Here is a 144,179-nt window from a genome sequence, read left to right as displayed (position 1 = left end):
CGGACCTTCCAAGTGCTCAGTATCCAACGCAACGTTCGAGCAGGACGATGTGATCTGGATTTTCAGCAGTGCTCTTGTGAATCGTAGTTCGATTCAACGCCGGCAGTGTAGCTTTATCACGCGGTCACTTTTGTGCCTTCGAGGGCTGGAAAAATAAGAAGAGAAAGCTCAGAGGCAGCACTACGCCAAGTAGGCTAGGCAAGCCAGCCTTCTCTGACGCCGTGCACCGTAGTAGGCCCTCCATGGTTGCCGGGCTTTTTAAATACATTGTCACCAGTGGCGCCTTCGTCACAATCAACCCTCGTTACGCGCTCTCCGGCCCATTCTCTCGCGCACACTCCGCAGGCTCAGCGGCTAGAAATTACTGCTTGCGCATCATGTGGTGAGGGCCTATTTCCCAAGAGTGTTTCCTTTATTTCTGTATGACTGTGCTTCAAGATGGCTACGTGACGCTCCTGCCTAGTTTTTTTTCCTTCCTCCTCGTTTGGTGCTCGCGTTCAGCGCTAGTGAGAGTAAACATGACTGTCAGCAGTACCACTGTTGGACCTGTGCATCTGCGCTTATATCGCGTAGACTGGAGCTGGACTTTCAGTGATGCCTTCGTGAATCGTAGTTAAGAAGTGGCGTTACCTAAAATAGCTCCGTGCCTAAAATCAAGTTCCCTTTTCTCGTACAATTTCAGCATCATTCACTTTTGTTTGCGAAGCAAGCCTTCATGCCGCACAGTGCCAGAAAGAAAGGACCAAATTCTAATCTGAATTGTCGAAAACAGACCTGCACGCCACAAGCGCGTGCATGCACGCATGAACGAACACACAGCACAAGCGCATTTTATTTGCGCTTAGGGTAAATACTTTCGACATTGCAAACATCGCGTGTCACACATATTTTTTTCTTACGCAACATTGTGATGCACAGTAAAAATAAGTAACCTTTTACCTGTTACTATACCTAATACGATGAGCGACCCGAGAACAAGGTAAAAGCAAGAGTCAACGTTTCGACAAGTGAACTAGTATTTTTCAAGGGGACATATGCTTTCCACGGCACAGTAATACGTAATACGTAACATATGTTTACGTTTACATCTCATACATTTGCTACTAGTAAACATATGAGATGCTCAGGCAGAACGATTGTGAACTAAGTATGCCAGGCCAACTCCGCTTGCTGTTACACCACCAGATTACGCATATTTTTTTCCAAATGTTTAGTGTTTGTAGTCCCTCTACATGTGCGATAGGTTAGTCCCGCATGAAGCTTTTTTATTCAATGATTGTTCAATTTGCGAGAGAGCCTGCAGGCCAAGTAGACCTGCCTGAATCTGATTCTGGTGATTGAGTCCGAGTGAGCCCGGCTGAGTAGACCTTTAGCGGCTATGAGTGCAAGTGAGCCCTAAGCAAAAAACTATAATTTGTGAGTGAGTGTGAGCAAGCTGCGTTTATTTTGCCAACATATGCTTTTGACTTCATTGTCCGTCCATAACCAGCCCATGATTACGCGTAACGTGTGCATGTCCAAGAAGCACCGACGTATGATTCAGCACGAACAGTCCCTATTCTTCGTTCAGAAGCACCAATTCCCTCACCTGCTTCTAAAGAAGGAGCAGAGTGGATGAAACGTCAAGTGCTGGCTTCTTTTTTGGTACAGAATAGAAGTTTGAAGTTGTAGTTTGTATAACACAATGCGAATTCGGCGCTCTCTTCGATACCATATATCACATGCCACAGCTTGCTCCCGGCTAGTCCGGTAATAACAGTAAAAAAAAAAAAAAAGCAAGCGAAGCGAAAATTAACAGACTCTTCTGCAGACCCTACGCTTATGCAGGGATTCTCACTAATTACTTCTGTTCTTACTATCTACATGAAAATTCCCCCGTATCTGTGTAATTCATTCGTAGATTTTTATCACGTCTTGATGGAACTTTGGGCACGGCCCATGCGGAAGTCGATATTAACATGTAATATATTGCCATGGGGCAGGATAGAATCGGCTGCGCTGAACCGGTTTGCGGACCGGTTCGCGAAGCATTGTAAAGCTTTATTTCTCCGAACAGGAACTGAAACAGAATGAAATCGGTGCGCGTTGTTCTCGAACCTCACCCAAACCGGTATTTTCTTTTTCTTTTTCGGTTAGACACCCTGGTTTCTCCCGACGCAGAGTTGGATGCCTGGTTCGTGACGTGAGAGCCGTCGTTCCCGTCACCGACCGTTACGTCTTACTTTCGTCGCCATTGTTCTCGTTTCCGTTATCTCGGTGTTGTTACGATCATTATTCGTGTTGGCGACGCTCTTAATCCTGCGGTAAGGGACGCTTCACAATTATTCATCGGCATATTTTTTATGGGACAAGCCAGACAAGTTTATCTAATCACGTATCCACATTCGTGATTAGCAAATTCAGCGGTGGTTCAATGCCACGAGTGCATGGAGTTTTCCTTTTTTTTTTTGAATTTTAGAAACTGAGGGTCTCATTACCGTCCCAGACCAAAGAGCACATCAGAAGATGACAATGAAACGTTATGCAGCGAGAATAAATGGTACCGATAGCGCCGACACTCTTTAATACACAACAAAATGAAGCCTCTACAAAGCCATAGTAATCGCCTGTCAGCTACAGAGACAGTTGTGAATGAGTAAAGTGCTTTTCATGGAAAGAACAAAAAAACAAAACATGAAGTGTATTTGCATGGGCACCTGTTATATGCGTGATCTCATTCAACATGCGTATATGTAGGTACACGTCTAATACACTTATCATCTGCAACGTTTTAGAAAACTATATGCTATCATAGTCTTCATGCCAAAAAAGACATTAACTACCCGCCCTACTACTGAAAGTTTGATTAAGGCTTGGGTGGTGGCTAGTTGGAGTGAAATATGCTTATAAAGCACAACATTTCCTTCACGATGCATCAACAGCAGAATAGGTTTGAACTATATGCGAGCCGAAATGAGCTGCTCTCTTAGACGAACATTGACGATTCAGCGATTTTCTCACGGTACCTGTTTCCTCTAAGACGAAGAGAGCAGAGGAAAGTTATTTGTGATATTGTGAGTATTGTTTTTTGTTCTTCGGGATCTTCCTTCTAGCCCCCTTTCATTAGTTTTGCTTGAAAAAAGAAAACAAAGAACTATTAAATTGCAATGGGGCGTTCCCCTCTATCCTCTCTGCCCGTCTTTTAAGGTTGGGCAATTGAAACTGTCCAAACCATTTGTACTAGAAATATTGATGAACGCTTTCCTGTTTTGGGAAAATAAACCCTTTTAACGGATGGTTGAACCAATGGGTGGATTGTTTGGCTGACGTACGGACGGGGACATATGGATAATCAATCAATTAAATAGGCACATTAAACCAATAGGGCACCTATCAATCATAAACGTGTGGGTTTTCTCTAACAAGCGCTGTGTCCAGATTTCCTTGAAGAAACCCCTTCGCACCTGTATCTTTTTACTGTATCTTTCCTTTTTATTAATAAATTTACTTTGGAAGTATATTTAACTCACACGACTGCACAAACTTTGACATTACGATTGAAAGCTCGTGCCCTTCGTTGTTTATTTTTCCCAAAGCAAATGCAGGTGAACGCGAAAGATAGCGGAGGGGCATTTAAAAATGAGGCAATGTTGCCAACTTTTGGCGGGTGGCTCAGGAGACAGTGCCTGTGACAGTAATCTCATACTGGTCGACAAAGGAGCCACGATAAGGCCCTCAACAGTACGCGGACGGCACGAAAGCCGCCAAACAAATTAACCCCTGCCTTGTAAACCGAAGCTCGATGGACCTACATCCCAGAGAGTGGCTTTTTCTCTGCCCGTTTCCTGTGTCGCCATTTTTCTTCACGGGCTTCCCGCCTCAAGTTACAACTGCAGGAGGGAGTCTCGTATCAAGACCAGCAGCCGAGCGGCCCCTTTGCCGTGTCGGCGCTTAACGCCGCCCAAATCCACTAATCCCACCTGAAAGCGCTCGAGCAGGCTTTGCTTGACCGAGCCGTCTAATTGACCCGCCCGCTGGTTCTGCGGCTTATCGCAGTAACCCGCGTCTTCGTGTCCGCGTCGCCGGGTGTCTCGAAATGTCCTTATGTAACACGTTTTCCGAGATGAATCTAAATATACGCTCGATAGCCTTTGCGTAACAGCATCCGTTGCCTTTATACGGAGCGACACGCACTGTCGAAATTCGCTGTAAGTGAAGAGCAGAAAAATAAACGAACCACTCGCCTCGCTCATGACACGGCTCTAATGCCTTCTCTTGGAGTTACGAAGCCAGTGGGGACGCGAAAGGAAGGAAACTACTTACCGACAGGGTCAGAAGGGTCCAAAAAGGCGTGGTGGTTTCTTCGATTGCTCGTTATTGATAAACCAAGAAGGAAACAAAGCTAGCAAACGTGCGCTCTGAAAACGCTGTGGTACTGCAGCACCCGCCTAATTAAAGCGATTTATGTCTGTCTGCTTGCACACATTTAGCTCTGTTTTCGAGATTACGTACACTCCGAAATAAAGTACGCGCGTTCTCCTTCGGCCCAAACTCAGGGAATTTGCTCCATTGAGGGCTGCAACAGCGTTCGAAAGAGGAGCCAAATATTTGATCATAGGTCCGCCCACAAAAATATTTATAGTGTTTAGAACGTTGTGGCCCTGTTGGTCATAAACAGTAGTCCTAATGTTGGTAGGATTTGCTGCTTATACACTGAAATTTATGGGTGAAAAGAAAAAAAAAAGCATGAGCTCTTTTACTGACAGCAAGCGTCTATGCGGCTGCTGCACATGAAATTTGGTAGGCGTTTCTATGAAGGTATTTTGAAATACCTTTTCCTGTTATTTTGCTAAACAATGGAGCTACTCAAACTACGTAGTAGTCGAAACTAGATCTCTAGCCCCACTCTTAAATACTTAATTTTTTAGAAAAGTTCTAGAATAAATAATAGTAAAAGTTCTAACGGTATTAGAAAAGTTCCCGTCCTGAAAAAATGTAGCGACAGTATGAGAAAGAGTGATTTGGATAATATGTAAAAGAAGCTTCACATTACTTGAGTGAATCCCACTGAGACCTATACAGGACGCCTTCAGATGCTGCGTAAGACCTATGGTTTCGTCTGAACCACGATGTATTAGGTAAAATAATTGAAGAGAACGTTGGAAAAGGGGTTCGAGGACTAGAGCAACTCATTGAATACGTTATAAATATTGCCACGTTGTAGTGATGGTCAAAAACCACAGTGGCACAAAGCAAGTCATGAAATTAACTGTTTATTGAGCGAACTTGTGTCTAACTAGACAAGTAACGTGGAACACGTGAATAGTGCCGAGCACACTACTCCATCGTCTAAATCTGATTCTGCGGTTCAGACGCGCCGGCTATGTATAATGGGCTGATCGAATGGTCTAGCGTAGTTCTTGGTGCTCGCGCAAGGTCTATAATGTGCAACACCGTCCGCGTCCAGCATGCAAGCTGATTACGAAAAGTTCGGCTACCACGCAGACAACAGATAGCATCGGTTACAAGAATGAATAATGTTCTGACACACGCAGGCGCGTCTTGTGTCGAGCGACAGCGTTTAACATTTGTTAGCCGGTGAAAAGAGGTGATCAGAAAAAGATTAATAAGTACACTTGTCAATATCTGGTGGCTGATTCCTACTTGAGTTAGAGGACTGTGAGTAATAGAGGTTATATTCGTGCTCGTGTTTAGAAACCGATTTACTGGCAACTGTTGTTTACGGTCCGCTGTTGTTTGTATTCGTTATTTTTTTTCAGCTGGTTATATAGTTTTGATACGAAAAGTTTTATTAAGCTATCAGTATACAAATAATTGAGAAAATTAACGTTATTCACATTTTGCAGTAGTGACGCAATAGCTACGCACTATACTCTGTTATACATTTTGAATATGCTCGAGAAAGCCCATACGATGCGCTGTTGCATATATAGCATTGAAGGGAACACCGCTGCTGCCCTAGTTTCAGCCCACAACACTCAGCCACTTGTTCGACCTATCCAATTTCGTATATTGCCAGGTAGCAAGTTGAATGCAGGTCTATCGTTAAGACATTGCACCCCTCTTTCGTTTTTCCTCCTTGCGTGGCTGAACTCTCATTGAAAGCATCACGTAGAATATGGTGAAATGTTCAAGTGAACGAAGAGTTAGTCTAGTGCTCTACCATCATTTTCACCGAAGATATGTTGGAAACGAATTAAGATTAGTTACTTACGTAGCCATCTGTGCTAATGCGTCATATTGAAATAAGGTTTTTACGTGCCAATGCCACGATCTGATTATGAGGGACGCAGTAGTGGGGAACTCTGGTGCATTTTTGACCATTTGGGGTTCTTTACACGAGAGTTTTCACAATTCGCCTTCATCGGAACGTGGTCGCCGTAGCAGAAATCGAACCCATTACCTCGAGCTCAGCAGCGATGCCATAGCGACAGGGCTACCGCTGTGGGTCGCGCCGTATTAGTCACTTTTCATTTGATAACGCTAAAAAAATCTTGGAATCGCACTGCCTTTATTATCAATTTGGTGTTACCTTTATGTTCGGACACCGACGTTTACTTTCCTGGAGTCAAAATAGTCGCCCATCTGACTTGGAACATTGTAACCGAAAAGGTCGGCTTTTGCCGCTTCTTGGCTTTGCGTGCAATGAATTTCAGCGACTACAGCGTACGGCGCCGTTAAATCGTGTCGCCTTCTCACGTTATATTTTTTTTAAGGGACGCGCGTACCTTATCGCGATTAATCTCGATCAGGGACGCAGAGACGTATCTCGCGGAACAGGCTTCGTGCACGCACACGCCAGCGAGGAGGGCAGAGCGCGGAGAGATGTGGGGGCGATCTTGGAGGAGGAAGAGGGCGAGCGGACTGCAGAGAAAGTGGCGTTAAATTCAAGAGTGCGCCGGCGGCATGACAAATGTTTTTCCTAAACGGTTCTCGCCCTGTGATAAAGCATCGCAGCTTTCGCCCCCCTCCCGTACCCTCTCTGAGGGCTGCCTATAGAGCGCGGGTTAAAGTCAGCGGGCGCGGCGGCGAGCCCGACAAAATGAATTGAGGAGTCGAGCCATTTTGTTGTGAGTCAAGCCCCCCTCATTTCCCCTTCTTTCGAGCCGCCGGTTCAAACTGCCTGGCTGCGGCTGCGGGACTTAGTTAAAGACCTGTCACAGCGGGAAGCGGACTGAAGCGAGACGGGTGTGCGCCCGAAAACGTTGCGCCAACGCTTACACGGCTGCTGTCCGACAAAGTGTCAATGACAGATCGGCTATATACGACTACGCCCAACCTATATGCGTCCTTTCGAATTCGCTGCCGTCGCACGACTTTGGGTTGATTTATATACGCACAGTAAAGTATGCTGGCACGAATTTTGAGGCCACCCGCCAAGGCGGCTCAGTGGCTATGGCGTTACGCTGCTGAGCGCTATGTCGCGAGTGTGATTCTGGCCTCAGCGGCCACTTTTTTATGGGGGCGGAATACGAAAACTACAGGTGGAACTACAGATAACTACAGGTGGACGAAATTAATCAAGAGCTGTCTACTATACGGTGACCGTCGTAAACCACTGTACAGCTACTGAACTTTAATCCCACCCCTCCTTTTTTTTTACCTTTGAAAGCATTGCGATAAACTGCTTGTAGGTGCCTCCTCGGTCTGAACATTACTTGGAGTCGCGGTTGCGCGCATTCCATGTCGGAAAATGGTAAAGTTAAAGCTGAATGTTTAGATATCGTTTGATTAATGGACTTTTCAAATACAACACGAATGTTCGAGAAAAACAACCTCCTTATACGGAATTGAACATTCAATACTCTCTCATTTAAAAACAAAATGAAATATTTAGTTTGTGAGGTGGCCGGTCGGTGAAAAATTAGACGCATGCGCGCATTATTTGACACGTGCACTTAATACAATTTGTAACTGAATGTTCAGTCAGTTGAGGAGCTTGTAAAGGACCAGTTCTTTCTTTCTGTTCTGTGACGCATCATGAAAACGACAATAATAAAACCAGTGAACAGCGACCACAAGGTGCACGTTGAGTTGCGCTTTTGTTGAACGAAAGAAGGGTGATGGGATAAAGTCTAATACTACAGCAAAGACATACAAACAAGATGGCACTGAGTCGTGCTCCCTAAAGGGCTTCAGAAAATAGCTCATTTTACTCTTCACAATCACACACACACACACTCTCTCAAACAAGATGACACCGGCCAAACAACAGAGCGGGTCGCCTAACCCTGGACGGTAAATTTGTATATAAGCTGCTGAAACGCGAGGAATTCTTGTTGCATGGTTAAAATAATGAGAAGTTGCTTGTTACACTCCCTTGCTCAGGAACTGGTGCCTCTGTGCTAACGCAGATTTCCGCCAGCAATATCATCTGGAACAGCCTGCTCTTGCATCAGTCTCTCCCTCGAGATTCCATTGGGTGTTGTTGTCAGTTACATTCAAACAGCACACCACTGCTTCATGTAACTTCTATGACTCCGACGAGACCATAGTTTATCTCCTCCTATATTATGCCCTTCTTTTAAGTATAACAGACATACTTTGCGCGCTGCTTTAAGGCGATCTGATGACAGAGCCTTCAAAGGAGGAAAGATATTGGGACCACGGAGTCGAGTGCCATTCGCACAGAAAGCCATAAGAGCACTGCTGCACACTGTCAAGATGATTGTGCCCCGCCACCACCTTTAGATACGCGGCGGTAAGCATTGCCGTGTTGGCGCGCGCATCATCCGTTACCGCTTTCCTTCTCCCGCCTTCTACCGGCCCCTTTTTCCTTTTCCGCCCACTCCCCCTATCCCAGCTTACGTTCCCAAGCCAGGTAAAACCCAGTTAACCTCACTGCAATTAACATTCCTTTCTTTTCTTTTTCTCTCTCTCCTCACACACAAACACACGCATGCATACACACAAACACACGCTCGCGCGCCCGCGCAGTCATACACGACATTTGCAACAGCAAAAAGCCGCCCTTGACAGCAGGTTCGTTCAGCATTCATTGAACTTTCAATATCAGTACAAAGTGCATTTTACGAATGCTTGCTGCTGATTTATTTTTGAACGCGCCTACGACATTTACAGACAGGGCTATTTGACTGGCAATGAAGTTCTTCCCCCCATTCGGATTAGCAGCAAGATCGACTTCAAAAGTTTTAAACCATGCGAGTTATGCTGTTTGAGAATATTGTGTGTTGCTGCCTCTGAAATGTATGCGTACGACCAGACACCACCACTATAGGCGTCTGCGTTGCGCGCTTCGAATGTTCCGCGCCACCTGCCCTGTGGGTAAATTGAAAAGTGGTCGTAATTACTGAGCCTACAGCTACCAGAGAGAGAGAGAGAGAGAGAGAAAGGCAAATGAAAGACAGGGAGGTTAACCAGAGATTATCTCCGGTTGGCTACCCTGTACTGGGGGAGGGGCAAGGGGATGCGATGGGTGAGAGCTACCAGCTACCAGCTTCATATCAGTGGCATACGGGCTAGCAATTTCATGCCCTGTGGTGCGCTTTTCGACGACTGTCCTGTGTGCATTCTTTCTGTCTCCTGCCCTCAAAACGTGCCATTATAACCATGTTTGTAAACTGCTTTCTGTTATTATAATTCCTGCCATGACGTCAGTCCCGCGGGTACATTGCATTAGCGGTGAGCAGCGACCAGTCACAGGCGTCATTTTCGGCAAGCCGTCGGGGAGGCTCTTTCTGGTTTGCATGCAAAAGCCCGGCTCTTTGATATAAAGAAAAAAAAGAATGAAAAAGGCAGAAAATATAAAAAACTGGTTCGAAACAAAAAGAAAGAAAAGAACGGAAAGAAAGAAAGAAAGAAAGAAAGAAAGAAAGAAAGAAAGAAAGAAAGAAAGAACGACAACAAGAACGACACCGGCCTGCGTGGGCAGCACGCACGTGCTTCTTAAATAAGACATCGGCTCATGAATGTGTCATGAGCGCCCATTTCTTATAAGCGGCAGAATACACACGCTCACGTATTCCGCCGCTTAGAGAACGCTGCCAATGTGTCGCAGTAAGAGCTGTATAGGGGCGCACCACAATGCGCGCGACATGTCAGCCTGCGCGTCTCGCGTAATCTTCCGTTCGCGGCATCTTTTTAGTGTACGCGAGAAAAGCGAAAGTGCGCCACGACTCAATAGCTTACGCCCGAGCGTAGCGCCAGCCAGCCAATTAACTAATTGGCCCCCCCGCTGCGTTCACCTGTATGTATACGGCCCCCGGAACGCAAGAACCTGCGGGGCAGAGCCCGCGGCGCAAAACACGAGCGACACGCCAGCGCAATGCCCTCGACATCGAGAAGCGTCTGCGCTCGCTTATGACGACGGGAAAAATCGAGTCGCCAGAAACGAAAATGGCGCAAAATGCGCGAGGTGACAGTCAAAACGCGCATAGCGAGCGCGGACGCGCGCTCATCGTCCGCTCCCGGCGTGTTGACACAGTGGCCGGTCCCTGCCGTGCTCGAAGCTTTTCGTTATTCGCTTCGCGCGTGTTGGTCGCTGTAAGCCCGACGCGTTGCACGGACCACGGTGTGCTTAACGCAGCCGCCCACGCGCGTCGTCATCTACGCTCAGCAGGAGCGCGTAGCCGGAAAGGCGCCGCGCGTAGTATACGCTTCGTCCGTGCATGGCGGACAAGCACGCAACACTGGTGTCCGCGGTGACCCGGCGGCAAGCGCGATGTGTGTGCACACACACAGCGAGGTGCGTTTCCGCAGTTCTGCGGCGTCGCGGTGATGAGTGCTAACACAGACAGCTCGCTTTATTTGCGTTTCGCTTTGCTATGGGACTATGGCAGTGCTGGGTTCCAACCCTGCACCACGAAGTGGTGACACGTATTATTTGAAATTTATTTGGACAGTCTATAGACTGTCCATCAAGTACTGCATTCAATAGACAACACATTTTGTCGACATAGAAAGTCAACTCGTTTTTTTGTAAAGTACCGTATACATGTGGACATTCCGTACAGATCCTGTATTTTTAAAGAAATACGGCATCTCAATCGAAATTTCAAGACCTTACATTTTTCGGTACTAAAGTGCAGGAAAATTTTAAAAACAACGTGTTCGGAAGTCGCTAGCCCACAATATGTCAGGTATTACAGCATTGTTAACGACTTTAGTCGATAGACGGGGCATAATGGAAGGCAACGTAGCCTGCAGGAAGCCTTCATACAGTCTTCAGACTCTCTAATATTATTTTTATGAAGGAACCTTGCATTTTGTGATGCTTCTTATAAAATTGGGTCCGCCTGAGCTGCTGAGTAGAGCAATTATTAGACAAATCAAAGAAACTGGCCTTTCCTACGCACTGCTTTCTTTTTTTTTTTTTTTGCGTCTGCACAGAGGCGATGGTTTGTTCTCCTAAATGAATAAGGGAGGACAGATAGTAATCATCCAGGTCAGCGCAGCGGAAGTAAGTAATGGAACTTAACATTACTGAGTGTAAGTAAATAGCTGTAATTCGGAGTAACAGCAAGCAGTATTATGTGGTTGTTCTGGACGTTACGATCAAAAGACGCCGAATGTACGCTGTGGTGGGACCATGGGAGACGTCAATGAAATTCGCTCCTGGAGCATACGGTGCTTCTTAACAAATACTTCAAAATTTGCAAAAAGAAATCATACCTGCTTCTTGTACTTATGCGTGAAATTGGTCCATAACGCCTGCGCACACTGCCAGGGCAAACTTAACCGCAGTTATTACAGTCACGAACGCCATTGCCAATAGAATTATGATGCCATTCGTGCCCCGAAGCTTATTACTGAATGGGTACACAGTGGTGCTAAGTGGAATGAACTCCTAAGGCAGTGAGTGGCCCAGCGTAGAAATTGGGCAGAGCTGATGAAGGAAAAGAAGAAAGAGAAGGGAAGTGACAGACACGACCATGCACGTGGAAGGACACGCGCTTATATTTCACCATAGACCAAACGCAATAATAACAGGCAACCACCTGAACATGCCTCTGCGCGAAATTTTGTACCTACACCTGGGGCGCTATAACGTAAAGCTATTCCAAACTTTTCTATTCCAATTCTTCAATCAGCCCTTCACGATTGGTCGATAAATTTTAGGGCCAACCCCACTTCACCTCTCTGTCACGTGATGTCACAGAAACCGCGAAACGGCCTATCTGATATGATATGTACACACTCATTATGCATGGTTAGGCCGAGCAAAAGAAACATTATTATTTCTGACACGACGCTTTTTTGCCATTATCTATCTACTACTCGTGAAAAGTTTACGGGATGCGCCCACTTAGCCTGTCTGCCACACGACGTCACAAAACCGCGAAAACTCACCACGTCAAAGTGACGTGTACACATTAAGGATGCATTAATATGCCGAACAAAAATTATTTTTCTTCTGAATAGCCGCAGACTGCCCCGTTCTGAAAGGAATAGAAGATGGCTGCCCGCCGGTCGTTCACGCATTGGCTACTCGCATCTGCCGGAGAGCATAGCGTAGCATAGCATAGCATAGCATAGCATAGCATAGCATAGCATAGCATAGCATAGCATTCGCGTGTAACAAAACTTTTTGCGTGGCCGTATAACGTTATCGAGCCCTTTCTGCGCGCATACGACACAGTTATGCCTCTAGCTCTGCCAACTCTTCTTTGCTGAGGATCCGTTTTAGCCACATTGCTAACCTTCCGTTGCACGCCGCCGCCATTTGCGACCAGCCATCGCAAGCAAAGCAAGGTATAGCGGACCAATGGCAGACGCCGGCATCACCCTCCTCATCCGGCTATCTATTATTTTTTTTTCTCTTCTGGTATAGATCGTTTGATTCGGATTGACCGAGGCAGAGAACCACCTTCGGTACTCCACTTCTCAATGTTCTACAGCAGGGAACTTCACAACAGAAAGAAAAAAAAAACTAATAATAATGCGCAGGCAGTTTGTAAATGAATGGTGCACCAACTGCTTACGTTCACGTCGACGCTACACTTCGTCCACCTTCCAGGAATTCTGTATTCTCGAAGGAATGCGACTCGTGCTCCATATCTACCATGGACGCGAGGCGCACAAGCCCGTGTCTTCCGCGACACCATTGCGCGTAGCACTGTTCCCGGATGGTTCCAGGAAAAAAAAAAGATGAATAAAACACGAGAGATGTGTCAGAAAGAAAAAAAACGGCGCGCTTCAAAGCGTATTTGCTTTAATAATGGTCAAACCATCTCAGGCACGGCGGCAGCGGTTCGCTCAATAGGTTGGCGTCATTTGTGGACCCTTGCCTTGTCGTCGTATAGCGTGCAGACGATCATATAACATATACTTTCGGCAGCAAGAAGAAGGGCCACGTATCCCACTACGCGATTGATTGCGAGCCCCGGTGTGGCGGGGCGCATTGTTCCGGACGTGGCGCAGCGTTCCCGGAACTAATAACTTCCACCGCCGGCTGCACGTTCCAACTTCCAATCGTCCTCGAGGGAATGCCGACCCCTCGATGGATCCCTGTCCAACTTGCAATGGCTGTCTGTTATTTCGTTTTTCCTTGGTTTAATTTTTAGTATGCTTTATTTTTTTTCTCGGCTGAATCAACTGAGAGACCGATGTGGGAACCTAATACCAGTGGACGGCGGGAAAATCTGAAACGCGGATATAAAAGCGCTTATGGGAACGAAGAAGGGCCCGCGCTCAACAGGAGTCCACGACCATTTTTAGAGTTCTTGGAAAGAGGAAAAAAGTGATGGCCGCCCCTGTTGTAATAAACGGACACTGATGGTCGAAAAGGTTGTGTGCCGAGTAATTTGCTTCTTGACTGTCATTTGTCGCTTCATCCATCACACGATAGGAATGCTTCGTGGCGGCTGACACACGCACGGTTGTGGTGGTATTTTTGTACAAGTTTATTTTTTTGAAAAATGCAGTGGTCAACGCATATATATATATATATATATATATGAAGTGATCTTGGGTAGCACATCTATGCAAACAGTTCCGAAGTAAACGATTGCTGTATTTCAGATATAAAGACAGAGCTTGTCACCACATGCATTTCACCAACCCTTCTGTAGCAGGCACAAGAACCTCTATAACAGATTTTTAAAACAATAGAAACAAAAACATATTTTGCCAATATCACAGAAACACAGCTATTTGTAAGAGGCCCCTAAATTTATCTTTGGCCACTTTAGGAAAGATAGTCCTTGTTTCTGGCGAATGAGCTCAGATCATTGCAATATCTAAGGTTGCATATTAATGATATACAGGGCGTCCCAGCTAACTTTAGCCGGAGATTTAAAATATGCATATACCACGTCGCTGGACAGAACAAAGTTAATGTTGTTTGTCGTCCCTTGGAGATACTCAAACTATCTCTTTCATTCCACCTAATTATATAACCAGTCTTAATGAATTTATCAACTTCTCAACTATTATTATTATTATTATTATTATTATTATTATTATTATTATTATTATTATTATTATTATTATTATTATTATTATTATTATTATTATTATATGAAAAGTGCCAATGAGAAGATCATAGGGCGACATAAAGAACTCCCGATACAGCTTTCTGCTCCTCAATACGCGCTACATTAAAGTGTTTTTCCGAGCGTGTAAGAAGCCCGCGAATGCACGCAAAGTGCCGCGAGCGGCCAGTCGCGCGACGATGTTGCGTGCACTTGCGGGCTTATTTCACGTTCGGAAGAACACTTTAATGTAGCGCTTATTGAGGAGCAGAAAGCTGTATCGGGAGTTCTTCATGTCGCCCTACAATCTTCGCATTGACACTTTTCATACAACTATAATATTTGAGAAGTAGATTAACTAATTAAGACTGATTATTTAATTAGGCAGTATGCAATAGTTTGAGTATCTCCTAGCGATGGCAAACAACATTACCTTACATTACAATATTATGTTACGTTGCATGGTGTTTACAGTGAAAATTTAATACAACCTTGAAGCGAGAAAATACGGATGAAGTAGCTTTCGCTAGTGCTTCTAATGCGTTTCTCCTCCTATTGTCATAATTTGCAGAAATAAAGCGAAAGTATGGATTAAAAGCCGTGCATGTCCACGCCAACAATGATGCAGTAAGCTGTTAACCACAATAAAATTTTAGGTGAAAAGGTCGAGGCAAGTCAAAAGAAACTTCAAATGGTGTTGGTGACAAAAATCTGCTAATGATCGTATAGGTGTATAGGGGGAGGTAGGCTTCAGCATCCCATGGAGGGGCTCTGCCTCCTCCGAAAAATTTCCGGAAAAGTCTCGGGCCCCGAAGCCCCCCCCCCCCCCCCCCCCATCGTCCCCCTTCCCGTAGTCGCCTATGTGCAGTATACAGCTCCCTTTCTCGATATCACTTCTAGTCGCCAGCGAAGTGTTCCAAACAGCCAGATTCCTTTGTCGTTCCGTCCCCCTTCACCTTTTCACGCTTGGTGCGTCGCACTTACCCCGTTTATCTCCGAGTAGGACACCTCCGTATATTCCCAACGCCATCGTTAGCAAATTCGCACGGAGTCTCACGGCACTCAAACTACCGCTGCAGAGACGCGCTTCTGCCGCCATGTGTTCACCGGGGGAGAGAGGAGAAAAAAGGACAAAGGCGAAATGCGTATGAGAGAGAAAGAAAGACCCGCGAGAGGCGTGCGGAGAGTGCGATGCGGGCTGCTTAGTCAGACCAGGAACCCCCGGAGCAGCAGCAGCTCGTAGGTCCCTCCGGGGAGCAGCCGATCTCCGACACCGTAGCTCCATTTACGAAAAAAAAAAAAGAACTAAAGAAGCGGCAGAAGAACAAAAACTTACGCTGCTAGCGTAGGACACGAGGAGGCACCCGTGTCGCTTTGTGCGTTCGTTGCCGGTGGCGGGGTCCCCAGGTGTCGTAGCCGCTCGGTAGGAGATGCGCACCTTCGATTCCTAAAGGTGCCTGCGCCGGTGATTAGCGCGGAATCACAAATGGACTGTCTGTTGTTTCTGCCCTAGCCTTCTCCTCCTCAGGCAATGCATCCATGTTGCATGGCCTACGCGTACCCTCCGAGATACCACGGGCGCACTTCCTTGCTTCCGAACGCCCCTTGTTTCCCCCGCGTAGCACGCTCACCCGACACCCTCCTCCCCAGCCACCTCGCTCGAGTGTGAGCTCGAAGAGCGAATCCTCGGCGCGGCCATCGGCTACGCGTGATCGCAACTTTCGCTCTCCCCATGACTTCGCGCTGCTGGCCCCACGCGGGGTGACTACCGACTAGGCGAGAAACCTGTTACGGAGATGGAGAACGGTTACCGTCAAGCGACGAATAAAAGTGCCGCGCGAGCAGCCGTCTTCGAGCGCTCGTTCCGTCGCTGGCGGGTTTTACTTTGTCGCGCCGAAATAATGGTTCCCCCGTGTCTCCGGGCTAATGCCGAGCGCGGTCTCCCGTGTCGACGTTAACGGATTGGTGGCCGATTGATTTTCCCATTTGCTTAGCGCCGCCCTTTAGCTTGGAATGGGAGCGCGGAGGACGTTGTCCTTCCGCTGGCACTGTCTCGCAGCTCTGAAGACACGGCGGAGTTGGAACGTGCAACTTTGCCTTACGCTCGCATTTAATAAGAAAAACCGAGAAGGGCTCTAGTACTAGTAGGGATGTTAAGAACGTGCTGCCGAAGAGGTGGTTCGTTGCATCATGCACTGCGGCGAAAATGAGCAAGCCCATGTCGAAGACGGGCGGTGAAGAAGCGCATGGTACGGTGCACTTGTCAGGCCCTGCGTTCAGTTCGCGCTGATAAATATAACGTGTGCTAGAGAGATTATAATAACCATTTATAGCTGTGCGGGGACTGCAACACATAATCTAGCTGAAGCGTCCGTGTAACGCTGGATGCGAAGCATCATAGAAGCTTCGTTAGAGGAATGCTTGACGATGAAATACACTTTAATGTGGCACGAAGCTATATGAAGGACGTTATTTCAGGTTTCTCAGAGAGGAAGACTTCTTTAATCAAGAAAATTTGGTCCGGAGATTGAAAACCGCAACACCACCTTACAGGAGCAGTAGTTATGCCATGCCAGTGCAACACAGGGAGTAATTTCGCTCAGTTCTATTAATTTCGCATCATCCATGGTACACGGCTGGCCGATCTCGGGGATAACGTGGGCGAAGCGCCGCTAGAATCACTGCAAGACGTGTAAAGGCATATCATTCGTATAGACTCGTTACATAATATCGGCTTGATAGGTGACCTTGTGTTTCTGCGCTCTGACTCTCTCTCAATGTCTTTCTTAACCATTTGCGCTTACCCTTCCGCCGTTCTTTAGTCTCGGGTACCAAAGTGGATTACACACACATATATATATATATATATATATATATATATATATATATATATATATATATATATATATAATATAAAACGTTTATGTGGCGCTGACAAAGCTCAGCGTCGTCAGCTGAGAATGTTTGGAGACGATGCAGGTCAGGCTTGTATACGTACGCTGGGATACCATACTATATACGACTTTAACTTGCAATAATTCACTGAAAGACGCGTAGCTTTTCTACAACCCCGAAGGGGAACAGGAACAACGTTGCAAAGTCACCTAAACGGCCACAATTTTTATTCCGGAAGCTAAAATAAAATAAAGAAGCAAACTCGGTGCGGAGGAGTAGCCTACGGTTCACAAGAGGAAGCCTGTCATTGAGAACAAAGACGAGCTTAATGCGAAAGAGGACAAAATGATCGCCTTTGATTTCTTGCCTTCAGCCTTTGCTGAACCCAATGTGTAGACAGCGCTGATGTGAACAGCTGTCCTAAGTTACAGCCTGCTTTCTTCACAAGGCAAAGCAAGCGCCTGTGTTCTGTAGCTCGTGCCTCTACGACAAGATGTCGAAGGTGCGAACCTACAGCTTCAACGAGTATTCAAAGTCTGCAGTAGCTCAGTTTCGTTCACAAGCACAACTCACAAGCGCAAATGGAACTCACGTGCCCAGCGTCGCCAAATTTACCCCAAGATCTCCCTACTGCGCAGTTTGACATGAAGCCTTTTCAGATGCAACAGGCTCGCATGCTGAAAAATCGTATTTTATTGTTGGAAGAAGTCTTGGATGCACTGTTTGGACAAGATGAGAGACCTATATTCTATACGCAAATCAGTACTTGAAGCCAGTTTTATGGCGCTAAGCAGTTACGAGCTTGTTATCGGAATATTTCTGAAGTGTCATGGTTCTCTGTTACAACACGCTAACTCGTAACGTTACGGCTCATTTTAGCATCGCGCTCGAAGCCTCGGAAACGAAAATAAAGATTAGGCTTAATTTGCCTGTTTTCAGAATCAGTGAAAGCAGCGCACAGCGAAGTTAAAGTGTATATAAATACAAATCTAGAGCACTGCTTACGTGGAGCATTAGTTCCGTTGTGTACAACTGCGGTTGCTAGATTATGCGAAGGAGACGTTGTAATGGAGCTGCTTAGGAAAGCATTGACTTGAGGTTGTTCAGTGTGTATGTGTGTGGCGGGGTTTACAATGAAGCTGTGTACCACTACCCCCCAATGCATTTGTCGCGTCCGTGAGCAAAAATAACCTCTTTCCTGGGCCGATCCCGGAAGCAGGGAAATCGTGGGCTAAAATTGATGCGAAAAGTGTGCATATCCTTTCGAGTCAAACATAACGTGCATACCACATAGGTAGTTTCGATAAAGTAAAGCATCAAACACATCTATTGTAAACATGATAGACGATAGACGGTCGTTAACAGTGGCAAGCACAGAATGATTGATGACGACATCCGCTTGTAACAAGGGGGAGTGACGTCAATACCCATATAAAAGATAAAATGCGGGTTTGTGGCAGCACCACTAGCACAGGACATGACGTCACTACATCACATATACACGCATATATAAAAAAGGCCCACCTATTAAGACATTGAATCAGTGTTATGACAGTGCTATGGGAAGGTTAAGTAGCACGGGTGAGCGGGAGTGCTTGTGTGAGCCAGTTAGTACGCCCGCCGATAAAAGTTTACGGAACATGGGATCTCCGCAAACGTTCTATTCTCGAGCAGCCAATAGCAGTAGCCAGTAAAACTGTATGCGACAATGTAGTTAGCATATTCTAATCGAGGCCCGAAGCTCGAATACTAGAATGCGTTCTGAGGTTGCGGAGATGTTCAGCTGTTTCTCAGTTCTCGTGCCCTGTAATATTATGTCGCCGGGTGTACCTATACGCCAAGGGCGAAGGAACTAAATGGGCAAATTTATAGCGTTTTATTAAACGCTTCCTAAAAGTTTCGTTTTACATAGATTCAAACGTACGCGTTCCATCTGAAATTTTTTTTAATATTCATGCTCGGTTTGATTCGAAACTTCATTTATGCTAATTTACCTGTATTTTATTATATATCTATATATATTCATTTGTACCGTTCGCACGCAGACGGGGCTCTAGCTCGCAACTACGGTGTTAGTACATAGTTGCAGCAGCCAGTGTCAGGCACAAGTATTCGGAATATGAAGCCCGTCTGCATGCCCTAGATTCTATATACCTCGAGCAGGCCGACGCTGCTGCGGCGATTCAGGAAGCGAATACTACGCACGCTGTAAGAAAATAAGTACAAAATAAAAGCGAGCAAATAAGAGGCTCACGCAAAGGCAGAGACGTATGGGCGGCCTGTGTTTCTGATTTACAAGGTGCTTACGGCCAGGGGTCGCAGGCGGAAGCGAGCCGGAGCGCCATTCGCACCCCCGCCGCTGCGTGGACGGGCAGGCGGCCTCTTCACTGCATTGCCTCCGCCGCCGAGAGCCTGGACGCTAACGAACCGTAAAACGCGCCTCCCCGCGCACGCCAACCCCCTCTCCCTCCTCGCCCCCCACTTTTCTCTCCCGTGCGTCGTAAAGCGAAAGCGCGCGTCGGCAGACCTAGTCACAACTGGAAGAGCCGCCGCGGCATCTACGAAAGAGATGGCCACGCAAAAACCAAGGGGTTGTGCCTATTTCTCTCACCGCCGACTTTATTTCATGCGTGTGCCTGTGTGCGTGAGCGCTTGCATCTGTGTGTTGTGCGTTCTCCCCTCCTCCATCGCCCTTCTCGGTATCCCGCTGGAGAGCCCGGAAAAAGACAGCGCTCGTAAACAATTCACTTGGGCCTTCGTCGTCGTTTCTGTCTGGATTTGGGTCTCGTCTTTGTTCTTTCCGAAGTTGCTCGTAAGGCTTCTCTCATTCGCACCTGACATGCTCTCAGTTGCGGTCCAGACGACAACTGTAAGGACAGCCGAGACGAGCTTCCAGAGCGTGGAGGACGAAACAGTCGAAAAGACAGCCAGTCGGACGGACGCGTCTTTGTTTAATGGTGTTCAACAGGTTCGCGCCGCAGAGCGTTTCAGTGCATGGGAATCCACGTGCGTTCACTCCTGTCTCACCTCCGTGCTCATCTTTTTCTTTGTTTGTTTGTTTGTTTGTTTGTTTGTTTGTGCTGCTTCAGTTTCAACAAAGAAACAAAAGCCTGTTAGCGTATAGGATGTCAGTAGAGTTATGACTACGTTGAAGTTGTAGCATATCCAGGATCAGTAACGTCAAGTTCGCAAAAGCTCTCGCGGACGTTCCGTCATCGTGTGAATCGCAGAAAAGGCCAGACTGCCTGAAATGGGAAACGAATGCGTTTCTTAAACACGACAATTGTGTCAACTGCTCCTGCTCTTGCAGTCTGTACGTGAACTTGACGTGAAGAAAACTTTGAATTCGAAGGTTGACACGCATCTTGCTTTTGCACAGTTTCTGCCCCGCAACCTATATACTTTCTCAAGGACGACGGGGACAGTGTCGTGTCATGGAGAGGCTTGCCTGTCTTTCTCTGCCTCTTCAAGAGACGAGTTCAACAGAGGAGTTCTATAGGGATGTTTTTGGAGTTGCGAATAAAAGCTAGGTACTGTTTGTGGGCATCAAGAGAAAAGCCGACAGCAGAGATTATTACTGTTATTGGCGAAATAGAGAAAATGAATGATAAATAGGCGCGTAAAATTTCTGTCAACGCTTTCCTTGCGTAGTGATAAAGAAATAAAAAGTAACGCATGGAGTTGAACCCATGCCTTCTAAACCATAACGCTTGGTATGTCGCATAAAATACCACCTGGCGTTCTTTATACCGTGCTGCCCGTAGTCTAAGCAGCAGGTATTTAATTTTCGACTGACAATTACAAGTTGACAAATAATACTAAAAGAAAATAAACCTCCTTCGATGAATCTCATGTATTCAAGAAAATTACGCATACGTGCACGCTAGGAATACAGGGTTCCTCTTTGTGGAACCTTTCGAGCCAGTTTGCTATATATATATATATATATATATATATATATATATATATATATATATATATATATATATATATATATATATATATATATATAATGTGTGTTTGTGTTAGTTGCACAGCCAAACGTATATTAACAAATATTTACAATTAAGGCGAGCAGCACAGCAGTCGCGGCAACCATGATGGCGAGGAGCAACATCTACCTCTTCTACGTCGATGCCAGCCTAATGCGACAGACTTCTGACTCGCGGCATTACCCCCTGGGCGAGAACACTCGCACCATCCAAGTAGGCTAGAGTGCTGAATCAACGGTGGGGTTATACAGCTTTAGCCGATGTTAGGGATGGCCGGACGCCAAGGGCGATACGTCATCCCCTTACCCTCTACATGGTCGTGGCACCGTGGGTGCTACGTCATCCCCTTCCCCTCTCATGGTCGTGGCACCGTGGGTGCTACGTCATCCCCTTCCCCTCTCATGGTCGTGTCACCGTGGGTGTTACGTCATCCCCTTACCTTCTCTTGGCGGGACCCCACGGCGCCGGAGAGGTCATTCACCCGACCTTCTCCCCGGATTCGTCGAAAAGAGGATCGACTTCTCCTGCCCGTGCTCGGTATTGCAGGAGGAGGGGCCCTCTCTCGGTGCCTGTCACGTGTCATCGACGGAAGCAAGATCCCGCCCACACTTGTAGAGAGCCTATTTAAGGGGCTCCGAAATGTACTTTTGATATACTTCATACTTCATACTTCATGCTTTTCTTATTTTCTTTCAACTACCTTTGAATAAACAGTGCAAGTTTCGCACTAGCAAATCGTCTCGCCCTTGCTCGGTCGCCATGGTCTACCGGATGCCTGCAGCCCGCCGACAACGCCACGCTACCCAATAAGTAATGTCGGTCGAGCTTCGATAGGCAGGCGCCGCTACTTCTCGGCAGCAGTACGGTACGCTACCCTGGAGTACGCAACACCGAGCAACGTGAAGTACATCAGTCTGGATGGGAGTAGATGGTAACATTGGCTTTGCTGGTGCAATCTCATACGTCACGTCGGTAACTTGGCGCAGAACGCGATAAGGACCGTCGCAGCGTGGTAGAAGCTTCGCTGATAGACTAACTCGTCAAGTTGGCGACCAGAGGAGCAGTAAGGGTCTTGGAGCGTAATATACATCTTTATAACGGCAATCGTAACGCAAGTTCTGTGATGCAAGCGACATCTTAAAGCGGTCACGCGTGGTATGACGCGCCGCGTTCGCCCGTGCGATGACATCTTGCGCGTACTCCGATGGTTGTTGGGGAGCGGATGGGAGTAATGTATCCATAGGGAGTGTCGGTTCACGACCAAAACGAAGATAAAACGGTGAACAACCTGCGGTATTGTATCGTGACGTGTTATACGCGAATGTAACAAAGGGTAATGTAACGTCCCAGTCGCGGTGGTCGGCACCAACATACATGGAGAGTACGTCGGTTATCGTGAAATTCAGTCGATCGGTGACGCCGTTTGTCTGAGAATGATAGGCACTGGTGACTTCGTGTTTTAGCGTAGGAGGTCATCGATGACACGGGACTAGAAGTAAGGACCGCGATCGGGGAGCAGCTGACGAGGAGCTCCGTGATGCAGAATCGCATCGCGAAGAAGGAAGTCGGCAATGTCGGTAGCACAGCTGATTGGAAGTGCGCATATAATAGCGTAGTGCCTGGCATAGTCTGTCGCGACAGTGACCCATTTGTTCCCTGATGCTGATGTAAGGAAAGGTCCGATCAGATTAAGGCCGACGTGGAAACGACGCTGTGCGCAGTCATAAGTGCGCGTTTCTGGTGTAACGCGCACTTATGACCGCGTGCGGCGTCGTTTCCTGCCTGCTGATGGCCTGCTGTGGGTTCGTCGTGAAGCTGCTGGAGGACGCATGTGGGAGGGCACCACCAGCTCAGGGCTCAGGGCCTTCGGGATATGCATAGTGTGGCGGTATAAAGTTCCACTATGTAAGGTAAACATCCGGAGCGACTCGTCAGAGGCCCCGAAGCTGAGATGGTCGATATGGAACGTAGTGCCGGATCACGCCGCTGTTCATCGCCGACATGAAGAAAGTCCGAGATAGAAAGAACACAGACATCGGTGTGAGGGTTGGTGTTATCGGTTGGATCAACGGGATATCGGGACAGGCACTCCGCGTTCTGCTGTAATTGGCCAGACTTGCGCACGATGGGGAACGAGTACTCTTGTAACCACAAAGCCCAAGCGTCCAAGACGGTCTGTGGGATCTTTCAGCGAGGGAAGCCAGCAGAGCACATGGTGGTCGGTCACTACCGTGAATGGACGATCAAAGAGGTACGGTCGAAATTTGGAGATGGCCCAACCGAACAAGGGCAAGACATTCACGCTCGGTAATTGAGTAATTGCGCTCTGGGACAGTAGAGCAGGTTACTAGCGTACTCTATGACGCAGACACCATGCCGGTGCTGGGCAAGGACGGCTCCGATTCCGTATCCACTAGCGTCCGTCCGAACTTCCGTAGGAGTAGAAGGGTCGAAGTGTGCCAGCAGAGAAGTCGTGAGAAGGCGGATAAGCGCAGCAAATGCATGAGCTTCTCTACGGCCACATAAGAAAGGCGTATATTTCTTGAGAAGTTCCATGAGTGGACGGGCAATGTCAGAGAAATTTTTGACAGAACGAAGGAAGTAAGAGCATAAGCCAGTGCAGGAGCGAACGTCTTTGGTAGAGGAAGGTACGGGGAAATGCTTCACAGCGCGAATTTTTTCAGAGTCAGGTCGGATTCCTGCACCGTTAACAAGGTGACCGACCACTGTTATTTCGCGGCGACCAAATTGGCACTGGGATGAGCTCAGTTGAAGACCGGCGCTCCGGAACACTTGGAGAATGGACCACAGGTGCTGAATATAGCTGGAAAATGGCTTTGAACAAATAATAATGTCATCCAGGTAACATAAGCAGGTCGACCATTAGAAGCCTCGAACGAGCGAATTCGTCATGTGCTCAAGTGTGGCTTGCGCATTGCATGCACCGAAGGGCATAACCTTAAATTGGTACAACCCGTCAGGTGTTTACAAATGCGGTCTTCTCGCGGTCTATAGGATCTACGGCAACCTGCCAATAGCCAAACCACAGATCGATGGACGAAAGATAACTCGCTCCGTGGAGGCAGTAGAGGGCGTCATCTATGCTATGCAACGGATATACGTCCTTCTTAGTGATCTTGTTCAGGTGTCTGTAATCGACACTGAAATACGAGGTGCCGTCTTTCTTCTTGACGAGCACAACTGGAGATGCTGATATTGTCTTTTTCTGCCATCTTGTCGACTTCTTTATTTATAATCGCCCCTTCAGCAGCAGCAACGCGATACGGACGACGATGAATAGGGTTTGAGTCGCCGGTGTCGATTCAATGCATGACAACCGTTGTCTGGCCAAGCGGGAGGTTGTCGAAGTAAAAAACATCCCGATACGTCGCTAACACACGGCAAAGTTTCAGAGTGTGCACGTGCAATGTCCGCGGCTACCATTTTGTCGAATTCATTGGTGGGCAAGTTGATGGATCCTGCTGCGCACGTAGGATGTGAAGAGACTTCAGCTGTTAGCGTGGAGATGACAGTCGCTTAGGGATGACAACGTTGCAGGCGCAATTCCGGAAGGTAGAACATGGGCGGATAAGCCGAAGTTCAGAACAGGGAGATAGGATTCATTGTTGGCAATTTAGAGAACCGTGTGTCGTAGGGTTACATTGTGTACCAAGACCACGTCAATAGTAGGGGTTGCAACGTAATCCCCGTCAGCGACAGAAAGATAGGGCGTCAAAAGTACATAAATAGTAGATTGTGGCGGCAATCGCACGAACTCTAGAGTACACAACTGCGTAGGTCTAGCAGCAAGAGTCTCGGGGACAGAAAGAAGTTCAAGTTCAAGGACACCGGCGCCACAGTCGACGATGGATGAATGTGTGTACAAGGGGTCAGTGCCCAAGATTACGTCGTTTGGGGACTGCTCAAGCACAAGAAACAGAGCAATTGTCCGATGGCCAGATATAGTGACGCGGGCAGTACATGTTCCAACAACGGTAGGTGTGCTTCCATCGACGACTCTCACCGCACGTTGCACGGCAGGTGCCAGGACTTTCTTCAGCTTCTGACGAAGACCAGCTTTCATTACCGAGATCTGCGCACCGGTGTAAATAAGGGCCGTAACAGTAACATCGCCGACTTGGACTTCGAGCAAATTAGAACTGGTAGAGACAGTCAGACGAGCATTTCGAAACCGGGTCAAGAATGCAGCGTCATTTCAGGGGCGCTGAACTTGTTTGTTTTCCGGTGCGTAGCGTCTATAGAGTTGGCAGGCGACGGAAAACGGTGAACTCTGGTGAAGGGAACGGGCGGGCTTGCTGCGAGCGAGATCGGTGGTCGCGCGGTGATGGTGACCTGATACGTATTCACGTTGGTGCGAGTGTCGACATGGGGCGTGTCAGTCGGTAGAGAGCGCGACGGTGTTCTACGGGAGTAACCTTCAGGGCGAGGGTTCTGGGTGCTCCAGCCAGTCGGCGACGTTCGACGGCTCCAGCAGTGCCGCGCAATTTGCCCAACTCGAGAGCACGCGAAACATATTGGGCGATCATCCGGCGTCCTCCACTCAGCGGGATTGTGGTATCGCGAGTAAAAGGGCTGGTCCCTCGGTGTGATTGGTGGAACTGATGGTGTTACTGGTGTGACTGGTGGAACGCGCACGGTGCAGACAGAGGAGAGTCCCAAATTAGCGACCTCCTGTCGAGCCACTGTTTGAATCAAGGAAGCCATAGGCTGGTTGTCAGTGGAGACATCAGGCACAAGAGGGGCCGGTGACATTGCCTCTATTTTACGACGAACGATATGTGTCAGCGTCCGAAGCAGGCGATTGTAAAGTCGGTGGCGGGTCTTCACATGATGGCAATGCGGCAGTATTAGGGAGCCTGGTGAATTGCTGGGCGATATGCTGGGATTTTGATTGTTCGAATCGCCGGCACTTTTTCACAGTGGTATCCGCGGTAGCACAGTTCGTGAATAACAAGAGGTTGAATGCGTCGTCGGCAATACCTTTGAATATGTGCCCGATCTTGTCCGCTTCGGACATGTTACCATCAACTTCGCGACAAAGCGCTAGAATATCCTGAATATACGAAATGTATAATTTAGTAGATGACTGCGCGCGAGAGCCAAGTTCTTTTGTAGCGGCCAGCTGACGACCAAAGGGCTTGCCGAACAAGTCGTTCAGTATTTCTTTGCATAGATCCCAGCTGATGAGATCGTGCTCAAGCGTGTCGTATCAGATGCGTGCGGTTCCCTTAAGATAAAATACCACATTTGCCAGCATAATCGTATCGCCCCACCTATTCTGCTTGCTGACACGCGCATACTATGAAATCTAATCCTCAACGTCCACGTCATCTGTGCCACAGAAGGTGCCTGGATCTTTTGGAGGCGATGAGATGACAGACGGGGGGGTTGGCTGATGCGCGGTAAGTTCTGGTGCGGTGGGTGCTTCCGTGGCCGTCACTGACGGAACAATGCGGCGACCGCTTCGGAGTTCCACGCTTGGGTGATGTCGATGAACAGGCAGCGTACCCCGCACCTCCACCAGAAGTATTGCACAAAAAATGCATATTTACAAATATTTACAAGTAGGGCGAGCAGCGCAGGAGCAACTTCTACCTCCTCTTCATCGATGCCGGCCTAATGCGACAGACTTCTTCTGTCTCACGGCGATATATATATATATATATATATATATATATATATATATATATATATATTGATATTGCGTTGCACTAAACGCTAAAAACCAAACGCACTAATACATCTCGACGCATTTTGTAATATGGCGCGACCAAAAGGTAGCTGCCCAATGCGAATTGTGAAGCTCAGGAACCCAGCTTTCCTGACGGCAACATATCTGGACGCAACACAATGTGTGGGTAAAAACAAAGCTTGTGTAATACCCTTGTGTATTGCTCCTTTATACAAATCATTTCACAATGAAATAAACCAAAATACTTAGTGTCAAGTTGGAACAAAGTTCAATTAGATGCCTAGTCAAGTACCCAAAGGAGAATGCCACCTTTCCTACTTTGGCTGCGCCGCTGTGATGGCAGGTATGCTGAGATGCATTAGGTATATTTTCTAACGTTGAGGTGCCGCGAAAAGCAAAAGTTGTAATTGAAAGTTCGGTGACGCGCCCGAGATTCGCAGCGTTATTTTATATTATTGCAACATTTGCTACTGCTGGGATGCCAAGGGTTAAGCAGGTTGCACCTGGTTTGGTACCCTACACTGGAGGAGGGCGCAGAAGGCAGAAAAAAAGAAAGTAAAGGAAAACCAGGTGACATACGTGCACACGCATATTATTATTATTATTATTATTATTATTATTATTATTATTATTATTATTATTATTATTATTATTATTATTATTATTATTATTATTATTATTATTATTATTATTATTATTATTATTATTGAGTGTTTATATTATGGAACACTTTGGTCTCGTTTTTCAAAAACGAATAGCTTGACTTTATGTTAGAGATCACTGAATAGCTCGTGTGCTAGATGCGACAGCCACTGGGCCAGACAATGTTGCCCTGGAAGACTACCGTGGTTAGTGAAACCTTTCTCTCATACAGGATGATGATATTTCTCGTTTTCGTCTTCCTTAAAGACTTTGTGAGTTTTACGTACCAAAGCAACGACCTGATAATGAGCCACGCCGTAATGGGGGACTTCGGAATAATTTTTATTCCCTGGGGTTCATTATCGTGCACCTAAATCTAAGCGCACGAGCGTTTTTGCATTTCGCCCTCATCAAAGCGCTGCTGCCAAGGTCGGAATCGATCCCGCGACCTTGAGATGAGGAGCTTAACGCCATACCCACCAAGCCACCGCAGCAGTTCTTCTTCTCGCTTGACTTAAAGAAAACAAATTCCCCGTGTATTCCGGTTTGTTGGAGAGGATAATGGATGATAATTACTATCGCATTAGTTTTTCTGCCCTTTAGAATTTTTTTTCAGAACACATAACATCTCACAAGGCATTCATCCTATACTTCAAGCCTACATAGGAATGACGAAGAATATAAAGTGAGGTAGAATAAAATTGGGGTCGATGACATCAACGTGAGCCAAGCTGTAATCAATGAAGTAGTTATGCACATGTCGAACTTGAACGTTTCTGTGTTACTTGGTGTGAATGCAGCCATCAGTAATGGAAACTGAGCAAAACGCCGTACAATAACGCCCATGCAGGAGAAAATATCACAAAGCCAGGGCATTTCGAATTTTCTAATTTAAGTACTCTTAATAAGCGGTACGTTTAACTGTAGCCACTAATTAGCGCACAAAATATAGTCTTGACTGCATTTCGAAGACATCTTGTTTGTCCAAAATAAAATTGATAAAGAGAGACTTTGATGTCTGTGAAACGACTAGCATCCCCCTGGCTCTGAAACATCGTGCTTGGACGAGCCTCTTGAGGGCTCTGCAAAGGGCAGACCTCTCCTAAAGTGGCTTTTTTACGAGGCTCCCTATCGCCCTAACTGCCAATTGTGGTGTCCCATAAGCGCTGAAAAGTACGGTCTCTCGGGCTGTTTTAAGCCGCCGTTCGTAACTTGCCAGTGTGTTACTTTTCTTCCCGCTTCGGAAAGAACTGCCCGCGTTGCGTGTCTTAAAGAAAGAAAGCGACAAAGCTTCAGGGACACTTTTGGGCTTAGAACTTGTATATATAAAAAAGAATAAGGAGAGGGGATAGCAAGAGTACTAAAAATTGTTTCTCGGTAGGTTCGAGAAAATGCAAGCTTATGTTTGCATCATTGTCCATGCACGAGCAAATTTTGTAACGTTCGAAGAAGGTTACGCGTATGGTGCTGGGAAGCCCTATCTCGGGTATATATATAACCACAACGTAGTGGTTGCAAATGATTCCCCAATAGAACCAAATGGTTGAATAAAAGGAGTAAGTAGCCCGTTGAATATCGCGTCTTTAGTACTTAACTATTTGAGCATGCATGTGCGTATTTGGTGCAGTTATCATGGCAGCATCTGTAATGTTCCGTCAACTAAACAATACTATGCTGAAGAGAAAGGAAGGAAGTTGGAGGTTGAACTCGTAGTGATGCGAAACTTTACTTGAACCGACTATCGATAATATCGATAATTGTTTCAAACTATCGATACTACTACGACTTGCATGACCCCCAGTTCGCTATTGACAGTACTGTCAATAGTTTTGCAATTTTTTGCCAGTGGTATTACAAGAACGTTTGAAATAACGGACCCCCAGTAACACTCCTTAAAGCTTCTTGCTGGGCTAGTTGGTTCATAATGCTTAGAAAAGGGTTACAGCGCAAAAACGCAGGCATCCGTCACTGATAAACTTCCAACTGAAAGTATATATATATATATATATATATATATATATATATATATATATATATATATATATATATATATATATATATATAGCACAGTTGAAAGTCTACGCTTGTTCATGTTTCTACCCCGTGTGGCCCCTTGCCTCTTTCTTTTTCTTTTTTCTTGCGCAGTACCTTTTCCCTAAACAGTAACACTCAGTTAATGGAAATGGCAGCGAGGAAATGTCGATAAGTTTAAGTTGCAGTGTTTACGTGTGAACGTCTTGCGAAGTTACATTATCAATAGTGCACGATCGTTAGTACTATCGACGGTGCGATGATGACTCAGCTATCGATAGTACTATCGACAATCAGGGGATGGTGCCACAACCCTCACCTGATTTCTACTGCAATACGGTTGCGTGCTTTGAAATTTTCTATGTGAATCCAGTGCCTCTTCGTATTCTGTTTGACAATCTAACGCGCATGGAAATAACAATCGTAACACAATGCCGCCACGCGTATGATCACTTCCTTTTTTTTTTTTCTTGCTGTAACAGCTTTCATCGAATGATCGTTGTTACCAGGTCATCGGTCTCCTTCGTATAGGACACGCTTGCTGTATCCGAAACATCGGCAACGTTGTTGCAGATTTCATAGCAAAACAGGAGTGTTTAACCACAGATTACATACACCACGCGAACAGTATTGTACAATATCAAATTTATGCAAGGACTATCCACTGCTCTATAATCTACAGTGACGCATGCATCGGTACCGGACCGGCGGTGCATTTCTCGACGTTGTCAAATCCCGCCATATCGTCGAATATCGCCATCTTGTCAGCTCCGCTTGGCCCACTGGGAAGCTACGGCCTCTCTGATTGGTGAAAACGTCATCATGGCGCGATTTGACAGCGACCAGAATAGCATCCCGGCTTGAGCCGTGTGTTTTACATTCGGCGAACGCGGATCGTTCTCGCTCGACCCTACTGATTTTACCGTTTGCTTACTTTCTGGGTGAAATTCGGCCAATAAATGCTTTCATTATTCATTCGTTCCAATTGCTAAGTGCCCTTGCTTTTTCATCGTCACCGCGCATGACAATCGGAATGCAGCGGTTCGCATTCTATACAGAGTTCATGATAAGCTGGTGCAATAAAAAATTTGGTAGGCGATTGATAGCTCAAACACACTTCACGCTATAGCGTTCAAGTACACTCGCAACTTTTCACATGCCTCATCGACACAGGCTGGTGATCATCGGTGATTTTCTTGCCTATGATGACTACCTTTAAAGAACAACGAGATTGCCTTATCATTTTTATTCTCTTTTGATTTATTTTTCTTCACTGCCACACTTATTCTTGCTCCATCTCACCGTCAATTGACGCTTTTCCGCACAGTAAGAAAAGAAACTCCGAGAACACTTAAACACTTCTTACGAGTTGTGAATCCCAAAGCATTAATGTTCACTTGAACGCCGCTGAGCGCTCCTTCGAGTGGTGAACTCTTCGCAGGCAAGCGAGCGCATTGAGGCGCTTGGCACGTATTGATTTGGCCATACCGAGGCGGCAGTTTGAACACAGTAGAGAGCTTTCGCGGACGAGGAACACGCGGATACGACATGCTTCCGAGAGCGAGAGCGAGGGTGACGTGGCGTCGCGGCGATGCCCTCTCCCCTCACCTAATCCGTAGCGCGCCAACGCTGCAGCAGATGCCCCATTTCGCCCGCTCTGCTCTGTCGAGGCGCGCTTGAGACGCGGCATCGCAGCCAACGACAGACGCCGGCTTTTTCGCTCAATGAGCCATTTGACGCTTTCGCATCAAATATTATTTTTATTGTAGGAGCTGCACCACAGTCGAATACATCCATCCAACGGTAACGGACAGTGCCCACAATTCCGACACAAAGTGCTGCTACCACGGGCACCACGCGTGCGTCTTAGCTGCAAAGGATTATTGCGCTAGTTTTCTTACACCGAGAAAATCTGTTCGAATCCTATAGTAGCACGAACACGTTGTTCTTTTTTTTTTTCATTTGTTCAAGTGTCTTTCGCGAAATCGTCGTGACCACAACGTAACCCTCGCTCAGAGTTTACACGTCGCAGTCCTAGAATGGTATCTCATTAAATGTAAAGACAGATGCAGTGCTTAGTTAAAAAAGAAAAATATGGGTGACCCTGCAACAGGCTTAGATGCTCTGTAAACAATTTTGAACACAAGATGTTTCTGAACCGAATTCGCCCTGCCTCGTACCTTAATCGTGAGTCGCTGAATAGAGTAGACATGACGGAGAACACGATAGAGTTATTTGGTCGTTTGTTCTTGCTTGCTTCGCGTTTCAGTCTGCTTTGTTTTCTGGCTTACGAGGAAAGGGTTTTCTAAATTATCTTACACGCATGTCGCACGCTATGGAAATCTCTCGCCACCTAATTTAAGTACTTAGGACACGTGGCCAGTTCTTTCTAGAAAGAGAAGAAATGTATATTATACTGAGAGTTACACACTGTACGCAGGTAGCGTGTGCATTCAAGACACAATCGCTCATTAAATTACATGTCTCCTCACCGTCGCATTTCAAAAGTTACGACCGTAATCCCTTCCTACCGACGAGTAAGCCCTTTTTCTCTGCCATCGTGTCACCTTGTCTTCGGGGTTAAGCTCAAGCGAGTGCCGTGCAAGACACTCGACCGCGCCAACCGCGTCTTTCATTCCCTAACGACGCACTTCCTCTGCTTCGCTTACTCGGCACATCGCCGCAAGAAACATCAAAATAAAACGGACCAGTCAAATAAGGACCGTTAAGGAGATTCTCTGGCATCCGAAGTGGTGCGCTCGCGCGCGCCACTGTTTCAAGCGGAGCGCACTTCCTGCTCCTGCTCTGGCGCGAAGTGTGGTTCCGGCCGACTAGGTCCGTAGCGGCTGGCGGAGCAAAAACGTGGGGCCCTCAAAAGCTCATTTGTAAAATCACCTCCCGGCGACTTGCAGGGGATCTCGCAGAGATTTGCTCGTTTCATCCGTTTTTCATCATCTTTCGTTATTTCACTTTCTTTCCTTTGTCTGTCTGTCTGTCTGTCTGTCTGTCTGTCTGTCTGTCTGTCTGTCTGTCTGTCTGTCTGTCTGTCTGTCTGTCCGTCCGTCCGTCCGTCCGTCTTCTTTCTTTCTTTCTTTCTTTCTTTCTTTCTTTCTTTCTTTCTTTCTTTCTTTCTTTCTTTCTTTCTTCCTTTCTTTCTTTCTTTCTTTCGTTTTGTGTTCTGTAAGGCACCCTTTCTGGTCCTCTGGCTGTTCCTCTTGTTTCTCCTTCTTTCCTGCGCTCGTCTGCATGAGTACAGCGCCTAGAATAAGAGACACGCACTCCGATGCGATGAACTTGTGCCTGGGTCGGTTAATGTTACAGGAACTCCGGGAGTTCCGGGATTCTGCGCTAACCTCGCGTGTGTTTGGCAATGTAGGTTAGGAGCGGGCACGAAAGCAGCGTCCTAAGCCAAAGCACACACATCAAAGGAGGTGGCTACATTTGAGAAATGTCCTTCCCGGCACAAAACCCAAGTGTTTAAGCAGTGAAGCTCGTAGATCTGAGAGTGCAAGCCTTTGTTATTTAGTGAAACGAACAAAGAAACGAAAAAACAATTATGGTGGTTGACCTCTTCACAGCCGGCTATTCGATTATCTCAAATACACTATACAAGAAATGAAAAAGAAAGGAAAGCAAAAAGACAACAAACACTACACGCACTAACGCAAGTCGCAGTGGCACAAGCACGCGGGCCCTATCGCACGCAGTGCAATCTATATTCTAGGATAGTCACCGCATCATGATTGAGAGGATACCGAAACATTTTTCGCACATGTATGCAGCTTCCAAACTTCCGTTCAGCCTACTACCGGGAAGAACAATGCTGCCCTGACACTCAGATGATGTCCATCGATAGTCATCTATAAAGCAATGTTACGTATTCACAGATATGCTTATGGAATCATCACAAGATCTCATCATTACTCGTCCTTATTCTGCTCTTTATGCATTTCTCGTCAGCATATTCTTCATTTTCTCACAAGACAGAGAGAGAGAGAGAGAGAGAGTAAGGACAGGAAAGGCAGGGAGGTCAACCATACGAGCACCCGGTTTGCTATCCTACACTGGGGGTGGGCGAAAGGCGAATAGAAACAGGAAAAAGGGAGACAGTAAGCACTGAGTGCGTGTGGGAGGATGCACAGGAACACTGTAAACGGACTCTTAAGCCGGTGCACTTCAATTATTGTACTAGTGCGCGAATCACTAGTCGTGCCAGTGACAGGTGTGGCCGCGGTTCGAGTATCTTTGACTCAGAGTACGGTAATGAGTCCAGTTGGTTTAAAGTTGCCCTCAGAGAGAGGCGTTGCACATCGTAGTGAGGGCAGGTACACAATGGGTGCTCAATGGTTTCCTCGCGCCCGCAGGAGTCGCACACCGGGCTCTCAGCCATTCCCATACAAACAATGACATTATCGTCTGTAGGTTATTGACGCATGCATGTGCGCAATCCCCACAGGTGCGCCTTGTTATGCTACGACTGAACACCGATTCTTGTGAGTATGTGATCATAACTTGTATTCAACATTCTGTATGATTGTACGGAGTGCAACGCTTAACATGCTTCGTCGGATCAGCGACGCTGCGTATTCGACTACGAGACAGTTTGCATTCAAACGTACTCGCTGCTACAAGAATTATAAAGTGAATGGACTGATGAAAGTCGATATTCGCTGATATGGTTTAAAATAGCCTGATAATTCTTCTTAATAGTCCATAATCCTCGCTTACCCAGGCACTATGCAAAATGATCATATTAGCGTGGATAAATATTGCATAGTGCCACTAGCAGAGAAGTTATGCACTAAGTATATGTAGCTTAGTATGCTCACGACGACGCCCATGACCAAAAATTCAGCGGGAAGTTTTGATGTATCTAGGAGAGCATTCTGCTGAGTCAGCGTAGATCGTTTCCCAAATTTTCGTGAACCTATATTGTTCGGGATTTTCGGATCAGATTTGGAGAAGCTCTTTAGTAAGTGAAACGCTCCTGTCAATAACGCTTTCTTATATAAGCTGTACGCATTTTTCTTGACTGCTTTTAGTTAGGCTATGTATTTCACCGCTTTAATATAGTGACATTTCTTCATTGGATCCCAACTATACCCAACAACTGGGAATCCAGATTCGATTGCTGTATTTTTGCTTGTAATAGTAAACTTGGTGTCAAGGAATTGAATTGACTTGAACTGAAACGCGCTTTGTTTCCCCCTGTTTCGTTGTGAGCATCGGCTAGCACTCGTTCTTGTAAACGACCGCTTATTGAGTGTGAACGTTCTTAATAACCCAATATAACACGTTATGTTCCCATCAAAACCGGTGATGCCTCATACAGTACGGAGCTAGGGATTCCCAATTTCAGACGCTTCCTGCCTGCAGAAGCTGAAAAAGAAAGAAAAAAAAATCCCGCGAAGTGCTTTTTTTTTTAACAAACCTATTTTTTCGGTTACTTGGAAGCGCTTATGCGCGCGCCGTACTGGGCACGTCTGCGCAGCAGACGCTTCCTCAGTACGTAAAACATCGGCGGTTGGTTATCGGAACGCCCATGTAGCACAAAGATTGAGCTTTGTTGCTTTGTCGAATAAAATATTTCGCACCAAGCTTGCGTCGCACCAAGCTTGCGTCGATAATATTTAGTCGTTGTTCTGTGCTCCGCAGCCCTCACTTGAACGTGCGAAACATTGCTCTTTACCGCAAGTGCATTCACGTAACGATCTGAAAGTCGGACAATCCTCAGCTTCTTTTTCCTCTTGAAATGACCGAAACGAAAGGGGGCGGGGTGTTTGCTCCTCTATAACTGTATCCGCTACTTTCTTTTTTCAAGTAAAGTAGTTTAATATAGGTAAAGATGACGACATGGTCGGGTCTGCCACCGTGGCTTCATGCCTTACAATTCCAAGACACTCCAGCCTTGACTCGGCTTACCTCACACCGGGATCCGGAAGCTGAACAGACTTCATGCAAGAGGTAACTTGTATCATTCATTTCTTGACATAGGTGTACGCCTAGACCATCTGGCAGCCTGAGTCCGTTAATCAATTTGTATTCTTTCTTTTCTTTTTTTTTATGTGTGCGTGAAAAATAAGTTAGGGCTCATGGTGTTAATGAAGCTATATTTAGTTGTACTTACGGATAAGGCATTTTGTGAGAAGGCTATGAGAGTTGCTGAAAAAGACTCATTCTCGTTTCCCTTGAGGTGCACTCACCTGGCTCAAGCAGGCTGTGGCCCTTTTGCTTGAGTGTGGCCTGAAAATGAGGTTGTCTTGGCAGTTGGAAAAGCGCGGAAGGACACGCTTCGTGTTTTTTTTTTGTCGATGTTCGTTTACTTTGCATTGTCTCTGAACGCCACGCTTAGCAATAACATGTGTTCAGTTACCTGTTGAGGCATCTTCGTCTCTAGATGTTAAATATAATTTTTGTGTGTCAAGTTCTGGTGATATTGTCGACTTTTCACGTACTGATAACCCAAGTCCTTGTAACGTTATCAATCTAGATGTAGAATATTTATTATATTCTCTCCCAAATGACCACTTGATAAGGTCTGTAAAGGAGTGTACCCCTGAACACAATGCATAGGCTGCCTTTATAGACAGTTGCTTAGTAATTGTTGAAGCCTTTTTTAGAGCTCCTGAGCTCTAAAGGTTGAATTTTGCGTCATGAGAAGGTGAGCTCTAGTAAATTCAGGAATTTGGACTCTGTAGTGGTTCTAGAGGGGCACCGATATTAAGTGATATATATTTTCTTGTTGTAAATCGGTTGGTAGAGTGTGAAGTACTCGACCTTGTGGTTAACATTTTTCGCTATGTGACATTTGGTTCTGCTTACGAGGTATTCCGCCCTTTTTTTACCATGTTAACCTACTGGAGATATTCAAAGGAGGTACTCTCGGTTTATAAATTTCACGTGTGAATTGCGCGAAGAAAATTCTTCGCAGTGTCTAGATTTGCGTTTATTTTTTCAACCTGGAAATCTGTGGTTGTCCTTGGCTCATATAGACTAAAAGATAACTTTTAAGTCATTCGTCCAGTCATTCCAAGATTGTAAGGAACGCTATTGCTCTAAATTATCTAGATTCCTCCCTCACGAAGTCTTGCGCCCCCAGAGCTTACGATAGTTTTCAGGGCCAGTTTGGTCGCCTGAAAGACGCCGGTTATCCTGCTCTTCGGCTGGCACTGCCGTAAGAAATACTTATCAAAAAATAATATCCCATCTTTAAAGGGAGACTGACGTAATTGTGGAAAAGACAAACCGCAGCAAAGTTGCAGCTGTGTACATTGTTCACGGGCTATCTCATCGCTTCAAGAAAATTGCCAAAAGCTTTAACGTGGGCGTTGTTTCTTCTTCTAACCTAAATCTTGGAAAGGTTTGTGCCGCGATTGAGAGGAAGGCAGTTAGGATAACTAATGCTATTCTCTCTGTAAAGCATCGAAACCTTAGTGTCGTCTGTGCCGCCGGCATCGTTTGCTAGATCCTACTATCTTGCGGGAAGGCCTAAATTGGGCCCACTAACTGCGCGAACGGGCGTCTGCGTCAGCACAACAATACCGTAGAGGAAACGCCTGCCTTCCATCTCTCAGCACATTCTCACGTTGGGAAGCATTTATAGTAGCAAGCTATTCGATCATACAAAGGCCACCGTCAAGCACAGAGACAAAAAAGCTCGCGAAATTGTACAAGCCTGTCACGTACAAGAGGTACATGATGACTGGGTATCAAAACCGTCTATTTGTTAAATTGTGAGACTCAAATGTTTGGTGATCGCTCTCAGGTCACTTGGCGACGTGCGCACAAAAATGGCATCTTCCTTTTGTGCTCTGTTCTTAATGAACTTCAGTTGTTAAACAGCGCTCGTCCTGCGTGCTTCTCCTTTCGTGTTGCCGTCATCTTTCGTGCCGATTCAACGAATGCATGTATTTCCACTCTACCAGCTTTCTGAGGCATTATTCTGTTACCTGATGTTTTCGTTCTCATGACATCTAAAATAAATTCGCGCTCCAGACTTCTTTGTTCTCGGCTTATATTTCGCAACAGATGCGTGATTTTCGGTTGACGCCGTTCTGAAAAGCACTTTGGCATTTTTCGCTCATCTCAGTCACTCGAAGAACGATAAACCTCATCATTGTAGATGCAATGTGCTGCAGGGCATTAACTCCTTCGTTCTTTGTCGGCAAACTAATTACCACACGAAGCAGGCAAAAAAGAAAGGTGGTCTGTTTGATTTCTTGACCAAACGAGGTGACTGCGGAAGTTGAGCCTGATGAGCGAAGCAGGAAGAATGAAAATGAAGGCAATGCAGCGTGGAAGGAGCACGGGGTTCGTGGTAGTCCCAGTCTACACTATGTGGCACGGTCACAGCGATTCGTGCCAGGTTTCGAAGGTCTTCCGTCCGATGCTTACTCTGGTGGTGTTGCCCAACTCGGTTAGTTGACTTCGTTGTCATCAATGCAGCGCTTCCTCACGCTCCCAGTGTGTTGCCACGAAACATCGCAAAAGCAGGTGCCTCCCTGCAGCTTAGAAAACAGAAATCTACAATAAAACAGCTACATTTGTCTAGCACCCATGGCATAAGGGCCTCTCGCTAAGGGTTGGTTCGGGAGTCGAAACAAATGCATAGGACTGTTATGACGCGGCAAACGTAAATGAGTGTTTCACTCGTCCCGAGACGCGAGATTTCGCGAGCAAGAGGAAGCAAAGGTGCTTTCCGTGATTACCTCCGTAATAAATCTTTAATTTCTTGCAATTGTACGAACGTTTCTTTGTCGTTTGAAAATTTAGCGAGGAATTCGACGCATGCAAAGTAATTATTTCGAAGGCAGGAACCGAGCCTCGCCGCAGCTGCGTGCCCGCGCCGCGACACGTCGTTTTCCGCAAATCGCCCGAGTCCGCGGCCGGCGATCGTCCCGAAGACAAGTCCCGCAAGCTTCGAAGAGGCTCAGCAACGACCCTTCCACTCTCGCCTCCACTCTTCTCTCCCCTTTCCCGCGCCGAAGCCATCGCCAGCGGCGGTGGCGGCGCTCCGCGCGCGCGCATGCCCAGAGAAGCCCGCGGGTTCGCCCCCTTCTCTTCTGAACCATCCCCGCGATCTCGCTTCCACGAGGGCCCGCGACGTTGTCAACACAAAGGCTCCTGGGAAGTTAGGCGGCGCACGCGTGCTGCTGCTGCTGCTGCGGCGCCGGAAGAGGCGTTCAGCCCGCACATAGACACGCGGTCTCTCGCTTCTGCTCCTCTGCCGCGTCTCAGCTGTGGCGTTCTCCTCCGCTCTTCCACGCTTCGTTCTGTTTCTCCAGCTTCGCCCAGCTGCTGCTGCTGCTGCTCCTGTTACTGTTCCGGAATGGGCATGCGATATCGGCGCGCTGTGCGGGCCGCGGTCATGGCCCAGCGTTGCCTCTCCGCTCTCGTGAGAAGCGCCGTGCCACGTGATTGCCGGCTGTGACTCGTTCTCGCGCACTCTCGTATCTCGGCCTTTGGTGAGCTCGTTCTCACCCGCACGCACTTCTGCTTTACAGCCAAGCAGTGTGGATTTATGTTTGCCGTGTGTGTGATCTAAGAACGCAAGACAACTTTAAAGACGAGAGAGAACAGATGTTTGGAGGCATGACTTTAACGCCTCCGGCATCGTGGACGGCCTCGCTGGGGCTCTGGTGGTGCCTGTGGTGGCACGCGCGATGCCTGGTCAGTGTGGGACTGGTCAACGCGGCCTGGACTTCTGGAGGTGAGCTTCTCCTTAGTCGGTGCAATCCGTTTGTATTTTAGTTTGCGAAGGTCAATTAATTAAGAACTGTTTCATGCTAGGCAACTCGTAAAATGACGCCACGCTGAGGCTTTGGCATCACGGTCGCATGTGGACTGAAATTTAATCTAGTTTTTTTCTACGTGGACAGTTTCTTCACACACTAACTTGATCCTCAGGAAATCAGCAACATTTTACTGGAAAAGGCAAGCTTACGGGCTCAAAATGCATATCTTGCGTTAGCGGAATCGTGACCAAGCATTCCTGGTGGGTGGCAAAATACACAAACAAAGAACGAAAGAAATAAAGCTATGCCTGCTGGATTTCGTACTATAGCAGTGATATAATTAAACAAATTATATATGTTGTACTAGCACGTGACTCAATATCAGCATACAGTTCATGCTTCCGCTGATATTCGCAATTGCGACCCTGTGCCGTCAACGAAGAGCAGTCTCGGAATGTGCTCGGTACGCCATGCAAATGCTGCTTATGACGGTAATGTGAAAACACATTAACGCAAAGAAAGCTAAAACAACTGGCGCAGCGTTTTGAGTAAATATAAAAACTAATGCGCTATATATGACAATGCAGACATGCGAAACATAGAAGCATCAGTCATAACACCGGGCTACATCCTTGGGCCACGTTCTCCTGGTGCCTTTCTACCACAGGTGTGATTATTAAGGCATCCTCAAAACAACCGAACCGATGAACACCTGGGAGCCCTGGCACGCCGTTCCACCCAGTCATCCTTGAACCAGGGCGTCCCGGCGCGATTTGTCGACGATGCCGTAAGTCAAGAGCTGTCCGATCAGACTGTTCACGTAAGGGAACACCAAGCTAAGTCTTGGTACAGCTTGAACAAGCGCGCTGCCTTTACGTTCGAGTAAGGCGTCTTCTCCGTTCGGTGGAACAATGCCCGTTTCTGTGGCGTATGGTTCCAATATAATTAAGCATCATAATCTAAGGATCTCCTTATTACTATGCCAACGATTGATGTGAATTATCAGAATAAAGTGGGGTGTCTCTAGCAATTAGCATCACTTTCTTTTAATATGGGTGTGAAAAATACTTGCTGAATTACTTAAGCCAACTATCGTTTCGTGTAAGCTTTGAAGCTGTAACCATCTTCCTGCGAGCGAAGTATCGTTGTGATTCAAGGTTAGGTTATGTATAAATTTCCCGAGCTCCCGCCTATGATTTTTCAATGCGAAGCATTATTAAGGGTGTAGGTCCAAAAAATTTCTTTCCGTCTGTCCGTGGCAAAGAAAAAAAAAATGTGGGCCGACCTCAGAAAAAGTGCAATACCGGGCCGACTGTGGCCCGTTATTGAATTCTTCCCCGGTGCAGGAGGAGAATGCTCAGTTGAAGCTAATTGTCTGCGCCCTCGACGACGACCGGCATGTGTATCGTAATAACGATTCATTGTCCGCGCAAACATTATGCGCATCGGTGCTATACAGTCCGCGCGTCAGTCTGACACCCTTTACGGACGACTGCGTGCCTTCTAAAAGACAACGAGGACTCATCGATCACATGCGCGTATACGTGAAAACACAAAAATACGTGTCGTACTTGAGCACCCATAGACCCGTGCGCAATATACTGGGGTCACCGTACACGAACAAGAGGAACCACGAGGAAGAAGTAGAAGACTCATACACGAGCGAAAGAGAACCCTTTGCACGTATGGAATGTGGAATGCAAAATACGAGTGTCTACGTGAATATATATATATATATATATATATATATATATATATATATATATATATATATATATATATATATATATATATATATATATATATATATATATATTCGTAGCGTTATATTCGGCGTCGCCTTGCTTCTGCTGCTGTTTTTACACGTGTTGCGAGAAGAATGCTTGCGTATGTGTATAGAATTACAGACAACGTATATATATATATACGTTGTCTGTAATTCTATACACATACGCAAGCATTCTTCTCGCAACACGTGTAAAAACAGCAGCAGAAGCAAGGCGACGCCGAATATAACGCTACGAATATATTGGATAATTCTCGTTCGGGAACGTTCAGCTGGCCTTTTTTCTTTCTTTTCTTATTTTGTCTCGTTTTCTTTTTCTTTCTTGCTATTCGTAGGTAACAAGAGTGCCATGCATCACTTTGGCCGAGTCTTTGCGAAAGAAAACAGCTACTTCGCTTCGCTTTACAGCACTTCCAAAGGTGAGTAGCGTGGCGTGGATGTTTTATCTATTCATTTATCCTAATTGTCTGTGTTCAAGGAGATGTTGGCACCTGCAGGCAGCGCTGGCTACTTTTTTTTATCTCGTGATAATTGTGCGCAAAACACTACAAATAATCTTGCGCAAGAATGACAGAAAATACAGTGACATCAAACCTGGGCACTCGAGAATCGGTTCTTTCGTGAGTGCCACGTTCCAATTTCAGAACACCCGCAAACACTGAAAGAAAAGCCACGAGAAAACGAAAATGGTTCTTGTCAGCCTCTACATCTATGTGTTCTAGGTGATGAGAACATAGTCAAACCGCTGTATATAGTTACGCCATTTATGACTCAACGCTGAACACCATTAAGGTATAATGGGGTAAAAGGAAATGCTAACACAGCCTTCTCGGAATAGGTGAAACTTGCGAAGGCGCTCAATAAGTAGTGCCGTCCAAGCGCGCACGGGTCCGTTTTCATAAAACAGTTTGTAAGTTATAACGGTTCGTACAAGCAAGGGCCGGCAAATCGTAATAGCCAAATATATGATTATCGGAAGTGGTGGTGGTGGTAAACTTAGGGGACAATAGCAGCTACCTCCTACGAGCGAGAAGCTCTGTGAATTCGGCCTATGGTTTAAAACTGTTGGACTGCAATGGCGTGAATTTGCGTTATTTCTTTCTTGGAACGATCCTGACCAGATTCTTGAGAACGTCAACCGCAGCTGCTTTTGGGAAGTTGAGTATATAGATGGTACCTAAATGCTGCGCAAGATTATACGTCGTCGTTGAAAGAGGTGGACTGGAAACGTATAAGTAACAAGGTCAGATTTTCCCGCGCAAATCGACCATATATCTGGCACTGGTTGCTAGAGGAATAGAGTGTGATGATGAACGTGGAATAACAAATTAAGATGGTCAATACACTACGGAATGGTTCGTGATGCTTGCGTGAGACGTGTAGAAAAAAGAAATAAAGAAAAGAAATAATGAAGCTTTAGTAACTCTATTGACACGGTTTTATCGCTGAATGAATTTCTTGCTTAATACCACGCTAACACGTAAATGAGAATGAAAGAAATAGTAGATCGGAGATCGGAGTATGCAAGGTTTTAAGAATGATTTAGCGAAGTACGTAGAAAGAATAAGTTATAGATCTTTTGGATGTGACTGTGGTAGAACTTGTTTGACAAGCCATGTTTAGTTTTCAATATAGAGAGTGTGTTTATTGTGCATATTACAGAGGCGACAATAGTTAGGCGGCGGATTCAATGCAGTTCTGCCAGAGTAGGATAGAGCTGTATCATAAAGCTAACTAGCTAAAAAATACAGCAAAGCTTAACTTATGACGGCTCATGACAGCGTCCCTTATTGCTCAGCTAACGCTAGCTTTAAGGAAATATGATTGTGAACATAAGCAAGAAATTGTAAAGATGATAGTTTCGCGGTGGTAAATCTCGCAAGTCATATTATCTAGCTATGTTATCTATGTATGTTATCTAGCTGCTGTCAGCAACAAGAGGCTGTTACTGTGGTCTGCCACTAACGAAGGCGTTAGGTAACGTTAATGCACACTGATATTACATATTGAATTTAGGTAGCTCGTGCAACCAATATCTGAACACAACAAATTTCACGAACCAACACTATCATGGCAATAACCAGTGCCGAAATGAATGCATATCTGTCACATGCTCAGTCTGCGTCAAAACCACCCTATAAAGTCACAATGAAACAATGTGCATGCTACGAACCCACCAACTTGATTGATGTGCATTATAAAAAAAAAAAGCAAACTTTTGGTTTTGTCGGATAACAAAGCCTTGCACGCACGTAGTACTGGTATTTATGCTTCATTGAAATAAATTGCGCGAGCAGAATTTGAAGTTAAAAAGGTAAATTTTCACGTAATGTTTTCTTACCTTTAGTGTGGAGCTCTTCATGACTCCTCGCCTCAATAATTTTTCATAGAGCGCGAGCTGCATGAAGAGTTCTTTATACGTACAAAAACATATTCCGGCTTCAGCGATATGCAACAGAAGGACACAACGGCGGGGCCTGTGAAGACAGCGGGGGTAGTCCGCCGGCATCAGGCGATGCAAGAGCAGCGCTTGAATTTGGCGACGCCGGAGAAGGTAGAATATAAGGGCGCGTATTCACAAAAAGTACTTGCTTTAGAATTGTTTGTAAGAGAACATTTCAGCTAATCGAGATGCTAAACATATCATTAGCGTAAGCTAATGATATGTTCAGCATCTGGCACGCGGCTTAGAAAACTACGAGTTCCGAGGAAGGAACATGACGTGTGTGTGTGTGTGTGTGTGTGTGTGTGTGTGTGTGTGTGTGTGTGTGTGTGTGTGTGTGTGTGTGTGTGTGTGTGTGTGTGTGTGTGTGTGTGTTTGCGTGTGTGTGTGTGTGTGTGTGTGTGTGTTTGCGTGTGTGTGTGTGTGTGTGTGTGTGTGTGTGTGTGTGTGTGTGTGTGTGTGTGTGTGTGTGTGTGTGTGTGTGTGTGTGTGTGTGTGTGTGTGTGTGTGTGTGTGTGTGTGTGTGTGTGTGTGTGTGTGTGTGTGTGTGTGTGTGTGTGTGTGTGTGTGTGTGTGTGTGTGTGTGTGTGTGTGTGTGTGTGTGTGTGTGTGTGTGTGTGTGTGTGTGTGTGTGTGTGTGTGTGTGTGTGTGTGTGTGTGTGTGTGTGTGTGTGTGTGTGTGTGTGTGTGTGTGTGGGTGGGTGGGTGGGTGGGTGGGTGGGTGGGTGGGTGGGTGGGTGGGTGGGTGGGTGGGTGTGAAGGAAAGGTAGGGAGGTAGGAAGGAAAGGTAGGGAGACGCCCGATTTCTTAGACAATGAAAATACTTCAACCCTAGTTCTATAATCTAGATAGCTTTTGCTCTGCGGCGATTGATGAGCCTTTGTTTATTTATTTAGTGCTTATCGATGGCAATGCTTTTTATTCTCCATGATAACATTCCTGGTCATACGCACCCGCGTAGGTGTACTACCGTTGTGGCGGCTAGCACCGGTCGAACGAAGGAGAATGCAGAAGTAGGCTTCTCCGCTCAAGAACTCTCACTGTGGCGAAGTAAACTATGACGGCGCGCTTGCACCGGCCTTCGCATAGACGAACACTGGCATACATTTGAAGGCTCTAAAGTTGGGACTCGACCTCGTTACGCAAACCACCTACAACATTTATTTGGGTTTAAATGCCTCCTCAGTTATTAGGATGGACTTACATTTAGTAAGAGGCTAGCAATGTTGCACAATACTCACAAATTGCGCCGTAAACTTGTGCTGAGCGCCTAAATGACGCCTAGCTGGTCGAAATAACTACAAGCTGTCTCTACCTGAATGCTCCTTTGATATGTGTGTAATATAAGTTATTTATTACTAAAAGTTTGAAATTGGCTAATATTACGTTAGAAGGAAAAGCTACAGATATTCTTTCTGAACGAGATGGATAATGACTTACACAATACACAATACACTTACACAATACCTCATGGCTACAACGTGTACAATGGTATTTGCCAATTTTATAAAATATTTCCAAGTGGACATCTGTCGGCGCGTAGAACAGCTACAAATGATACCCTTGGGAAGCGGCTAATTCGCTCACTTTGTTAACTACAAGCCTTCAGTTGAAGATTAAAGAACACGTGCTGGGGCCAGTTAGCGCACCACTGGTTGTAACAACCAGCAGCCCACACCCCCGCCGCAATAGAACAAGCAGGCGTTAATGCGTTTTACGTGTGTTCCGAGCCCAAAACGGGCGTTGAAAGTAGTCGCAGACGAATGAAACGTGATATTGCCAGAGCGCGTGACTCACTGTAGGTGCTGCACCAAGGTGAAGCATACGATGACAGCAAAAATATCAGCAACAAGCTACTAGCACATGTGTCCTCGTACATCCCACGTTGAAGTCTGCTTTGCCCAGAAAACGAAAAACAAAAAACACTTGTCTGCGCATCACGACACCGAACATACCCAAGGTCACACTGGCTCGCGTCATTACGTTTCATTCGTTGCCGACTACACCGTTACTAAAGAATAGAAAGACTGCCGTGCACTGGGAAAAGCAGCTGAAATTACAGAAACAACTCGAGGCCCACGGGTGTGATCTTTCAATGTCTCGTGTGTTGTTGCGTTGAGCACCGCGGTGGAAAACCGGTGCTGTTGCCTAGATCGTCGGTTATTTTGACTGATCTGTGGCGGAGACTGTCTGGCGCTTCCACTATATGGCCGTATCTACTGCACGCGGATGGAGGAACGCCAGAGCGGGTTGAACACACCGTCGGCTAGCTTGGATTGCGGCGCATACGTGCCTTTGGTTTTGCCCGCCGACAACACGTGCGTATATGATGACCGAGGCAAGGTCGCTTTACATCACGCTGGTGGCCGCTCTAAATATCGAGTTATGGCAGTGTTCTGTCCATCGCGAGCCCATATTCTTTACCTAGCTCGTTTATATCAGTCGGTTACCGTCAAGTCGGCCGTGCCTTGACGCACAGTAGATGCATCACTGGTGTAAAAACACAACACGCATGCTTTGCGAGCTTGAGGGCTTGCGTTGGTTAATTATGCTTGTGGCGCTCTTTAACCCTCCATGGTATTTTAGTGGCTATGGCGTTACGCTGCTGATCTCGAGGTCATGGGTTCGATCTCGACCGCTGCGGTGGCATTTTGGGGGGGGGGCGAAAAGCAAAAACACTTGTGTCCCTATATTTAGATGCACGCCAGGTGGACAGACGGGCTAGTTGGTTGACGTTCATATTCGGAGATGTTCAAGGCATGACCCGAAGTAAACGTCTTGTCCTGTCGTTTTTTCCGTCTTTCGTCTTTCGGTTACACTTTAAAAGTTTCCGAATGTGAACCTCAGGTGGTCAAAATTAATCGAAAGTAGCCAATTACGGCGTGCCTCATAATCAGATCGTGGTTTCAGCACGGAAAACCCCAGAGTTTAATTAATTATAGCAGTCCACGGTAAAGCGTGCACGAACGAGGAGTGGACAGCACAAGCACTTACTTCCAACTGATCGTGTATTTACAAAACTGCATCATTTGAACACTTTCCTTCATGACGTCACGAGACCGAAATGTCGACATCAGGTGGCCATGCTCAGAAACTTAGTTCCTTTGGATGACAGAAAAACGGAAGGTGCGCTGACACACGACAGATCCGCTTTTCTAATGCAATCTGCTTCAATTGTCTCCCTAACATCCTGGTTCTTATGTTTGACTACTATCTTACACATGTTGAACAAGGGTTTACGCGGCTTCTTGTTATTTATTCCACAGTCATGACAATGCGCAGCGCAGAAAGATTCCCATCGCGGTAATTTTCCACCTTCCTCCTCTGTTCTAGAAGCCTTTCATTCAGGTACCTTGCAGTCTGACCGATATAGTTGGAACCACACGATAAGGAAACTTCACAAGGGCGCTCTGTGATGTGGTTCCGTGTGGTTCCAGCTATATCGGTCAGTCTGGAACGTGCCTGAATGAAAGGCTTCTAGAACACAGGAGGGTGTGTCGTGTGTCAGCGCACCGTCTGTTTTTCTGTCGTCCAAAAAAAACTAAGTTTCTGCGATGACCACCTGATGTCGGCATTTTGGTCTCATGACGTCACGAAGGAAGGTGATTATATGCTGCAATTTTGTAAATACGCAATCAGTTTGAAGTAAGTGCTTGTGTTGGCTACTCCACAATCTGTCCTTGTTTGGGCGCGCTTGACCGTGATGTGCTATGCGTAACCAAGCCCAAAGTCAGTGCTCTTTAATTAATTAACCAACTCTCTCTTTCTCTCTCTCTCTCTCTCTCTCTCTCTCTCTGGTGGTTTCCGTATGCACTGACATCGTTGACCTCAGTTACAAGTACGCAGCAACAAAAACCCGAGAAGTTTGAACATTAGAATTCCTAGAAGATAACATGTGGTTACTCTATTCTCGATTGCCGCATATCTGATAGCAATCTAGCACAACGCAGTAACGATTAGTTTGTTTTTGGTTTCCTTATTTCTTTCGTATGGCAGGGAACTTACTCACTCGTCATAACTTGCAATCCATCTCTTGAGCTAAAGTTCTTCTCGTGTGTGTTTCTACACTTACAAAATCCTATCTACGTGCAGTTCGACAAATTGACAAAGGGTACATATGTTATATTGTAGCCAGTTGTTCGAAACTCAAGAGCACTTTGTTGCAATTCACTTAAAACAAAACAAGGGGCTGCATTTTGCAGTAATTCATTTCATTTTTCATTCTTCTTTTCCTGTCGTTTGTCGTGCTGACTGGAATGTCCTTGCGATAACGACAGCATCCAACCCGTAAAGGAATGCGTAAAATGCGTAAAATATGTTCTATAAATGTGTAAAGTGATAGAGATATTTGGAAATGCGGCCCCCAGCTTATTCTCGTATGACAGTATGCCAATGAGCTAACTATGAAATCTTACTAAGCAACGTAACAGACGCGTCTACTATGAAGAAACAACATCAAGATTGAGCGTGATTCAAACAGCATAAATAAACTTTTACATAGTCTCGCAACTAGCTGGCACCAAAAACAGCGTTCACAACAGAGATCCAAGATGTACTCTTATTTCGCGTTGTGCTTTGTTGGTTATCTTGTGGAGCATTTAGTTTACTACATGCATCAACGTTGTGAAATATATGAATAAGATCGAAAGCGATTCTGTGAAATAGTGAATTGTTGAGCATAATATTCTAAGCTCGAAGATAATTTCAGGGTCGAGCACTTGTGAAACACCCAGCCAATCCTACGCAAGTTATAACTGCCCGGAATCACTAAATTAAATTTCTCTCTTTGATCTGAAAGTGATTAATTGTTGATAGACTCTCATCCATCCTGAAAAACGTGTTTAAGTATAGAGCCAGACGAAGTCACTATACTTGTGCGTTTCTCTGATATCAGTAATCAGCATGTGGTATCGTGCTAAAATGATATTTAACATTGATACGTATGTCTTAGCCTAAACATATACTTCATTCGTACCCTGCGGCTTTATTACTATTATAAACGTGTTGTATACGCGGTTTTTTCAGTTTCTGAGCACGTTCATATCTTCATTAGTATTCTAACGTTTAACAATTTGCTAACGGTGCTACAGCCAGTGCTCGTGATCAACGCCAGTAAGCAGAAACTTCTAAATCTTTGCCTACGAAAATCTTAGTGCCTGCGCTGCTCCTTTCTGTTTCCTTGAATTGTTGGGCAGATTATTGGTAACGTACTAAGAACGCTACGAAATAAAATACTATATTTGCTGAAGAAAAAATGCGCACAACAGCGACAGTGTCTCAAGTGTATTTGCTCGTTTTACATGGTATACCGGTCTTAAAAAAAAGCACATACAAACAAGCAACCCCGTTTGCCGATATTGAAGAAAGCACGCATTGCAGACAAATGCACCAATTCAGTGCAAACAGCGGACAAGATAAGTCTTTGACAGACTTTGTCATAGCTTGTCACTGGGCCTGGAAATACTAGTAGCAACAACTCACACAGAAGACAGAAAATACACTTAGGAGGTGACAAGAGAGGAGCAGCAGTCAAGATGTCGAAATAGAATTGAGTTTTGATTGTACAGCAACACCCTTTTTGTTTTAGCCAAAAATTGGAGAAAGAAGGCGAGCGCTTCAAAGAGTGAACACCGGAAGAGCCTGTCAATAATTTCATTTCGCAAGCTGTCACAAGGAATCGATTTTGTGCCGTATGGCTCGGCGAGCTCCTACACTCTTTTTAATAGTTTTAAATATTGATTTGCTTGTATCCTTTTCGTTATCAAAGGGACGAAGCTGTCAAAGTCAAAAGCGGACGAAGTAGAAGCTTTCGCAAGGGACATGGTGTTGAATCTTCAGCGTATTATAGTAACGATGATATAGCTTCCGAATTTGTCCTGCAGGCGGAGGCTGCAGGCTTCCCTTCCGTTTTATATGTTATGAGCGAAACACGAAGTCGGGGAGTTAGACTCTAGACTGCGAGATTTATGCTTGATCGTGTGAATATTACACGCGTCGGTGCGCGTGTAACGCTTCTGTTACGCTAACAGGGAAACTGCTCAGACTTCTTAGGATAAAATACTGGTTCAAAAATAACGGCCACCCTGTCCAGACAAGTGGCGTGGTAGCAAGTGTGCCGCCGTCTCGTTGTAGACGTTCTAGTGGTTGTAGACCCTCTCTTGTTGATACCGGCGAGGGAAAATGGGCTGAATCAAACGTGCAATATTATAATTATTATATATTAGTGCCATGGTAGGGTCGCCGGCAATAAAACAGGCCGTCGGACTTCGTAACGGATTAGTAGAAAAAGTTCACATCTTACAAAAGAATGGATTAAAGTGAGGAGTATAGTACAGGATCATTTCGAATTTACTCCAGAAGGACGGTGTCATGTAATTTGCTTGGGCAGGGTTTAGCGTCGGTTAAAGGTCAATAGATTTGATAACGCGAGCCAAGTTAGGGGGACCTACATTTAAAAAAAAAGCCCTCTTAAAGGCACAGTTCCTGTGCTAGAGGTCTCTAGGCATCGGGGAATGCAAGGAGGTCGAAATTGAACTCATTGCCTTTCCCCTGATCTTCAGAATGCCAGCCTGTGAGGTGAATTTGACGCGCAAATCAGCCAAGTCAATTGCGAATCGCGATATGCACTACAGAAAGAAAAGTGTTGTGCGCCCGCCACGATGGCCCAGTTGCTATGGCGGCGCGCTGTTGAGTTCGAGGTCGCGGCTTCGACCGCGACGGCTGCATTTCGAGGGGGGCGAAATGCAAGAACACCCGTGATCTCGGATTTTGCTGCACGTCAAATAACCTCAGGTGATCAAAATTAACCTGGAGACCCCCACCACGACGTGCCTCATAATTAGATTGTGGTTTTCGCACGTTGAATTCAAGAATTTGCTTTTGTTTAAGTATTTTGTCTTCAGAGGCAGACTCATAAAGTTTCACCTTAATTGAAGAAAATCTGTTCGTCATTGGTCATTAAGTAATCTCGTTGCTTATAACTTCCTTAAGAGTTCTTTCAGGACAAGCCTAAGTACTAACGGCTTTGTGAATACGAGCACTGCTGCTTTCACTCCCAAGTACAATTCTGTTTTGCCGCTGCTCCCTTTTTTACAGCAAGATGTTTTTGTGATGTTGCACCAGACGAGACGGACTCTCTCTGACGCCACAGCAAACGGTAACTAAGAGAGGGAGAATAATCCATTTTAAATTATTTGATCTTCAATATTTCATGAATGTTTCAATGACTGCTCGAGGCCCGTTCGAAGAACTGGGCAAGGCGAAGGGAGACCGGGCTAATACACTCGTTTCTTAGTATTAGCTGTTATAAAACTCCTTGTAATGATGTGGTGCTTACCGAAAAGTGAGACCGTCAAGATATACCGGTGCCTTCTTTATTTATTGCTGTATTCATTTTTTAAATTTTTATTCATTGTTAATCTGTCTTTTAAAATCATTTTTGTGCTATGTTTATAAATACGCTATACCAACATTCATGTACATATACACTGCCTTACCAAGTCCACGCTTGTGGCACAGCGAAGACAGCCAGGAAGTGCCATCAGCCAATCAGGAATGCCGGAGCGAGAAACCTTGTGTGCCTCAAAAAAAGAAAGCTTCGTCCACCGTCCACCGCTAATGTGTCCGCAACGCTTCTATTCAACCGGCAGCGTGCGCTGCAGGATTAACCGTGGTTTAAGGAAAGATCTAACAATCACTTTAGCATACGCTAAAGAGGATGAAGGCGCAAGCCCGCGCTCTCACAAGACATTCATTACATTGCTTGAAATTTTCATTCCAATGCGGAAACGATTCGTCATGTTCTTTGTCAGTGCCCGCAGTACAGTGTGCCGAGACAATCGCTTTCCGTCGTGCTGAACCCGTTAGACGTGCCGCCTCTGTCGGCAGAAAGAACTCTGAAACATCTACGCGACCATCACATCAGAAGGCCGTGCAAGCTCTACTGCGCTTCTTGAGATCGACAGGCCTGTGTGAACGCCTGTAATTGGAACGCTTTTTCTGTTAACTGATTTTTTTCTTTTACTCCTCTTTTTGTTCCTTTTTTCTCCTATCGCTCTTAGTCGTCTTTACAACCCTTGTATCCCTCACCGCAGTGCAACGTAGCAAACCAGAAACTCGCCTCTGGTTAGCCTCCCTACCTTTCCTCTCTCTCTCTCCCTCTTGAAGTATCAGCGAATGAGAATCCTGTTTTCCCCACACAAGAGAGAAACAAGAAAGAAATAAGCGCACGTATAAATTGAAACAAAAGCACTGAATCATGGGCTATGTTCAGCACCGAACATCCCGGTTGTTAGGGTTTCCTTTTTTTTTTTTCTGAGTGACGTCTGTTACTAAATCAACGACGGGGTACCTTTGAAAGTTTTGATTAACTTTCGCGTTGGGGCACTTGCTCAATCTTGCTCAATGAAGAGTGTTCCACGTGGAGTATTGGTGTCGATTGCCCAAACATCGTAACGTCGGTGAAATAAATATTACAAGTAGAATGATGCTGCAGCAGTGCTACAATACAGATGGGTCTTGGCTCTTGAAGTCGCACAATTCAAAAAGCCAGCTTTCAACTTCCACTATTGTGACCGGACTTTTCTTAATAGCGCTGGCTCGTAGCGAATACGTAGGTGCCTTTGTTCTACACTGGAGGCTGATGAGTGTCAGGTATTCCTTAGGTGCATTGATCCATCGCTTTATCTGGAAACTTCTGCTCGGTTCATTCTATTACAATTTAAGGTCTAATTGTCCCGCAAAAGTATGAAATTCTCGGCCGTAGCGATTGCTAGTCTACATTTTCCTAGATTTGACACCCGCTGTTCTCTCCTTTAGAATTCACAACATCCCGGTTCTATAGAACAAATATTTATAATTTGGCAGGCTAGTGCACAGAAAAAGAGTGGTTGTATAATTTTGCTTCTGAATGCGGCGACAATGTGCACGTGTCAGCAGAATAAGCGGAAGCAAAATGACTGTGGCTACTTCAAGTATGCCACAGCATACTTAAAACACGGAGATTGTGACTTCTTGACAGCTGCCGCCTTGGTATCTCGTACCTCTTCCAAAGGTGCGATTTCTATCACGCTGTTACGCGCGTTCAACAAGCCTCGAGGTTTCTGTTAGATATTACCAAAGGTGGGAGGGGGCGGGGGGGGGGGGGGAGGAGCCCGCGTATGATGCTAAAAAGAAATGCGTGACTGATGGTGGGATCGAACCTATGTCATCCAGCGCAACCGCCGAATGCTCTACTATTAGGCCACAATCACATGCATGCTTCACATGTGCCAAAAACGCTCTTTCAAATGTTTGATGCATGCGTCACGTTCCATTTTCTCGCATTCTACCTTGATGGCATCTAGCGCTTTGAAACGTTGTCTTAGCCCGCACTGCCTTCGGGATCGGGTCACATTCAGACGCTGTGTTAGACTTCCCTGCCTTCGTGATGGATCCTTATGATTCATCATACGGAAGCCTACAAAATCATGCTCTGGAAGGCGGATTACACTTCTGAATGATTTTCGGTGGACTTTGTCGATAACCATGCGACTGCTGAACTTGCCTACGTCGTTGCACATCCTTCTTTTATGTCACCATCACCCCTCGTCCAGCCTTTATATGTCCATTCCCACCCCCTACCCCTGTGCAGAGTAGCAGGGTAGAGCACGCTAGCTCAGGCAGACCTTCTGCCTTCCTTCAAATAAATTATGTCTCTCTCATACGAATGCGTTGTTACTTCCTATTACTTGTTTTCGCTCACCAAAGGTCGTGGGTTAGCATGCCTTAATTAACTTCGCCCTAATTAACACCAAAGTCATAACTTCGACTCCAACCAAAGATCGAGGGTTTTCCTCCCAACAAATGTCGTGGGTTCGAGGGCCAAAATTAACGATATTTTAATTAACTATGCCTTAATTAACACCAAGAGTCGTAGGTTCGACTCTCGAAGTCCACGATGTCGATTGGAATCCAACTTGGAGGTATGGCGGCTTTGCCCGTATCCTTAAGTTGGGTCGTGGGTTCCAGTGCCTTAATTAACTTCGCCTTAATTAACACCAAGGTCGTAGGTACGAATCCCACCAAAGGCCAAGGGTTCGACTCCCACCCAGGGTTGTTGGTTCGACTCTCGACTTTCACGATGTCAATTGGGATCTAACTTGGAGATATGGCCGGTTCGCCCACATTCAAGCGAACCAGCCTAGAGTTTGAATTTTGTTGCCGTAACGCCGCAGAACGGATTTTTCGACCCATGACCCCATCTAAGACCTTCGCATTAATAACTATTTTTGTGGGTCTCCTGTTTAGTGGGCTGTTGTGAACTGTAGATTTTTTTCGAACTATGTGCAGTCAAGGATGAGGAGTATATAAGCATGTTAATACTCGACGTTTGTGCCCATGGTGTGTACCCCACGCGCCTCACCACGGCGATGCACATGTTTCCGCTGACGCGTTGGTTGCTATTGTCGAGTTTGTTTAGGGTGGAACTTGTTTCTGGGTGAGTTGGTTGGGATCTATTGAATACATTGTTGCGTCAAAAACGAAAAATAAAGACTTGGGAGGAAGTGTATGAAACGACAGATCAACCCTGACCAGAAACGATGCAAACCCGCAGTGCTGCCATACGTCCACAAGCTTTCCCACTACTTGAAGAAAGTCACTACTAGGTTTGGTGCGCCAGTTGTTTTCTCGGCACCACGCAAGTTGGCTGGACTGGGTTCGCGCATAAGCCGCGTTCACAAAACGTCAAGAATGCCAGAGAAAGCACACTAGACAGTACGTGAAATATGCGACGGGCGTTACATATACGAGATACCACTTAAACGTGGGAAGTCCTACGTTGGACAAACTGGAAGATGTGTTAATGACCGGGTCCGGGAGCACGAATTGTCTGTAATCACCAAACATAATGCACATTTACCTACGCATTGCATGGTTTGCCTGGAAGGCAGATGCCAGCCAGTACTGCGTGAGATAAAGATACTTGGCAGAAGTGATGATGCGTTAGCAAGACCCGCCGTGGTTGCTCAGGGGCTATGACGTTGGGCTGCTGAGCACGAGGTCGCGGGGCCAAAATGGGGCCGAAATTCGAAAACACCCGTGCGCTTACATTTAGGTGCACGTTAATGAACCCCAGGGGGTCAAAATTTCCGGAGTCCTCCACGACGGCGTGCCTCATAGTCAGAAAGTGGTTTTGGCACGTAAAACCCCATAATTTTTAATACGTTAGCAAGAGAACTTTTCGAGGCATATCACATAAAGGGAGAGGCACGAGTTGTATTAGTGGTACGTCTGTTTGTCTATTTGAAAACCAGTTGCAGCTGTTAAAAACGTCACTGTAATGGCTCTAGACAACATTGATGTACGCATGCGCAATTGTTCATTCTCGCTGCCCTGCTGTAAGAATAAAATCAGTTGAAGTTCAGCGCTCGATCTGTCGTTTCATGCTCTCCATTCCAAGTCTTTATTTCTTTTCTTTTTGGAGCAACAATGTATTCATTAGATTTGTTTAGGGTGCGTCCGCCCAGCCGCTACCACGATCTCGTTCCAACAGCATGCAGCCCGCTCTTGATTGGAGGCAGAGAAAGCACTATTGAGCTGAACGTGCAGCCGCTCGCAATGTGAGGGCGCAAGAGGAAACACGTGAGCACGTCTTTCGTTGTGAACTAATAGGCACCGACGTACTACCGCGCATAGAGTTCCCTAGAATATACTAGAGGGAACTCCGGTATCGCAGCCGTTGAGCCATCATGGGAATGATGAAAAGTACATCGATTTGTCGGATCTTCGTGCTTGTGAATCCAGATGCTCTTGTGGATTAGGTTGTGATGCTTTGTATGCTTTCATTGTAAATTTCAGAGCAATCTATGCTTTTATAAGTTTGGGAGTCACTGCAAACACGCACAATCGCTACTAATTCGTCAGCTTGTCAAGCTGGCAAATTGAAACGCGCCAAGAGTCTCAAGACACTGGCTTGCCCGCGATAAATTCTTAAGGGCGTAATATGCCGCCTGTCGATGCATGCGTCCGTGGCACAATGGTTTCAATAAAGGGCCTCTGGGCTAAATGTTCTGTGTTCGAATTCTGCCGCCTGACAGTTTTAATAGCGTTTATTTCATTATTTATTACGCAGTACATTGTTGAACATTACGAGTATACAAAGTCACGAAGCCGTTCAATACCAGAAGGACGAAGTTTACACAAATCCATGTACTTCCCATAATTCTCACGCTGGCTCAACCATTCCTGTTGCAGTTCCCGTAGACACTAGCGCCGGAGTTCCCTCTAGTAATTATTGTATGAGACTATATGGGGGGCCACGGCGGCACAGGATACGCCAGCAACGGAAGCTGCAAAAGTCACGTGACCGGAACTCCGCCAGATCTTTTTTGTCTGGGGTCCATTTGTTTCTTTCCTTGAGGAAAATAAAACTGATTCTGATCTCGGACGCACCCCCAAGATGGAGGTGTGAGTGCTCTGAGTGGGGAGCACAGTTCTCTGAAATAATAATGATTCATTACACTCTGCGAAGGGGGATGGCCAGTGAGCCTGTTCAGCAGACGACAAAGAGGTGACACAGCATATTGAACAAAGGTAGGAACACATTTGGTGTTCCTACCTATGGGTGTTTATCACGACGAATGGTACGCACACACGTGTATTTTAGTACGTTCTTGTTGACTCATGTTATACGTTCGTGATGCACACCCAGTTATACACATTCATATTTTCACTTCGCGATAAATTGAGGCAAACAATTTGAGACCGAAATCACTGTGCCGACTGGCAGTGGGCCAGTGCCGTCAGCGCGTTCGCAGTGCGAGGCGTATTATGGGAACGCTATCACGATAAGCGGTAACGGAGCCAGTTGTGGTAGAAGACGACGGCGAACGCGCGAGCAGTGGCACGGGCCACAACTGATGATGATAGTTTTTTTTCTTAGACATACTTGTTGGCGGACACGAAAAATGCACGATATCGTAGCCATAAACAACTTCGCTGTAATAACTAGCCGAATGTGTTACGAGCCCCACATTTCGACCAGCCGAATGCACACCATTATTTTGACAGGGCCGACAGAACGCCAGCCCGGCCTTTATTCGTCTCGGTGTCCAGGTCTAGTCCAGGACGCGGAGTAGTCAATGAACATGTTAAAGGAAATCGTTCTTTGTTTGCGTAATCGACCGTTCGTAATCAAACACCTAATCACCACACACAGCATTTACATTTAAGGTTGCCTCATAGGTATCTCTAATGTGCTGATGCCCTAATGGAAGATTGCATGGTATTCAAAAGCTTCTTTGAAGTTTCTAATATATGACCTGTTCCCATACTCGGTATACTGCGCGTGTGCCACTGGGGCACAAACCTTAAAGGTACTTGTATATTTGTGAATAGACTTCTCTCTGAATACACCTCTCCTCGCCGTTCTATCACCCACAGTATTCGGACATCGCTTTGACAATTGCGCAATTCCTGCGCCGGCGTCTGGCCGTATGCATCCGCCCAAACTGTTTGCATTTCGACATAGCTTGGGAACTGCTTAGTGCATAAACAGGGACATTGCATGACATTAAAGTTGAGACCTGAGAGGTGCGTACACGCTGTATGATATTACACGTTGCATGAAACGAAAATGAAGACAATTGTATGTATCGCATCTATTTGTACAAGCATGCCATTTAATTAGTCGCTTCACTATTGATTTGCTCCAGGTATGTTACTACATTCACGTTGTTAAAGCTATATAATTTTAGAATTTGCAGTTACGTTGACCTTTATTTCTTTCGTTAAATATGTCTAAGCAAAGGGAGGGAGAGCGAGAGCGTATACATTTATTTCAGGGAATGCAGAAAAGTTAATGTATGTGAACCTCCTTAAGTCTGAGACTCCAATGCACGGAAGGATAGAAAAGGAGAAAAAAATGCAATGAGGGCTTGTGACTAAAGCAGTGCGATCGTGGCGGGCAAGTGGGTGATCACGTGGGTTTCTCTAATATTTCGAGGGCTGTTTCTTCTACATGAAAACAAATGTTGCGTAATAGGTAGGAGGTCAATATTGCTGAATAGGCCAATTCCTGAAACATTCTACTGCTTCTTGACGGAAAGCTTTTTTTTTCTTAAATTTTTTTATTTGCGAACATGATTAGGTAATCTTGACTAACTATACAGTTAATGCAGAAATCAAAAGAAAAACGAAAAAGAAAAGACGTTCTAACTCACTTCGCAGAGTCCCAAACACGCTGCTGGTCGCGTCTTCCTGCTCTGACCGTGAAGGAGGAGGAGGAGGAGGAGGAGGAGGAGGAGGAGGAGGAGGAAATAAAAAGAGAAGGCAGGGATGTTAAACAGAAATGCGTCTGGTTGGCTACCCTACTCTGGGGGAATGGAAAGAGGGAATAAAAAGATAAAATGGAGAGAGGGATGGGGTGGGGGAGGAAAGTCGCGGTGAGCTCGTGCGCGCACGCGGAGGGCTTGAGCGAGTCAAAGGCGTTCACATAGGCCAGTCGCCCTCAAAAAAGACAAAAGTGCCTTCATACATTTCTGGGCCGACGACCGATGGGGAAGGTCTTCAAGTAGAGCCTGCACAGACAACGGCCGATCGTGCAGTCGTTGCAATACGATAGATAATGTTTGTCTTTCCGACTGAAATCAAGGACAATGGCACAAGAAGTGTTCGACGTCTATTTCAAACTGCAGATGTCGCATGTATCACTGTCGGTCATTCCAATCGAAGTAGTGTACGCCATTGCGAAAGTCACTCTCACCCACAGCCGGTATAGAAGCAATGCCTCACGTCAGTGAAGCCCGGGGGGTGGGGGGGGGGGAGGAAGTAGGAGTTGCAGTGTAGGGTTGAGTTCGTACAACCTGGTGGCGCCCTATATTTGGGATGTTCGACTTGCTTAAAGAGAGCTTGCGTGCCAGGTAACGAAGCTGCCTTGCAGCGTCTCTCCTGGACAGAGGAATGGGAACGCTCTGTTGTTCTTGATGTGACACTCGGGCAGCTTTGTCTGCCTGATCAATTCCACAGATCCCGCAATGGCCAGCTAGCCAGCGGAAAATAATTTCGTGGCCTTTTTGTTTGACGTCGTGATGAAGTTTTCGATTTTGTATGTTAGCTGTTCGTGAGCTCCACGTCTGAGAAATGACTGCATGCTGTGTAGAGTCGGCCTCGAATCGGAAAACACGGCCTATGTACCAGGTCTCTCTGTGTCAATAAATTGAAGCGCATTGCGCAGAGCCGTGAGTTCTGCAGCCGTGGACGTCGTGACATGTGACGTCTAGAAACGCAATGTTAGTCCTCTTGTCGGTATAAACACAGCAACCCCAGAACTGGTCGATGCGGTCGATCCGTCAGTATAGATGTGTACGTGCCTACTGTATTTCTCGTACAACAGGACCAGCTGTGGACCAGGGGCCGCAGCTGTGTACCCCGATGTAAGCGAGGCACGAAATGCACCGACAGTTGTGCTAAAGGACGTTCGGAGTCTTTCCGCGGTCAGAGCAGCAAGGTGGTGGCAAGGGGTCCGGGCAATGTGCCTGACATGTGCACCTATTGTCTCGAGGGCGATGTGATTCGTGATTGAATAATCTTGAGCAATGGCATAGTTTCAGCCGTTGACGCACTGCATGGTAAGCCAAGGCATATGCTAAAAGCTTGGGCTTGAATGTTCTGAACTGTACGCATTTTGGTTTTGCAGGTGTTGGATATAACAGGTAGGCTGTTCCGGAGGAACCTAACAAACAACACCCTGTACAGCTGTAACATAGATTGTGTGAAAACCCCCAGTTCTTTCCTGCAAGGAACCTCAACAGATTACACATAGCAATCAGTAGTTTTTTTCACGTGGTTCACGTGAGGAGTCGAAGGCAAGTCTCTGTCAATCACAACATCCAAGAACCTGTGACTTCTCCTGGATGATATCGCTTCTCCATTGATTGATATGGCGTATGCAGATATTCGCTTCCAGGTAAACGCCACCACTGCGCACTTTTTCCACGTCACCTCCAGACCTTGCTTACGAAGGTAGCATGATTTCGAGAAGGTCGCCTTCTGAAGCAGAGCACGAAGCTGAAGCCGTGTCACCCTCGACGTCCAGATACATATGTCGTCGGTGTAGATAGAGAGTCGAACGATGCTTGACAGGTTCTCAAATACTCCAATAAGGGCTAGATTAAAAATCGTTGGGCTTAGTACTCCGCCCTGAGGCACTCCGCGGCTACCGTAATACTGGAGTGTCGGGCCATCCCCGGTGAGCACGTACGTAGAACGATCGCATCCGTAGGTAGCTAGGAACCCAGATATTTATATCTTGCCATGAAGTCCTGTTTATTCTAACGCTTTAAGGATGGCTTCATGGGTAACGTTATCGTAAGCCCCTTTAACGTCTAGAAACAAGGCAGTAGAGAAGCGTTTACAAGCCTTCTGGAATTCGACTTACGTTACCAAGTCGGCAACATTGTTTATAGATGAACGGCCGCGCCGGAGTCCTGTCAACGTGTCTGAATAAATTTCATAGTGCTCCAGGTACCACTTCAAACGTGTTAGAGCCATCTGTTCCATTACTTTACTTACACAACTAGCAAACGTGATCGGACAGACGCAATGTCCAAAGGCGACTTGCCAGCTTCGAGAAGCGGAATCAGGCGACTTGTCTTCCATTCCTGGGGAACCGTGCCAGTCTGCCACGAGTCGTTGCACAGGAGCAGGAGTGCCTTTCGAGCCCGTTCACCAAGGTTACACAAGGCGCGGTATCTAATGCCATCTTGTTGTGGCGCTGAGGAACGCCTGCGTAAAGTAAGCGCAGCCTCTAGTTCGTATAGAGAAAAAAGGCACTAAATGCGAGGATCACGTAAGAATGGTGAGTAGTCGGGAGCCTGTATTCCCGTGGAACTTACTTCACCGGCGATCCTTCTACAGAAGGATTCTGTGACTTCAGTCTCTTTGCATTGTAGGTAAAGAGCCAGGGAGTTAAATGGGTGGCGCTGTCCATGGGGTTGCACGAAGGTTACAAAGAGTTCTCCATGTAAGAGTCTCTGCACCTGTAAATGCTTCAACCTTATATGAAGTTAGCTAAGACACTCTATACACAGGCTCTTATAAGGACAGCCTGCAGGGCTCGTCCACAAAACTAAACAGTCCGTGAATGTACTCCAGTTTCCTTCAGAAATTCGAGTAAGGCAGGGGTGGCGTGCCTTCCCGAAGCCCAACCATGGTTCTAGCAGGACAGCCTGTCAGAAACCAGGTGCTAAAATGTGATAAGGAAGTAGCCAGTGTCCACAGTTGACATGCATGCCGAAATAAGACATTCAAAGGACGAGAGAATCACTTTTTTATGCACAACCCAAACGCAAGCTCGCTTGGAAGACTATGCGTGCTATTTCAGAAGCATTACATTCCCACGGCAGAGACGCGGATATAATAGAAAGCAACAAACATTACATGACAATGGCGTTGAAATTGGGATCTGTAGCTTAACGGTAAAAATCAGTTGTGGCGTATGTAGTGTTCTGAACTAATTCAGACTCATTATCGTATTTCACATTTCTCATTTCTTTTTTTATTCGACAGCTGCTTTGCTTTGTCGCGTGAAGGCGACAAGGAAACAGAACAAATAGCAGGAACGCAGGAAGAAAAACGATGGAGCTGGAAAAAAAGCTTGACATACCTGACATTGGTTGCCTACCAATCTTAACATAAGGTTAAATGGTTCCCCTTATGATGAATTTATTTACGTATATAAAATTTACTATATGGCCTTATATATACGGATACAACTACAACATGTATGCGAGATATTCAGCTAGTTCCACACCAACTGTGAAGAAGCATTAAACATATAGATCTTCTATATCTGTCGAAAATATGTATAGACAACGTCCTCCTGCAGATTACCTATATTGATGCGGTCTCCGTTTGCCGTTTCCAAAAACCACTTTTAAAGAGTGGCTTGGGGAAGAGAGGGAATTCTGTTCAAAGCATAAGGTTTATTTTCGCTTCGAGCAGCCCTGGATGACGTCACAACCAACGGCAACCAATGGGACGCCTACCAGATGCCGCCTTTCTCTTGAATCAGGAGATGAGCCGAGAGCAGCAGCTATGTTACACTAACAACAAATCGTTTCCCGCTCGCTGACAATTTTTTTTACTGAATGTGCAAAAGCCCTAAAAAAAGAATATGATTTTATTCAAATTGCGACCGTCGACCAATATTTTCGCACGGTGCGCAGCTTCCGGCGTTGTTTCTAAGCGGCTATTGAAAAAAAGAACGATGTTAGCAATCACTCCGTGGAACGTACAGGCAACATTTTGTAATCACAGAGCTGAAAACGGTTTTTCTTTCCTATTTCTTTGTTTTGGCTTTCGTTTCTTCGTTGAGACTGTTCGTGCGTTTGCCATCGAGTGTGTCCCTCGAAACGCGAACACATGCTAGCGTCATTTTCTCATCACGCGATTAAAAAAAAAAACGACAGAAAACAACGTAAGAACGTAAGCAATCGGTCTTCCGGAGCGCGCCACTAATTAAATTGTAATCTAGGGTTGATTAAAAGCTAGTTTTTCGCAGATTTAACTTGCCGATTAGTAATTTGCCAGCCCAGAGAAAATATCTCTGATAAACAACTTTCAGAGATAACAATACCTTTTTTTCTTTCCTTGATTTTAGTGCACTCTCAGGCAGCGGATGTCCTTCGGTAACCCTGGCGCATTTCGGGCCGTTTTCGTCGTCTTTCTTCTTTCTTTACTTCTTTTGAAGCGAGAGAAGGTAGCGTTCACTGCTTTCCTTGACTGAAGAATAATTATGTTTGTAACAGAATATTCTCCAACCACAAGCTGCCGGTATTTTCTTCAGTGTTGCAGAATACTTCGCTAAACCGTGTGACAGTCATATAAAATAGATAATGTCGTTGTAGATAATAATGAACAGTAGTAAAAGCAGGCAATCGACATATCATAATAGAAGCTGGTGTCTTTCAGTGTGGAGCCATTGTGCAGGACGCTACAAGGGAGCTCTCGCTGATGCTTGCGTAAAATAATATCAGCATACAAAAGAGGCGTTGCCTCGACCTTTTCATTCGGTTTAAACTATGCAAAAACGCAGCAAAACATATCTAAATATGTGATTCAATATTTCTGGAATCATAAAAATACCTGAATCTCATTCCAACGCAGTAAATTACGGTAACAATATCACTAAAGATTGTTGTGTTCACTAGCTCAACAAATTCAGCACTGCAGTCACCTGGTAATTGAATTCACTTCCACAGTCAACCGAATACAACTGCACGAGAAAATATGTTTTCATTTGTCAATCCAGATTCTTTCACCGCTGTACCACATCAATTTGGTTGAAGCCGCGCACTATACGCCCAATTCTATCGTGAATTCGAAGAGAAAATAGTTATCTGCGGCGGAATAGGAATTTATCATCGCTTTTTAAGGATTCAAAATGGGAAAGTTCAAAGTGAACGTCAAGCGTCGCTGACTGTCGAAGAACCTCGTCTTCGCTAGAACTCCACGGCTGTAGCTTGAACTTCCTCTATACAGTTAAGAGATACAGGGAGTCAAAGATGGGAGATCAAAGGCAGTCAGTTAACCAGATCAATCCGGCTGACTACTCTGCGCTGGGCGATAGGAAAAGGGCAGACACTATGAGTAAAGAAGTGTAAAATATATTAACATAATTTGTACGCACTAGCACAAGAGAAGCAACTGACAACGACTACAATTTTCTGTTAAGTCTTGATGCTTTTCAACTAAATGCTAGCGTTTTAGAGCAGCTCGAGTTGACGTCGGCTGTGACCATGTTCCAAGAGTTCTGTTTTTCTTTAGGGGGACGGCAGTCAAAGCTGTGTAGCACAGTTTGGAGCACTTCTCTTGGTGCCCTGAAACAAGGACAAGCATAGGAAATGTGCGCAATTGTTTCTTTGAGCTCGCGAGCTTCGCATTCGAGATTTCCTCCCCATTCCCATGTGGAAGGAGTAGGCGTTTGTGAATGCTACTCCACGCCATAAACGGCATAGCAGTATTGCATCCTGTCGTGATAAGCCGTGCGGAAGGCGGAGCTTTAGACTCAGGGAATTCGGCGGACTTTATAGTTAAGATGTCTCGTTGTGCTACCTTAGACTACAACGATATTTCGCGCTCTCTATTCACGGAACATAATGTTACAAACTAAGTTTACAGTATTTCGCTTTCCTTGCGAAATCGTTTGTGCAGCTTGCGTAAAACGTTTTGATTGATGCGATCATGAGATGAAAGCAACGAGAGCCACAATTGTTACTGATCATCTTGTCGATATGTCCCGCGAGCTTGCAGCGTCAGAATAATACTGAAGAAAAGTCGGTATTATGGAGATTGTCGAGGAGCGCTGGTCATCCTACTGGACGCGTACATGTTCGGTCTAGATTTTTTCCTACAATGCCGCGGAACTGCAACCCTACGTCGACAATGTCACGTGCGCCGTTACCATCGCAGTCAGGAAGAGCGAGACTCGAGATAAGATGAATGCGCTGACGTGCGTCCGACAGTAAGATTTCTAACGCTTTCATTTACTTCTGTTTATTAAAGAGAGCAGCAATTTCGTATCTTGACCTTTACGAAAATTCGCCATAGAAAGCAGCTGATTGAGAACTGCCTCTGTCCGCCAAGCTACGTCACACTCAAGCAACATCTGCAAAACAGAGCCAATCGTACTCTCGCTGCATATGGTAATAAAAAGCTGCGGGACAAATCGCACTCCTTGTTGCAAGCAACAATAAAAACAAGAAATATTCTCACTCGAGAGGCAACCTTACGACTTCACCGGTTCGACTTCACTGTGGAAAGGATAACGCGAATAAGTAAAACTTCTAGCGGAAGCTATGTTGTTCAAATTATAGCACATGCCGTGAGCCCTGTCGGCGCCTTCCAAGTGCATTGGTTCCAACGCGTTGGCAGTGTCCTGCATACTGAAGGGTCAGTCCTGTGCATAGGGCCTCACATGGACGTACTCCTTTCTTTATTTCAGCACAGTTCTTGCGACTTGCATTCCCAGTGTACGTGCTACTTTATTTTCTTCGAGCGGTGCCCTTCGCCTCGGCATCCTTCCAGTTCTTCCAAACGTGCTCCTCCACGCAAAGCTCCTCTCACGCATATATTGGCCGGCTGCTGAATTTCTTACACTGGAACAACTATGTCGGAATCACTTTGTTTTCGAGCACACTGAACGTGAAGATAAAATCTATGCAGCTATGACGACAACAGCACGTACAACAAAACAAATAAACAAACAGGTAAATTAGGGCCGGGGGGTGGGGGGAGGGGGCATGTGGACAAACGGGCAAGAAGGCCTTCTTCTCGGGTTTGCTTCCAAATCTCATACACGGTGCACACACTCGTTTACAAAGAAACCGGGCGCGAGTTGGGTACTGAAGCCTAGAAGGAGGGCGAAGTCCTCCATTCACTTGTCCCTGCTGATCGCTCTATAGAAGAATGCGGCGTAAAGGAAACGCGAAAGGAGAATGGGATTCGTGTTTTCATTCGCGACTCGATCAGCAATTTACATACAAGAACCGGGCCAACAGTGAAGCGAAAGTGGAGTAAGAGACTAAACGATTTCGCGCGCGCGAACGCCGAAGTAGCTTGCAAATGATCCCCGGTTTCTTCAAAGGGATGGCCCAAACGAAGCAATATATTTTTTTTTATTTCACAATCGCACCTTTCCTTTATACCATGCTTTTTTTTTTCATTTTACAATTCGTTCTCGATGCGTTGAGGGCCGCTCTATGAGAGCCATGTCGGAGCAGATTTCTGTAGTTCCCTTCTCGGTGAAGCTGTCTACGTCTGTCACGCAGGGGATTCACCCTGTCCTAACCCTCGTACCCCGCGTCTTCTTCTCTTTCAACGCCTTGTTGTCCGAGCGCATTCGACGCACAGCGATTGGCCTTTCTCGTTGCAATTTCTCCTTTATATGTCCTTCTTTTTATTTCACGGATTCGAGGCGCACTATTGTCTGCTTGTGAGCAAGCCGACTGGCTAGAAGGCGTTGAATCTAGCTGTCGTTGAAACGATTTCTTGTCGAATGCAGAGTATTCAAAGCTTCATTCACATCACCTGTTTTTGTGTGGAAACAAGAGCAAGAAATGATGGGCGCTGACTGGAAAATTATTACAGCTATAAGTAAATGTACACTTGGATGGGCACCTGTCGAATTGGTTCCATCCTCTTTGGTTTACTTGTTGTATAGGTTTCCTATCCGTTTTCAGCTACATAAAAACATTGTGCTCCATTTTTTACTGTCAAAAAAATTCACCGACGATTTATTACTCAGTAGTTATGGTAAGCACGTATTTTATTACATCAAGCATTACTTCGATGACACTTATCGCCATCTTGTGTCTCTGCGGTCGCCCCTTTCTTGTCTCACTTATAGCTAGTTCTCTTTCTGTTCGTTTACAATTACTGTATCGATCCTTCTCGTTCCTACTGCTCAATGGTAAATTGTGATGGTTATAAAAGTGTCACCCTTTCTGACGTTCGGTAGGTACAGGAAAAACTACCAGAGATGATTTCGCGCTGGGTCACTCACACACATTGCGTTCAATAACACAGACATGCATTTTCGAATACAAAAGTCTAGCCGCAAGTATAGATTGAAACTACTTACAATAATGTAGATTAGATTTACAGGCAACCATCGAACTCAAGTTCAGAGACCGTCGCGTATGAGGGACACCCATGAAGCGTTTCTTGCAATCGAAGTGGCGCCGCGTTAACCGTGCACGCCGCGGCTCCATCGCGTGCGCCGATTGCCGCAAGCGGATGTCGGCACTCAACGATCCCTCGTGAACAGCCGCCAAGTTTGGTTCGGCATGGCTGACGCTCAGCACAGTAACTAGTCTTAACAAAAACAACGCGTTCTAGCAATGAGAATAGCTTGTTCCACTCGAAAAAATGCCTCCAAATGGCAATTATTCAGGCCTAAAGCTCTCATAGAATATTTCCTGCCGCGTCATAGGCCTAAAACAGGGATCTGACAGCCGCGTGCCTCGCCTTGGATTGGTGAACTCGAATGAACCGCGCCGTGCTAGAAACGCATAAGACGATTGCGTTCTGACGCTCGCGTTTTACGCGACGTTTCGATGCGAGAGCGTCACATAGCCCATTGAGCGAAAAGCCTCGCGCCTGTCGTCTGTAGCAGCGAAACGGCAACTAAGCTCCGATTGCCATTGGCTGCGACGCCACGTCACGAACGCGCCTCGACGGAGTGGCCTTCTGGGGCGATAACGCGACAGGTGTTGCGTGAGGGAAGAGGGCATCGCCGCGAAGCCACGCCACCCTTGCTCTCGCTCTCGAAAGGCTGTGTTATCCACACGTCCATTATCCGCGCAAGCTCTCGTCTGCGTTCTATTTGCGCCTCGGTCGCGCCAAGCGTCTGAACGCGCTCGCTTGCCCGCTGTTGCGTTTCGCCTGCGACACGCGGTTTTGCCGGCGCGACTGCGGCGGGGCGGCAGACATTTTGGCCCGTTCGTCGTCGCCGCAACGCTCCCCGCCAGGTGTTTCCAGGCGTTTCCAGGCATGTTCCGATGCCACGTGTCTTCATGTGCGTGTGTGAGTGTATGTGCCATTGTGCCCGAACCAGGCGATGCGAAAGCAGGGATCACCCTCTCATTCCAGTCATTGTGCCCGAACCAGGCGATGCGAAAGCAGGGATCACCCTCTCATTTCAGTCATTGTGCCCGACCGGCAGCGCTACGACAGTGTGCGTCACCATTAGCCCATTGTACATTCACGTGCTCGTCTATTGAGGGGTTCCTTCTTGCCCTCAACTGCGAGAGTATAAAAACAGCTGCCCCCGGACGCCAAAAGGAGGGCTCCGATTTCTTCTGTTGAGTAAAGTGCTCTCCCGTCTCTCTACTTCGGTCAACCTGACCGCCAACTCTTTGCAATGTTAAAATAAACAAGTTGTTTTGTTGTTACCAGTCGACTCATGCTTTGCCGGGACCTTCGGATGCTTCCAGTTGCACCCCAGGCCGCCAGGCCAACGCTACCCTTGGGGCTTGCGACCCAGGTACAACCACGGGCGTCAGCGCCAAGTTCCCAACAACCGATGCCATCGGTGGGATCCAAACATCTGGTTGGCAGCGGTGAGATCGCCTCCGACTTCAAACAACTGTCTGCCAGCGGTGAGATCGCGACAACGGAGGCCAGCAGCGAAGAGATGCAGTTGACTGTATGCTGAGCAGCTCATCGACGATCCGAGAGCAGTGCAACGAGCCCTGTGTGATGACTGGTTGCCTGCAGCGGAACGACTGCGCGGAACTCTTGGCTGCGAGGTTTGGTGAGTGCGGGACTTTCTTCTTCTGAGCTTTGCCAGGCTTTTGTTAGTGTCAGAAACAGAGCTGGTAATTGTGGTTGTCGTTGCTGCCGGGTTAGTTTGCGGCAAGACAATAGTAAGCAGTAGAGAAAGCAGCATTCAGAGCAGCCATGGATTTGAAGTCGTTGCGCAAACCGAAATTGTTGGAGCTTGCAAGAGAGTTGGGTCTGGATGTCTCAGACAAACTCAGAAAACCAGAACTGCTAAAGGCTATTCTTGAGTTAGAGGCTGAGGATGACGAGCTGTCGGAATGCCTTGAGACCATTGAAGAGAGGGAGACTGCAAAAAGACAGGAGCGCGAACTTAAAGAGCAAAAAGAAAAAGAAGAGCGCGAACTTAAAGAACAGAAAGAAAAAGAAGAGCGTGAACGTAAAGAACAGAAAGAGCGAGAGCAACAAGAGAAAAAAGAAGAGCGCGACCGTCAACACGCGTTGGAAATGAAGCGTCTCGAGATAGAGATGGAACGCGCTCGTAATGGAAGTCAGGCACACGGTGCAGGAGAACGCGTATTGTTCAAAATGACTGACCTGATGCGGCCGTTTAAGCTTGGAGAGGACATTGGTTTGTTCCTGGTTAACTTTGAGCGAACGTGCGAGAAGCAGGGGTTCTCTCGGGAAACGTGGCCACAGCGCTTGCTCACTTTGTTACCCGGCGAGGCGGCCGACGTAGTCGCTCGCTTGGATAGAGAGGAGGCAGAGGATTTCGACACAGTGAAATCGAGTCTTCTAAAAAAGTACCGGCTGTCTGCGGAGGCGTTCCGTCGGAAGTTTCGGGAAAATGAGAAAGGCAAAAGTGAGTCATATACAGAGTTTGCGTATAGGCTTATGTCGAACATGCAGGAGTGGCTCAAAGAAGAGAAAGCGTTTGGTGACCACGATAAAGTTCTGCAGTGCTTCGGGCTAGAACACTTTTATAGTCGGTTACCGGAGAACGTGCGATACTGGGTCTTGGATAGGCCAGACGTTTGTACGGTGGCTAAAGCCGCTGAGCTAGCCGAGGAGTTTGTGACGCGTCGGGCTCGCGGAGCTAAGGACGGTCAAAAGGGTGAATTTGGCTTGAAGTTTGAGAGGCCGAAGTTCACACCCATGAGAGCAAAGGGGGACACGCGTAGGGAGGATGCGAGTGAAAGCAGTCCGACCAAACGTAAAGAGACGGCGGCAGCCAAACGCAGAAAGCGGTTCGAGATGAGGCGAGCGGGCGTGTGCTATACGTGCCAGAAGCCGGGTCACTTTTCGGCGCAGTGTCCGGAAACAACACCAAAAGTTGTGTTTTTTTCAATAGGCAGCACTGACGAGAACATGAAGCTTCTCGAGCCTTACATGCGAGACCTCCTCGTGAACGGGAAAGAGTGCCGAGTGCTTCGCGATTCCGCAGCTACAATGGATGTAGTTCACCCGTCTTACGTAGAACCCCATATGTTCACGGGCGAGTGCGCATGGATCAAGCAAGCCGTGGAAGCTCATAGCGTGTGTCTGCCAGTAGCAAAGGTGCTTATTGAAGGACCTTTCGGAGCGCTTGAGACGGAGGCGGCAGTGTCATCTATGCTGCCCCCCTAGTACCCGTACCTATTTTCAAACAGGTCCGATCACCTCCTGCGCGAGAAGGGGCTTTTGTTTGGTGAAGCTAGTGTTCAGGCCTTAACCAGATCGAAGGTTCGGGAGCTCGCTGCAAAGGCGGTAGTTGCGGGGCCGACGTTATCAAACAACGAAAAAGGGTCAGAGGCGCAGCAAGCTTATATTCAGAGCACGCCCGAACTGAATAAACTTGAGTCTGTAACGTTAAAGGCACCAGATACCGGAGAGGAAAATCCCGATGCGGGAAAGTTAGAAGAGCTATCTACTGATTTGCTCATCGCGCCTACGTCAGACGGACTTGATAGGTTGCTAAAAGTCAGCCGGTCGGCTTTGATAGCCGAGCAAAAAAAGGATGGCAGCCTGGAAAACGTGCGCTGCAATGTCAAAGAAGGAATCGCCAGGAAAACTGCGCGTTTTGTGGAAAGAGGTGGAGTCCTGTACCGGAAGTATCTAGACCGCCGAGGAGTGGAGTTCGATCAGCTGATCGTGCCTCAATGCTATCGTCAGGATCTGTTGCGCTTGTCACACGGGGGTTCGTGGTCCGGACACCTAGGAGTTAAGAAAACTAAGGACCGTCTCTTGCAAGAGTACTATTGGCCAGGGTGTTTTCGGGACGCAGACCATTTCGTGAGGACATGTGACACTTGTCAGCGGGTGGGCAAACCAGGGGACAAATCAAGGGCGCCGTTGAAATTGGTACCTATCATTACGGAGCCTTTTAGACGGCTCGTTATTGATACAGTGGGACCTCTGCCGGTAACAGCCACGGGGTACAGACACATTTTGACTGTGATCTGCCCAGCGACAAAGTTCCCTGAAGCAGTGCCGCTTAAAGAACTCAGCTCAGTTGAGATAGTTAATGCACTACTGTCCATATTTGCGCGAGTTGGTTTCCCTGCAGAAATTCAATCAGATCAGGGCACAGTGTTTACTAGCGCTTTGACGACAACTTTTCTCGAAAGGTGTGGGGTAAAGCTGCTACACAGCTCAGTGTACCACCCACAGTCGAATTCCGTTGAGAAGCTCCACTCCGTCATGAAGCGCGTGTTGAGAGCGTTGTGTTTTGAACATCGAACTGACTGGGAGCTGTGTCTGCCTGGGGTGATGTTTGCTTTAAGGACCGCGCCGCATGCGGCTACGGGGTTTTCGCCAGCTGAACTGGTGTACGGTCGCTCGCTTCGATCTCCGCTTCGCATGTTTCGAGAATCGTGGGAAGGCAGGGGCGACGACCCAGTCGTGGTGGAGTACGTACTTAAGCTCCTCGAACGCTTAAGAAGGGCACAGGAGTTGTCAGGTGAAGCAATGACAAAGGCCCAGCCGAGGGCCAAGGTTTATTATGATCGGACAGCCAGGGCCCGTCGTTTTGAGGTGGGCGATGAGGTCATGATATTGCGCACATCGCTAAACAACAAACTAGACGTGCAGTGGGAGGGCCCCGCACGAATTGTTCAGAAACTGTCGGACGTTAACTACGTGGTAGGTCTGCCAGGAAAGCGGAAAGCACAGCAAGTTTACCACTGTAATCTGCTCAAACCTTATAGACAAAGGGAAGCAGTGGTGTGCATGATGGTAAACGTTCCTGAAGAGCTTCCGGTCGAGCTTCCGGGACTAGGCTCAGTGACGAACAGGGAAGACACCGGTCAAGTCATTAGTGACCTTATCAGTAAAGCACCGCTGTCGCCCGAGCAGAAAACCGAACTACACCGGCTATTACAAGAGTTTCAAGGTCTGTTCTCTGAGAGGCCTGGTAGGACTTCTGTACTTACTCATGATATAGAACTTACCTCCCCAGAGCCAGTACGATCCAAGGCGTATCGGGTGTCACCCCGCCAGAGCGATATTATGGAGGCTGAGGTAAAGAAAATGCTACAGCTCGGTGTTATTGAGGCAGGTGAGAGTGATTATACCTCCCCTTTGATTTTAGTTGAGGTACCGGGCAAGGAACCTCGTCCTTGAGTCGACTACCGCAGGCTTAATTCCATCACTAAGGATCAAATTTATCCGATCCCTAACATCGAGGAGCGCCTTTAGAAAGTTAGTAGCGCTCAGTTTATTTCCACCCTAGATCTTGTCAGGGGTTATTAGCAGGTTCCACTTACAGAAGAGGCTAGTAGGTATGCGGCGTTCATTTCACCAATGGGAACATTCCGTCCTAAAGTGTTGAGTTTTGGTTTGAAGAACGCGCCATACTGTTTTTCAAGTCTCATGGATAAAGTGTTGCGGGGACAGCAAGAATTCGCTTTACCGTATCTAGACGACGTAGCGATATTCTCCGCATCCTGGTCTGAGCATATGGCACACTTGCGGGCAGTGCTAACCCGCCTGCGCGAAGCGGGCTTGACAGTCAAGGCTCCTAAGTGCCAGTTAGCACAGGCCGAGGTTGTCTACCTCGGTCACGTGATTGGTCAGGGTCGTCGCCGCCCCTCTGAAATAAAAATGGCCGCTGTGCGAGACTTTCCGCAACCGCGCACCAAGACCGATATTCGGTCGTTCTTGGGTGTCGCCGGCTACTATCAGAGGTACATCCCTAGGTACTCTGATATCGCGGCTCCCCTGACGGATGCTCTAAGAAAGACAGAGCCTCAAACAGTCGTCTGGGACGAGACAAAGGAAAGAGCTTTTAGCGCCCTAAAGAGTGCCCTAACAAACCAGCCTGTGCTACGATCGCCAGACTATACAAAAGGGTTCGTTGTTCAGTGCGATGCTAGTGAGCGAGGCATGGGCGTTGTACTGTGCCAACGGGAAAATGGAGAAGTAGAACACCCCGTCCTGTATGCTAGTCGTAAGCTGACCAGTCGTGAGCAGGCGTATAGCGCCACCGAGAAAGAGTGTGCGTGTCTCGTGTGGGCCGTTCAGAAATTGTCATGCTATCTAGCCGGCTCGAGGTTTATCATTGAGACGGATCACTGCCCTCTCCAATGGCTGCAGACCATCTCTCCCAAAAATGGCCGCCTCCTGCGCTGGAGCCTCGCTTTACAACAATATTCCTTTGAGGTGCGTTACAAAAAGGGGAGTCTCAACGGTAACGCCGATGGCTTAAGTCGAAGCCCCTAACGTAGGAATCAGCCTCAAAATTGTTGGTTACTGATGTTTTTCTTCCTGAGGCAGGATTTTTTTTTAACATATTGCTTTTGTTTAGTGTTTCAAAGTGATGATATGCTTTCTAGTGCAATTTTCCAATTTGTGGACGCGTTCTGAGTGATGCTAGACTACTGTAAGGAACTAGGCAGTGGTATAAAAAGGGGAAAGAGCCTGGCAGGGCTTAGTGAGGGTTGTGCCGTGCTTGCTGACTGAGCGGTTGAGTTTCAGCGTAGTTCTAACGCTTGCCGGGAACGAGAACAAAAATGTGAACTCTCCCGAAGTCACTTTGCAGTGTCCCGTGCGAACCTGAACGAGAGAACGAGGCCTTCTCTGTGCGCTGCGCTCAAGAAACGTCGAGGGACGCCCGACTTCGGTTATGAGCATCATCGAGCGACATCCCTCCGGACAGCGGATGCAGTCCCCTGTCCATCGGGATCTCCTTCCCCCGGCGGGGCGGTCTGTTGCGTTTCGCCTGCGACACGCGGTTTTGCCGGCGCAACTGCGGCGGGGCGGCAGACATTTTGGCCCGTTCGTCGTCGCCGCAACGCTCCCCGCCAGGTGTTTCCGGGCGTTTCCAGGCATGTTCCGATGCCACGTGTCTTCATGTGCGTGTGTGAGTGTATGTGCCATTGTGCCCGAACCAGGCGATGCGAAAGCAGGGATCACCCTCTCATTCCAGTCATTGTGCCCGAACCAGGCGATGCGAAAGCAGGGATCACCCTCTCATTTCAGTCATTGTGCCCGACCGGCAGCGCTACGACAGTGTGCGTCACCATTAGCCCATTGTACATTCACGTGCTCGTCTATTGAGGGGTTCCTTCTTGCCCTCAACTGCGAGAGTATAAAAACAGCTGCCCCCGGACGCCAAAAGGAGGGCTCCGATTTCTTCTGTTGAGTAAAGTGCTCTCCCGTCTCTCTACTTCGGTCAACCTGACCGCCAACTCTTTGCAATGTTAAAATAAACAAGTTGTTTTGTTGTTACCAGTCGACTCATGCTTTGCCGGGACCTTCGGATGCTTCCAGTTGCACCCCAGGCCGCCAGGCCAACGCTACCCTTGGGGCTTGCGACCCAGGTACAACCACGGGCGTCAGCGCCGAGTTCCCAACAACCGATGCCATCGGTGGGATCCAAACACCGCGAGGAGTTCATAACTCGAAGGACAGCTCAGGGTCGTTCACTTGGACATTAATGATTTCGTATTCACAACTCATAAGAAGTGATTAGGTGACCTGGGATTTTTTGTCTAGCTCAGTATAAGCTGGGCGCCGACACAAAAACGCGCGGTATGGCGCGTCGTCGCTAGTAGAGTTCATGGCACGCCGTGGTATTGGTGGCACCGGTCAGGGTTACTGTTCACCGGCAAGTGATACGTAGTCAGAATCGCGGGCGATGCAGCCCACCGAGGCAGCTTCGCCCTGGCTGAACGAAGAACCTTGCATGTTGCCTTCATCACCTTATTCCTCGATATATGCATTCGGTGTTGGCACTGACGGTGGGTTTGCTCTCTCCACTGTAGTGGAAGCTATCTCAATTTCTATTACAAATTAATCACTAAGTTTTGAGGTTTCATATGCCCACACCACGATCTCATTATGAGGCGCGCTGTTTTGAGGGGCTTCGGACTATATTCGAACTACCTAGGCTACTGTAACGTGCCCCTCATGCACGGAACGCGAGCGTTCTTTTTTTTTTATTCTGCCTCCATCGGAATGCGATCGCCGCGGCCGGGATTGAACCCGCGAGCTCGTGCTCAGCATCGCAACGTCAAAGCCTTTGAGCTATACCAGCCGCGGCAGGTTCAAATTATATTCCGAAAGCTCGAGCTACGATGAGGACATTGCGCAAGGGACAAATTAGCGTGCGGGTAAAATGTGCACGTATATTTATTACACCGTAAGGATCAATACCTCAGAAATAGAGATCAGAGGGAGTAACCTAAACGTCGGACGGTCCTCATGGCTTTAGCAGCTAGGGAAAGAAAACAGAGATAATGAAACAGACAAGGACGTGAGAAAATAGACATGGTCCATCGGAAAAGGAGGCACACTGTGCTTTGTTTGGACATTCCCCCAAAAATCCATCTTTATTGTGCCAGACCTTGTAATAACTGTGATATTTAAAAAAAGAAAGAAAAAGAAAGGTAAAGCATGAGTGGACTTTGGAAAACATAAGCTCCGAAAATAGGGCCGGACATTTCGAGTTAATTTTAGACAGAAAATTAAGCGTATTGCGAACGTCCTGAAAACGTCCTGAGAGTCCTAGATGGGACCATACGAACCGAACACGTCGCCATCTCGACGGCGCGGACCAACGTCGCAGGACTCTGGACCCGTGGTGCACCGTTAATGTAGAAAAGTGGACGAGAAAGTGAAAAGATACACCGGGGACAGGTATATCCCATCGAACGCGGGAAGAAAGTTTTCTCGAGCGTGCAGGTTGAAGCAAGCGTCGTGGGAGGAAATAGACGAGTGAAAAAGAGGCAAACTGAGTAGCTAGAGAGAGAGAGAGAGAGAGAGAAGGCATTTATTTAGACCGCGGCGCCACTGATTTAGAAAGATAAGAGAAGATAAAAACAAACAGTCGTAAAACAGGGGAAGCAAGGAAAAGAGCATGGTAAAGAAGACGGTTACCGGGCTGGAATTGTTCAACACGGTACGCTACTCGGCCCCGCCGTTCCATCACAATCAGTGTCCTTCAGCTTTCCTTTGGTCGATACTCCTTCATTTGGTTTCTTGTCTCAGACCTTTTGTTTACGTCTCCCTGTCGCTTAATTTAGTTCTTTCTCTCTTTTCTCTTCGTTCCCTATCTAGGGCACATAATCCATCCTGGGCGGCAAACAGAACTCACCTTTGCTACGGATAAAGGGCGAACAAGGCCGTATTTCGGCGCGCCAGATGATACCGAAGTGCCCCTGGCAGTGGAATGGCTGCATGACGCCGGTGTTCTTCAAGGCGCTGCCGCTCTCGATACCGAGATCCCGGATCCGTCTGCGGCCTGGTTATGAGCGCGAGTGGGCGGAATGAAGGAACGGCGTTGTGGAAGCACACGTGGGCGTGCGCGACAGCGATGGCCGCTTGGCACACTTGGGGCCCCATAACGCAAAATTGTTCCAGTCTGTTTTTATTTCAATTTCCTGACGTCAAGCTTACGTAATCACCGACACAAGAATCGGGCGGTAACCTACCGGCTTGTTTGAAAAGCCCAGTCAAACGCGCTTCTTTTTTGTACGATGCCACTTTCTTTTGCTTTCAAAGCGAATAGCATTACCTGGATTGAGCAGTTTTTCTTATCTAATTGGCTGAGAAGAGGCGAAGAGCAAATTAAAGTTGAGAGAGTTTTGATGGGGCCGAGCCATCTAAGTGAGAGTAGATAAGTGGATGAGCAGGATCGTGCCGGCGTCTGAGGTTGGTCCGCTTCACTTTAGCTTGCGGTGGCTGGTTGAAAATCGCAGCGGCGTGTTCGGACGGAAGCGGCGTGTTCGGAACAGAAGTTCAAAAATACCACTAAAACGGATCCTCAGCGAAAGACAGTTCGTAGAGTAATGCCGTATACGTGCCGATAGGTCTCGATAACGTTATACGGCAAAACAAATTTTTTATTTTACGCAAATAAATCCATGCTCCCCGGCATCTCCGAGTAGCCAGTGCCACAGGGATCGGCGGACAGCCATCTTTTATTCCTTTTCGAACCGAACACTCTCCGGCTATTCAGAAAAAAATTCTGTCTTGTTCGTCATAATAATGCGTCTTAAACGTGTGGGCGTCACTTTCACGCAGTGAGTTTTCGCGGTTTTGTGACGTCGGGTAATAGACGAAGTGGGCGCCGCTTTAAAGCTTTGTATTGCGCCTGCATTAGCGCCTTTTTATTGCAAGATCGCTAATGTAGTCGAGCCTCCGCGATCTCACCTAGTTGTTGCACTGGGACGTAATCAAGAAATCATAAGAAACTAAATGTATGTGCCAATGCGAAATTGCCTAGCGTGGCAGGCAACATCTCTTATGCACCCTTCTTTCTGAAGTGGCTGTGTTAGCTGTCAGCAAATAGTTCGCTACAATAGTGAGTTCTGGTGCACACATAAATAAAATTGCTTAGGCAAAAATATGAATCCATGCAAGTCAAAAGGTTCAGTCACGTTCATTGGAACCTGAGGAGGTGGTCAATGCTGACAGAAGAATTCGTGGCCCTGAAGTCGATGTCGCTCACAAGAGACCCGTGGGCCCGGATTTCGTAGCGATGCCATTTTTAATGCAGTCCTTTCTCGCGTTTTACTCGCTTCGCCAGTGGTCAGAGCGACACCCCGCCCTCGCTATCAATTGTATCAGCCAGCGTTCGATGGCAGATGACGGAAGTGGCATAAAATCAAGCGGGAGGCATCGCTACAAAATCGCGGCCCTGTAAAGTCCTCATATTTCTTTACGTGTCAACTCTCAAGCTGAACGTTGACAAGAAGGCAAAACGCTACGGGGAATGATAGAAGCATCGTAAAACTGCCACAGTCTCACACAATAACTTCAATTATCGCTCAAGCCAACCTCGTAGGAATGGCAATTGGTTTGTTTACATTCACACAGCAGTAGCGTAATCAACAGTAAAAATTATGGTCATCGTTGTCCCGTTGTTTAACGAGTAAATAAGCAATTCACGTGACCTTTGGTTCGATAACAATCCAGCCGTTGACATCCACCTAGAAAGTATGTAGGTTGATTTCGATGATGACATTGAAAGAAAAAATAATTAGCCGCAAACATTTCATTGCAATGAGTGGCACAACCCAACTGGTAAAGAAAGAAACAGCGTCCAAAAGAAGAAAAAGAACTGAAAACGTTACAAACAAGGACTCTACTGTATTTGTGCGTGTACTTTTATCATCCCGTTTGTTAGGCAGCTCGTTCATGCACTAATAGGCTGAGTTTATTGCTGTACATCCAAGGCGCTTTCTTTATGTACTGATACGCTCAACTTAATGATACTGATACAAGACCATTCCTTCATGCTAACAGGCTTAGTTTATTGCTATTCCCCCAAGGCAGTTTGTTCCCGCAGTAATAGGCTCAGGTTACGGATCCTAATCCAACGCTGCTTACAAACTCCGGACGACACTGAACGGGCTGGACCCTATACGACTTTCAGAAATGAAGATCCATGGACCATCCGTATGCATCGATGGCAGACAAAGCCACGAAATCGTATTGCAGTACCTAAAGTCTGCAAGTCTTGGCGACGGCTTGTACACTCAGTGTGTGCTTTCAAATGTGCATGAAACTACGCTATCTCCTCTCTCTCTTTTCTCTCACTCTCTTTTCATTCATCTATCACCTCCCCCATTGCAGGATAGAAAACCGGACATGCGTTTGGTTAACCTCCCGTCCTTTCATGCCTTCTATTTCTCTCTCTTTCTCTCTCTGTCTCTCTCTCTCTCTCTCTCTCTCTACTTACAAATGACTGCGCTAGAAATTGGTGCTGGATGGTGCACAGCTGTATGATTGCTACCGCAGTTTGAGACGTGCCGATGCTTCTTGTTCGTTGGCGTACATGGTACATGTTGTTGTCCGGGAACAAAAGGTGCAATTCGCCACTTCTGTTCCCCGCTTTCATTCGACGACAATATAAATTAAATTAAATTATGGGGTTTTCGTGCCAAAACCACTTTCTGATTATGAGGTACGCCGTAGTGGAGGACTCTGGAAATTTCGACTACCTGGTGTTCTTAACGTGCAACTAAATCTAAGTACACGAGTGTTTTCGCATTTCGCCCCCATCGAAATGCGGCCGCCGTGGCCGGGATTCGATCCCGCGACCTCGTGCTCCGCAGCCTAACACCATAGCCACTGAGCAACCATGGCGGGTTCGACGATAATTTAACAACACTTATGTTTTCCTCCATTTACGTTGTAATAGTGAACAATAAACCGTATTATTTGAAGAGCTACAATCTACAACTTCAATCACCTCACTTCTCACATGATTGTGCTTCCTGCGACGACTAAATAAAGAAAGAAGATTGGGTGATGTTTAGTAATTCAGTATTGATCGAACTATTAAAGCTTATGCGATATTAAACCCGAATGTTCGTTCAAACCCAGAGTCATGAACTGAAGATTTTTTACATAGGGTCTACCACGTATAGTTCCGTTCATATGAAAATAAATTCGCACTCGATAATGTATAAATTAAAAGGCAACGAGTTTACCAATGCACGAAATGAATGGACGGAGTTTTAGGCGACGGGCAAGTGTTCGGGCGAGTCAAATGTTCTTCACTGCAGGTCCTTTATCCATGGCATCAGTAGGCGATCAAAACCACTCTACGGTAATTGTATAACAACATGGACATCGTGCAGACCAATCGTTCGCTACTAGTGTCACAACTTCACGAGGCATATAAATTGCTTTGTTTAATGGCTTTTACTGGATGATTTTTGCTCGGATTTCGCCAGCCTATAAAACAAGGAAGCTCTTTCGTTGAGCCGCCTGGCTTTGCAGCGCGATGATCGCATTGGGATTCTCGACAATATGCGATTGTTGGGAACACGGAAAGACATGAAAGCCACTTTTCACGTACACACTGTGGCATCGTGCCGAACATGCGTTCTCCATCATTGCTGTTTGTGGTATTCTTGGCGAGTCATTCAACGCATCATGTGTGACCTTGGCCTCTCTGTTTCATATGTCGTAAACTCTATTACCGTGGGTCTTCTAATCTGCTTATATACATCTAGCACGTCGTCGTATTTGTTCCTTAGCAACTGTGTCAGAATGGGAAGCTTAAACGCTATATAGCCCACTGCCTTAAAAATCATAGTATAAGAAAACAGTAAATAAGCGATAACTATGACAAGAAAACTGATAAACACCTTCTACAGAGACAAAAAAAGGGCAAAGAATTCTCGCTAAGAAGTTGAAGCTGCTACTCACTAAAAAAACAAAACGAACGTTGCACGCTGCGTACTCCAACAGGCCACATCTCCAGGGCTGTAGCTAAACAGCATTTGTCGTAAAAGGATTAAGCCCGTATGCACTAACCTGTGCTGTAAGAAGAAGTGTCAGAGAACGAAGAAGAAGAGTTCTTACAAATCAAAGGCCTTGGGAATTTCACCTACGAATAATTAAAAGCAGCTTCTCTGCAAATGGAGAAAGCGTACAAGACAGCTAGCTCTACAGGGGAATATGTGTAGAGGCTGAAAAGTAGGCGGCGATATACATACTATATTTTTATGTTGTGACATAGCTAGTTTTTGCCAGACGTCAGTATTGCATCGAAGTGCATTTTGATGAACTGCAGCGTGTTCCGTTGTACTTTATTGTACGAGACCTTTTTTTCTCTCCGTTTTAACGTTATCATAATTTTCTAAAATCACCGCTGGAGTATAGCGCAGATCTACTTGTTGACCTGAATTACTTGAAGATGCGGGCATTCATCACAGAAGGAATCAAAATTCATTGTTAACTAATTAAACAATTTCTTAAATCTACTTTTTCGCTAAATATTTACCGGTACATGTTGCAGAGAGAAAGCGAGAGAGAAATAGAAGAGAGTAAAGGCAGCGAGGTTAGCCAGATGCATGTCTGCTTTGCTACCCTAGACAGGAGAGAACGTTCGGGTGGATGTCTCATTTTTCCCTTTATTAAACATTAGGACAGTGAGCTGTCAAGATAAATACACTTGGGACGAAAAACTAACAACAGTTTTGAGATAAGCGCCGTTGAACTTGCGCTAAAAAAATAACTCTTCGGCTTACTTTTAACAAACAGCATTTTTATGCTTTAAAGCTGAAAAATGACTCGAACAACAGCGTAATTCATCAATAATTTCCAGAACTCGCATATCTAAACCGCTGTAGTCCACATAAATTGTTTCAAATGGATATGCCTTACGGACTCGCTGACTACAATTAGTTTACTGCTACACATGTACCGCAACATAATTAAATTAGAAGTTTACTGCCAAAAATTTTGAAATTAGTCGATTATGCATGCAAATATCCTGTGCAAATAATGTCCGCTGCCTAGGGTAGTCCAGCTCAAGGATTATAATTACGCTATATGTGCAACAAAGGATTTTAAAGGTTTCCGTTACATTCGGAAAAACATAAGAAAAGAGCAACGCATCATACTTGGCATGTGCTATGTACTCGCCTCTTCAATGTAAAATGTTTTATTATATTCCTGATTACCACCTATTGGCATGGCGCCCGCTATTTCGTTCCGGCTTATTTTATACGCCAGAACTAGGCATTGTACTTTGGTGACATAATTTGACAATGTGGCTGATTATCCAAGAAAGCACCTTTCGGAAGCAACGTTGACTGTGTTAATGTGCATGCCTCTCCGGCAACACAGCGTCATAAGAATGTAAACCCAACGGTGTCAAAACAATTTGCAAATCCTACGCGAACGAGGCGAACCCTTTAGGTTCTGAGCGTGCGAGATTATTAAGACGCGCGTTGGTTCGTAACGAGCTAACCAGCTTAAAGGGTCAGGCGTCACCTGACAGTCTTCTAGGGCAAAAATTATGCCTAATATAATTGCGAATTCTGCGAGCCAAGCAGATAACATTTGTGACGTGCTGTCACCCCAAGAAACAGCGCTCATGTGAGAAGCCCCGCCGGCAATCCACTTAAAGCGGCCGTACGAGTTAGGGACAACTTATATTGCTACGATCTTGACGGGTCTCCATCCCAAAAGGGATGCCTCGTGCGTCAACGAGGTTGTTATTTCGCTACTGCTTTTGGGGAAATAATGGCAGTGAAAACAAAAGCAGTTAGATACGGGCGTGACCACTGGATTGCAGTTATATATGTACCTGAAAAGTCATTTTATATTTGGATAGAATAAAATATTTCGCGCCTCCTGATAACAGGGCTCAGGTACTTTCATCATTTAGTAACCTAATTGATAGCTATGGCTATTGCAGTTTCCTATCGGATATATGCGCGTCTTGCACATCACGACGACTTTATGATTTAGGCGTCACCCGCATTTACGGCAACACTAACGCATTTAACTTCTCGGCTCTACCACGAGCAATTCGGTTATGGAATTCGCTTCCTAGCAGCACTCTCGCGCAAATGCGCAATGATACCCACCGTGGTAGCTCAGTGGCTGTCGGGCTCCTGAGCACGAGGTCGCGGGATCGAATCCCGGCCACGGCAGCCGCATTTCGATGAGGCCGAAATGCGGAAACACCCGTGTACTTAGATTTAGGTGCACGTTAAAGAACCTCAGGTGGTCGAAATTTTCGGAGTCCTCCACTACGGCGTGCCTCATAATCAGAAAGTGGTTTTGGCACGTGAAACCCCATAATTTTTTTTAAATGCGCAATGATAAATTCAGACAACTACTGAACCCGCGGTTTTGTTCATAACAAATATATTCATCTGTACATATGCCATGTCATAAAATACGTGTCACATATGTGCCATGGCTTTCTCGCCTTTCTTTTCTTTTTGAATTTGTTGTTTCAATTTTGTTTCTTTTATGTGCTCGCGCTACGTGCGTTATTTTGCGCGAGTGATACACCGCTATTTATGTTACCGTGAACTGTACTCTTCATTCCTTTCCTGACAACTCTTTGTATTGCTTTAGCGTTTTTATTTGTAACACTGTTTTGCAAGCACGTTATGATTGTAAACATTTTTAGCTGTCACATCTTTAGCTCTCGTTTATCGGTTTTCTGTTGTCATTTGTTCGATGAGACCCCCTTTACTCAATGCTCCCCTTGCGGCTTGTAAGGTACTTTGAAATAAATAATAAATTTTACCATCTGCGCATGTTTTCAAGGCTCAAAAATGTGACACCCCCAAAATATATGTAGATTGCTATACCGTTATGGCACTCCTGTCTATGGGAGGCTATCTCATAATCAATTTAGGTCATGCGCTTCGTAGATTGGTGGCGCCTGAACCAAAGGTGTATCATGAGAAAGCGAAGGTAAAAAACGAAATCAGACTTCACGCTCTGCTTTGCAAAACATTGTATCAGTACTAGTACTATTCACCGGCCGCAAGTCCGCTGGTGCAACCTAAAGTTCACAGTATTTCTTTCGGTTTTCGTGCACATGCAATGCGCAAATTCAAGTAACCCGGGTTTCTTTGAAAATCTGAGAACCCATCTAAAGTGCTAAAACAAACTTCGAAAATCTCATCAGATTACGTGAAAGAGGCAAATAAGCTGCAAAGAGAACCTTAAAAACAAACTAAAAAGAGTTATTTCCCAAGCTGTACAATGTACTTGTACCATCGATCTTGAGTGCATACTTTCAAGACTCCTCAAAAAGAGCATCGCGCTACATATTCTCCTACCTAACCGACGTTCCTTGCGAGCCAAAGTGATGGGCAAATTAGTAGACGTCAGGGATGCAAATTAGTAGGGCGGCTGATCAAATTAGCGCTGGATGTGAGAAAACTCGCTTAGCGAGTAATCTTCACCGGAAAAAAGGGCTTCTTCCGCATAGAGAAGAGCCAAATGAGCCGAAATCTCAATGCAGTTTCCACGAGGCTGTCGAGATAGAGAGTGGCGTCTGGGAGTATGAGTACATAAACGTCGAGCCCGTTTACCACGCAATTTGGGCGAACAAGCTAACAGGAGGAAAGAGTGAGACAAGAAAGCAAAAAGAGGGCACGCTGTCAACGGAAAACACGCGGGAAATTATGATAAGGCCACTAAAAGTGGGCGTGACTGCTTTCCTTACTTTAACGGTCCTTGTTTCATTAACGTAAGCGTTCCCCGGGGCCTCACATTCTACGCTGGCCTCACTTTGGCTTTTATAGAGCCACAAACGCTTCGTTTCACTCGGTCGATGACAAGCATGGCGGCTATCAGGATTCGTTACCTCATCGCTTGAGAGATGTTTCTTTATAGCTCAATTAAAGTCCACTTACTGTGCCAAGTAGCATTTACGCTCCCAGAATACAACCATATATCTGCTGCTTACCGATATCCGTCGAAAATGAAAAACAAGGGCCGCCATGAAGGCTCAGAATTGCTTCGAAACATTCTCGAGAAACACCCGCAATAGCTATATTATTTTCTTCTTTTTTTGTTACCACATGTATGCCTTTTTCTTCGCATCATTGTATTGTAATATTCGCTGAACTTCTACTTCGCTGAAGTGCTGGTGCTGCGCAGCCAAGGGTTACTTAACTTCCAGTAGTAGACTATGATAGTCAGAGTTCGTGTCAACAATTCTACATCTCTCTACTTAAATGCTATGCCGGGTGTCCCAGCTAAGTTTAGCAAATGCTTAAAAATGTGCCTAAGGCATTCTAGACGGGCACGACAGATTGCAGGCTGTTGGCTATTCTATGTAGCAAGTCACACTATCGTTTTTTTTTTTTTCATACGTGCTGCTTAACTGCAAACTTAGTCGAGAATAAAATAAATTAACAACTTCGCGAATATTAACTATAGAGCGAAACTTCACGTGAGGAAGTTGTAGAACGGTATAAAAGAAGAAGAAAAGAACACGTGACGCGTCTGCTTGCATGCTGCGATTTCAGTGCTCTAAACGTGCCAGCGAACAGCGCATTTAGCATGATGTGCTTCCTGGTATGCTTACCGCTACCATGAACCACCGTGAGGCAAGCGCATCGCAGGCGTAATGCGCATTTTAGGCGGTAGCACACCAGACATGTATACTTGGCCAAATGCGCCGTTTGTTCACACGTGACACGTTTGAGAGTATTGCAACCGCGGTGTGCAAGCCGAGCATGACACCTGCTTTATTTTTCTTTTACATATATCGGGGTCTTTCTTTAGGAAGCAGAAATAATTGTATACGTAACAAGCAGGAAGTTCAAAGCTGCTTAATTAGATCTTTCCTACAACGACCTATACCTTTTTGATTGAAAGTTTTGCCCTGAAATTAATACTTTCGAAGTGTTTAACTAATTCTGAATGATTATGCAATTAAATCTAATGCAATAAATACTGTAGCTTGTTCCATACAGTAACCAACAACATGCATTTGGTCACGCCCTGCTAGAGTGTATTGGCATATTTTAAAACATTGGCTAAAATAATTACTTTTGTGTACGCCAAGGAATGTACCACCTTGCACAATCTTCCGAAACAACAATAAAAAAAAATGAAAGAAAGAGAAAACGGTTCAAGAGACCGAAACGTCATGTTGTAGTGAAACATGAAAGTTTCCGTGTGTACGGACTACTATTCAGAGTCAAGTACCTACAAGTGCTCCTGTCTAGCTAAACGTATAATTATAGCACTTAAAAAACAAGAAAGTTACATGGTTCTTTACAAAATAGAAAACTCCCATGAGAAACATCAAAATCTGGAAAGCTGTTGATTGCGGCATTTCACAAAAGATCGCCTGTACTTAAGTTTACGTGATTGTTATCGTGACACCGAGATTTCTAACGCTGTTTGTGCGCCAAAGAAAACTGCGATGACGACGACCAACGCTTATTGCAGAGATGTAGGTTTTTGCTATCGCTGCGTTTCTTGTGGCTGTGAATTTCACCCCCCCCCCCTTGATTTGTTTTTCCAGATGAATTGCATTGATTGCGTCACCGTCTACTGCTAATTATGTAACTTAATGAAACACCTGGCTCATCGTGGTCATCTAAAAACATCTCGCTCATCGCGGTTATCTAAAAACGGCAGACCTTTGAGTAAGTTGCCTCTGGTTCGGGGAGGAGGAGCGTGCGAGTGTTGCATAATCAGCAAGGAGGCATACCTATCGATGGAGTTCCGTGATCTTTCAACAAAAAGTGGAAAATTGCAAGCGCACAGGGTGTCAGTAGTTGTTCTAAGTACCTCGCAAGAAAAAAAAAGCGTTTAGCATAGTCTTTGGGTCAGTTTGACTTCTGAATCAAACCAAATTATCACAAAAAGTGCCACCGCTGAGTGTCATAAGGAAAGTGAAAGAAGTCACATAGATTTTCAAGCATATTGCATATATTTAAATGTGTGTTACTCTGCAAGAGACGCGCAGCCGACTTCGGTAACAAGGGCGCCCCGCGACCGACACAACGCAACGACCAAAAACCACCAAGGAGGTGCAAAAAATAACTAATATAATTTAAAACCTTATTGACTACTATCTGCAACAGAATCTAACCCTACAGACCGCACTAAAGAGGTTTCATTTTTTTTTAAACCTTATTTGCACCTGCATCGCTAGTTGGCTTTTGGCGACGACACGCCCCGCAACATGCAACTCTGTCTTGCGACAAGTGTCCTTAGCGGACTGAGTTAACGTACGAACACGTCCGAAAAAGCCAGGAAAATAATCTTAGTTTATTGAAGGAAGGATGCAATGGACGGTTTGCATTTGTTTGCAGTGAGCATATTCAGATAGAGCTTGTTGTTTCAGTGCGTAGTCCTTGAAGAATAGAGCCGGTGGCCAACAACTCCGTAGCAGTAGTGCAGATGCCTATACGCGTACGCGCCGACTCGTAATATGGTGCTGTCCCTTGTGGAGCTACGTCAGTCCATGACGTCGTTTCCGGGAAACGAAAGTCAGCGGGTGCCCTCGAGAAAAACCATTCCTGGGGCAAGCTTTTTTTTTTCTTAGAAAATACAGATTGAATATTTAGCATTGTTATAGCCATTTGTTGGCAGTAGAACAATCGCAAGAAAAGGCCATTGATGATTTGTTTTGAAAAGGTATATACAATAGATAGGAAAGCGAAAGCGAGGAGCAGGCTGGCAACTGCCACCGGAAGGAGCATAGCGCCTGCCTTCCCTTCAGCAAGTAGGGGCCAGAAACATAGAAACGGAAGACAGGAAGAAGGGCAGGAAAGAGGAAAGAAACAGCAAAGAGACCAATCTGAAAGAACAAAGTAGAACACACACTACAGGTCACACGCATTTGGGGGCGGTCACTGCAAGTCACGCTACCAAAGAATGCTAAATAGAAGAAACAGTGTCTGAACCAATCCCAGCTGATCTCTCAAAACCGACGCGAACAGTTTCATCACGACGATGAAGCAAAAGAGCACAGGCGGCGTACTAAGGCGTTCGTTCGCTCGGCGTGACAGAGGATGACCGACGCTCACGTTGCAGTCGCACCCGCTGCCCCACAGAGCAAGGCACGGCGTCACACGCGCGCGCTCCGCACCGTATGCGCCCCTTTTCATCTTTTCCCCATCTTCGGTCTCGTCAATATTTAACGAGAACGCAAATTTGAAACTCCTCTCTCCGAGAGCCTGACGTCACCGTGTGTCAGAAAACGGGGCGGACAAAAGGAGGAGATGCGTGCGCGCGGCGCGAGAGATGAAAGTGCCGCGGCAGCAGCAAGGGGGCGGCCAGGTTTACCCAAGAAGCGCGGAGAAAGTCACGTGTCGACTTCGTTGGAGCACGGGAACAAGAAGAATCGGCGATTAATCTCCCTGCGCCGCCGGTCCCGTCCGTCCGGCGTGACTCGCAGCGGCGAGCGTTGAAAGGTGGCCCCCCACTGGTGGCGGTTGGGGCCCGCACGCACGGCGTGGGCCTTAAGCGATCATTTTCCTAATGGAAGGCCGAAAAACTGCCTCTTCGCACGCCAGCCGGACGCACGGACGGACGTCCGCGCTGCGACGGCATTGGCGCGCCTACCAAGCCGACGCCGACGTACTCGCTTCCACGCGTCCACCGCTGCAGGTCCTAAAGAAGTGCGTGAAGTTTCCCTCAACTAGAAACCATTATTTCGCGCGTCGAAAGCCGCGCGGTCGTGTCTGGCAAAATAATAAGAGAACGAGATATACCATCGGAGCAGAATACACCGGGAACAGAAAAGAAAAACGCAAAAGAACGCTCAAGTATGCTTATAAATTTGCGTCCATGGCACCTTTATTTAATCGGTATTTTCGCGTTCCAGTCTGGCGGCGGCAGGACCTTTAAGGGCCTGCTAACGGAGCGATGACTGAGTGGCACTTTCGGTTTACTTGAATGGCCTAAAGCCGACGTGCTGCTTTGGGACATTAAATGCCATGAATCTATTGTATTCGTCAAATGTGAGTTTAGTGAAAAAGTAGGCGTCTCTAGCAGCGAAACGGCGCCTTAATTCCCATTGGCTGCGGTGCCACATAGCAGAGCAGCCGAAACGGTGTTCCATGAGGGGAGAGGGCACCGCCGCGACGCCACGTCACCAGCGCACCTCGACGAAGCAGATACGGCAAAGTGATGCCGCGGGACGAGACGGGTTGTCGTCGGCGAGGCAGCCGCGTGGGTGCCGCCGTCTCGCTCTCGGAAGCTGGCGCGTGCTCCGTATCTATCTATCTATCTATCTATCTATCTATCTATCTATCTATCTATCTATCTATCTATCTATCTATCTATCTATCTATCTATCTATCTATCCATCTATCTATCTATCTATCTATCTATCTATCTATCTATCTATCTATCTATCTATCTATCTATCTATCTATCTATCTATCTATCTATCTATCTATCTATCTATCTATCTATCTATCTATCTATCTATCTATCTATCTATCTATCTATCTATCTATCTAATCACCCACTGGGCTTAGCAGCTGCGCGCGCCTGCCGGCCTTGGTGGCCGCTGCTGCTTCCTCGGTCTCTTGTCTTGCAGGACGTCGGCGGCATACGGCATTGTTCCTGCAGGCTGCTACTACATGCTGGCTCGGGCAGCACGTACGGCTGTGGTACATTATTCCCAGCGCAAAACTCAAAGGACCGCTCAGCGGCTTTCAATCGGGCACTAATGTTTTCGTATTCACAACTCATAAGTACTTAGCTGTTCTGGGATTTCTTTTTCATTCGATATATTTCAAAGAATGTCGCGATCACCAAGAAAAAAGACAAACTACCCGATGATTTAATTTTTTGTCTTCATATTGTAGAATGACTGGCTTTTTTATTCTACTGACATTAACAGAATGTCCTCGCGCTTTCCGTTGCCTCGTTTCGCAAAAAGCGTGCATTCTTTGGTTTTCATAGTCAGAAAAAAAAATACTTGCAATTCTTATTTTCGTGGTTCGTTCGTACTCTTACTTCTTGAACGGCAGCTAAAACGAGTTCACAGCTCTACAGCAGCTCACTTCTTTTACGAAAAAGTTATTCAGTTTTTCATTTTCTCCCGGACGAAAAAAAAAAGTAAAGATAAATTGGTTACGAACGATTCGAAAAAAAAGAAGTATTCGATCATGCACGTAAGCCGCTCTTTCAGTGACTTATATGTGCTTTGTTGTTTATGTTCTTACAGTAAACGATGTCGGCTCAAACGGTCTTTAGGTGTATACGTGCTGGAAAATCAAAATCACAACACGCTTAACACGATACAGATTTACAAAGCGTAGAGTTTTCCGTAGCACATCTTAAAGGAGGTAAACGAAATAATTTGCAGCAGTATTCCGTCCTGAATTAATTGGTTCACACTGAACAAATAATGTAACGCGCAAAATCAAACAAGAAATGCGGAAAGAGCGTCTTGTCTATCTTTCCGCCATTTTGGCTCCATTTTGCGTAGCACGTTACGTGTTAAGGTAGTAAAAGTTACTGCTCAAAGGCATATATTTGTTCCGAACGCGCGTTGATAGTGTCGCTGTTGCACTGGGAAGCAAGCATAACATTCCCACTAGTTAAAGAACTGCTGCGACATGGCACCTGTGGGGAACGGTGCCGCAAGCCGGCTTTCTTTCGGGACGTTAGGGAGGCGCGCATCGTTCTATAAGCAGCGCGCGGAAGGAAGCGGCTCGCTGCAAATCTCTGCGTCAACAAGCTCGAATCCGATTAAAAGAAAAAAAAATGATTCTTTCTTTCCTTTCTTCTCTCCCTCGCTCCACCCACAATAAACGATCGGGGGTCTCTGGGGTTCCATTTCGCTCGAAGTAAATCTTACCAGGATTAAAGCTACAAGACCGACGAATTTTCGCGCTTCTACGCACAGGCCCGCACCCGGGCAAGAAAAGGTAAAAAAAAAAGGAAAGAAGAGAAAAAGAAGGGATATGTGTGTGTGGGGGAGGGGAGGGAGCAGTAGAGGGAACTGTTTCAAAGAATGTTGCACCTACACACGCACGCACGCTCAGACACAAGAGGAGAAGAAAAAAAGGGACGCGAAGCAACTTCAACCACGGAGATCGAACGAAAACCGAGACACTTCACGAAAAAGTGAGCCGTCTAAAGTTATTTTCTCGGTGTTTCCTTTTTTTTTTTCCTCTCTAATTTCTTCCATAGGCCGGCTCCCTCTATTGTCTTAACAGGGTTTTCCTCTCTCCTATGTGCGTGCGTGTCTTTTTACAGGCTTGCTGAGATAACACCGTTTTGGGGCTATAAGCCGACATGACGAGGGCCTCCTTTCTCGCGGTTTATTTGTGTTCCCCGGGCCCTCTTTCCCTATCGGTGCTGCCCGAATATAAAGGCGCAGGGGGGGGGGGGGGGGGGAGGACCAACGATCTTGCCAGGGAAGCCGTGGCCCTATAGCTGCTGTACCTATGCCCGCAGCAATCCGCTTACGACGGAACAATCCGGAGCGCCGTCGTGGCTTTTCGGGTCCTCCGTGTAGGAAGCTGCCTGCAGCCGGCCGGGGAATCTCTGCGCAGCGCCAACCGTCGCTGGCGCGAAGCAGGCGGGTCTCCCCTTCTCGAAGGGTTGTAGCGTGGCTTTCGCCGCTGTACATCTGCGCTTCCTTCGCGAGGCGTTGTTTGTCCGTGCGGTAGAATTCGTTTCACGTCTTTTCCGCCTATCTATAGGACCACAGCATGCGCCTTCGCGTCCGAAGAAACAGCGTGGTAACGCAGACAAAAAGCGTCGGGGAGCCCGTTCGGTCCGACGCAACTTGAAACTTCGGGCCGCTCCTGTAGCGTCTCGGCGCTAAGTTGGAAAGGTGAGAACCGCTGAAGGATGCGTTGTCGAGCAAAGTCAGACAAAATCCGGCGTGAAACAGCCGAGGAAGTAACAACAGAGGAGGCTGACAGTATCGTTCAGTAGCATTACGGGCAGGACGGGAGCATGTTACCGCGGAAGGTTGTTTTTCTTTCTGCTTTCTTTAGTGTTTGCAAAGGTAGCTGTTTGAAGCAGATGGCGGAGCGGCTTGCGTTTGGCACGTAATAGCTGCGTGGCACGAGATGAAGCAGCAATGGATGAAGCTCGGAGTATCTGTGGCCAGCACACGGGGTCGCTCAGAGCTTTCATTCTTCAGTGCCAGCCCAATCCCTCGCCCTGAACCTTTTCACTACATCCAACCAGCCCTCCCGTCAGCTGTCCGCGATGCCTAGTCCTTACAGTTTCCGTCATTCCTTTCTTGTTGAACGGCTCTGCGGCCACCACCGCCACCGTATCGAGAAGAAAAGGATTCGCTCTCGAGACTCAATCCGAGAAATCCGTTCTTCTCTCCTTTTCTTTTCGGGCTCCCAATATTTCATCGGCCATTGCATCACCATTTGTTTCGAGATGAACCGGCGACGGCGGATAGATGCTTGTGTTCCGGAAAATGGAGGCAGCGGAGGGCGCACTCCTGAGAAGTGCTGTGGCAAGAGCTTGGCTCTTCGCAATGCATTCCCGGCTTGTCGAACGGCAGAGATTTCGTTTTTTTATTTTTGTCGTTTGTCTCGGTTACCATTTCGCGCTGGATGGTGAGCTCCTCTCTTATCTCGGCTCGAACATCCGGGTGAAATCCTCAGCATTCGAAGAGGCATCCGCTCTCGCTGAAAGAATAAAGTTTTGTAACCTGGAGTATAGGCTCTGGAAGAGCAGACGCAACTCGGCTCAGCCCACTCGCCTCAGTAACGTCTAAGACGTGTTCCGGAGAAGAAGCCGCCCCTTTGTGCTTGTAACTTGTTTCTCATGTACGAGTGGTGCCTGCGCAAAAACACCACGTAATTCGAGAAAGTGCTGACTAGAAAAGTAAGGTACATTTTCTTCGTGGTTGAAGTGGTCTGGGCATTGCAACGTCGGCTTGGTTCGTAACACCATATTGAGCAGATGAGTGAACAGCGTGTTATTCCCGTATTTTCTTTTTTTCTTTCTCATTCTTAAGTATCATAGTAGCATGCCCGTGTAGCGATTGAATCAATGCGTGAGTAAAGGCAAATCTGTGATATTTCAGATTTCGTCTGGTGACATAGTAATAGACCTACCAGATCGGAAATGCAATATAAGTATGCTGTGGTAGGCAGTTGTAGCCGCACTAAGAACGTGACAGCAGGCCGATATTAGAAACGGATATTTGAAATGGACCTTTGAGGACTCGACACAAATATCGTGTGTCGAGTCCCCATGTGTGTCACATATAGTCACACATAGTTTTCTATACAAGCGTCCTTGATGTACATTCGGCACAACTACGCATATCGTGTTTCCAGTCAAACCTTAATGTTGTTTTTTTTTGGCTCTTCGAAGCGACTTCAGGTACAGTCACGTGTCAAGATGCAATCAGCAGTCGTTGGTTTCGCGTCATGAGACAAGCAAAAATAACTTGCTTCTATAAGCTTGCTGTTCCCGCATGCCGTACAGAGATGCTGTTTCTCAAACGAAGGAATCGCCTACCTAACCACAAGGCTTGCTAAACGTACAATATTACCGAAAACTACAGTAAACACGGTCTGTCGGAGCATGATTAACGGCTGTGCCTTGGGAGTGTCAAAAGTAAGAGTAGACGCTATCGGCCATTTTCTGCCAGGCGCCTTCTGCTGGCTTGTGTGGCAATAAAGAAGAAAAGCGAGAGGGGGAAGGCACTCTAAGTCAATATCATTTAGCAGATTGGCGAGGCTGTGTAGTGGTGCCAACCAGGCTGCTTCAGCAAATACGGAATGCTGCAAGCGGTAGCTGTTCTTCGCTTTTGACCACAGACAGCGATAGTGTCGTGTAGACCGCGTGACGCAAAAAAAAAAAAAAGGAAACCAAGAGAACCAGCGTAAATCACGTCCGATAATAAGTCAGGGTTATAAAAGGAAACGACATTTTCTAAGCAAGATGCCCGTCACACAAGAAAACGCTCTCCCAGAATGAATCGACGCATGGTTCTACTACCTTATTGAGGGTAATCGTTCGGGCAATCCATCCTTCCTTATTGAGGAGTCCTTCGGATTTGGCTACGTGGTACCGGCCATCGCGGCGGAAATTAGGATAATGCAATTACGTCGGCTAAACCTGGAAATTTGTTCTTGCAGCAGAGCAGCTTATATGAACATTTTCTAGCATTAATGACACCGAATAGATACGCGAAAATTCACTGGCTTCTCCTGGCGTTTTCATGCCGCGAAGGTTAATATGGCTTAAGATATAACATAATTTTAAAATATTTTAAATTAATTGTGTTCAAACGCAGCTAACTAGCCCGATTGATCGGTACGATGAAAGATCCAAAGGCGACTTGCCACAAACCTTATTTCATAGCAATGTCTAATCACTATTACAGGGTGCTTCAGTGAACGCTTTCGAAAAATTTGTTGTTAAGTGCCTGTGGCAGACAGCACAATTCTAGTCCATGAACTGGTCTACTCGACGAGGCGGGCATTACTTGCAGAGAAAAGTGAAATGTATAATCGACTAACTAACGAAAATTCACTGATTATGTTTTAACACAATTACGTTATGGCACATATTGCAATTTGCAAATTGTAGCGGAGGAGACTGCACAACACCCGCCGCGGTTTCTTAGTGTCTATGGTGTTCGACTGCTAAGCACGAGGTAGCAGGATCGAATCCCGGCAACGGCGGCCGCATTTCTACGGGAGCGAAATGCAAAAACACCCGTGTACTTAGATTTAGGTGCACGTCAAAGAACCTCATGTGATCAAGATGTCCAGAGTCCCCCACTACGGCGTGCCTCATAATCACAGCATGGCTCTGGCACATAGAACCCCGTAATTTAATTTTTTTGGCCCGCAAAACATATCCAGTTGGAAAGAATTGTGTGGATGACACCATTTATGAGATATGGGCCTTCGAATTTGCGGTAAAAATACGCTGTCATTCCACTTATTTTCTTTACAAAACGTCGTTTTATGCATTGAAGCACATAACTACCTGGAGCGTCAATGCATTTCTCCGCAAAGTTCGGGAATCGATGTCACGACACTTGTGCCATCCTGAGAATCTGTTCCAAGTGGATCCGCCTTGCGAACTCTCCGGCTAGAATTTCTAAATTGTAATATGTGCCATAAGGCAATTAGTTATCTTAATTTGTTAAGTTAAACAGTAATCCTTTGCTAATTGGTGCATTATGCATTTCAGCTTTTTGTGCAAATAATGTGCACCCTCTTCGAGCAGACCAGCTCATGGACTTGAATTGTGCTGTCTGCCGCAGGCAATTTTTGAAATATATTGAAAGTGTGCGCTCAAGCATCCGGTATAGGAGAAGTGCTAAACACTTGAATGGAGACTGCGGAACAGGGCATTCGGAGACATCGCACCATCCTTCAAAAGTGATATAAAGGATTGCTGAGGTCGAGGGGTTCACTTTTGTCAAAGTGGTATCAGTCCACTTCTGTGACAAGAGTTAAGTATATTTAAACCTTTACTACAAGACATGTAGATAATCAAGCTATAGCAGTAACTCATTTTTTTTTGTCAATACTGATGCCCCGTATATGTTATCATTATTTGCTGAGAAAGGTCTTACTGAACCTTGCTTACCGAATTAAAAGAAAACCAGTGCTTCTGTGTTTTAGTAGTATTATTCTTGTTCGTGATATTGCGTTTCGTAAATAATGTCCACTACGGAGTCCAATGAGTTGGTATCCGTAGTTGTCTGCAGTGCAGAATAAATAAATAAATAAATAAATAAATAAATAAATAAATAAATAAATAAATAAATAAATATGAACGGCAACGGCATTGTCTTATCCCGTACACTACAGAAGCACTAGATAGCTATGCTGTGCTTTCCGTCAAACAAAATATTTATCCCTACACTTACGTACAACTACAACTTAAGGGCGCCAGTAGCCTGAATATCTGTGAAAAAAACAATAGAAAGGAAAGAAAGACGTCGCTGCTTCCATCGACATATCAGCAATGACTGGACAAATAGATTTTCTTGTACTTTCCCTCCGTCTCTCCTTCTGTGCTACCGCTTTTATACTTCACCCAATAGGCCACAATGCTGTCTGCGTCAATATCTTATTAATTATTTGCAGAGAGACACTCCCGACGTGACCTCTGCCTTTTGCGACAGATGGGGAAATAAGGGAGCAATACGTAAAAATAATAGGAAACGTATCTCGTCGCCGAGTTGTTCGCGCTTACAGCCGTGAAAGACTTGTCAAAACGCAATAAAGAGAAACACACACACGCACACACGTACAAAAAAATTCGAGAGCCGTAAAGACCCGTCGTATTCGTTCGGGGCAGTGAAACGGCAACAGACCCCAGCAGAAGCCGCGGCGCGCGTGTGTCTGTGTGCCACGATTGTGCCGATGTCGTCGAGTCAGGGCGGCGGCATCGATGGCACAGTGACGCTGGACCTGGGCACACGCCGAAGCGGTCACGTAACCGGTGGACGCGCGAGGGAGCGGACCGGACCGTTCGTCACGCCGCATTAGTCCAGCTCGGCTCACGTGCGCGCCCGGGCGCCCGCTTCTGTGCCGCTTGCTTTGTTTTGTGTGCCTCGTGCTCCTCCTGGCTAAGAGCCGCTGTGTCTCACGTTCGCGTCCACTATCCCAGCTGGCGCATGCGCACGGAAATCGCTGGTCTCTGTCCACCCTGGTGCGGCTGCTGCTGCCGCTACTACGTCTGCCGGACAGGCGGTTGCGAATCTCGCATCGACTCTTGGCGGGACGCGCCACGGTTCGAGCTGCCGAGACGAAAGGCAGGCCGGAGCTCTCTCCATAACGCATCGTCCTACGATCGGCCACTTTAGGGTCGTACACCTCGCGCCGTGATTTAGCACAGGGAAGCTGATTTACCGTTTCTTTAAACGTTTCTTTATGTACATTAAACTCAGCTGAAGGAGTCCCGCAAGCTCCTGATAAAGTAATAGGAGGACAGTTTTACGCACCGAAGGAGTGCAGAGGTCGGTTTGACCGCCATTGCGACTGAGTTTTTGCTGAGAAAGAACTCATGTTCAAGCGGGTAGGCGTATTGTCCTTTTTAAAACACCGTTTCTAACCACCTTCTCGTTTTCTCTGTGAGTGCTAGAACTTTTATGTATGTTTACACGAATAATAGTAACAATAATTGCTAAGAAATATACGGCCAGTATACCTTAACAATTCGATTGCACTGATATTCATTTTCGCGAGTCTTCATTGGTCCTAGTGGAGCTCCATCCATGTTATCACCGAGATTGGCCCACCATGAATGATGGGTGATCAGAAAAGCAATGGTATTGAGAAGGAATCCTTACCGGCACAGGGTACAATGCGAGGCAATAAAGTGCAATAAAATGCGAAACTGACACAGTGACACATTTGCGCTGAGATATGAAGTGACGCCTCCATATCTCGAGTTAGAAAGCGATTCTAGATTCTTGTGTTACCAAAACAATCTTCAAGTTCAGCTGTCTTGTAGAACGCATCGAATGGTCTAAGAATATGCATTTTAAGTTTTACGGTTGAGGAAGAGGGAGAGAGGGGGAGAGATGAAGACGAAAGGCAGGGAGGTTAACCAGATATCAGTCTCTGGTTTGCTACCATACACTGGGGTTGGGAGATATGGGTTAGAAAGAGGACAAAGAGGAAAGGGTTAAAAAAGAAGAAATAAGAGCACACGCAGAGACTACACACAAAGGGCGTTCCAGTTAGAGACCTTCACAAAGGCCGGTAGATCGCAGCAAGCGCAGTAGCGCTTGCACGGCCTTCTTCTGTGACGTTAGGTCCTGTCGATGGTGTAGATTTCCCTCTTCCTATTGTGGTCGGTCGTCCAGATGGTGGACTTCTGGAGTACTGTACTGTCTGTACTGTGGAGTACTGTACTGTAGGCAGGCGCACAAAATATGGCCAATCGATTCTTCGTGGCTGCAGTGGTCACAGGTTGCAGTGTCAGCCAGCCCTGTGCGGAACGCATTAAAAAAAGTTATGGGGTTTTACGTGCCAAAACGACTTTCTGATTATGAGGCACGCCGTAGGGGATTACTCGGGCAATTTCGACCAGCTGGGGTTCATTAACGTGCACCTAAATCTAAGTACACGGGTGTTTTCGCATTTCGCCCCCATCGAAATGCGGTCGCCGTGGCCAGGAATCGATCCCGCGACCTCGTGCTCAGCAGCCCAACACCACATCTACTGAGCAACCACGCTGGGTGCGGAACGCATAGGCTTTGGTAAAAGCAATGCACAACCACAGTCGATATAAATGCGTGGCGTCTCCACGGCGAAGCTTTGATGGGACTCGAAGGCTTAATGTGGGATTAAGGAATTATAGTCGGGAATTCCTGAAATTCGGCTCATTTCATTGCGACGTGGTGCACTGGCGAGCAAGCAGGAGGAGCTTCCGTGCTGCGTCAGTTCTAGAAAGTGGCATTGCTACGTGGTGGTCCTCAGTATCGGCTGAACGGGCAGCTTGATCAGCCCGTTCATTACCGATAATCCCGCAGTGACATTTGATGAATGAGTCCATTACAGTGCCTTGGCTGGGGTCGCGCGTCTTGTTTCCGTACGTGTCAGGATTCATTGCTATGACAGAAGTGCAGGAAGGTCCAGAGCTTAGTGAGCTCTGAGTAGTGTAAATTTACCCGGAGATCTCTGCCACGGCATGTCACGCAGCATACACAATAGCTCAGGTATTGTTTAGAATCTTGAACACCGTAAACTTCTACCCAAGTCCTAAACACCATGTTCTCACCTGCTCCTGCGCTCATGAGAAGAGGAAAAGGGCAAGTAAATGAGTAACCTTTTACTAGGGAGTGCGAGATAAAACGACGAGAGGAGAGGCAGGGAGGTTAACCCGACGCGCGTCCTCATTGCTCCCCTCCGCTGGGGAGAGGGGATGTAGGGACGAAACGAGAGAGACAGAAGGGTGTGAATTTTCATAAACATTAGGACATGGTGATAGGTAACATTGTAGCTACTTTTTGATTTTCCTAAATGCTGGAGTCCTTTCTTTTTCAAGATTTGCATCGTTCGTTTTCAGCTTTGCGCAACGTACTAAATATAGCAGAGAAAGACAAAACTTTTGGAGGTCGCTTAGCTTCGCCTTTAATAGTGGAATGCGATAGCAGCCAAAGATTCCTGACTGCTTCTTACGCCTCCTGGAAACTGGAGCCTATGTAGCCGTAATGTTTACCGGGAAACGGTGGCCGCGAAAATTACACGAAGGCGGGCTCTCTGGCAGAAATACGGCCTCTTGAGTGGATCACGATGCGGCGGAGGCGAGCGCCATCTGGGGGTACTGCAAGAAATCGGGCGCGCTGCTCCGTCGCCCCCGAGATACTCGCGCGCCGGCGCGCGCAAATACCGATCGCCGCGGCTGGTCTATGAATGGTATAAACGCTGGAAAATTGATTTCTTTGAGTTTTCGCGTAACAGAATTATGTGTGCTCATATAGTGAAATTACGATCTGACGCTATCATGTCTGTAGGTGGTGTGTATCTCTTACTTTACGATTTTTCTGCGGATTTCAGCTTGAGAAATTCAATTAGTTCAGTAATTTCCTTGCGCCACATGGAGGGCCTGGGTATGAGTGGTTCGAAAATATTTTTGTCGAAATCCGACACGGGATTTTCTGTCACACGGGGGTCTTGACGCTGTCGCGTTCAAATCATTACGTGTCCTAAATCTAGTTCGCCTACCAGTGAGTGAAGCAACATACATCGCCGTAAGCTTATGTTCGTTCTTTGTCGTTTCGCCACGCTAAGGTTACATTTGTCACATTGAGTAATGACGTTCACTCAAAGAAACGCAGAAAGCAGTTGCTGCTGTGAGAAAAGAAAAATATGCCTCCAAGCAGAATTTGGAGCAAAAGATAAGACTTGCACAAGCGAACAGTTATACGCCTCAGCTAATACGCATTCAGACTGGTATTTCCGTCGTTGAAAGCATGGCACGTTTTGCCTTTTACGATACGGAAACAACAAAACTACCAACATGCGTTGCATCTGCATCTGCATTTTTTTTCTTTCGCGATTCCTGTTTGTGCAATCTTATTAACCGCCGAGGAAGCAAGCAAGCTTTCCGGGTGCAATCAGGGGATTATTTGCAAGCTGGTGTGTGTTCTTTCCTGAGGGCGCGTCTTGTTTCTTTTACAGGTCTGCTTTTACTGCTTTCTGGCTATTTTTTCTAGTGGCAAACATCTGTTTAAGCAGGGTTCTCGAAAGCCTCTAGGCTGTGTTCTTATTTTTTGTTCCTTTTCTTTCCCCCAGATCACGAAGTTCTTCCGGAGTTTGCTGAGCCAGTGCCAAACGTGACAGCAATCGTGGGCCGCAGTGTGAAGCTTCCCTGTGTGGTCAATAACTTGGGCCACTACCGGGTGAGTGTCCTCGCCGTTTTCAAAAGAAATCCTGTGTCTGATCCTTGTTATTTTCCTACTCCGTGTCCAAACGCAATAATGGGTGAGCGGTAACTTCGTCGCTTACCGTGGCCATGCTAACGTATACTACGCTTGTTCAACAACTCGTAATTTAAAAAAGAAAATAATGTTAAATGCCGATTTATTTATTTTTTCGCGAGGAAGGACTAACTGTTACGCGGAAAGCCTTGGAAGTTATTTCAAGCAACGGGGGCGAGACATTTCTCTGTACAAACACCCTAAGGATCACAGGCGAATACATAGCTCTTGTAGTGACGCAGTTTTTTGCTCGTAAGACCTGCTTGTTATTGGTCTATAACCTTCCTTAATGTTATGCGTGATACCCACTGTTGGCCAGCATTCTTCCTTACATACAGCTGTGGCGCAAGAACTGTGTGAACTTCTTCGTGATCACTTGGGCAACGATTTCCTTCAGAGCGCCAGCACACGACGAAACGCACACGTACTGAAGTCCTGAGCCAGTATAGTATATACGTACTCCAAAGCTAGAAAACACACGCTCGATATGGTATCGCCGCCAATCAGGCCTCCTAAAGCCCTTGAAAGCGTTCAGAACCATGCAGCCAAATTCTTTCTTCCTTTCTGACTTTTCTTATCATGCCAACGTCACCCAACTCAAAGGACGCTAACTTTGCTAGCTTGGAATCCAGACGTAAAATATTCCGGCTTTGACATATTCTATGAATTCCATAACTCACAGCTCGGTAATTCCGTCATGACTGCTAGCCACCGATCATATATATATTCGTGCAAGCTAGAGCCAAGCTGTTTATCCTGACCACGCCCGCACCTCCTCCCATCTCCTCTCCTCCTTCATACAAAGTGCGAATAACTGGAATGCCCTCGCCTCTTTCAAAATGTGTATCGGAGAATGTTTCCTGTCATTAAAGTCCCACACCTCGTTAACACCCCCTCAGTAGTGCATTTGATGTATAAATAATTAAATTAAGTTAAATTAAATAATAGTCAGTTTAAAAGCTAGTGTTGGCTATATAAGAGGAGGCCAGCCAATTTTAACGGCGAACATACTTAAAGAAAAAGTGACTGATCAGTGATAAACAGCATCAATACCGAAAAGCTTCACTGATCGCCAGTGGACTGAGAAGCATAATAACTGAAATACATGAAATCTCCGGAGAGGTTCTTGTTACAGTATGAACGCAGCATACTCTTGGAACTAACAAGCTGCGATCTAACATTGAAAAGTGTAGCTTCACTTGGAGAAACATGAAAGAAATGGCATTGTGTCTCTTCACAACAAATTATTTAACTACCATAAGCTTTTTTTTTTCAGTTTCTCGTTCGTTTTTTTTTCTATTTGCGGTTTTAGGCTAGGTTAATAAGGCTCGGAAAGGATAGCCATCCTATTGCGACTTTTTTCCTTCTGTATGTCTCTCCAGAGAGAGAGAGATAAAACAACATACTGTCAAAGGCAGGGAGTTTAACCAGATGGAAATGTCGTGTTTGCTGCCCTGGATTTGGAATGCCACGCATCTACTCAATAGAATGAGTGCAATCCAGTTGGATGCAATGAGCGCAGTGGGGAGGAATATCCCACACGTTACAATAATTTTGTGTACAGGAACGAGAGAGAGAGAGAGAGAGAAACAACTTTATTGAAATAATGGCTGTGCTTTGTTGTGTGAAAGAGATAGGTATGGTAAAAGCGGCTCAAAGCAGAATGTAGTGCGCTTCCTTCAAACAGCTGACCTCTGCGAACGACTGCAATACTTCAGCGCGACTTTCTTTCTTTCTTTTTTCGTGCGAAAGGGTCAAGTGGCCCATTGAGAGAAAAAGCTCGCGTCTGTCCTCTGTATAGGAGCGAAACGGCACCTGATTTCCCATTGGCTGTGGCGCCACGCCGCGAGCACGCCTCGAAGAAGTAGAGCGGGCGAAAGGGAACAACTGCTGATGTGCTAATGCGCCAGGCGTTGCGTGAGGGAAGAGGGCATCCCCGCGACGCCACGTCATCCTCGCTCTTGGAAGACGGCCCGCTCTCCGTATCTGTCTCTCTCTCACCCTCACTGGGATTCGGTGCTGCGCATCCCTGCTGACTTTGGTGGCCGCTGCTGCTCCTTTGGAATCTCGTCGCGCAGTACGACGGTGGCATGCGACGCTGGCACCGCAGACTGCTACTGCTTGCAGGCTCGGGCAGCACTTACCGCTATGGTGCAATACTTGCGGCGGAATACTCAAATGACCCCTCAGCGGCGTTGAATGGGACATTAATGCTTGCGCATTCACAGCTCATAAGAAGTGCTTAGGTGTCCTTGTTGGTAATAACTTTATTAGGTGTCCTCAGATTTTTTTTTCTTTTGTCGCTTATGCTGTGCCCGGGAACAGTGTACTTTCTCTCTTCCTTTAACTTTTCAAGGTTTTCGTCATTAGAACAAGCAATGGTCCGCCTCCGTTATCACCGGGATCTAGCAGTCGTGAGTGGTGAATGATAGGAAAGAAACAGAACCAAACGAATGTAGTCTTTACATCACTACATTGTACTGCGCTCAATTTCGAAAAATAACTTATATTCTCGTTGAGTGCACCGAGTTTTCAGCTTTCGCATCTTTCTCCCATTTAGTTCAAGTAAACATATTAGTATACACTGACTTTCATCGCAGCATGGCCCTCTGAAGAGACAAAATGTGTTATCCTTACTAGGTTCAGCTAAGAGGTTAACGTAGTGGTGCTGAGCCTCTTCAGTGGTTCATGTCTTGCGAACGTAAGGTGATTGCAAGTTCTGTGGAACATTTTGACCGTTGAGTGTCCCATAGACTCCGCAAGAGACGGATTTCATTACCTTGTTACTTGGCGATATATATATATATATATATATATATATATATATATATATATATATATATATATATATATGCTAACTATAAATTACCTTAAGGTATCTCTACCTAGCATAGCATACATAGCATTCAGGCCACGCCAAAGAATAGTATTGTGCTACTCGGTTCTTAATGGGACTCTTTCTTCTACTACGCACTCCTTGAATATTGTTCAGTATTTGACTTCGAACGTGTAGATACTTATTGTTTACTATTTGACTAGAAACCCACGAAATTGCGTGATTCACAGCGTTTGTTGCCGAGACATCAATAAAGCCTATATTTTTAGAGTGCGAGGTATCAGACACTAAAACAAAAGTGACATTTATCAAAAGTGCTTGTCAAAATGAAATGCACTTCTGTGAGTAATTTTGCTGAGAATTCTGAGTAATTTGCACCTCTTTCAATTTATTTGCACACGAGAACTGCTTTATTACTTCTGAATAACGTATTACTTCCATATCACTCATGATCATAAATTGTAATTACATATATGGCCCATGACACAGTGCTTCTAGTATTCGGCACGAAAACCTGTGGACCATGGGAACTGTTGTTAGATCTCTAAGGTTTAAGTATTTCGTCGTGCCGAAGGAGGTAATCCGTGTTGCCTCGTGGTTAACTGACCTCGTGGGCAACATTTAATCACCTGCGAGGCGTCACACGCTGCGTTAAATTTTATTTCACTCGCATGCCCGAGTATCGACCTGAGCCACTTGCAACGGCTTACTTTCATTCACGTAGCTGCTTTCAATGTAGAAATTTTCGCGGTCCGCTGCGCACCACATGGAAAAAAGCGCAAACCCGTGCGAAACTGCTCATTACAGGCAGCCTTCTGCCCCTCGCAAATACCAACGCACGTCTAACCTGTCAAAAAAATTATGAGAAATTTATGTCGAGCATCGCGAAAGTTGCGTCATAGCATATCGTAACGTGGGCACCGCCTATTAAAGAAAAGAAAAGAAAAAGAAAGAAAGAACCGCAACGCTCGAAAGTTGAACGGCAGTTACTTCATACATGCTCTCCGATGAGCCGTCACGGCGGAAGCATGAAGGGGATCCAGGGACCTCGCGGGCAAATGCTAATGCTGAGAGCGAGGCATCGCGAGTGGCTGACCTTTAAGTGCGTAATATCATAGACCTTGGAGGGAACGCGAACGTGCCCGTCAAAGCGCAAAGGTATTTCTTCAGCTATGGCGTCTTTAATTCTCAATCATTCGTAAGCAGTGTGCGTCCCTTTGAGACGCCGTAAGAGTCAGTCCTGTCCTTTCCAAGCAGCCCTGGAGGGCATCGAATGAGAGAAAGTAAGACGGTAATAAACGTCCAGTTAGAAGAAAGATGGCAGGAGATTCGGAGAAAGAAAGACAAAGAAAGCGCAATGTCGCCGGGATCGGTATACTGCAGCAGGGATGCGTGGCAGCTTGTCCGATCGCTTCCGTCTCAGCACACGTGACTGATTCTCCCGCGGCCCAATTCAAAGCGTAAGGGCCATTTGCCGTAAAGATTATGTACCCTTTCCCTCGGGCCACTCAATGTAATACGGACTCTCTGATCCCACACTCTGTATCGAAAACAATACTTTGGCGCGTCGATTAACATCCTTCAAACGAACCACAATAACAAGATCCAGGGTGCGAGTAAAAGCAAGAGAGAGAGAGAGAGAGAGAGAGTGAGAGGCATCTCCATGAGATAGAAGATCTGCAGCGAGCGAGATTACTAATCAGGCTCGACTTTCCGGCGCTTTACTGCGTTCGCGTTGCCGTTTCTTCTGCGTGCTTCTTCCGTTATTTCCTTCGCGCCGTGTCTGGGGCCTGACGTTGTTGGCTCTTGTCGTCCAACTGCGCTCTCGTTAATTAAGAATCGCGACTAATTCAGCCCCAGCCTTGTCGGACCGGCAGACGTCCGTGAAGCTCGGCTTTTCCTTCGGTCACCGTAAAAGAACTTTGTAGTTTTCATCTCGCGCTTTCTTTTTTTAATCTTTCGTGGCGGGGGAGCGTACCGGACAGCAAGAATACTACACTCCTGTCTTTAGCGTTTCTTTTTAATGATTGCTGGTGATTTAAGTAAGTACGCTCGAAAGTTTTCCATCGTTACTTCTTCGGGTCGACTTTTGTTTGTTGGCTCGTCCTTGCTGTGCAACCTCGGTTTAAGCCTCGCCTCGATTGCAGCCGAATTAGCATTCCAACTGGTTCGTTCTTTTCTTCTGCACGTGCGCACAAGTGATTCGGCGTCTGGGTTTGCATAGGAAGAGGACCGTGCTCTATTTGAAGTAAGTTTAATTATCTCGAAGGGGGGACGTCACTGTGGTGTCTGTCTGCTGCGAGAGAAGCGGGGTGGAGCTGGACAGCGCATGAGTGAGCCGCCTTCGGTCTCGGTGGGAAATAAGATATGGGGAAGATTTTGGACGGATAGAACGGACACGTCTGCCCTGTCGACACTGGGCTGCCCTTCACGCAGCCTTATTGACGTAATTATTCAGTGCTTCGTGGAACGCTATGAGAGACAATTCCCGTGATGCGACAAAGGATAGAGGATGCTCACGAATGCTAGAACGAGTATTACGGCATACGTGTTGCTTGAGAGCACCTTTTTATTTGTCTCGGCTACACTATTGCTGTGTGCACAAGCACATCACTCCGCCATTGTCTTAGTAGTCATTGGAAGCTGGAAGAGGGAGGAGGCAGGGTAAAGAAAAAGAGGTCTTGATTAGCTCGCTGGGGTCGGCTGCTCTAAAACGCTATTCACGGGTCGTTGCAGATGGATTCGGCGAGCTTCGTCTGCAAGAGCATGACGGCCGTGCCGTTGTCATGTATGGTTGGAAGACTCGGTCATCTTTGTTCAGACTTTGCTGCTGGAGGCACCGTTCACGGAAACACTGATAAAAAGATGAATATCGCGTAGTCGTCATGGCGCAGGCTCAGAGCTGTCCAAGGTTATCTACGCATGGCGGAGACGCCTCATTATCGTTCAAGCGCTCTGGGCAACCTAAGCTCGCAACAAAGACCAGCTGACTAATATTTCACAAGATACGTGTGCTTGCTTGTTATGTCGTATTTGCCGATTTTATTCCATGCATTTCAGGAAGTATACCGTCTGTATAAAGTTTATTTGTAAGGTGTATTCCATACGTGTCGATTAACCTGTACATTTCTGGCCTTCTATGGGACCTTATCGCCAGCGCGTTAGAACAGTGATACTATAGGTACCGCAAATACGCAATAGTCTTAGCAACAAAGGTCTCAATAATGGGACATTACGGAATAGCTTGAGAACTCTTCCAATGCCGACTTCAGCTGCAGAGACAGATACCTATGGCCGAAAGTATTATTGCATCCTCCGCTACATTGAATTGCAATAGCAGCGTTAAATAAAGCGCGGCACTTTCCTCGCTTCCAAATCGCTTCGATGTTTTTTACTGGAACATACAAAGTACGACTCGGGGATCTATGTATGACGAAAAAGGAATAACTATAGATTGTTTCATTATTCCGCACCTGAGGTTCGGAATGTGAGGATCAGCGAGATAAAAAATCTAAAACGTCGCAGTGACGTCACCTCCGATGATGGCATAGAGACAAACCAAAATGCCTTGCTTTTAATGCGAACGTAACAGCCGCTAACCGCCATACATTACACACACTCGCGGCTGGGTTGCATGTATATGTGAATGGGCACGCGAAGTACGAGATCAGCGCTCAGCGTCAGCTATGTCCTGTCGTATGTTGTAAATTTACACGAACGAAAGAGATTACAAAGGAATGACCTCGACAAATGTCCTCCAACGTTTCACCGAATCGCTGCAGCACAGCGACAACCGACTGACGGCGCAGCAGAAAAACCTAGGTCACTCTGAACTGGGGTTAAAATAACGACCTTCGGGGGAGTTCGCCCCCGTTCCAATGTGACCGCGCGCACGGCGTTATCCATTTCTCTGACTCGGGCTCGTAGGCGTACAAGCAGGGCACAGCGTTTAGCGATGCACAACGCCAGCGACAGCGACGACGGTAGGTACGGTACCCCGTAATTGGAGCCTCCTCGGCTCTCATGAATTATTCCCGCCAGGAACCGCCATTAACACCGCCAGCGATCTTGATTGTTTCTCGTGGCGTTGTTTTCGTTTCTCTTTTTTTTTTTTCCTCACACAATCCGAGGCAAGGAGAGATCGCGGCGTCGCCCGTCAAATGTTTATGCCACGCTCCGCCTATAGAGACGGTCTCGCGAAAACCGGGCAGCGGAGTGGACACTGCGACGTCCCCATGACGAACTCGTCTGTGCGCTCGAGAACGTAGTGCCAGCTTTCGGCCACTATAACACGTATCTGTCACAGTCGCAACAAACAAGGAAATGTGGATGGCATTTCGATGGTTAGTCTCTAATATGAATGTGGCGTGAAATGTAAAAAAAGAAGAGAGAGTGAGAGAGAGAATGCACGGGGAGATATGGACATGACAAATGTCTATTCACGAAGGAAGGGGGTGCAACGGCTTCTTCTCTGCGCCACAATCATGCCACAATCATACCAACAGCCTCTCTAGATTCTTGGTTTGTGGCGCGAAGGGACACAGACGAAGACTATAAGGGGACAGGACGAGCGCTAACTATAAACTAAGTCTTTACGGAAGCGATCAACATATGTATAAGCGATTGTAAAAACCGCAGCAAACAAACATTATATGATGTAAAGACTATCAGTTAACAGATAAACCTGTCAAAAGGTAGGGAAGCCATAAAAGCACAACAATAAAAGGCACTGCTTGAGAGTGACGCACTTTCTGAGAAGATATTGAAATTCGGTTTCTAACAGTGATATTGGCGCCGGACTAACGCAAATCTCTCCTAATCTTTTAGTGTGAAATGCCTCAATTATTGCTAGTTTAGTTTGGCATTTGTGTCTTAAAAGGACTTTTGTGTACTCAAACAAAGGTTAGCTTCTACAGTCGCAATTAGAACAATGTAACTCTAGATGGGAAATATTAGGGTTGTTAAGTGATTGTTTATGTTATTTTAGTCTGATATTGAGTCACCTGTAGCTCTGCCCAATATAAACCTTCTTGCACTTGAGTGGAATCTGACAAACAATACCAGTATTACAAGATACGAAAGGGGACACATGTCTAACGTCGCAATCACTTTTTGCTATTCCACCCCCTGCTCAACTTTCATTGTCATGATAGGACACATCATTGACAATTTGCGAGGGCAACAAAACGTCAACAATATATGTTGATCGTTTCAATAAAGATTTAGCTGAGAGTTAACGCTCGCCCTCTTCTCCTAGTCTTCGTGTGACTCCTTCGCGCTACAAACCAAGAATATGTTACCGTACCAACTCGCACAACTATCCATCCTTTTGCATTATGTCTCTCTATAGGCGAGTCGTCCGGCTTCACTCGTCATCTCTTGGCTGCAAAGTGTATATAAATAATAGTTCATTATTATTAACATCTCAACGGGTACTGCACCAGCGGTATCGCATGTACCACTGTGGGAGGCTCAAGGTTGTCTTACCGCGTGCACACAAAAATCCGAGCAATGCGTCATATGGTATGTTAAAACTTCATTGAGGTCCTGCACATCGTGAGCCACCCAGCTAGAAGCGGGTCGCTCTCTCTTGGGAACCGGAAGGCCGAGCCTCTCGGCCGCATCGTGGGCCTTCTGGAGAGCCCAGAGTTGGTCAGCCAGAAGAGGGCTGCGAAGAACCGCCTCCCATCTGGCCAAGCTGTTATCGATGATAGAGCGTGACCGGGCACACTGCCAGAGTGTCTGTTCTAACGTGGCTATTTCTCCACAATCGCGGCATGTACCATCGGTGTATGTATCCGGTACGTAACAGCGACGGATTGGGATACGTATTCGTTTGTAGTAGATGCTTCTATGGGGAGTCGGATTCCGATTGGTCGGGGGTAGTACGGTGGGAAAGGTTGGGAGGAGCGCCCTCTATCTAACCCTGATGCGCGGGAAACCAATAAATGAAGTGGTGCGTGATTTGCTTGCCCCAAATAAGTTGAGGGCCTGTTTGGAAACAGTGCCTTTTTCAAATGCTCGAACTAAATGCGGTGCATTCTGTTAATTCTGACCGTTTCGGGCTGCAGCCATGGCAAGCGCGGATCGAACCCACACCTTTCTGCTGAGCATCCGAAGAATGTCGCGACCACAGAACAACCGCGGCATCCTGTTCCATATTTTTCAAAGCATATGCTAGTGCTAATCGGCCTATAGGAATTAACGAGACCATTTATATCGGGTTATATGTATGGCGGGTTAGTGACGATTATGTATACGTATGCACTGTACAAGTGTCGTCTCGCCTTTCACCCAGTATTTCGGGTAACATGTCAGGGTGTTAGCAATGCTAACGTTTTCAGTTGCGGTTAAAGCCCCACACATGTCCTCTCTCTCGCTCTTATTCAAAAATGTCCTTTGCGGAATACTCCGTGTCTCCTGCCACTTAAAGTGTGTATTGATTATCTTCTAGAAAAGGCAACGCGATCTCCAGTACCGCTGTAGGTTAGCTGTACGGAAAGGTTGGGAAGCTGCGCGTGTTGGCTGCACAGCGAGAAAGAGAGCTCGCGCGACAGGACTACTGAATGGCTGACGCAAGCTGCGGCTCTCATGCTGCACGGTACTACAGCGAGGCAATGCATTACTCCTATGCGGCACTCATGAGCTTTACGGGCGGTGCATCGCTGAATGGAAAAAAAAAAATGCGCAGCGAGCATCTTTGCTCACACATTAGGCTCTCCGTCGCATAGGGAGGGGTAATGTTGCTGCCAGTTCTCACGGATCGTGTACATCTCCTCCGCCTAAAGCATGTTCCCGCGCACTACATCGCATTCCATTGGCACTGCGAAGCGCTCATTACCGTAAGCGTTGTGATATTGTACCATATTGCAGTATACGACGTCTGACATCATAAATATTATTTATTATTTTTTTGCTGCTTTGTAGGTAGTATAATTAGGAGCATATTCACGACATGTTGGGTAGACTCAGCTGCGGGACAACTTGACGTCGGCTTTCCTGAGAAGAACTCAAATAACCCCCGCGTTACCAGTAATGAGCAATGTGCGGCATTGAACGAGAGTAAATATACTCAGAAAAAAAAGGTTTCGATGAACGTGTTGTATGAAGAGACACGTGCGAATTGGAATCGAAACGATGCACAAGTACAAATGCCTAATTACAAAAAAAACTTTACTTTTCATTCTTTTTTTATTTTACAAGTCTGCAGCAGTCTGATAAATTCAAAAATATTGATTATCAGTTAAGAAATTCCCACGCCAGTTTCTTTTTTTTTTCATGGTACACTTGTTAACTATATCTGTGACACCCCAGTTTAAATTTTAGGTCGCAAATGAACTCTTTTTATGTCCTCTTTCTTTACCAAAAACGTTTATCCGTATCAGCCAATTCTATTTGCTGATTTACTAGGCGCCAACTACAGATGTTCCGTTCTGTGGGGGTAGAGACACAGTAGCAAAGGAGGTTAACCAAGTTGTACTTGGCCTTCTACCATGTGCAGTTGGCGGTAATAGAGGTGAAGCGCACGCACAAACAACAACGTTCGCTGTGCTTTCAAAGACATTTTGAAAGCCCAGTCGTCTTTAGTAAGACTATGGTCGCTTTTTGTGCGGGTGACAGTTGATTCCATTGTCCCAATATATCTTCTTCCGTGAACATTTTGTTGTCCAGTCGTCCTAAGGCAGCGCGCAAGGATGTTCTCTCGTCATGAAAAGCAGGGCAGTAGATGATGTGTTATGTGGTCTCGTCGCAACTACAGAAGTTCCATGCGGCACTTTCCTTCATGCCTACGTGAAAAGAGTGAGCATTTGTAAGAATTCGACTGCGTACTTTGGTGATAACGTTGGTCGCAGACCCGCAATGTAAGAGCTTTCCAGCTAGAAAAAAAGTGTCTATAGGAAGCTATGCGGCTCATGATTGGATGCTACTAAAGAAGAAAAAAAAATCGATTCAAGCGCATGACACCTGGCAGCCAATTAGTCGCTAGATCAGTTATCGAGAGGGACTCTGTTTTTACTTTGCAGTCTCGGTCTTCATAAAACAGTATTCAAGGACTTGGTTTAAACTAAATAACGCTGAACATTGCAAACAAGGAAGTTTGTGGCAGCAAACGACACAAGTCTTCCACGAGAAAAGCTCGGGGGTTTGTGTGCCTCGTAGCACTGTACTTCCCGACTTGACCAGAGCGCTCCCGGCAACAGAAATGCATGATAGGTCGAAGCAAGACTGAACTCTTGCAAGTACAACCCAAGAGGTCAATGGTTTAAACACGAGCGCAAAGTTTTGCTTCACGTACGAAACCATAGGAATCCGTGCTGGTTCACGATAAACGAAACGAGGAGCGGAAGAGTATACACGAACAGACAGGCGACAGCTATAGTCCGAAGAGAAAAAAACGAATAAATAAACGAGACAACAAATGCGGGGCTTCAGTGTACTTGCCTGCGTACCATTATCAGAATGCCATCAAAGTCCACAACGCTCCACCACGCATCTGATTCTTGCCCCCCTTTCGCGTGTCGCTGTATTTTGTTTCATTTTTTTCACCTCGTAGCTCTTCTCCTTGCCCGTTACACGGTGCTTGTCAATCGAACGCCCAGCCGCGGCCGCGATGGAAAAATGGGGCCGCCTTGCAAAAGAGCTGAAACGGCAACAATGGGGTGATCGAGCTAAGGTAACAAGGCACGCCGGCGTCGGCTGAACGCAAAAGGCGGGAAGCAAAACGTGCACAAAGAAAGCACGAAAGTGGACACGACAGCAACAGCAACAGCAGCAGCAGGCAGCAGCAGCGGCGGCGGCAACGAATGGCTACGCACGCATCCGGTCAGGCACGTCTGTGCCTCGTTGTTGGTCTGGCCGTGCGCACCGCGCGCATCGATCCATGCACGCGTCTGTGAAGGCGGCCGGCCAGAGGACTTTGCCGAGACCCGTAGGATAAAGCAGAAAGGGTGGGGCAAAAAAAAGAAGAGCAAGAAAACAAAAGCAAAAGATGTCAGTGCGAAGGGAGGGGGGAGGCGGCCACACCACCACCGGTAGATCTCCGTTTCTCGGCGTGCCATCGCCCGTATACGCGGGCCTCCTGATATTTTCGCTTGCTTGCCGGTAAAAATATACGCGCGCCTCATTCGCGTGAATATGGCCGGCTCCTAATTGCTCGCGCGTGTGTGCGCGTATTCGTGGAGCCTTACGCTCGTGCTATGAAAAGAAAGCGGGAAGAACCCTCACAACGAGGGAGAAACTGGCTCTGACCGTGCGTTTTGGAAAAGAGCGTCAGATTTATGTGCAACACAAGCTGCTACTTTGTAAAGTTGTGAATTAAACGAAAATTTTGCTCGCCTACCAGCACGAATGTTCTTTAGGAAGGAATAAAAGTGTGCTGGGGGCATTCAGCGTGCAGACGTGAAACGCGATGGCGCTCCAGATTTCAGCACTAACACCGTAACAAGTGCAAAAATAACCAGTAACGGAGGAAAAAGAGCCATCTACTGTTAACGAAAGACCTAATGTAACAACATACCAAGCTTTCTCACGGTGACCGGTAAGAAGATCTAGAGTCCTCATTTCGTGCGCACTCACCCTTATATAGTGTATGTAATATTGTGACGTATGAAATTGCTCCTGTGCGTTCAACCTCGTCCTCTGCTCTGGCATCTAGTAATGTTGTGCACGTCAGTATAGCTCAAGGCCTACTACACTGCTTCCGAGTCCGGCGTTTAGTCGCTCCGGCACGACGCTTTTGCCGCCGGGGGTAGTGCTACGGAACAGTATTTGCCATGACAAAGAGGCGAGCAGGGTGAAGACCACGACGACGATTAGAGGCTAGCGCGGGCTGTTGCCTCTTGGCCAAGTGCGGCGCACTTCCTTGTAAATATACTTGTATATAGCTTTTCGTCTGCGTCTTCCTACGGGACAATATATAGTGGTGTAGTGTCACTCTCTCTCTCTCTCTCTGTGTGTGTGTGAATGTGTGTGTGCGTGTGTGCGTGCGTGTGTGTGTGTGTGTGTGTGTGTGTGTGTGTGTGTGTGTGTGTGTGTGTGTGTGTGTGTGTGTGTGTGCGTGTGCGTGCGTGTGCGTGCGTGTACGTGTGTGCGCGTGTGTGCGAGCGTGTGTACGCGCACCTGCGCGCGCACTTTATATGATTGGGTCACTTCATGCATGGCCTTTGTCATCGGTAATAGCATGCTTGGCGTACAGACAGGAAAGAATCTGCAGTAACCATTAAAGTTCGCCTCTTTTGCATCGCCTAGCAATAGCATCTTGTTCGCTGGAACACGACGCAGAGTCCTTGACCAAGTTGTCATGGGAATACAGACGCGGGAGGAATGCAACAAAACATTTTAACGCTACCGTAGGGACATTTAATGGTGCTTTAAAAGAGTTCTGCCATGAAAGCACATATTCTGATACTTCGTATGATACTTATAAGTTGTAATCAACGATATCATATTAACGTTTTATACGGCACCAATAGTGGTGGAAGGTTAAATGGACAGGATAGAGGAATATGAAGTCGAGCTGCGTGAGCAAATTGCGCTTCTGCAATTACAGAACAGCTATTCTCGTCATTAGAAGAGGCTCAGTAAGGTCGGAAAAGACGCAGAAACCAGAGACATGTCCTCATGTCACTTAGTAATTTCCCCACGACCTAGTCGTGACGTCCTGGGCTTTTACCGCGTCCAATTCGGTCTACCTGATTGTTTGTCGGTGAAGAATAATTACAATACTTTCCAAAGGAACAAAAGGCTCACCCTAGCAAGTTTTGAGAACGATAGCTCCGCCAGTATCTTCCAAACACGAGAAAATAATCTGAAATCCGTGACGGCAGACCAATTTATGTACTGCATTGACGATTCGCTGGGAAGTCCTGCATAGAGATTGCGTGACCTCGAATTTCTCGAGTAACAGGAACACCCCCCCCCCCCCCAGGAAACAAAACAAAAAATAAAAAATTTTTGTACCGCTTTACCAGCCTGAGCTTGTCTAGGGTTGCTCTTTAGGGTTCTTTCAGATGGGAGGTAGGTAAGATAACGTTGTAAGGAAACTCTCCTAGTTTGTTTCCATTACCTTTTCTTAGTTTCTTTTTTTCTGCCATTATGCGCAGGTTGCATGGTTGCGAGTGGAGAGCAAAACGATCCTGACGATCCACAAGAGCGTGATCACGCAGAACTACCGCGTCCACCTCAGCCCATCGGACCGTACTTGGCTGCTGGTCATCGACAGCGTCCAGGAGTCAGACCGAGGGGGATACATGTGCCAGGTCAACACGGTGCCCATGCGCAGTCAAGTCGGATACCTCGACGTGCTCGGTGGGCTACATTTCACTCGCTCGTTCGTTCATTTTCCGGCGATATGTTTGGCTAGTAATGACTGTGCATGAAAATCGAGAACTGCCGCGTTTTGCAGAGCCCTCGTCGCGCTCTAAGGGCCACGCGGCATGTCTGTGTGGCCGCGTTGTCTGTTCGCCTGTCTTTGCGTGTTAGCAACGACGGATGGCGCATTTCGTAACTGTACAGAACGGTGAACTTGCCAACTGCGCATGAAGGCGTGGTCACCCGCCATCACTCGTGCTTGCTTGCCTGGCCGCCTCGTTACATGCGCGAAACACGCCAGCACGGCGCTGCACTGGCTGCCGTGGCCACGCCATATTAATGCCACATAGGCATGCAGCGCGGGCCTTGCGGCGGGAAGCGAAGGCACAAGGTGAGAACTGGAACCAGGGCTGTGTTCCAATACTCGCCGTAGACGGCAAGTAGACGGCTAAGCGGACAGCGGCCAACTGAATGCTCGTTCAAAGTCTCACTAATTCGCCAAAGTAGACATCTTCGCCAACACAGCATCGAAGTCAATAACGATGCAGGCTACTTTCCTGTCCAAACAAGATGGCGGCTGAACAGGACGCTAGGTAAGCCGACAGGAGAAAACGTAGAAACTCTTTCCTATGCCCTTAATGCAGGTCACATCGTGTTTTTCATAGATTCGCTAGCACAAAGACATGACATACGGAAATGATGCATGATTCTTTCAACTTTTTCATGTCGCCGCGATCTGGCGTCATGTCGCAGAAGCGTCTTGCATACGTCTTCCAGACTGTTCAGAACGCATTCCATTGCATGGCCTTGAAGCTCTCTCGGCTGTTTCCTTAGCTGTCTACGTAGACTGTCTCCGATGCTGGCCAAAAGTGGGATACACCCAAGAAAGCAATGAGCAAGCACCCGGCTCTTTTCGCCGCGCATGCGTAGTGGACACCTATCTCGAATCCAGCGGCTAAGGTTAGACGGCGCTGCCTTGCTGCGCAGAGCCCCGGTGGCGCGTTCTAGACAAGGCTACTCACCTCCGTATACGCTTTGTGATTAACTAGTTCCGCGGGCCTGCATATAGTATAGCTTTACGCTTGCCTACGCGTTCTCGTTTTCCGCACCAAGGACAATCTGGATTGACCGCATCTATGAAAAATCAGCAGAGAGCCCCTGCGAAACAATTGGCTTCACCAGATTATAGCTTCAAAAGAAGCAGTTTGCTTCAATTCCACGACTCCCTGGTCGAATGCACTTCGAAAAACATTTCAGAGCGCATGTTTCGAGTCACCGACAGAGTGGGCAAACAGCTCGCGTCGAATGAGAGTAGAGTCAGTCACGTTCTGTCGGAGCTCAAATATATAGTGGCAAATTATACCTAAAACATATATAGCAGCAAATTATATAGTTCCTCACACTGAAGACTGTTAAAAAAAAAGAGTATTCTTACTTGCTCATTTATTTTCTGCTGTGGCTTATTGCTTACAACAGAGAAATTAGTATCCGACTGTGCTGAATCGCCCTAAGCAGCGCTCTGAATTTAATACAAGTAGCACTTCAGATGTTGGTACCTACAGCTGACGGCGAAATTGACGCTAACTTAATGCTGATACGCAGACCATAGTTGACGGTATTTTCCGTGAACTTCGCCATAAAGATAGTTCGATAAACAAGGTAATAACATCGAGCTGCTTGTGTTTACGCAGTCGAAGCTCTTGAAACAGATGGCGCTATTTTTAGAATAGAGGAAACGAATTTTTAATTCTGGAGTTCTACGTGCCCAGACCACACAATGATTGTGAGGCATACCGTAATGATTCTAATTAAAGAGAATAATAATAAAATGTGAGGTCCTAATTAAAGGGACACAAAACAAACATATTAAGTCTAGGTAGATGGATAGATCACGCTTCTGTAATGACGAAGTCTTCATTCGTAATAGAAAAAAAAGAGAGTTTCTGTAAGCGAGAAAATGATGAAAATAGAAAATCGCAGCGGCGCCATTTGTTGTTAACTACGGTACCTATTATGTGTGGCGGCGGCACCTCTGATTCACAGAGTGAGATCGCGACCCACCACTGTGAACGGCATCGTTTTTCTCTACACAACTGCCGAGGCGGCAATGTTGCAATTGACCACCGTGCAGGTTCCGGCAGCAGAGGGCTCAAGGGGCCGTAACTGGTAATCTGAACCCAAGCAGAACCACAAAGTGACTCACGCAAGCTGAACGTCTACACCCGCCAAGGAGTACACTTCGTATGTAGAGCTAACCAAAGAGTATACAAAAGACATAACAATGGTACAGAGTGCGGTCACGTGGAGATGACGCGAAGTCCTCCGCCTTAGGGTGGGCTGTCCAAATTGAGAAGCAGCCGCCGGACCTTCGATGGCAGCGTTCTAGGCAAAAAAAAATGATATATTGGCATGCAGAAAACGATTGTAGACTTCTCGACGAACATTCTGTCGATTTAGCTCGACTTAATACTTTCCTTTACTGTCCCTTTAACGAGCATCTAGATCTAAGCACGAGTGTTTTTGTATTTCGCCCAAACAAAATACCGCCACCACTGCTAGGACCGCAACGGCGACTTCGAGCTCGGCAGCGGAACGCCACAGCCACTGCGCTATCTCGAATCGTTTACAATCAAGCAGCAGTATATATATTCTTACTTAAACTAATATTTGTCCGCGCTCTGGCATGAATACTTGCTCTAACTACAATGTTTTGAATGCTGTAGTAGAGTATTGTTCGTGATACGGTGCGTGAACCAAGAATTACTTGAGGCTTACTTTGCTGAACGCAACTGAGAATAATGGTAAATACTATTTAAGACATCTCGACCATAGGTACCTGCTAAACTTCGTGATCTAAGATGAACGTTATCATCAGTATAAATGTTTACTGATGGGGGGAGGCTTTTCCTCCGCAACTCCCTATGAACAGCGCAGTACCTAACTGTGATCTTCCAGAAATCCTTAGACTCTGGTGAAGTACCAACTAAATGGAAAACAACCAAAGTCCTGCCTTTGCATAAATCAGGTGATAAAGAACTTCTCTCTAACTACAGGCCGATATCTATCACAACCCAGTCATGCAAGATGTTAGAGCACATTATTCACAAAAATATAATCGAGTTCCTTAACTCTAATGATGCTCTAACATCTGCCCAGCATGGTTTCCGTCGTGGTTATGCACTGCAACTCAATTAGTAGATTTTGTTCATGATATCGCTTCTAGCCTAGACATAGGTACTCAAGCGGATGCCATATTTATTGACTTCTCGAAAGCTTTTGACTCTGTGATTCATTCTAAACTACTGGTAAAATTAAACGCCATATTCAATAATTCCTGTCTTGTTTCTTAGATAGCCAGTTTTCTTCGTTATCGCTCGCAGTTTGTTTCTTTTAACTTAGTGGACTCAACTCCTGCTGACGTTGTGTCAGGTATTCCTCAGGGATGCATATTAGGCCCTTTATTATTTCTAATATACATCAATGATTTAGCTCGTAGCACCTCAACTAAAGTCAGAATTTATGCAGATGACTGCGTATTATACGAATATATTAACTCCATTGATAACCACCACCGTCTTGCCCAATACTTTATGTCTTTCTGCGCTTGGTGCAAAACGTGGCAAATGAACATCAACTGTAGTAAAACAGTCGCGAACTCATTTTCCAATAAACGGAGCCCCCTCTCGTTCGATTAAAATCAGGATGGCATTCAACATAAAAGAGTGTTTCAGTATAAATACTTAGGTGACATTCTAACCGAATATCCTCATGGTCTAAGCATATTGAGTATGTAAACGGAAAACCCTAAAAAAATTAGGTTATTTGGGTCGCACTTTAGCTAAGACCCCCCGCGATACTGAACTGCTATTATATAAAACGTTAATTTGCCCTGTTCTAGATTATGCATCTGTCGTTTGGTTCCCCTACAAACAATGGGAAATAAGCTCGCTCAATAACATTCAACGAAAATCTATCCGCTTCATTTGCCAAAATTAAAGCCGGACTTTCTCACCAATACAGGCTCAACAATCTTTGAACGTTGAGCCATTACTTTCACGTTATCACATTGAAGCCTTAAAACTTGTTTATGCAATTAATAACTCCACCTCTGGTCTCTCTGATTGTAACGATATCACATTTACTAACACAAGTTGTACCCGTAGCTCCCACGCCTTGAACATAACACCTATTTACGCCCGTACTAACACATCCAGGCACAGTTTTTTTTTCCACGTACAATAGAGGTTTGGAATTCTCTACCCGGTGAAATTCGTTCACTATCACTAAAAGATTTCATAGCTACCACTGTTAAACACTTCGCTAACATGTAAAGCGCTTCTTTTTGATCATTTATCTTTTTGTGTTTGTGCGTTTTTAATGTGTAGTGTATAGCAATGTGTAATGTTCCCACACCCGCTATAGCCCTATCTTGGGCTGCAGTATCAATAAATAAATAAATAAATAAATAAATAAATAAATAAATGAATAAATAAATAAATAAATAAATAAATAAATAAACATCTGCAAGTATATTGTTCCCCGGCGTCGACCAAGCTCACACAGTGCTCGCTAAATTCTTGGCTTGACCCAACCCACTAAATCTATCCTGCACCCCCCCCCCCCTCTCCTTCACTCGGCTCCTATCGTGTTTTCATGCTTTGACGCTCGGTGTGGTCCTCTAGCAGGCCACCGTTTACCTGTCCGATGCCTTAGATGATCTGCCCAACATCGCCTCTTTTTCAATTGGTTGCTAAATAGAATGGACTCGACACACATTATGTTCTTGATAAGCAAATGAGATGGAGGTCGGCCGTATTACTTTTTCATTCTGAGGCAGGAGTTTAGTTCAAGGTGCAGAACTACGGGCACTGCGTCTGAGTAGTGCAGTTTCTTCTTGCAGGACGTCTTGTCTCTTTCGCGTTTTTGCTACTTCAACGCACGCCCAGATCAACGTGTAGAGTTTAAAACATTTGAGGTGAGCCTGGGGTAGATGAACGTGGGAGCGGCTTTCTCTATAGTTTTTCATTTCTTAAGCTGTTTAGCACCATGCTTCGAAACTTTGTTCGTTACTGTGCCACTTTTTGGCATCAAAAAAAAGAAAATGGTAGAAGTTGTACCTCACGGGTGATATTATTGTTCTGTGAATTTCTCGAAGTACCATGTCATCTGTAGATATATCTAAAACTTTCGTGAGAAAGTATTATTTGTTTGTTTAGCTATGAAAAAAAATCATCATGAACGCCGCGATGTTACATGAAAGTAAAGATGCGTCTACAATAAAAATTAAGCAAGCGATCTTACCGTTTATCTGTACTTTTATTTTATATTGCTTTGGCAAAAGGCCGATGAAGTTCTGCCAAATTTGCCGTCACATTACCCTCATTCTATCACGGATGTACAAACATTAATCTTTTCTGCAAAGGTGCGCTTCCCTTGATCGACCACTTAACAGAAGACGACAAACAACCGTGAAGCAAGAATGACATATCCTCTCAGGGCACTTGAACACGATCTTGCTACTCGGATGTTCGTAACGCGCGCTTTTGTTTTTGTGTGTGTGTGTTTTGTGTGTGTGTGCGTGTGTGTGCGCTCAGTGCGTAATATACCGGGACCAATGGAAGCAGGTAAGAGGGTTAGCGAGTCAGTTGTCGCTGCAGGGCCAGACCAAATATTTGCCCACTTCACTGAGCTTTTGAGCGCCAGTACATAGAGCGATGGAAACGCAATTTTCTTCTTTTCGTCCTCTCATCTCATCCACGGTGTGACCGCATACAAAAACTACGACGTTGAGCACGGCATTAAGAAAAAAGAAAACTGTCGCAGCGAAAATTGTTTGAAAGTAAGGGAGGGTGCAAAGAAAAAGAAATAGAAGAAAGAAACGATTAAAAATTCAAACTCGAGAGATCGTCCAAGAGTCAAATTAGCTTAAATTGAATAAGTCCATGGGAGCGGCCCCAGTTGCCCGTGCGCCCTAATCTGGGCTGCGTGTCTCCGCAGTGTTTATTACTTCCGCTCCAATTAAAGCCGGGCACGCGCGACTCATCTGTGGAGCTGCGCACCACTGCGATCCGCCCCCTCCCCCTCCCCCATAGCCCTTCTCCCCTGCCTTCTTCCCCTCACCCTCAGCTGCCGAGTGCGCGGTCCGTCAAACGGAGCGCAAAACCAAAGACACGGGCATGGCAGAGAGCTTGCGGCCACCGAAGCAGCACACGTAAAAGGAGAAAAAGACCGAAAAACGGGGAGCTCTGTACTGGAATACCGCGCCGTCTAACTCCCCCCATTTCTTGCCTCTTCCCGCTCCTTCAACTCTGCTGAAGGACAAAGATAAATCAGTAGCGGGCCACTCTTTCCCAAGAGAAAAGGAGACGACGACGACGAGATAAAGCAGCCGAACCGCAAGAAAAACAACGCTTCGAGTAAAGGAGGGAAATGGAGCTGTACTGCTGCTCCTGTTTGCTATACGGGAAAGAGAGGACCTGAAGCGGCATCGAAAGACAAAGCGGCCATTATACCCCGCGAATCCTTCAAATAAATCCCTATTTTCTTTAGTTTAAATTATTTCGTTCCCGAAAGGCGACACTCTACTGTCGTCGTTCCTCCTTCCATTTTCGTCTCTCTCCCTTCATCTCGTCCCGCTCTCCCCTCCCCCCCCCACCCATCGTATCCCTGTAGGTCTCCGCCGGTCCCCTATATATACTCTCTGAAAAGGAAGCAGTAACAGACGCCACCTTCCCCTACACCGATCCACTTATAAGGAGCGAGGGAAACGTTGGGGACGCGCACCAGAATAAAATTACGAGCAGAGGAGGAGGAAGAAGAAGATCGCGGGCGAACCGTGGCCGAGGCAAGGAGCGCGGTACGCGGGAAGATGTGAATCCCAAATTAGATTGTATCCTCGTCTTTTATTTCTTTCGCCGTCTTGTCTTACCCTATCACTGCGCCTTCGTTTCCTTCTTTGTTGTTGGTGTCTTTCTGCGTCTCTTCTACCCCTGCTTCCCGGCCCGTCTTTCGTTTCATCCACTGCACCTTGCTCGCCTCTTCTCCCCAAGCGCCTTTCCCACTACGCCGCTCGCTTCACTCCGGGTGTTCGGTTCCGCTCCGCTTGGCAGCGTCGCCGCCAGAAACACAAACCCCTTCATCTCCTTTCCCGCTCTCCTCACCCGTATGGCCTGGCGCTGCCGCACCTTCGGAGGCAACAACTGCAGGAACCACTTCATTGCGGATCCCTAATTTGATTTGGCTAACAAAGATGGCAGCACCCCCTTCTCCTTGCCTCCTCTTCCTTCTCCCCTCTCCCATGCTCAATTCTCCCTCCTGCGAGCAACGAACAACGCTGCCCATCTTGTGTACAGCCGTCGTACGCCCTTTCCGTCTGAGTCAGTTTTCACCCTCTTTTCCCTCACGTGCGCGCCCTCTCGGACCCGTTTCTCCATAAGCAATTCCGGTCCCTGTCGGAGCGTCGCTGACGCCTTTTTGGAAACATGGGCACGACGGCTGGCTGGCAGGCAGGCAGGCTGGTGGGCAGGCAGGGTGCAGCCTAGGTTTTTCCGTGTTTTGAGAATTCTTCCGCTGTCGGACGCTACACGGCAGGGGGCATTTCTGTAGAGGGCCAGCGCTCGAAGGCGCCTCGCACTCGTATGACTCTCGCGCGCCGTCTGCGGTGCGCTCAAGCCAGCTGCCGCGTGCGGTGTGCACCGTTGCAGGTGACTCGTACCTCCGTGTGGGCGTGTTAGGGTTGCACAGTTGTATTGTGAAGAAGGGCACTGAAAGAGAAACATCTTAAACGCCATTGCCAACGGAGAATTTAAAATTTTCGTTTCCGTTGTGGGTGACAGGTTCTGGCGTGTGACTCTTGAGCACGGACCTTCTGGTGCGATGTGCAAAAGTAGCATAGTGATTCCACGACCCACGTATGCCTTCTGCGGGTGGCCAGCCAGTAGCAGACGCGCCCGGGGATCACGTATTTTTTTTTTTAATTTGTCTGTGCGACCACGCGCACAACACAGTCAGGATTTGCCTCCTGCCCAGTTCAGGCGTACGCTGCTGCTAATTTTACGCATTGTGCTCCCCTCAATTACTTTGCCTAGTACTCCTATTGATGACGTTAGTGTTTATTAGCCGTCGGGGTCAGACAGTGTTTGTAAGAACTTTGCACACAAAAAGATCCTAAAAAAAAGATCGATAATTTCGTCTCCCAGCTATCCGCATGCATGGCATAATTTCATGAAACGCTAAAAAGCTTAGCGATTATTAAAGATACGAATTCAGAGCAAAGTCCTGAACCCTCACGGTACGCAATGAAGGGCCTAATTTCGGTTCACCTTGTGCATTCAAGAATAATTGGACCGGCATTCGGCACCGGCTTACGGCTTTCAGTCACCACCCAAGCACGTAGGAGCATCCCCAGGCCAATTGTGCCCTTCCTGGTGGAATTAAAGAGGATTACATCTTGCATAAGTTTACATGTTTATGGACCTAACCAATACGTTTAGTATTACGAAAATAGAATTTCAAAACAGAATATCGTCGCATTACGCACCAGAAACTTGGTATCTTGGCTTGTCATAGCCCTTTGGGAGCCTGCGCTCCGAACACACAGGCGGACTCGGCTCCTCAGTCGCAAACAGACATCAGCTTGTAAGTGGTGCACGAAGCCTTAAATCGATGGTCGACTACGAAAAAGCGAGAATCATTGAGGGGCCATTTTTTGGCCAGCACAGGCCGCAGACGGCTTGCGTATCGCATGACACACTGCCACTTAACACTAACGTCCAGTCTTAGCTGAACACCTCGCTAGTATTCCAGAGCTCATAGGATAGAGAGAGAGGCAAAATGAGGGATGAAAGTAGATAGGTTAACCAGGACAAAGAATACGGTTCGCTGCCCTACACCGGGAGACGGGGGAGAGGACGGTAGGAAGACAAGAAGTTAATAGACAGGCGTTTTTGTTTGAAACGAAGGCTCGCAGCATAATATTCCGTGGGCGTTTTTATGAAGGCATCTCACCGGCCACATTTCTCCCAGACAGCAGAAGGAATGCTCAAGTTATATCCTACTGAACTCTAATGAGGAGTTTTCCCCTAAAAGTGTATGACCCAACACGACCTGCATAAGTACACTGCTATCCGTGATTAACGCGTGCTTTCTACCTCCCCTGGTTGTTTCCACTGCTGGCCCAGTGCCCCCGGACATCGTGGGCAGTGAAAGCAGCTCTGACGTGCTGGTGCGCGAGGGGTCGAACGTGACAATCGTGTGCCGAGCAAAGGGCTACCCGACGCCTCGCATCACCTGGCGACGAGAGGACGGAACGCCCATTGCCGTGGGAAACTGGCAGGAGCAGCTCGGATCGACCGCAACTGACAGTCAGTAGAGATACATTCATTTATTGTCGGGCTTTAACATTACAGAGCAACGCAGGAGCTATGGAAGAGACTGCTGTAGGGGAGAGAGGGGTGGGAGAAGAAGGTTTCATCCGGAATAATTTTGAGTGCCTGGAATTACCTTACGTGAGCGTAAATCTAAGTATAGACGAATGTTCTTCAACTATGTGACATGACGAAATTATAATTATCGCTGCTCCCGATTGGGTCGTTCGTGTTGCGTGAGGTTAATGCGAATACTTAAGTACCAGTCCCGGCTTTGCTGTTATTTTATACCCCCGTAACGAGAGTCTACTTGTGCATTCGCTACCCTACTTGGAGTCGTGACTAAACGTAACTGTCAAAATGCATGAATAAATTTCGTGGTATGAGGGATCGTTGGATTACCTGTAGCGCCAACCGATGCCGTAAGGCGGGGTCGCTAAGGTCGGCGCTCTCAGCCGGGCGTCCTGTTTCGAAAGACAAGGAGAATAAGGATCGGCGGCGCGTGCTCGATGCGCAAGAACGGTCCGCGCAGTGTTGTTCTGGATGCCTGCTAAGCTGGTCCTCTTGGTCGGGCGCTCCGCGGCAACGACTCCTCGGTCCCCGACAAGCTCTGTAACCCCACCAAGTACTGACTGAGCCCTATGCTGCCTAGTTTCGGTCAACAGTTTCGCTACTGCTCTTACCATTTCCGTTTTCAAACTTGATGGGACTTCGAAGTAAGTTCTGTTTGAATAGTTACTTCGATTAATATAACGCGACATTCGCGCGTAGAGTTGTCACGCTAGCCGGACGAATGCAGAGCGTGTTCGTTAGCAGTTCATCTCGTATACTGTGCACGTCTAACTCGGCTCATATACCGGCTTCTCAAAATTAGGTTTCGCTATGTGTAAATGTGGGCTAAGTTCTGCGCTTATTTTAAATTGTTATTTTGTTTTCAACTTAGCTTCATTTTACTCGCCTTCAGACGACCTTTATGCAATCAATCCTTCCCCCCAGCATAGTTCCACAAAGGAGGATAAAAAATTTACTTTTTATAATTCTATGTTCCGGAAGAGTTATGACGCGTTTAAGGAAACCATTTGAGTCGTGTTATTTGCAAATAAACTTCTTTTTTCGCTCTATACACTTTCTTTTTAAATTTATTACCCTATGCATTGCTTTATGCCCTTCTGGCATAGCTTGTTCAGAAACACTGTAATTTTTTTTAAAACGCAGAAGCTATAAAGCAGTCCCGTTGCAATGCTGTTGTAGCATTGGGATTCTGCTACTGGGAACTAGGTTTGCAGGTTCGCTACCTGGTAGTGCTAGCAGGCTTTCTACAGTGGAGAAACGTGAAAGAACTTGTGCTCTGAAGCTGCAGCCTATAGGGTAAACGGCCCCAGAGTGTCTCAGTGAGATATCGAACATCTTTATCAATAACAAAACGAAATAAAGGAAACTAATTTCGCATGGCGTCAGGGCTTAGTAACTAACTGAATGTATAAAGGTCATTGCTTTTTATGAAACGTAAGTCTACATTTTTTCACAGTCCCTCGTAGACTGTTCTCAGCATAACGCAAACGTAGCTTCGATAAATGCAACACCAGAAGGAATCAAGTGGGTGAGCTGTATTTCACTTTGTGAGCCACATGATAAAATACCCCCACACACGCCTTTTATCTTTCCGCTGACGAACTGACGAGTCTGCGGCGCTGATTAATGCATCTCTCGCTTACAGATGTGTCTTACGAAGGCGAAGAGCTGAGCGTCACCAAAGTCAGCCGTCTCCACATGGGACCCTACCTCTGCATCGCCTCCAATGGCGTCCCATCTCCAGTCAGTCGGAGAATTTTGCTCCAAGTGCATTGTGAGTATTTCATGTGGGCTGTCGCGCAGCACATCTAAACATATTAAGCATGGGTTTGTAATGCCACCTTTTGTCATTCGTTTGCTGTGCTTAGACTTAGGTGCGCGTTAAAGAACCCCACGTGGTCCAAATTTCCGGAGTCCTCACTATGGCGTGCCTCATAATCAGATCGTGGTTTTGGCACGTAGAACCCTACAATTTAATTTTTTTAAGCACTAAAGAAGTTATTGAGAGTTCAGAAAAGCTTTTCTTGCATCATAACAAACTGTTTTTTTTTTCTTGTATATTATTTCTTTTGGAGGGGGAGGGCAATTTCGCAGTAAGACAGCACTGAAACAGCCCTTCACCACTCGCCATCCACGTCCTACACTCTCTTACTATTGGCAGCTATTTTGGTTTACTAAAGCACCACAAATCTCTGCAACATATCCCTGTGACATATGTAGCCTTATCGCTCAGACATATGCGTCGCTTTATTTAACTGTAGAAGATGCTTCCAAGAAAAAGTCAGGCAACTGCGTATATGTGCAAAACATGTGTCTAAGTTTTTCCCTTGCGCACTGGTGTAAGCTAGCTTTGCGCAGTCTTTCTGAGACGTTAATATGATGAATGAATGAATGAATGAATGAATGAATGAATGAATGAAAAAACTTTTAATAATATATACATATATATAATAAACGGTGGGCTATGGTGCTCCTAGGGAGGAGCTATGTTAGGTGCCTGAATGGATGAATTGGATAACTGGGAGTAAGAAGAAAATTAACCTTTTTGGGAATTCTGTTAAGTTTTTGAGCTGAACAAAAGTAAATCTATTTCCATTCTTCGATCTACACGTGGTCTTCAACCTCTGCTATCTTCAATTTTATTTCTTTCGTCGTCTGCCATGATAAGCTTCATGTGTACAGTCGTAAGCGTGGTGAACGCTGTAAATAATGTTCGTATATGTCAGCTAGAAAAAGCTTTACTTTATTACCACTTTAGCGCCGAACTACATGAAGTATTATGATTACGTTTCAAATCAATACCTTTATTTCTCTTCGCCCTCCGTTCTTATTGTATTGATTTTGTTCATACGTAGTCGAAAGCTCCAATTCCGATCATACGGGACCGCAACACTGATGTCACTTTAACAATAACCAAATCCTTCCATTTTACTCCAAGATACGTTGCACGGAAACTAAGCTGTTGCTGCTTGTTCCCTAAACTGCCAGTTTTTAGGGTGAGTGACAACGCCAGTGCTCTACGGCACTACAGAGATGCCGAGGGGAAAGTTGATTTTATTTTTTATTATCATTTCTTTTTTTCTTTTTTCTCTTTATTTTGAAGGGAGGAGGTGGGGAAGCTCATGTGACACAAGAATACTTAGGGATCAAAAATTTTAGCGCAGAGGCATAATATTATCTCTTTTCCATCCGCCAATAATCAATGCACATCACAGCTGAAATGTGTACTCATTTGGTAAATATTTTGGTGAACGTTGACATCGGTTATATATAGGGTAAATTAAAGCCACCATACTCAGGTGCCGCATTAGCGCTTACAAGCAGCCTGTTTTCTTCTGCAGTTTTATTCTGAGATATCCAGCCACCAACATTCCTTTCCACGAGCGTCACAGGAAATGAATCTGCTTTTCGAGTTCACAGATCTTTCCGTTCCTGTGAAACATTTGTCATTGGTCTACCCTCTTCACTAAGTTGCAACTGGCCTGCTTTTGGCTGGTCATTGGCAGCACTCATGAAACGCCCAAGCGTACGAACTTCTTCGTGAACGCGAGCCTTGAAATTTACGTTTAAAAATCGAACACTGATTCATAATAAAGGAAACGGGGGAAACCGCGCAGCCATCGGTGCCCTTTCCGATCGCTACGCATAACACATAGTCACACGGAGTGGTGTACCTACTACGAGCCGTGTAGCAAGATAGGAATGAATAAATCAGCCCGCTGGCTGCCGACGGTAGTTTTAGGGCCTGTGCTATAAAAACGAATGCCGGACGCTGACAGGGGTAATTATGAATTGAGCTAAACATCCGAACTCAACTCAAGGCTCAACCCCCCCCCACACACACAGGCGCACGCACGCACGCACGCACGCACGCACGCACGCACGCACGCACGCACGCACGCACGCACGCACGCACACACACACACACACACACACACACACACACACACACACACACACACACACACACACACACACACACACACACACACACACACACACACACACACACTCTTAATTTTAAATTAATATCTTGTGGCTGGCGCAGCATGGCCTTAGTCGCTTTTGCGTCATTAAACCCGAATTAGCTAACTTAATATGAAACATAAAAAATTAATAAAACGGTAAATGGGCAAAGGCAGATTCTAAGTACGTTTATTTGATGCACGACTTTCTGTTGAGAAATATGGATTTGGGAAGAGTGCGTTTCATTAATTAGGCAAATCATTGTTGTCTAATTCCGCGACCACAATCTCAACTTGCGGAATCTATAGTGGAGAATATGACATAGTGTTAATCTGGTGTTTCTAATACCGGCGTTTATTGCAGTTCCGCCCATGATCTGGATTCCCAACCAACTAATTGGAGCTCCGCTGGGTGGCGAAGTTGTGATGGACTGCAATACGGAAGCGTTCCCGATGTCCATAAACTACTGGACCCTGGAGAGCGGCGACCTCATCGCCGAATCGGCAAAGTACTCGCTCAACCGTTCGGAGAATGTGTACAAAGTGCACATGCAACTACGTATTCGTCGTATTTCTCCTGAGGATTTCGGCGCTTACCGCTGTTTTGCGAAGAACTCACTGGGCTCCACGGAGGGATCCATTCGACTCTATGGTGAGAACTCTGTATAGATCACAGTGCAGCGTTGTAAGCTTTGTATGATAAGGTGCGCTAATAAAGTCTCAAACCGTGCTACACGCACGACCTAACCATGAACATCTATGAACATGGCGAGTTTCCCCTAACCATGGCCTCACCGATTGTCGGATGTTTTATGGGGGTGATCACGGAGACCATGCATTCCCTCTTACGGGCACTTGTCACAAGCTGTGCGCCTGCACAATCGCCCGCTGAATCCTTTTAAGGAACCTAGAATTTATGCTTGGAATTATCAAGCAAGCTTTCTCATTTAGAGTGCTGGCCGCACGTGAGGCTCTGCTTAACAATTTGGAGGCATCTGTTACGCTGTACAACATGGACGACAACCAGCGAGACATTGCTGCAAGTGAAAAGCAGTGTAAAAGCTAACCCTAATATTTCGCATCACAGGAAACTTTATTGAGGGAGCACAGATTTAGTGAGTCTTATAAGTGTAGCTGGCTGGCGACAACCATCTTATCACCAAAAGCGTTTAATCTGGAATAGTCACGCAGATTGGCGTCTGTGCTTATGACCAGAACAATTTGACCAGTGATCTCGTGCGTGTTCACATGCGACCATTGGTAGGTAATGCTGACAACACAATGTGGAAGTAGATCACGTGTTTCCTTCCGTGCGTCTCCTCTCCTTCTTGTCCGTGTCTTATTCTGCGCCATTCTCAAGCTTGAATCAGGAACCAACTAGCTCACCAGCTCGTATTTCTTTGCCGGAATAATTTTGCTTGTGTTATTTTTCATAACGTTTCCGACTGTACTAGTGCCGAGCTCGGAAATGTTTTAATCGCTAAACCTGCTGGCTGCCATTGCTAATAGCATGTTCGCATTAATTATTTCCCGGTATCGATTCTTACTAAGCTCTCTAGTGTCAGAAGTCATTCGTGAATACGAGCCCCGTTTTGTAGCTTTCGGCATAGACCCAGAAGCAGTAATCTGCTTGGTTGCTTTTTATAACCGAAGTTGCAAACTGGCGTCGGAGACGTTGTTCTGCAGCAGACACAGTTACACCGAAGCATGCCCCATATACAGGATGTTTCAGCTAAGTCAGACCAAACTTTAAAAAATCGACGTGTGAGTTACGAGAATGCAACCAACTTAGTATCGTTCACTGTCCTCTTCAGCATCTCAAGTTATTTTACTTTCAGCTCAGGTAATCAACAATAATTAATAAACCAACTTTTAAAGCACTGATTGAAACGCAATATATTCAATAATGAAGGTGTAAAACCTATTGGGAAATATTCAAATTGGTTTTTTTTTTTTTAGTGGGGACAGCTGCTGTGGTTTAAATTTTTTACGGGCTGCAAAGGAAGCGCGTGAGATTTGAAAAAGCACCACCTGAGTACGCGCTTACGCGCCCTCAACATCAGTGCCTTCAAAGATTCTTCCAATAATCGAGGGACGCAGCAAGCAGACCGAAGGCATGAATAGGCCGCAAGAAAACATCAGAGGCGATATCCACATCCGCCCTCTCCGATACTTCGCTATCAGCCGCCAAAAACTTCCTCGCCCTTTACGCTGCCTGTCAACAGCAAAAACACTGACAAAACTTGAAGGATTGTCATCTGTTATTTATCGCATATCTTCCCATAGCTTTAACTGACAAGATGTCTCGGCAGAAGTGGGAGCCAAGAAGTCTTTTTAAGTCAGTACCACTGTATTCCATCCATCTCCATAGCTCAAGGCCTGTTCATGCCTTCGGTCTACGTGCAGCATTGATCGTTCCTTCGTGACATGTTTGATGGCACTAATGTCACTGCGTGTAAGCACGTATTCACGTGTTACTTTGTCAAATCTCGCGCGCTTTCTTTCGAGCTCAAAAAAAATTAAAACCACAGCAGCCATAATCACAGGAAAACATTATTTAGACATTCCTTAATAGGCTCTACAACTTCTGTACAAAAGATTTTGCGTTTAAAATAATACTTCAAAACTTGTCTAATTAATTATTTTTAATAAATTACCTAAGCTCGTAGTAATATATACTTTCAATTGTTCAAGAGGACAGCGAAGAATAATAAGTTGGTCACATTCTCGTAACTCACACGTGGATTCTTTAAGTCCAAGTAGCTGAAACAGGCTGTATAAAAGTCAGAATCTTCCGTTACATGGCACATAAGCGCTGAAACAGAGAAAAATTGTCGAAAGTTGTCATAGGGCGAGACCGGTCGGTAACAAAGTAGTAATGCTGTTATTCAACTTATCGCTTCTATGGAAGGCAGGACAAACTTAACGAGGTCATTTATCCTGGCACGTGCCCTATGAGATAGACCCTTGTTCTCTACGCGTTGGTTCCCGATGTTCGCTAACTACATTCGGTGCAGATTTGTGCATACTTTGCTCCTTATTAGGTGCCTCAATGTTTTTGCCGAGTGCGAGTCACGGTGAGGACCAGCAGCAGCAGTGTGGAACGACATCAATTGCCTGCAGGCTCTCGCTGGTGGCGCTACTTGTGCTACTACTTTCTGTGTCATTCCTTTGAAAGCATTAAGAGCACTTTAAGATTGACCTCAGTTTGACGAGAGGCGTTGTTCTTTCTTTTTCCTTATAGAGATTCATGTGCCACCACCGTCGAAAGTTAAGGAACCATCAACAGCGAGGATACAGAGCATTGAAGGCAAGTATAACTGAACATGTCAGAAGCCATGTAGAGTGTGCATTGCTATGTTTCGCTACCAAACAATAATGAATCATTATTTGCTCTTGTCGTCTCTCTAACCTGGTAAGCTACCAACATAATATGACTCGATATTTTTCTTTCCGAGCAAAAAAATTACGAAACAGCTAAGCACTATTAACTGTTTTTATGAGTGGTAACATGCGGTATTTTCTTTCTTTTCGTCCTCTTGTTCTGTGTGTGGGAGAGTCTATGTTTATACGCAAGCATAAGCAACACAAAAAGTGAGAAAACCATTTACTTAGCTTCGAACATTTCAAGGATGGTCTCGTGTGAACGAAGCTGCCATTAACGCAATAACAAAGGAGCTTAACGTACGTCATGTTACCCAACACTAACCGCACCCGTTAAATTTCTACTTCTATCGACCTCAACATATTTACGATATGCACGCTACCGCAGACATGGTCACTTGTAACTGCTTTCTTCTTTTCCCTTCGGAAAATTATTTTCTTTGCCGCTTTTCGCAGAAAGCAAAATGGAACTTCCTCGGGACTCCGTAACAAAACAGCGCAGCTATCCTTCCAGACCAGCGCTCACCGGGTCGCCAACCAAAACACAGGGCAAGTGTTTCACTACTGTTCTCTATGGAATGGTAGCCTCTCCTTGGCCTAACCACATTCCTTGCCCCTGGAACTAGTTATTTCCTTATGTCGCAGAAAAAGAAAAGAAGGAAATAATGACTGATCGATTGCTGGGGTTCAGCTTCCCAAAGCAACCCTGGGACTTTGCGAGACGCTGTATTGGTGGACTCTGAATTAATTTTTACTACCTTTGGTTCTTCAATGAAACATCTAAATCTAATTACACGAACGTTTTTGCATTTCGTCCGCATCGAAATACTGCCGTCGAAGATGGAAATCAAGTTCGCGACCTGGTGCGCAACATAGCCCCTAAGCGACCACGGCGAATCAGCAAGAAATGCAAAAGGAGAATTAAATAGAGGGGCAAAAATTCTCAGGCACGTGTTCTCATAGTCGATTGGTAAATGTAACTTTCTACTGTGTGTGCTTCGACTGCAACATAGAATAGTTAGTTCCCCCGAATAGTGCATGCCCCACTTTTCGCTGCAGTTCAAAAAATACCCATACAGTGCGGAGCATAAAAAATAAAATTACTCTTTCTTTAAGCAAATATTCAGTGCCAATAAGAGTCAGGGTCCGTATTCACAAAACGCTTTGACGCTAGGCATGTTTGTAGGGAGAAGATTTCAGCCAATCCTGACGTTGGGAATATTGTAAACAGGGGTTACTGGTCAATGGCAAAGAGCACTTGCGAACGTAAAGCTTCGTAAATACGGGCCCTTGGGCCGAATTCCCGAAGCCTTTCTTTTGCACGTGCAATTTGCCATTGGTCTGTCACATTCACTAATGATGTGTCCAGCAATACGGGTACGTCTATCTATTCCCGGAATTTCTGAAAAATCGCGAATACCTACCGTCGGCCTCAGACATTTAACACTTGAATATATGTCGAAAGAATATGACTGCTCGGCGAACATGTATACAGACGGATCGGTCTCGTCGTATGCGCCTGGTGCGGCTTTCGTCGTGACTGCGCATCAAGTCATTCGACGGTTTCGTCTGTGTAACAAGACGACTACAACATCTACGGAACTATAGGCAATCAGACAGGCCGTTCAATATATCTCGTGACAGCCTCCTCAAGTATGGACAGTCTTAAGTGACGCTAAATCGGTTCTGAAACTACTTAGAGTGGTGTTGAAAGAAAGCGCTTACGGAGTGTTGGCTCATCAAACTGCCGACCTCTACACTTTAGCGCAAGAAAACGACCACCACATCACGTTACAGTGGATTCCCAATCACTGGTATACACGGCAACGAACTGGCCGATGCAGAAGCGAAGAAAGCACTCGAAGAACCAGAGTCACTGCTTGCAATTCCTTTTTCAAGAGCGAACTCTAACGGCCTCCTATCCAGTGTCATCCCAAATCGACAGAAAATCACTGAGACAATCCGGATAATCGCCACAGACGATTTCAGAGATTGGACCCTACCATGAAGTTTAGGCTACCACCGAAAATTTAACGTAACTGTGCCAGTCTTCTGCACAGACTAAGGCTTGGGGTAGCGTTTACGCGCGGATACGTGCACCTCATGCGACGCACTGAGTCTCCAGACTGTGAGTTATGCAATATGAATGAGAATATGGGTCATGTGCTTTCTGACTGTCCTAAGTACGTGGAAGAGGGTCAAAAGTTGAACAATGACCTTACGCATCTCGACAGCCCACCGTTTTCGGAGGACGTTATTTTAGGCCCTTGGCCAGACACTCAATCGAGTTTCAAGGTCATCCAGGCGTTACTGAACTTTTTTAAAAAGTACGGGTCCGGACTGTAGGCTTTGAGCATGACAAATTGCTTGCCATATGTTCTAAAAATCAAATAATGGGGTTTTACGCGCCAAAACCACTTTCTGATTATGAGGCACGCCGTAGTGGAGAAATCCGGGATTTCCACCACCTGGGGTTCTTTAACGTGCACCTAAATCTAAGTGCACGGGTGTTTTCGCATTTCGCCCCCATCGAAATGCGGCCGCCGTGACCGGGATTCGATCCCGCGGCCTCGTGCTCAGCAGCCCAACACCATAGCCACTGAGCTACCACTGAGGGTTCCATATGTTTTACATCCTCATTGTCTCGTCATCGTCACCCTCCCCTTCCCCCAACGCCGAGTAGCTGGCTAGAGGAATATACCTCGGTCCAACCTCTCTGCATTTCGTATCATTAAACTTCTCTCTCTCTCTCTCCGACAGAATCGGCTGCTATTTTTGTCTTACGAACAATTCTAGCGTCAGAGGAGGAGGAGGAATAAACTTTATTAGTTGAAATGAGCCGACGGTAAAATCGTCCGAGGTGGGCGGCGTCCCTAGTCCAGGATGCCGTGGACCTGAGCTGATAGCTTGGTCCTGCTCACCAGGCGATGCTGGTCTTAAGGGGTCGAGCTTGTCAGCTGTGCCTCCCACTGCTCGACGGTTGGTCCGGTGATGGGCGGTGTCGATGGGTTTTGTTGACATTCCCATACCATGTGGTAGAGGGTATTGGGCGTAGAGCAGAAGGCGCATTTGTGAGTATAGCTCGTAGGATACATGGCGTGTAGCAGGGTGCCGTGCGGGAATGTGCCGGTCTGTAGTCTTCGGAAGATCACCGCCTCTTCTCTTGTCAACTGGGGATGCGGGGATGGATAGATCCTTCCACCAAGTCTGTAGTGGCTCAGGATATCGGCGTGTCTTTTCGGGACGCTATCTTGTTGGTCTACCGGTGCTCGTGAACCTGGTACGTACGCAACGCGATCGGAACTTACGAATTTAATCGTTTAATTTTTGCCCTCATTTCTATGCACGGGGAAGATGCAGTCACCGTCCAGTTACGAGCGAAGTACCTGCCACACACTTGGACCGCCCAACACGGCCCGTATGAGAGGGATCCGTACGCAAAATTGGATAAGGATGTTAGCGCAGAAGAGACCACGGCGGCACTGCACAACCTCCACAGCAGATCGGCGCCGGGCCCCAACGGGGTGTGGAATCGCGCCCTGAAATATCTCGCCGACCAATCCGTGGAACAGTTTACGGCATTCATCAATGACTGCTGACAGCGCGGCAGCCTCCCACAACAGCGGAAAATTGCGAGAACGATACTAATTCCAAAACCAGGAAAAGCGCCGAGCCTCAACAACCTTCGCCCTATATCGCTAACGTCGTACGTCGAGAAGACCATGGAGAAGGCACTGCTTATCCGCTGGCAAGCCCACATAGAGCAGAAAGGGGCATGCCCACCATCCATCACAGAATTCCGCTCACGCCTGCCCACGCAAGACACAATGATACAACTGAAACACCAGGTGCTCGATGGCAAGACGAGAGGTACCAGAGCAATCCTTGCCCTCGACCTCGAGAGCGCGTTCGACAGAATCGCCACTCGGCGATCTTACACCAGATATTGAAGCAAAACCTCGTTTTACGCACGTACAACTACGTAAAAGATTTCTCGACGGACCAGCCGAGCTGCTTTAGTGGCAGGGGACATCCAGCTAGAAGAGCAAACGCTGGGAAGCACCGGCCCCCTGCAGGGCTCGGTCATCTCGCCCACGGTCTTCAACCTGGTCATGGTCGGGCGAACGGAAAAACTACAAGAACTCGAAGACGTCCGGCACACCATATACACCGACGGCATTACCATCTGCGTGCACGAAGGCAGCGACAGTCACATCGAAAAGGCACCGCAACTAGCAGTCGACACAATAGAAGAACACTTCCTGGGTACGGGGTTACGATTTTCGCCGAAAAAGTCGGAATTCATACTTTACCGCCCCACGTAAAGGGGCAGACCATCCAGGGGTGGTGGGAATGGGGCGACAACCAGGCGAGAATATCGAAAGATCAGACTACGCACGAGCAACGGAGCAACCATCCCGATAGTCCAGAGAATAAGGGTCCTCGGCATGATAATCGAGGCCAACGGCGTTGATGGCGAAACGATTACTAAAGCACAAGATGGCTAACGCCCCGAGACTCTTCAAGAAGGCCACTAGCAGAAGAAGCGGAATGACGAAGGTGAGTCTCACACGTCTTATTCACTCTTTCGTCATGTGCCACATTGCGTACGTCGCGGCATTCCATATCTGGTACAAGGGAGAAGAAACCAAGATCAACGCCCTCATCCGCAGGGTGTACAAGATAGCACTGGGTCTACCCGAGTCCACAAGCACGCACCGCTTGCTCCAGCTCGGGCTTGACAACACGCTGAGCGAGATAGCCGAGGTGCAGCACACTTCACAACAAAAAAAAATTAGTGGGCACCAGAGTGGGACGCCAGATCATGGAAAGTCTCGGCATCCGTTTCCACACACAACAGGGCCAGAAAGTCGCCGTTCCGGACGCGATCTGGCAAACACTAAGAGTCAACCCGATTCCAAGGAACGTCAGTCCGGAACACAACTGGGGCGAATAGGGGCCAAGCCTATAGCTCTCCTTCACACCCATGGAGACGAAACGGGGACACGGTTCGTTGACGCCATGAAATACGCAGAACGCTCGAGATTCGCGGTTGCGGTCATCGATTCGAGAGGCGAAACGCGCATATCGGCAAGCGTAGCGTGCGAGCTCGCAGAAGAAGCGGAGGAAGCGGCGGGTGTAGTCGCCCTCACGGATCTGACGTGCACGACGGTTCTCTGCTACCCGAGACAAGTGATCAAAGACATCGCCAAAGGATGGATCTCGCGGCCCGAGCCCTGAGTAATCTCCAAGTGCAGCGAGAGGTAGAAATTCAAGCCAGAATCCAGTGGTTCCTGGCGCACGTGGGAGAATTATCGAAAACACATCGCAACCGAAACGAGACGGCACACGTCAAGGCGCGCGAGCTCGCGAACCGCGCCGGCGAGCGTCGTCCGTGGGACAGCACCAAAGACTGCTTGGCGAGCTACAACGAAATTGCCGAGGCCCTCTGCCTGGCTCGTCGAACCTTCCCTCCGCCTAGGGACAAGCTGGACACTGCGCAGGCGGCGGCCCCCAGACAACTGCGGACGCTCACGTACCCTAACCTAGCACAGTACCACTGACTACCCCTGTGCATACCCGACAAATATATGTGAGGTCTGCCACACTGACATAGCCCCTTTAACTCGCGTCCTTTGGGACTGTAACGAAAACCCGCGTGGTGCTAACTCCGGAACCCTTCCACTACGGTGGGCTGCTGCTTTGCGCAGCCCCAGTTTTGGCGACCATCTCTGGGCCGTCCAGCAGGCCCGCGAGGCGGCGGCGAGGCAACACCTCAACGTCCCCACGTGGGAGACTTGAGGACCCTTCGGTGAAAGCTCTGCAGGACTATCAATAAACTTCTTCCCATTTTGAATTCTGGAACGCAAAATTTCAGTCGGCGAATTTTTGAGCCATGTTCGTTTACTAAATATTCTGAGGTTCGTGATTCTTTCGACATTTCTGTCTCGAATATGTGCTTAATTTACACGGGCGTGCTCACGAGAAAGCTATGCAGGCGTCTGGATACTAGAATAGCGTACATGCGTGTGTATTAAGCATTTTTGTTACGAAGTCGCCTAATAAATGGAAGTGCCTTGAATAAGGCGTCTCTCCACTTTTAAGGTCAAACGACTATGTGTTACTAAAGCCTAATTAGCAAATTTTACTTCATTAGTTTTCTGACTGTATTTACCCATCACAAGACATCAAACTTCCGCCTAAGTCAGCCACGTCTTGTCGAAATAATTCGACAATAATTCAGTATTCACTTAAGTACATGCAATCTCGAACGTGTGCTTAAGTCGGCTCTTCGAATAATAAAAATCGGTGAGGCACGTGAACATTTATATGAACACTTAATCCACGTCTCTCTCGGGAATGAATCACGTGCGCTTCTGCTGTTTGCCTGCACTACCGCGCTGCGTAAATTATTTCTTGCAGTGTCGACTAGGTTTAGTTTAGGAAAAAGGAAAATAGAGAATGAATGTAAGGGAACATAACCTGCAATTCCGCTTGCCGCGACAGAAATTCCACAGCTTCGCGAATACAGCTCGCTGCGATTTATTATGTTTCATGCCTTAGCGCCCGCGTAAAATATAAATCACCGTCGACTACTGGTGAGCACGTTGGCGCAGTTCCATACGACGCTGCACGTGATGTCTGCTACTGTCTCGACAAAATAAATAGAACCTTCAGAATACGGGAAAATGAAACAGCACCACACTACAGTGGTACATTTATTTATTCATTCATTGGCAGATTTCATTTGCTTGTCGCCGCGCTGTGCATGCAATTTCCTGGATAATGCTTTGGCTATCTCTTTTTTTCCCTCAAAGTAAAGTATGGACGCAAGACATCGCTTGCTGTATCCTTATTCTGGCTCGTTTGTGACTTGATGCTGATTAGTTTATTTGAAGATTTATTAACTCGACCCAGTTACTTCTCTTACTTTCACACTACGTGAACAGTGCGGTTTTCATTATACATAAAACGCAACATGCTTGCTCCCAAAGGCCTGAAACATACTTGCCGCGTTGTTTCAGTTGTTCATGTTAGTGAAGTAGAAAGAGCTGGAGATTGTGTGTGTGGGCTAAGATTTAGTTCTTCCTGCCCTTTGTTGTTTCTTTCTGACACCTTGACCACGTAGTTAACATCGTTGGAGAACGTAAATCGACATCGAAAAACAACACTTATTGCATAGCTAAAGAAAAACGAGCTTAAGCGTCGGGACAGAGGTTGCATTGAACGTCGCGTGGAAGGTGAAGCCTCTTCTACCACACGTAAAACGCAGTTTTGGTTATTCCGTTCAATCTATTCACGTTTGGGCTGCCGACGTGCGCATGGACACAACATATCATTGACAATAAGGCTCCTACTTGTAACGGCACCTACGTAGCCGAAGAAAACAAATGCAGTTGGTAGAAGCTAGATGCGCGATCACACAGCAATAATAACTCTTACACCAGCATTCGTTCCACTTTCTTACTACGATACAAACCGCTGAAATACAACAATATAAGTATAAAATGGAGAAAGAAAACAAGGAGGAAAATGTCGCAGGTTAGGGCTGAATTGAAGTGCACATCATTATCTAAGAAACATTAATGACATACGTCACTCTGGCACGAAGAATAACACATTGCTGTCTTAATTTAGCATAGACGTTACAATGCGTGACTGCGATTCCGACGTAAATTCTCTGTCAGTGCCTTTCCTTCGCATCGCATGTGCACAATGCCCTCTGGAGCTGCCTGGGCGCAGCCACATTAGCCTCTTGGCAGCTGTAATTATCCGCGACCCCCCTCAAAAGCACTGCAGAAACTGCAGCGCTTACCTCTCTGTTGACGGGCAAGTGCAGATGGGACGTAGATAGAACTGCAGAGAGGGCGGGGGAGAAGAGGCAGATAATGAGTAAAACCGACGCAGTCGCGAAACGTGTGAATAACAGGCTTTCCACTCTCGCAATTCCCGCACAGAAGGCGAGGACGGGAGGGGGCAAAGATGACTTGAGAAAACTAGGAAACCGCGGTTGCGGACAAAGTGAAGGTGGGGTACGGTACGCTTCTGCTATTTTTGAAAAATAAGCACTATGCAATTTTTTTAGGCGGTGAACTGATGCAGGGCGTGAACACGCGAAGTCACATTAAAACACCATGGGGTCAAGGTGACACTACGGAAGCGGTCGCACGTCAACACTTCTGTGCCCGCCACGGTAGCTTGACGGCTATGGCATTGCTTGAGATCACGAGTTCAATGCCGACAGTGGCAGCCGCATTTCGATAGAAGCGAAATACAAGAACGCTAGTGTACTTAGATTTAGGTGCACGTTAAGGAGCAGCAGGGGGTTCAAATAATCCGGAGTCCACCACTATGGCGGGCCTCATAATCCGATCGTAGTTTTGGCACCTACAGCCCCGTAATTCAAATAGAGTTTAACGCTTCTGCCACGCTGTGATGTGCCATGTGAGGCAATGATAACATTCAACCCTCTCAGAGATTATGAACGATGGCGCACAACAATGCCTCAAGCTAACGCGCATCCCTGTGTGTCCTTTGTTCTACGCAGACAAACAGCAGCGGTGCACGCAAGATAACGCTTAACATCAAGTTATCACTCTCGTATTGGACTAAACGCTGTAGACATTACGCATTCGCTGTCAACATCACCGCTTATTGTCGTCTATCAAAGGAAACAGCATAAAAAGCTTCGCGCACACTGATTCCCGCCGTGCATGGGATCTACACGTGTTTCCTCTGTTACATCTTTACTGTGCTTGCGAAAAATATATTTATCACAAACTCAACTGCTCTTTGTATTAGTTAATAACCGAGAGGGTAACTGTAAAGCGGAAGGCATCGCTTATTGTAACACCGCCGCATCATTAAACACGCATGAAATTTCACTCCGCTTCGGCCATGGCCGTCGACGACAACAATTCACGCAACAGTGAGCAGTCGGTTCGCTGTAAAGCTCTCTTCAAATTCTCGGTGATCCAGTTAACGTCCTCGCGACGTAGCTAACGCGTTGCTGGGCAAGAACAAAGCGCGGGGAAATTTCATGAGCAAAATGAAAAGTAGATTAATCTGGACGTCGTGCCTCAAGGAAGCGTATTGCTCCCATTGAATTGTGCTCGCTTGCAGTCTCTCGTCGAGGTTCTTATTGCATTTCATTTTTTTCTCATGCTCTGCGTTCGAAATCTTTCCACTTAAGATTCATCTTTCTGCCCTCTGTGTAATCAGTCCTTCAATTTTCTCTTCGCGAAATACGATCTTCCTCTGTCTCCCGAGAGCGCCAATGGCTTTAGCATGCTGTTTTCCTTTTCATTTTTCTTACACACATCATTCTTTTAAGGTTAATTTTCTTAGCAACTTATTGTCAAAACTTGTTGCAGAATCTATGTCATCACGTGTACCAAGTTGAACCGGGGAAGAAAATCTCCTGTCTGCTTTTTTTTTTTTATCTGGGCTATCGTGCTAATTTATCTTCAGTTGCCTTAGCTCAGCTACGTGAAAATTCGCTAGCACTTCGTTATTTGCGCAAAATCTTGTTCTTTGTTTTTCCTTCGCACCCACTGCGGTGACTGAGTGGCTCGTGCCAGCAGCGTTTTGCTGTTAAATACGAGGTGGTCGGTTCGTTTCCAGGGCAACGGCAGCTGCATTCTACTGGGTGCGGGATCATTAAGTCTCATGTATTTAACTCGTCTTACGGTTAATGTCCGATACAGCGCATTTCATAGCCCGGGTGTTCTCCTGAAACGTTACACTCTGACATCTAAGCACCCAGTGCCATTGTAATTTTTTTTATTGTTCAAATGATATTGCGCAACAAGAAACGACACGGACGTAAGAGAGTACGACACACATTTGAGTAATGGATTACCAACTTGCCCGGAATGCTGCTCTCATTAAGTTCATTATTATTGTCATTCTTTTTAATGTGTTTGCCTTCGTTCTTCCCCGAAATTCGTCGGCGGAGCTTACGAAAAAGCTTGCGCATAAAAACATTTGGACTGCCCTGCTTCTTTAGTTTTCCTTCCAGTAAGGGGTCCCAAAAAAATTGATCAGGAGGCTGGTATATGCATTCACACGTTTGAACTGTATAATTAAGTAGCTGTAGATTTTCGCCTTTTTGGACAGTTTTCCTTTCGCTTTTCCGTTCAAGAAATAATTATTTCTGCGATAGCAGTCTATCTACTCACCGTGATGCGGCCGTTGTGATGCGACTGGGATGTTAAACTTCGAGCAGTAGAGCATTGTTGCGGGCTCTGGTGTCAGGCAGCCTGAATACGAATACTGCGAGGCTCATCCATTATCTCTTCCCCTGTCGTTTCCCAAAATACATGCAGAGCCAACCGATGGTTCGGGATGCCCTGGAAGCAAAGTCGCCTTGATATCAATATGCCTGGCGGTCACGGCTCGTCTGCTTACGTGATAACGTGCACTCCGTGCGGAGAGGAGTCACAAGAATGTGAGCCCCTCACATTTATCTCCCTTTCCATGGCAGTTGTCTTATCTGCAAAAACATCTAAGTTTGTATTATTTGCCGGCAGCTTGCTCAAGGCTATATCCTCCTTTTCCTCTTCATCCCCTTCCCGTGTGCTATGAAGTTAACCACAGTTGGAACAGCAGAGTTGTGCACATATGCTGGCAGACTAAGGGATTGCAAAAGCGAACGCCATCTTCAGCTGTTTCCTAAAGCCGGAAGTGTTTGTTGTCAATAAAACGTATTGTACTGTTTATTGCAGCTTTGATGCTGTACTTAGCAGGTTTCCTCGACGTTGTCGAGTCTGGCTGTTAACAGATGGTACGCTTTATTTTAAGTATTCTGTGGCTGCAAACATGCATGGATGGTTTTCTGCGATAGGCTGATGATTTCTGAGAATAGGACGGCAGAAGCGAGAGGTATTTTTTTTTTTGCCAAGTTATCCTCCGCAGTGGACGTAATGCTTTTGATTTTCATAAGAAGTTAACTCACTCTTTCAGTAACATTTATTAATTCACAAAGGCCTAAACTGTGAGGCGCATGTTCTAAGAACACAGTCACGTTCAACTAGAGCTGACGGTGTTTGCCAAAATCCACCAGCAAGCTTTCTTTTTCTCAGCTGCCGCAAAAAAACCAAAGATGCATTTATGTTCCAGTGGCGATTGGAGAATGTATTTTGTGGCACAATTTAAGCTGAAATAATCGGAGACGCTGAGTTTGGTGATTACGCAAGTCGAACGCTGCTGGGTCGAGTGACGGAGCACGAAAAGCAAAATCACTGCTGTATGATTGCTACATTATCCCGGCACTAGTCAGATTAAGCATACCACAATGTACACCAGAGGAAACGTCGAGGCCCGTGTAATCTGGTCGCCTATTCCTACATTCACACGCCTCGTCAAAATTTTACGAGCAACGGGATCTGTCAAAGCATTGAATTTCCTACCGCTTTCCGAACGCAGCCAGTAAAACCGTGCGACACTGTTGTTAAAAACCAGGATTCAGGCTAAGGCTGCGGAAATATGCGGCTTTATCCCGAATCGCTCGTCCCATAAGTATTCGACACAAACTTCGCATCTGTGTGTGCGAAGAGTTATGGTGATATCACCACCAGAAGCTTATGAAGTTGTAATCTGGCATCAGTTGAGAGATCACGTTATCTCATGTGTCCACGTATCTCATGTGTCTATATTCCTCCTGCAGATCTCGGGCCCAATTCACAAAGTATTTCTTTCCTCTCTATATATGTCTCTCTCATTCTTATTTGCATTATCCAAATTCATTCCCCCCACCAAGGTAGGTTACCCAGTCAAACTCTTTTGTGGTTACCATCCCGGCCCTCCCTCTTTCTCCTCGCTCTCTCTTCTTAAGGTCATGGTGATCGAGAGCCTTCCATCATCTTCTCATTGAAGACGTGCGCAAGTGAAGCGAGGCAATGCGAGCAAAAGTGGCATCTCTCCTGCAACGTCAACGATGCCTGCCACCTCACGGTCTCCTAGCTGACTTGGCACGTCATCGGGCCAGCACTCGTACGCGGCGCCCGAAACCGACACGTCCCAGATCCTCCATCAACAGGCTCAGTAGCTTGCCGAAACAAGTCAAAGTTTGTCTGTACAGTAGAGTAAATAAGTGGCATTGTTGTACTGTTACCCCGTGTGTTGTTCACACGGCTGGAGTGCATGTGTGCGGAGTGTTTCAGCTAACTTGAGCTAGAGTTTAAAAATATGCCGATGCACTCTAAGACGACGCGGCCAAACTTGCATGTTGCTCACTTGTGTATTTAGTGTGTCCCGGTAGTTTTGGGTTTTGTTTAATTGGTTGACTAATTGTCTAACTTCTGAAGCAACGAAGCTAGGAAAAAAATTCTAATTATAATGTTACAGAGCGGTTTGCAGAACGTCCGATTAAACAGTTTTCAAATTTCTATATATTAGGAATTAGTGTTTTGCCGCTTGCTGCAGATGCCCGCGAAATACAAAACAAAAAAAAAACAATACCACGTGCCATGTCCACTTGCGCGCCGTGATTTCAGCGCTCCCAAACGCTCCGCGTACAAACCAACACAGCATTTAGCCAGGTGTGCTGCCGCTGCACCTGCTTATTGTTATCATTAACCGCCGTGAGGGAAGCACATCACGAAGCGTAAGCGCGCATGTCACGTGGTATTATTTTTTTTTTATCGCGGGCATCTGCAGCAAGCGGAAAAACACTAATACTTAATAGATAGAAAGACAGAAACTGTTCACTCGGACGTTTTGTAAACCGCTCTGCAACTTTCTAGTTGGAATTTTTTTCCTAGTTTCGTTGCGTCGGAAGTTGGTCATTAATCTTGACTAATTATTTAATTAGGCAGAATACAAAAGTAGCGTGGCACACTACATACAAAATTGAGCAACATGCATTTGTTGGCGTCGTCTTAGAGTGGCATATTTTTAAACTATGGTTATGGTTAGCTGAAGCAGCCTGTATATAGAAGCATACGTAAGTGTTTACAATTCAATGTCTTCGGCCTCTTGAACTTTCTGCCTCGCTGTTATCTGCTCTGCATGCCGTCTGCTTACTGACGGAGCCGTAGCTTACGTGCATGTTTCCCAATCAGCCAAATGGAAGGAAGCAAAGTCGTGTGCACGAACGACGAAAAAAAAATCAACATAAATTTCGACAAAGGCAAAACTGCCCGAATTGCGCAGACGCACGAACATGTGAGAATAGCTATCGGCGTCGTGTTCCCAATGATAGCAGCTACACCATCTCCGCAGGGGACGTAAGCTGTCATACACTCAAGGATCTGTACTTTGTAGATCGGCTTTCGTTATGCATTAGCTTACGTGCCAGCGTAGCTTTTCTCGCTTCTTCGTGCTCATTCCCCGAAACATCATCTAGCGAAAATCATTCTTTTGGGTTGTAGCAGAATGACGTTCAATGTGGCGCACATCGTTCTCTTGGCATCCGACACAGACAGTGATAAGATCAGATCTGGTTTTTGTAATAACGCTGTTAACTCTATAACTCGTGGCATCCCCGAGAAAGGTGCGGCGCCCTCTCCGACCCTTAGCTGGAGCGTGATGGACCACGATGCTCTGAGAACCGGCAGTATGGAGGAGTGATGGGTCGCGCCCTTTTTTTTTTCGGAATTCAGTTCCCATTCGTATGTAATATCTGTCAGAAGTGTAGGACGGAACATCTGCCGCAGACGCCGCGAAGGTCCCCTTCGAGACGGCCTCCATACTGTCGCGTAAATCTTCAGGCGACCAAAAGGACTTAATGAACCCGGGCGCATAATTTCCCAAAGGCAAACCAAGCATTACTTTCCCTTGCTTTCCTGAACTCGAAAGAAACGACGTATCAAGCTTCACGAAACCTATAGACTGTCATTGTCTGGCTCCTAAAGTAGAACGATCCTAATTATATCCACTCACTTTTCTTTTGTTCTTGTCCTGTGAAGACTTCCATCCCAGAGAGTCAGAAACTCGTTTATCAGGCGGGAGAGAAGCATGACAAGCTAAGTGGAAGGTCACGTCTAGAGACGCCGTTTTATTCGCCCTTTGAGCATACTTTCCAGAAATGCGCGTTATGCCTAGGTTTATTGAAAGCCTTAAGGCGACGCGGCTGACGTGTTGCTTGACAATTCTAAGCTAAATGTTAGCAATCTATTTTTGTGATTACTCTAAAAAGGAACTTTCAGCACAAGTTTGCTGTATGCTCTCGTAACCGCTGCATGCTCTTCCATTGCAGC

The 144,179-nt window shown here is 46.5% G+C and overlaps 1 protein-coding gene across 1 annotated transcript; it reads left to right on the top strand.

Annotated features, from left to right (window-relative positions):
* Positions 1-38,836: 38,836 nt before the first annotated feature.
* LOC142570844 (lachesin-like) lies at positions 38,837-142,241 on the top strand. Its single transcript, XM_075679158.1, has 11 exons — positions 38,837-39,414; positions 41,561-41,644; positions 98,862-98,968; positions 112,985-113,189; positions 122,372-122,554; positions 124,275-124,403; positions 126,959-127,246; positions 129,839-129,904; positions 130,435-130,527; positions 140,307-140,428; positions 141,815-142,241. The coding sequence occupies exons 1-10, from the start codon at positions 39,285-39,287 to the stop codon at positions 140,390-140,392; spliced, it is 1,371 nt and encodes a 456-aa protein (XP_075535273.1). The 5' UTR covers positions 38,837-39,284; the 3' UTR covers positions 140,393-140,428; positions 141,815-142,241.
* Positions 142,242-144,179: the final 1,938 nt, after the last annotated feature.

The sequence above is a fragment of the Dermacentor variabilis genome, chromosome 2 (genome assembly GCF_050947875.1).
Source record: "Dermacentor variabilis isolate Ectoservices chromosome 2, ASM5094787v1, whole genome shotgun sequence".
NCBI classification, from domain to species: Eukaryota; Metazoa; Arthropoda; class Arachnida; order Ixodida; family Ixodidae; genus Dermacentor; species Dermacentor variabilis.
This window is presented reverse-complemented; position numbering and strand designations above follow the sequence as displayed.

Excerpts from the sequence above, each read along its gene's own strand:
- LOC142570844 (XM_075679158.1), top strand. The coding sequence starts at position 39,285 with ATGTTTGGAGGCATGACTTTAACGCCTCCGGCATCGTGGACGGCCTCG. Across the intron at positions 41,645-98,861 it reads GCTTTACAGCACTTCCAAAG|ATCACGAAGTTCTTCCGGAG; the intron begins GTGAGTAGCGTG and ends TCTTTCCCCCAG. Across the intron at positions 130,528-140,306 it reads GTCGCCAACCAAAACACAGG|AGCCAACCGATGGTTCGGGA; the intron begins GCAAGTGTTTCA and ends AAATACATGCAG.